Below are 144,179 nucleotides of genomic sequence, written 5' to 3'. Positions count from 1 at the left end.
TTATTTTGGTTGGAAAAAGTGTTGCTCTCTAAAATCTATATACTGTAGTGATGTGCGGGCCGACTCCATACCCACAGGACCCACAGGTGGGTTCGGACCGGCCTCGATGTGCCGTTTGCGGGTCTCAGCCGGGTTCAGGTTGAGCTCTTCCACCTGCTCTCCCCACCCACGACCTTAGACTTCGGGTTTCCGATTTTATAGGCACGCCTGCCCGCCCCTTTTGTGACGTCATCAGCGGAGCGGGGAAGCGTGGGTCTATTAAAGGAGGAGGGAAGCCGGGTGCAGATCCAGGTTGGGTTGAGCTTTTCTCGACCCGCACTTCACTATTATACTGTATAATATACTGCACGGCCCCCATTACCTATAGTATATTAGTTGCTATTTACAGTGCTTCAAAATATGTTAGTGCTTTATAAATAAATAAAGGTATAATAATAAATCATATCATTGTTGACCCCCACATGAAATTATACTAATGCAAGAGATTTTCTGCAACAGCTAAAAGTCATCAGATGTCTGTGATATGAGAATTGGGGCTCATTTACGAAACATGAAAAATTTGCACCTGGCCAGTACCCCATGTCAACCAATCAAACTTTTATTTTACCGTTCTACCTGCAGCTGCCAGAAAATAGCTAATCACCGACTGGCTGATATGGACTACTGCCCAGGTCACATTTCATTAGTGATTTTGATTTTGGAGCATTACAAATTTAGCTTACAGATGTAAAGTTACAGAGGCATATCTATAGAGGAAGCAGACCCCACAGCTGCAGGGTAGGGGGGGGGGGTGTGGGCATTCAAGAACAGGGTCATGGATGACCCATACTTTTGCCTATAGGTGGTGGCACCTAAAATTTACAATTATTTTTTTTATTGTATTTATATTCAGTAGCTCTGAATTATTATATTGAAATGAAAAGCAGAGGAGGTAATTTTGACATTAATGATTTGAATTATCTTGGAATCTACAGTATTGCAACAGCTTTGGTCACACATTTTGGGCAGCCAAACAGAAGGAGCTACACCTGCCATATGTAGCACTGGGAATACCTGCATCGTTCCGCTCCTCATACACATTCACTTCCTGAAGGTCGATAGAGGGAGATATGGGATACAGAGATTCTAGTCTGTGCTCCTTTGTGGCCTGAATCTCACTCTCAGAGGCCACAGGCTTCAGTGGATTTTTGGAATTTAGCAGGAACCCATTAATGCCGCGTACATGATAAATGCTGGATTCTGCAAATTGTAAGAAAATATTTATATTTGGTAGATTCGCGATAGCTGCCAGTCAAAGCAAGGCAATCAGGCATGATAAACAGTGAAACAAGACCCTCCTATTGACATACAAACACTGAAATTCTTGTGGATACATGAAATCTGTTCAAATTAAGCAGATAGCAAATTAATGCCCCAACAAATATTATCATATAGGAAGCTGACACGATATATGGCCATCAGCTAACCACCTGTTAATGCTATTAATATATATTATACTATATATTATGCAAAAGGATTTGCAATGTATCTGCTGCCATTTTGCTAACCAGACACATCTATTTAATAAACATTTCACCTAATTGTGGTATTTAACTACATGGATGCAAAGCGTCCTCTATAGCTTACCTCTACGCCATGAAGCTGCCAAGCGACAATTTTCAATAAGACTTCTCTGGAAAAGTGCAGGGAATTTACTGTTCTGTTTCTGACACAAATGCAGAAGGCCCTGTAACAGCTTTGGGCTTCAACATGGGAGAGAAAATTGGATATTTTAACAAATTTTAAATATATAAACAATAATAATAATATTATTTATTATTATTTTTAATAATATATTAACAAATAAGGCTCTGTTTTACTTTTCAATTAGGATTGGCAACCAAATGATTCCAAGCATATGCCTGTTGCCATTTTCAGCCCCAAACACTCAAATGTACTTTTTTTTTGTCCAAAACCCCCTTTGAAGGGGGTATCCATATCAATTATAGATGACATGGAGGGCAGGGTTAATTAGGTGTTTCTCTACTGGTTGAAATATCAAGTCAGTCAAGAGAGGGAAAAGTTGGTGAGTTAAAGGAGAGGGAAAGGCTAAAATTAAGTAAGCTTTATCAGAAAGGTCTATATAAATACACCAGTAAACCCTCAAAGTAGTGTTGCTCTGAGTCTTCTGTCAAAAGAAACACTGCATTTCTTTCCTTCTATTGTGTACACATTGGCTTCTGTATCAGACTTCTTGTTTTCAGCATAAACCTCCAGGGCTAGGGCTTTAGTATGCTCAGTTTGCTTCCCTCTCCCCTCCCTTCCCTGCTGTAATCTGAGCCCAGAGCTATGATTGAGCAGGGACAGACTCAGGCAGGAAATGAAGTCACACCAAGCTAGTATGGCAGCTGCTATCCTAAACAAACAGAGAGCTTATAGAGCCATTTACTCAGGTATGGTAAAGCATTCTGCAGAATAAATATAGTGTTATAGCTTGCACTATTCTGGCAAATCTGTTGGCAATAAACTGCTTCGGTAGCTTTCCTTCTCCTTTAAGTGGTTTCTCTTGTTTGTGCTGCATTCACATACTTACCAGTATTCCTCCCTGACTGGTTGTTCCCCAGGTCGGTGCCATAAACAAGCATGGGCGACTATATTGTGTACTAGCTCCTCATGGTTTGGAATTTGGTAGGCTGGGTCCTCACACATGTCCATTATTCTCTGGGGTAAGCCAGGGTTCAGTTTGGTCTTTGTGAGCCACAGTGCCTGTTTTACTCCTAAATAAAAGAAACTGAATTTTACCAAACTCTTGAACTATTAGTAGAGATACACAGATGAAAGACACAAGACAAGAAATAACCTTTCAGTCATAATAACCAATCCCTTGATTTGGTGAAAAATTAAACGCTGTCATTCAATCTTAAAACCCAAAGGGCACCACTACTATATTAGAATGGACTTGGATGGTTTGCTGTCAGTAATTGGTCCATCAGTCATTCTGCATCGTATCAAGGGATATTTATGTATGAGATGAAAGTATTCCATATTTAAGGGGTATCAAGAAAGTAGAATTCTTTCTGGAATATACAGTAAATGTAATATAATTCAATTAAATGATGATGACTTTAAATATACACCATTATAGCTTCTTAGGATGTTCACTAAACGTTGTTATGAATAAACTCCTGTATTTGTGTTTCCGGTTTAACAGTAATAGGTAAGATAGAAACTGAATATGAAGCACAATAATATTTTGTACACAGATGAGAATCAAATAGCTTACAGGGTTGAACTGGTCTCTAGCTAATGTGTTAATGCCAGTATGGGAGGCTAATCTTTTTGACTTTCACAGGCAACATCCAGCTGCCAGATATTACTACAAGTATAGGACCCATTATTAAAAGGGATTCTTATGGGAAATGGCCTTCCCGTAATTCAGAGCTTTCTGTATAATGGATTTCCGGATAACCCATCATGTACCTGAATTTAATACTAAATATATTTATTGTTAATATACATACTAGCTTTAAGCATGATGCAATGTGGATTTTACAAGAAGCTTGTGAGTGTGAGAACAACCTTGTGTAGGTGCATATATTCTGAAGAAGCGACGAGTCTGGCTGATGCTCTGATACAGAGATTGGCTGATAGGTCTTTTTAGTTAGTTCTACCAGCAAATGATTTTAGAACTATGTGTATAAAGTATGATTAGAACTACTATTTGTCAACAGATTCAAACACAAAGAGAATCTAGCGTGTTTAGGAGGTATTTTAGGCAACCTCATTGTATCACAACTTGGGGAACAACACCTGCAAAGTTTACAAAGGAGCGCATCAAATAATACTTGCCTGCATACAGCAGCAATAGGGCAATGGGCACACAGAGTGTTGGCTTCACTGCTCTCAGCCAGTGTATTTTTTTCAGGCTGAGAGAAGCAGCTCCATGCAACTGAACCGCTTCTGCCTGTGTGCAGGTATTTGCAGTGGAGGTCAGCCCAAACACGAGAAAGTCCAGGAGGCATTTCTGGACTGACTTCAGCTCCACTGTGTGAGTGCACACAGGCTGGTCGTATTCAAATCAATGGAGCAGAGGAACTTGGTTAGATTGAACCCTCACAATTTCTCTTTGTTTTGTACTTTACTTGTGAGCTGCATGTTGCTCTTGTCTTCCATATCCCAGGCATCTCCTGCACCTACTAAACAAGGGCACATTTGCAGTACAGAATTGGTAAAAATGTTCTGTACAGTGCATACACGTGCCCAAATCAGTGCAGGAGGTGCATTGGTACATGGGAGAAAATGTTGCACCACTGGCAAGTAACTCCAGGTACATTTTTTTAAAGGAGAAGGATAGGAGACAAGCAACTAGAATCACTGGGGGTACCTAACAACTTGGTACCCGAAAATTTGTTACCCTCAGCGATTCTACTTTTCCTTCTGTAATGGTCCCGGCTACTCCAGGGGGTTGCAAACCATTCTCCAATACTGTGTAATAGAACTAAAAGCATTGTTTTAAAGGTGCACCTCATACTTTTAGCAGCTCTTTAGTTGTTAGTGTCCAATTTAACCTTTGCAATTAATTAGTGGTTTGACTGAGAGACTGGATTATATACAGCAGAGGGTCTGACTAGTAAATTAAATAATAGAAAGGAACAGTAACACTGCAGCCTTTGAGCCATAGTGTATTTTGGTTGCTGGTAGCACACTATAAAAAATGACGTATCCTACTGTTCAGGGCCGATATTTTAGGATTCAGACTCCAAACAAATATATTGATGAAAGCTGAACTGAGCAGCCCCCTGCTGCCGATATACAGTTTTGCTAATTATTTCAGGTACCTCCGAGTAGGCGGCAGCTACAGTTGAAAACATAGGCCGGCTGCTCCCGAAACAGCTTCATCTGCTCTGGCGGAGGAGACCGGTAATGCTGAGGGTCAGACCAACCCCGATCCCAGTCAGGGAAGCGAGGTCGTGCTAAGCCAGGGACATAGTACATCCGATCGACGTATGTGATCGGCTCCATTCCTGGGATTTCTGGAGCTTCTTCCCGGACAGGCGGTATAAACTTGCCATATCGAGCTGCCGAAACGCTCAAGCACCGCACACCAAACCTCCAACGGGAAAGAACACCGGCTCCGCACACTCTCCGTGGAACCATGGACGCCGCCATCTTTCCTCGCAAAGGTTCATGGGCGACAACCTCAACCAATAGCAGCGACCGTCAAGGTTACAAGCGTAAAACATGCTGCTAATTGGTCGGAGAGAACGAAACAAAAAACAGAACAAATAACAAGATTGATGGTTTTACTGTGGGGCTAATAAATATTTTTAAAAACGCGTTTAAAGGTTATTTATTGTGCTGGGAGAAAGCATGCTAAGTGGGGTTAGAGCTGCTTAGGGCCTAGTCTCGGTAAAGGCCATGCTGCTCACTTTTAAAGGGGGTTTTCAACTTTGAACTAAGTTTCAGTATGATTTAGAGAGTGATATTCTGAGAGAATTTGCAGTTGGTTCTCATTTGTATTATTTGTGGTTTTTGAGTTATTTAGCTTTTTATTTAGCAGACCTATAGTTTGTAATCTGGTTCTAATTCTGGTTGCTAGGGGTCGGAATTACCAAGCAACCAACCATACATTGTTTTGAATGAGAAGACTGGTATTTGAATAGGTCAGGACCTGAATATAAAGAGGAGTAATAAAAAGAAGCAAAAGTATAGGCTGAATCCCCACAGGCTAGGGAATATACAGCAGAAAGTAAGTTGGCAGCATGTGATGGGTATTGCCCAGTTTTCAGGATATCTTCCAGTGGCAGACTAGGGGAATTCCTACCATCCCTATCTCAACACTTGGTTCCTTACTCCGGGTCAGTAATACCCTGGGATCTTAATCCCTCTAATCTCCTCGGCGGAGCCTTGAGCTGCTCAACTAAATAACATCTCTATCACTCCTAGAGTGATCTATAATTGAGTATAGCTGTCTAATTGCTAGGGCCAAGGCGCCTAGGGTCGACACTACCCATTCCCTTCCAGCCTGCTTGGTTGGGCTAAAGTAATGGACCCAGAACACATGGTTCCTAAACCTTATATACTCGGGCACAGTGCCATCTGGTGTACACTGTGTGAACTACAGGGGTTACATAAGCACAAGGTCCCCATAAGGACCCACTGAGGTGTCCATATTACTAGGGATGTGCCTATCTGTAATGTGTAAGGGTGTCTAAGATTTTCACATCCCTACACTATGATCTATTATTCAATCTATTTAGTCTCTTTGTTGTCATAGAAATAGGGAATGACCATGAAATATGCCAAATGTTTTGAAGCAGGAGGGCCCACTGACACTTGGGCCCAGGAGTTTTCCTGGTATCCCTGTGTCCGACACTGAAGGCAAATAATTCAAGAACTATATTTTAAAAAATGACAACCATTTGAAAAGTTGCTTAGAATCGGCTATTCTAAAACATACTAAAAACCTTTATGGTTTGATGAAACTTGTTGTTGAGGTTGGGAAGAAAAAAAAGAGAACATTTTATACAAAATACTTTTCCTTTCCTGAGATGTAACGAGGCAGTGGTCACGAATGGGTTAATATCCCATTGTTATGTGAGGACAGGAAGTATCAAGCTTAATTATAAAACCACCCCCCTTGACTCCCACCTCGTCTTTGTTATCCTGTTATTCCAAAACTTAAATACATACATACATACAAGGGAGGGATCGTGACCACTGCCATGTTACGTCTCAGGAAAGGAAAATTTTGGTAAGTATTTTGTATAAAATTTTCTCTTTTCCTGATCCTCACATGGCAGTGGTCACAAATGGGACATACCAAAGCTAATTCCAATTAATGGGCGGAAAACAACAATTTATTAATGAAAAACAGATTCCAAAACTTTGCAACCAAAATTGAGCCGCTGAAAACACATCAATTTTGCAATGCGTGATGAAAGTATTAACGGAAGACCAGGTAGCTGCATTGCAAATCTCTTCCAGAGTAGCCTGAGCCTGGAATGCCCAAGATGCTGCAAGAGCTCTCGTAGAATGTGTCAGAACCAAAGGCATATCCCATGGTGGAACTTTTTCTCTGATCTTGGGTTTTAAGTGGTTAACTGCTTGGCAAACTCTGATAATAAGAGGATCTAGAGCCCACCGTATGCCTGAAAGTGCTGATAAGGCTGAAATTTGATTTTTTTAAAATACTGAGTACTGAGTCCTAGTTCCAGCCCTTGTTATAAGAATTCCACTATGGTTTCAGCATTTGGACTGAGAAAATCTTTGTCTTTAACTTTACACCAGTCATGGAACGTTTGCCATATCCTGCAGTAGGATTTGGAAGGACTCTTACCTTGATGCCAGCAAAGTATCAATAGTGTTTTCAGAAAGTCCTCTCTCTGTCTAGTTTTTGAAGTTGCGGGTAATGAAGTGGCCCCTGTGTCAGCATATGAGGAACCAGCGGCAGTTTGAAAGGTTTCTCTATGGCCATGAAAAATAGCTGAGGAAACCACGGTCTCCTCGGCCACCACGGTAACACAATGATCACAGCCGCACAATCCAATCGTATTTTCTTGATTACCTTATGAATTATGACTAGCGGAGGGAACACATAGGCTAGGGTTACGTCCCATTTCCTTGAGAAAGCATCCAGAAAGAGAGCTCCCTTCTGAGGATATCGGGAGCAGAAGGTTTCCACTTTCTTGTTTTTTGCTGTTGCCATCAAATCTATTTGTGGCATACCCCATTTATTGACTATTAGAAGAAATATCCGTTTGTCCAGTTCCCATTCTCCTGGGTGAATTATCTGGCAAATTAGAAAATCCGCAGTCACCTTTTGTTGACCTGGGATGTTGATTGCACTAATGTCGTTCAGGTGCCCAGTAAAGGATCTTCAACATGAGTCTGAGTAATGTTCGACTTTTTGTTCCTCCTTGTTTGGAAATATACTTCACTACTGTCTGATTGTCTGACACTATTTTTACTGACTGCTGTATCAACTGATCTTGAAAGCATAGGAGAGCTAGCCAACTGCAGTCAGTTTCCTGTTGGAGGACCATTTCCTTGTGTCCTTCAGTCATACTCCCTGAGTGTAATGTCCCTCTAGGTGAGCTCCCCTGCCTCTTCCGCTTGCATCTGTCGTGATCACTTTCCAGACTGGTTCTTGTAGAGAAACGGGTTTCATAAGGTTGTATACGTTTTCCCACCTTTTTAGATCTATCATGGTGTTCTGATAATTTGATTTGACTCCATCTTCTTGTTCCATTGTAGAAGAAAATCTCATTGCCCATTTGATTGCTTCTATAGGGATACCAGTTTCCCGATGATAGACTGGCACTCTTTCACGCTCTTTAAGTTGTTCTGTCTGAACTGATGCATCTATCTTATGATGTTTATTTTTTGTCTGTACGAAGGGTGGTAGAAAGTCTTTGTTGAGTTGAACAGAATTCCCAGAAATTTCATCTCCTGTGATGGAATTAATTGAGATTTTTTCAGATTCAGAATCCATCCATGATTCCTGCAATACTTTCATTAGAAATTGGAGATGTACTTGCAGGGCTGTTGGACTTTGAGCCTTTACCAGAATGTCGTCCAGGTAAGCAAAAACTTGTATTCCCTGAAGCCGTAAGTAAGCTATCAGAGGAGCCAAAATTAATGTAAAAGTCCTTGGTGCTGTTGCTAGTCCAAATGTAAGGCCTATGTATTGAAAATGTTGATTCAAAGTGCAGAATCTTAGGCATTTCTGGTGCTTCTTGGCTATAGGAATGTGACAGTAAGCATCTGTTATGTCTAGCTTAACCATCCAATCTCCTAGCCGGATTTCCTGAGCGATCGTCCTTACTGATATCATCCTGAATGACTCTACCTTCAAGTTTTCGTTTAACTTGTGAAGATCCAAAATTGGTATGGATTCCCCTGAGGGTTTTCTGCGGAGAAATAGGATAGAGTAGATACCTTGAAATCTTCCGTGTTTCTTTACTATCTTTTCTCTTGTGGTAAGAAGGAACTCTTGCCAGCTGAAGCTTTGGCAATAATGTCATCTAATTTGGCTCCAAAAAGCAATTCCCCTAGAAAACAAAGTTTGCATAGGTTATGTTTAGAAGGATTGTCTGCCTGCCAATATTTAAGCCATAGCGATCTACGGGCTGCCACTGCCAACCCCATGCTTTTAGCTGACCATTTTATTGCATCAAAAGATTCTTCTGCAAAATCTTCCAGCATCACTTCTCTGTTGTTTTGTTGACCATATTATCCTCTAAGTTATTCAGCCATAGCTTCATAGCTCTTGCCACTGAAGTAATGGCTACTGCTGGCTTACAGATAGCTCCTACCACAGAGTAGGCTTTTTTCAAGGTCTTGTCTTGCCTTTGCTCCATTACATCTCTGAGGGAAATGCCTTCATCCGCAAGTTGTTTTCCTTATTACTCGGGTAATGGCAGCATCCACCTTAGGGGCTTCTTCCCAACTCAAGACTTCTTCCGGGTCAAATGGATACATTTTGTTATTTTTTTGGTAAAAAATCATTTTTGATCTGGCTGCCCCCATTCAGCCTTTATCTCATCTTTTACCACTGAATGGATTTACTCCTCCTTTGCCGGGACCTAGTTAACTCTCCATGAATAGCACGTAGTGATATGCGCACTCGGAGGGAACGGTGCGGATGCAATGTAGTATACTGTATCACTAGTACATTAAGCACAGTACGGGCTGAGCCCGCGGTGGATAACTCTGACTACAAATCCACGGGGCGTTATTACAAGTACCATACTGTAAGTGAAGTAAGTGGGATAAACCAGCGGTGCTGAAATACTAAGCATGTCAAGGTAACTATGCTGGTGGTATACGTGGTTCTGAATTAAATATATTAAGTGATTAATTCAGGCAGAATCAGCGGTGCTGTAATTAGAGCACACATACCACTGACCTCACCTTACCACACGACTCAACCGCTAATTGCTTTAGTAGAGATTATATTAACTGCGATTATTAATCCAGCTATAATCTTACTTTCTATATACCGTTTATAAGATGATGAACTTCAGCTTTTCTCTCCTAATTTCTCTTTTATCCATACATTTTTGGTTTATTATTTTAAATGACTAGAATTAAAAGTTAAGTTTTATACATGATGGGATTTCAGATTGACACAGTGGGAAGGTGCAACCTATGGGCCATACTTTTTTTCTTATCTATATATAATGTCACCCTGCACACCACAAATTTGCTCTCATATGTCAATCAATGGAAGGTGCTACCCATTACTCCTCTGACACATTACCACTGCACCACAGTTTTAGGATGATGGCAAACAGGTCACTTTATTGTCTGTGGGAAATCTCACTAGATACATAAAAAATATTGGGTCAGATTTTACAATGCACATAACGTAATTAATCTAGCCCTCTGATTGTTGAGAAAACAAATGTATGATGTGGACTTCAAAAGAAGTGAAGGAAAGAGGAGTTAGTGTGGTTAGATTTTAAAACCTACATTTGGGGGAGAGAAGAAATCTAACCCCACCACTGTGACAATCTCCAGGTCAAGGGGTATGACTAAATGCTAAGCCTCTATAATAGAGGGAAGCAGGTAAATCAGTGTTGGTGGGAGAGAGCCATGTTTCAGTGAGAAGAAGGTGAATAGATTTGGATATAAAGAGATCATGGACTGCTGTAAGTTTATTGCAGATTGATCGTGAGAGAGGATGCTGGCTTTATGTGAATAAGGTTTGCAGGACTAGAAGTGAGTAAGGCAGGGGTGCCCAGACTTTGTTACACTGGGATCTATTCTTGACACCTGGCACCCATCAGGAGATATACCTTGGTAACACGCGGCAATTTTTGACCACGCCCAATTTTTTGGACCACACCTCCTAATTACCATGTTAATTATACAAAATGTGGCTGGTTATGAAAGTTAAACACACTTCCTTTCCCTCCATGATTGCTGCTCAGTCCTCCCTTCCCCTCAGTGCTTATTGCTGTCAGCCCTCCCTTCTGTGTCCCTGCTTGTTGCTCAGCTCAGCTCTCCCTTCTGTGTCCCTGCTTGTTGCTGTCAGCTCTCCCTTATATGTCCCTGCTTGGTGCTCAGCTCTCCCTTCTGTGTCCCTGCTTGTTGCTGTCAGCTCTCCCTTCTGTGTCCCTGCTTGTTGCTGTCAGCTATTCCTTCTGTGTCCCTACTTGTTGCTGTCAGCTCTCCCTTATGTGTCCCTGCGTGTTGCTGTCAGCGCTCCCTTCTCTGTCCCTGCTTGTTGCTGTCAGCTCTCCCTTCTGTGTCCCTGCTTGTTGCTGTCAGATCTCCCTTCTCTGTCCCTGCTTGTTGCTGTCAGCTCTCCCTTCTGTGTCCCTGCTTGTTGCTCAGCTCAGCTCTCCCTTATGTGTCCCTGCTTGTTGCTGTCAGCTCTCCCTTCTGTGTCCCTGCTTGTTGCTGTCAGCTCATCCTTATATGTCCCTGCTTGTTGCTCAGCTCTCCCTTACGTGTCCCTGCTTGTTGCTGTCAGCTTTCCCGTCTGTGTACCTGCTTGTTGCTGTCAGCTCTCCGTTCTCGGGCCCTGCTTGTTGCTTTCAGCTATCCCTTCCGTGTCCCTGCTTGTTGCTCAGCTCTCCCTTATGTGTCCCTGCTTGTTGCTGTCAGCTCTCCCTTATGTGACCCTGCTTGTTGCTGTCAGCTCTCCCTTATGTGTCCCTGCTTGTTGCTCAATTCTCCCTTCTGTGTCCCTGCTTGTGCCTCTCTCACACTCACACCAGGTTCTCTCTCACACACACACCGGGTTCTCTCTCTCACACACACAAACACACACACCAGGTTCTCACACACACATCGGGTTCTCTCACACAAAGTTAAGGCTTGTGGAATTCGGTGCCCACACCGGATATACTACAGTACTACACAAACAATATAGCGCCTCCTCTCACTCACAAACACGCCCTGCACTTCTACCGACAAAACCCGCTGCCCCTTCCCCCACAACTGACCGTTATACCATCCAGCCCCGGTTTGAGAGAGAGCTCTCCCTCATGGGTAAAATCAAAATGGCGCCTGCTGGGCTGCAGCACCGCGCTGTGGTGCACCAAGAACTCTCATCTGAAGTCTTGTCTCGCGAGACTTCTGACGTCTCGGCCAGGAAGTGCCGGTTAAACCTTGGGGCAGGTCGCGGTCTACCAGGAAAAGGACGGGGATCGACTGGTAATCCATGATCCAGGCACCCCTGGAGTAAGGTCTTAGAGACTGGAAAATACATGGTTAAATGCCTGAGAGTGGGAATAGGTTAGGGTGGGTCCAGGGTTTGGGGAAATGTCCCGAGCTGCAAGTAACAGTAATAAGGAAAGTGACACAAGGTGTAACCTAGATTTGACAGCGCAAGCATTGTATTGTTTGATGGTTTGAGAGGGGATAAGTGATTTAACAATGCAAGACTCCATGGGTCCTCCATGCAGACTGACTGGGGGATTTATATTTTTATCAGAGTTGGGGTGGTGTGTGGGATTGTTCTCCCTAACACTGTCCCTATTTTTATGTAGTACAGCGCATCTTCTCTATACAAAGCAGTACATTGATTAGAATTTAACCTTGTGGAGACTTATAGTAACATAGCTAATTTCAGTGCACAGTGTTGCGCATGTCCTCAATAGTATCCCCCTTGTGGAATTTACCAGCATAAGTGATATGCAAATGAGTTGCCATGACAAGGCATGCTGGGTAATTTCCAGTAAGACAGACAGCTCTACTGCTGTGGGTGAAGGAATACTTATGTGATGGCGGGTAGAGTCCTGCGCGGGTCCATTTTTTTGGTACTTTTGCAACCTGTACCTAACCCGACAGTACTTTATCCGCAACCCGGACCCGCGACCCGCTAAGCATCAAGAATCAGGAAGTGCTGTCATTGTAAACCGGAGGTGACATCATCGGAATTAGGCGTAGCCAAAAAAGGTGTAAAACAGGAAGTGTTGTCATTTTAAACTGGAAGTGACATCATCGGGAGTAGGCGTGATCAGAAAACATGAGTAAAAATCGCTGTTGAAAAGACCTGTGGCCCGACCCGCGACCCGCAGAACTGCCGACCTGCGTCTATACCCGCACCCGGAACTTCTACCCGCAACCTGCAGGGTACCGCAGGTTTTTGGGGGTACCCGACCCGCTGCAGTACTCTAATGGAGGGTGCAGCATCAATGCTGGCTGCAGGCATAACTTCCTTGAATTTTTTCTATTACTTTATGGCAATAGGTATTTGTAATATTTATGTTTGCTAGCCTTGCCACAAGATGGAGCTGCTGAACCTTTAAGTTTGGTCAAAGTAAATGTTCATCACTGATCTAAAATATTAGTGCAAGCAAGCATTTTTTTTAAATTGGTCATTCTTAGAATGCATCCATCTGCACACACACTACTGTAAGCACATTGTAAACCTTTTCCTTTAAAGTGATATTCTGAGAAAATTTGCAATTGTTTTTCATTTTTTATTATTTGTATTATTTATTTGTGTTTTTTGAGTTATTTAGCTTTTTATTCAGCAGCTCTCCAGTTTTCCATTTCAGCAATCTGGTTGATGAGTCCAAATTACCCTAGCAACTATGCATTGATTTGAATATGAGACTAGAATGTGAATAGAAAAATGAATAATAAAAAGTAGCAATAACAATACATTTGTAGCCTTACAGAGCATTTTTTATATTGGGTTGGTGAAATATGAAAAGAGTCAGCAGAAAAAGACAAATAATTAAAAAAAATTATATGAAATACAGAATGAAGATCAACTAAAAAGTTACTTAGAATTAGCCATTCTATAAAATATTAAAAGTTTACTTAAAATTGAACCACCCCTTTAAAAAAACAAAATATTTTTGGTTTGGTTATTACTAAAACAAGAGGTATATTACAACAGTGCAGTTGCCCATGGCAGTAAATAGATTTTACTATCTTATGTGCACTATATTGCTCTAAATCAAAGTACTAATTGGTTGCTATGGGCAACATCATTGATGTAATTTAGCTCAATAACTTATACATTCGAATTTTTATTTTTTTCAGAAATCTCAAAAAATATGTGTTTTTCTGTATTTCTTTAAAACTGCCCGGTGGAAACAGTACTTTTTCTATATTTCTTTAAAACTATAAAAACTCAAGATTTATTAAGTGTAAAAACCACAAAAAACAAAAACAAAAGTGTGTCGAGGTCCTATAGAAGTCAATGGGAGCTGTACTGATCCTGTAATTGGACCATTTTTTTTTCAATTCAGACTTAGAATCTGATTTTGTTTTCACTAGGAATCACTGGGGTATTTTTAGGGGGTATTTGTATTTTTTAGCACATCATTCAGCTTTTTTTTCATTCATACCTTTTATATCGAGATCTTTTAATAAATAATAGAGAAAGTGAGTTTATTTGTGATTTTAAAAACCTCTAAAACCACTGAAATCAGACTGTTGATAAACTTAAAAATGTAATAGGGTTTATTAAAAAAAAAAGACACAGGTATACAAGCTCTCAATTGTCCAAAAATGATAATTTTATTTCAGATTTAATTGCTTCCAATTATTTAAAAAAAGACAGGTAAAAAAACATTCCTTCTTGAAAGAGACAGGTTGGCCCAACAGTGGTAACAATGTTCTGAATGTATTTTTGCTGTTCTTTTGTAAAAAATAAATAAATAAATAAACTGTTAATTACCTTCATGGCATTTAATTGCTTCCATGACTACGGTTAAGCACTAGCAGGCTCAAACAAATGGTATTGTGTCCATGGTATATTGCACATTTTGGGTTAATATTTTCAAGACCTCAAGGTCAGCAGAAAAGCAGAACCTAGGTATGGTTGTTAGTCTATTCTTTTCTGTTAGGGTTGGGTAACACGCTCCTCCTCATGCTCACGAAAGGAAAATGCAGTGATTATCAATCATAATCGCTAAATCCTAGTTGTATACTCCTGTCTTGTTGTTATGTTTGCTAAGCTGTAGCAGAACAAAGTCAACAGAAAAGGTGCGATTAATAGCATAACTTTGGAAACCTGAGCATAAATATCAGTGAGAGTATCGGCCGGGACACTCAACTGGAAGGGTTCTGTCTGCCTGACTGGATACCGCAGGGAATCTGGGGAGAGAACAGATTTCAACAACTGAGATTCATTGCTGTAAGTGATAAAACAAAGTAATGGAGTCTATTGGGAATAGACATTCCTCAGGGTGCTTTAGAAGAACATACCCAGATTAAGCATTAAGGTGTACAATGAAATGTTGGGCACAGAAGTGAAAGCATACATCAAAAGATGCACCATCTTAAACTTGCAAATGTTCCTATGTGTCAGTGTGTCCTAATTGTCCTAATATGGGACGTTTGGTGCCAGCTGTAACATACTGGGCAAGAATTGTGCTATAGATTATTGCTATGTATACTATTGAGATGTAAACAACCTTTTTCATCAGTTGGGGCTTACTGGGCTAAAGCAGACTACTGGCATTACTTTCTGGATACATTTCTGTATAGTTGGTCATTTTTAAAAACCAGTGTCCTCCTCAGACACAAACATTTTCTAATGCACAATAAGGAAATGTCCCTGGCTGTTAGGAATGTCTGACTCTTTAAATTTGACAACTTAATTATTTAAAGGAAGTATTTACAGGTTTTATCATCCTGAATTTGTGGGACTTCAAATTGGAAGTATAAAAGTCCGGATAGATATAGCATTTTGCTGTTGCATGCAGTTTTCTTCAAAGTCAAAGTAAACTTTGTCATCTCAGCAGTATACGAATACACAGTGAGACGAGACAACGTGGCTCCAGCTAGAACATGTCAGAAAAAGGCACTTAAAATACACAATAAATATGTAAACATTTGAAATGTGCAATATATTGGCAGAAATTTGGATATATACACGTGTAAACCTTAGGAATTGTGCAAATAAATTAACAGTTCACAAAGTTAAATTCACAGTTCAGGTGTGTCTGGAATGTAGTGGGAGGGCAGGCAGTGAGTTAAAGGAGAAGGAAAGGTTAAAACTAAGTAAGCCTTGTCAGAAAGGTCCATCTAAATATACCAGTAAACCCCCAAAGTAGGGCTGCTCTGAGTCCCCTGTGAAAAGAAACACTGCATTTATTTCCTTCTATTGTGTACTCATGGGCTTCTGTATCAGACTTCCTGCCTTCATCTTAAACCTCATTGCCCTGGGCAAGAGCATGCTCAGTTTGCTCCTCTCCCCCTGTCCCCTCCCTTCTCTGCTGTAATCTGAGCCCAGAGCAGGGAGAGACTCAGGCAGGAAGTGATGTCACACCATGTTAATACTGCAGCTCCTATCCTAAACAAACAGAGAGTTTCTAGAGCTTTTTACTCAGGTATGGTAAAACATTCTACAGAATAAATATAGCATTCTAGCTTGCACTATTGCAGCTAATCTATTGGCAATAAAATGCCTCCGTAGCTTTCCTTCTCCTTTAAGGAGTCTGATCGCGCAGCCTGGTTTTCGGCCTTTAATGCTGTGAAAGCGTCTGCCAGATGGGAGCAGCGTGAACAGTCCGTGTGAGGGGTGTGTGGAGTCCAGTGTAATGCAGGAGGCCTTTCTTGCACAGCGCTTCTGGAACATGTCCTGCAGTGATGGAAGAACCACTCCAATGATGTTGCCAGCATGCTATTTCATGTTCTTGCATGCTATTTAAAATGTCAGTTCTAACCAAATACATAAAGTTTTATTAAATCACTGCCAACCTGTAGGCAAGATTTAATGGAACACAAACCATTTTGCTACATATCAAAAACAGATCAACGAAGACACTAATGTAAACAGGAATTAATTTTTGGCTTTGTATAGAACACTGAGTATTTCTAGGAGACTGGGGCTTATTTTTCAACATTGGGCAAATTTGCCTATGGCAACCAATTACAATTTTGCTAGTTTCATAGTTTCTAACCGGCTAAAAAAAAAGATGACTGCTATGTAGTTGCTATGGGTTACTATATAGTGTTGATAAATGAGCCCCGCTGTGTATTAACCAGAATATAGAAGTAGATACAAATAATTTTAATGAATCTTATTTTTAATTATCTGTTTGAGGACCTACCCAAGAGCAAAGATAGACTATGAGTGTGCAAAAGAAGCTGGGAGAAATCAAGCTTTCCCGAGTCACTTTCCGTGCATCATCCAGACCACAACAGGAAAATGCTTTGCAGAAAGTAAGTACCATCCCTAAACTCAGCGTGTGAGTCTTGTGCTTTTGGGGTTTCACATCGTTTTTCATTTCACTTGTCTGGTTTTAATTTTGACAAACTTTCCATATTAAATAAAAATATTCAGGTTACTCAGATGCACACAACAGTACAATTATTTCAGTCATTTATATACTAATACATCACCAGTGGAAGGAGCTTTGTTTGCTAGGGATGCACCATATCCACTTTGCTTGGGATTCGGGCAACTCCCAAATCATTTACAAATGATTTGGCTGAATCCAACCCATAATTTACATATGCACATTAGGGTAAGGAAAAGTGGTGTGTGTGTGGGGGGGGGTTGCCATTTCCTTTACTTTGTGGCTTAAAGTTATGTGATTAAAAGAATTTAATTTCCGTTTGGCCAGGAATTTCATTTCACCCAAATCTAAATCCTGCCAAAAAAGGTTATGATTTGGCCGAATCACAGCCACAGTTTGTGTCTTGGGGAAATTGTATTGCAATCAGAGTTACACAGATGAAACTCTCTTTAAGTCAACAGATCCTTTAGCCTCAAGAGCAATTCCAGCTGTCAAACCTCAGCAAGGTGAAGGAGCTCAAAAGGCAGCAGATACGAGGCAATCTGGATCAACCATCAGCCTGAAAGGCCTACTGGCTGCACAGCGTCTTACTCGGGAGCTGAAGGTACAAAAGATGTTACAGAAACCTTTTTTAGCTGTCACTGCTGCAACTCACACCAAGCAACATGTTCACAGGAGCATCTGTAGGTCATATTTAGAAAAAATAATTGCTTTACGAATGTCAGTAGTATAAACACCACAGTGTATGATTTCTTCAGCAATAGCATTGTTAATGAAAAACAATACATTTTAACTTTCAGAACCGAGTGGCATTAAGGAGAAAAACCAGAGCCCGGACACAGAATTGCAGTCCAATAACGATTATAAATGAGCAGGTAAGACATTGCGGTAGTTATGCCTATTCATGCATGTACACTAAAGGAGATGCATTCAAGTAAAAAATAAGTGTCAAATGTCAAACAAGCGACAAATTGATAATCCTGTGTAATTGGTCACTGGATGAATGTGCTATATGGTTTTTCCAAGTAACCCGTTCATTTATGCGACTACTAAAACATGTGATCTTTATAGGCCATTCTGCCATAAAAGGCCAGTTTTCATACTGATCAATGATCTTTTTGTTCAGATTTAGATATGAATGATTTATGCACTCTTTCACCCGAAACACAGAAACACTGTAGCTGCTTTTCCCATCCATAGTGTAGTGCTTACAGATGTGGCTTCTTTTGTTGAGTATGTTCACCCTTTTCTGATTACAGAACCAAACTTAAGCTGGCCACAGACGCAAAGATCCGATCGTACGAATCAACGTACGATTGGACTTTCCCCATCTCCCGACCCACTAACCATTCAGATCAATGTCTTACCATTCAGATCAAATAAAGTAGTAAAAGAACAGATCAGCCGATGTTCTGCCCCTGACAGCAATCGTACAAAAGTTATGTCTGACAAAGCTATCGGCGATACACGCAGAGATACGGCAACCAACAGAAATCTTTTAACCTGTCCGATCGACCAAACGACCGATCTCCGCCGGACAAAAAATGTCGGGACTCTCCACACACGGTCCGAAAATAGTACGAATACTCGATTCGTACGATTGGATCTTTGCGTCTATGGCCAGCTTAAGGGAGCATTACACAATCCCTTGGTTTTGCCGGTGTTGCCGGTGTCTTTTGTTTACTTCTTTACTGGAGGGATAACATTAATTAGTAAAAATTAATTCCTAAGTATTGGGTCTGTGTAATGAGCTCATTGGTTGCAAATGGAAGGAATTATTTATATAAATTACAGAACAGGAGCATAGACTAGGAGCACAAAACTGTACATAATAATCATTAAGCAGTCTCACTACCTCCTAGTGCCAGTAATATGAATGAGGCCCAAGGCATAGGAATGAATAATAACATGTTTTTTTCTGCCCAGAAATCTGATAAAGGCAATTTTAATAAAAATGATCTGGAGTGTGGTCACTGGGAAAAACACAGGAGTGACTTGCATTCCATATGCATCCATCAGACAGTTCATATGTGTATGGTCCTCGCTGGCGTCTCACTTCAAGTGGTGTAGTAAATTTAGATTGTCCTTGTTTCAGTATTCCTGGTTTCTTAATTCTGACTAAAGATCCAGGCTGAAAGTGTAATTCTCTGGCACCACCTTTTCTGTCAGTATAAGCCTTGCATTTGGCTTGATGACGTTTCACAATGTCAGCAGTAAATGATTTTGTAGGCACAATATTTTGTGGAAGTTTAAAGTCTGCAACATGTAACTTAGTGCGCATCTGTCTGCCATGTAATAATTCAGCTGGAGATGATTGAGTTGTTGCATGGTGCATTGCTCTGTTATGTAAGAACTCTGTTGTAAATACTTTCCAAGATTTCCCAGTAAGATTTGCTGTCTGTAGTGCTTCTTTCAGACTTCTGTTGAATTGCTCGATTTCTCCATTTGCTTGTGGGTAATACACTGAAGATTTCCTATGCACAATACATCTGGTCTCAACTTAACTTTGTGTACAAATTTCTTTGCACAGCCCAGTGAAGTGTTGCTTTGTGGTGAAATTTTAGACACTGGCTGTGTGGCAGGCACTGGTGCTGTAGTAATGAGACCATCAACTTATTGTAGGTTTAATGCAGCAAAGAGATCCCTTCCAAGTATAGCAATACCCTTATTCATAATGTAAAAGACACATTTTGCAGTATTTGATTCAAATTGTAGTCACTGGCAAGCAACCAAGCACAGGGATTGGATCCTTTAAGTAACTGACCAGTTTCAGGGCAGGTGCAACAAGAGGATCTTTTGCAAAGTATTTCAAGAAAATATCCTTTGGTAGTATAGAAACAGCTGAACCTGTATCAAGCATCAGGTTAATGGAGTGTCCCTTGTCAGCAGAAGCAGTACTGACACTGACAGTGCATATAAACTTGTCTGGAATAAATGTACCAGCTTTATCCACACTTAATACTGTAACATTTGTAGTAGTGACTTCATGAACATCTTTAGCAGAACTACGGCAGATCTTAGCAAAATGTCCTACCTTTGTGCAGTTGCAGCAATGTTAAGCTTTTGCAGGACATGTAACATGATTTGCAGTGTGTTGTGTTGAACCACAGCAAAAGCAGTATTTTCTATTTGTATTTGCTGTATAGTTTTGCAGTGTAGGCAAATCCCTTTCCTTAGCACTGTATTTTGCCTGTGAATGCATTATTAGGCCACAGTGTTGAATTCACAATCTGTACATTCCCAGCAGTTCCCTGACTGAGAGTTTTAGCCTCTGCCACTGCTGTTTCAATTTGGCTAGCAACTGTAATAGCCTTTGCAAGGGTTAAATCCTGCTCTAGGAGCAGTCTCTCTCTAATGCGAGGTGAGTTTGTTTTTTCCACTATTTGGTCTCTTAGCATTTCATCTGTTAGATTCCCAAACTCACAGGTAACAACCAGCTCTCTCAAAGCTGCTACATATTGTTCTGTGGATTCGCCATTACGTTGTCCACGTTGGCGGAATTTATATCTTTCAGCAACCACATTTACTCTTGGCACAAAAAAGTTCTTTATAGCAGTAAGAGCAGTTACATAAGTATCATCAGGTAATGGTTATGTATAGAATATACGCTGTCCCTCTACTCCCAGGCAGTGAATAAGTAAAGCACGCTTTCTAGCAGCAGAAATCTCCCCTTGGTCAGCAGCAATAATGTAATTTTCAAACATACGGATCCAAGCAGTAAAATGTATGGTAGGCTCACCAGGGTTTGGAAGAAAAGGTGCAGGCTGCTGCAGAGGTAGAAGAGCCATCCTTGTCGTCAATCTGTTATGTTTTGGGTAGCAGAGGATGAGTAGAGTATAACAGTGCTTTAGCAGGCTCTCATGCAGCCATTATACAACAGTAACTTTCACTTTTAAGTTACCAGGAAGTATGCACAGTATCAGTATGAGCACAGTGACATCTACAGGCCTTTTGTATAAACACCACACTAACTAGGGTTGCCACCTGGCTGGTAAATATGATGGCTGATCCCAATGTTATTAATAGGTAAAAATTATAAATATATAGGAAGGCCGGTATTTTTTTCTGGAAACCCTATAACTGACACAGAATAACACAGAATAACACTGGCTAGATTATATGAACAATACGTTTTTAAGTGAACTTTCAATTAAAACAGGGTAATCCAAATACATGTCTAATATGTAATTTTTTTATGGCTTCCTCAAAAGCTCCATTGAACTCTTTGAATGACACCATCATTTTATTATAATCTGAACCTGATCATGTAGTATAGTGAATAACCAACCCGCTTTTAAGCTGTATTGTATAAATTGGAGCACACAGGGCTGTCGTGGTGAACTCAGAGGCCACTGCCACTTTACACCTGTTAAATTTATAATGCCTTTTAGTGAAGGCAGCAATCCATAGGCACAGTATGTTTCCTGGTCACTAGGAAAACTCAGGAGTGGAGAGCTCAGCCTCTAAAACAGCACCTTCTTGTGGTGCCAGGAGCTGTGCTGGGGGACCTCTCATCTGCTACCAGGGTCAAGCCTTAGAGTATGGGCACACTGAGCAGATTGTCCACTTTCCTCCACAGGAGGAGATCTTTTGAACGCACACAAATACACAGACAGAAGGAGAAGTGGACCCTGCACTACATGTGAAGGAATAAGTGTCTAATGCCAGGAGAAAGGGTGTGCTGGCTACACAGATAATTATATCAATTATGACTTTTTATGTAACCGGACCACCCACTATGTGAGAATTCAATATTTAAAAGTTGATTTCTACTAAAACGTAACTTTTATATAGAGAAATTTAAAATATCTATTATAGGGTCAAGAGCTGGAAAAAAAATTGCAATAATCTCATTACTATATCAAGGTGTAAATGGTGGAGTAGGTTTGCCAGTTGCAGTGGTGTATTTCAGATCTCTCATCCTGTAATGCTGCCAGGTTAAATAACCCTGACTAGAAGGTATAAATACACCCTTACAAGGCTGTAGGTCATTAGCAGTATTCAGGAAAACCATGCAGCAAGTTGCGAGGACACTACATATGTTTAGACATAAGCCACCAGACTTAGGCCTAAAAGGGAATGGGTGATTGTCAGCACAGTATAGCCATGTGCCCTCTGATCAGCCTACTTAAAAAAGTAAACATTAAATAAACCCAAAAGCATTGTTTTGCTTCCAACAATAATGACTTATTATATCTAAGTTGGGATCAAGTACTAGGTTCTAGTTTATGGGGTATGGCCTTTCTCTAATTTGGAGCTTTCTGTATAACAGTTTTATAGACAACAGTTCCCATACCTGTGTATGCATCTCTGTACATTTGTGCTGTGAAGGTCTTGGCTTTGTATCCATGCCTGAATTCCTAAAATATAAAATCTTTGAATTCAGGTGTTGACTTCTGTCTCTTTTTACACAGACTCCTGTTAATTCTGCAAATCCTGTACATAGGTTTCCGAATGCTCATGTGAAGGAGCTAATCGAGGAGTTCCTGGCTACAAAGCTGAAGAATGAGCCCTATGATCCCTGTACTTGTGCCAGCCTCACTAAAGACTTGTGTGAAGACATTAAAAAGATCGTTAGAAGAGTGACTCCTCCCCGATACAAACTTATTTGCAGCATGGCTATTGGGAGCAAGCATCGGGAGGACATTATGGTGACCAGTCAATGTCTATGGGACGCATACTCAGACAATGTCACTTCCTGTAGCTTCCAGAACCGCACTCTATTCTGTGTAGTTTTGGTGTATGCTGTTTATTTTGAATAGGAAGCAGCTTTTCCGTTCTTTAGTTTATTTAGACGTGATAGATTAGGGCATAGAATGCAGTCCGAGTCAACATAGGACTCTATAGAAGTAAATAATCCGGATTTCATTTCACATAAATTAATAAACTTGGATGGCAAATTCAGACACTCTTGGTTTGAAGGACATATAGTATTGCAAAGAAAGAGTCTTTTGGGCTGAGTTACTAAGATAAATGCTAAATTGCACCAGTACATTTGCCCAGAGCAAACTGCTGATTGGTTGATATGGATAATTTCATTATCATGCAGTGATGCTATTTAGCACCTATATTCATAAATCAGCTTTGAGTATTTACGTTTGCTATGTAACTGTGGGTAAAACAATGTCTGTTTTGTTATAAAGATTTTGTAATAGACATGTATTTTGTAAATTTTTCACTGTACCTCTGTGTAACTTTGACCTCTGACCTTTGCAGCTCTGTGCAGCTGCTTGAATAAAATGAAAAATAATGTCGCATAACATTTAGAGATGCAAAGAATCCAGTGCATAATTACTGGGGGTGCCATGATAATTTATATCTTGTGACAGGGCAGAGGTACATTTATCTGAATACTAACCAGGTGCATGCCTAAATGTATTTCTGGGGGGGGGGGGGGGGTGTCCTGGTGAGGGGCCTGGGTGCATCCTGCTCCCAGGTTCCATCTTGGTTACCTAAACCATTGACAGAATTCAGCATTTGGTTTGGACAGAGCCCAGCACAGATTTGACTGACTCCCAAGTGTTCAACTGAAAGTCATGTGGCTCTATAGCTCAGGCCATTTTTTGTTCACAATATTTGCAGGCTTCTCACATTTAATTATGTGTTAAAGTGATAGTGGAACCTCTAGTTTTGGGCTTAGATCTCTACTTTGATGGCAATAATAACTATTAATCACAAAATTACTGATGTAAACCCACAAATTAGTAACATATAAGGGGCTGATTCATCAAGGGTCGAATATCGAGGGTTAATTAACCCTCGATATTCGACTAGGAACTAAAATCCTTCGACTTCGAATATCGAAGTCGAAGGATTTAGCGCAGATAGTTAGATCGTACGATCGAAGGATTATTCCTTCGATCGAACGATTAAATCCTTCTAATCGAACGATTCGAAGGATTTAAATCCAACAATCGAAGGAATATCCTTCGATCAAAAAAACTTAGGAAAGCCTATGGGGACCTTCCCCATAGGCTAACATTGACTTCGGTAGCTTTTAGCTGCCGAACTAGGGGGTCGAATTTTTTTTTAAAGAGACAGTACTTCGACTATCGAATGGTCGAATAGTCGAACGATTTTTACTTTGAATCCTTCGATAGTCGTAGTCGAAGGTCGAAGTAGCCCATTCGATGGTCGAAGTAGCCCAAAAAAACTTCGAAATTCGAAGCTTTTTAGCTTCGAATCCTTCACTCGAAGTTAATGAATCGGCCCCATATTGTTTTAAAAAAACTTCCTCATATGCAGAAGGATACTACTTCTTGTAGGGGCTACTACTGTTTTCAGCCTCTCTTATCTCACACCCACACCTGCAAAAAATAAAAGCCTCCTCTTTCTGAAAATTTCCTCTCCTGCACTGCTGAGGTTTGGGTTTTTTTCAGATGGTGTTTTTGGCTCATTCCCTCTTATTAGGTTATATATGCGTGTCCCTTTCCTGCCTGCTTGACTTTTCCTGCACTAACAATCTACTCCAGCTCTGGGGGTTAAAAGGTTAGTCTTGCAAGCAGTCCTGGCACAGATCATTCTGTTTGTGCAGGGAAGGCAGGCAGACAAGGGCCACACATAATCAAGTAAGACAGAATAAGTTAAAAGCACCATTAAAGGAGAAGGAAAGGCTGTTTGCACTTGGGGTGCCAAATGTTAGACACCCCCAAGTGATTGTATTGACTTACCTGAAACTCCGGGCCGATACTCCTATCAGTAGAAAACTGCACCGTCCTGGTGCAGTTTCTAGTGAGCACCACGGAGAGATCTTCTTCGGTCTTCTTCTTTCTTCAAATTTCACTTTTTAGTTAAAGTTCGGCCTTTCATTGTACTGCGCATGTGCAACCGCGTGAAGAAAGAAGAAGCAGGAAGAGGATCGCTCTTTGGTGCTCACTGGTATAACCCTGGGCCGGTGCAGTTTTCTACTGATAGGAGCACCGGCCCGGGGTTTCAGGTAATTCAATACAATCACTTGGGGATGCCTAACATTTGGCACCCGCAAGTGTACACAGCCTTTCCTTCTCCTTTAAATGAAATGAGCAGCACAGAGTGGTGCATAAGAGGAGTTTTGCAGTGCGGTGGAGGATTGTTATTGTATAGTCACATACCTGAACATGAAACGAAGCAGTGAAGGGCATATAGGCATATTTTGATGAAGAATTAAATTATGTTAAAACCTGTGTCACTATCCCTTTAAGGTTTGGATTTAGTTCTGGTTTCAGACACTTCTTTCGTGGAGGATTTTGTATATGGCCAAATCCAAAATTATGGAAGTATAAAAATACAAACCCTGCTGTCTTAGTTAACTTCATCACCATAGATTGACATGTCAGAATAAGGGCTGTCTGACTAGCTTAATTAATTTATAACTACTTGATTTTTGAACTTGCTGTAAGGATTACATAATTACCCAGGCCAACTACTTATGTTGCCTTCCTTTAGCTTGGCAAGACTTGTGAGGACTGAAAAGTATCCAGGACTTGGAGTATTTAATCTTCTAGTTCCACCTTTTTATATTTTTGTGTTCTGATCACTAATTATTTAGTCCTTGCAATTATTCCTATAGAGCAATTATTTTGTCACTTCCTGACTTGCAACACATTCATCTGTCAATGGTTTCTGGGTTCCAGAATATCTGGTATTTTGCTGCAAATGAAGTTTGTCAGTATTTTAAAATGAACCATAAACTGCAATATGTTTTAGAAAATAGGATATGTTTTTTCTGAACATATAATCAAACTGTGCATCAGTCAGGCCCCCTATATTGCCCCACCTGCTGCCTTTCGTATCCAGTTTTATTGAACCTTAATTTCAATCCATAATATATATATATATATATATATATATATATATAGATCTACACTCCAATTTTTGATTTGTGTTGTGGCTGATTTGGAGAGAAATTGTTTTTAAAAGGTTCATCTCCTACATATAATACATAGCTAGTTTGCTGGAAGAACCCTAAAACATAAAGGTGATAGAGCTTTTTTTAGGATAAATGTTATAAAGCCCAGAGCAAGCCATGGATGGACTTATCCTATTATTCTGATAATTGCTTTAGCACGGAGTGGAAATGAACCTATCCTTTGATTGAAGACTCCAGGGGGTGAATGAAAAATCTGTTGAACCTGTTCCAACAATAAACTTCCGTGTGCCAACTGCAGAATTATATAAAGTTTTTGTTTTCTGTGTGTAAGAGTAGGTGTTTGATTGCTGTTGCACACAAAGTACATTGACTGCATTCAGCACACAATAGTCACTGTACATTATTTCAGGTAAACTGTAACTGTAAACTAACTACAGTAAAAGTTCATTTGAAATAATCGTTTGTACAGCTTTTGATAAACAGGCTATTCCTTTTCCTGCTTTTTAATTATTTTTCCATTGTACCACCCTTCCTTTTATTCTAAATGCAGTTTTTTTTATACACTCTTCTTTAATCTGAGGCATTTTATAGTAGGTCTGTTGTGTTCCCTTATTTCAATATGTGCAAGGCTGACTCTGTGGTACCGAAAACACCCCTTGAATTTCGAATTAAAGTCATTATGCTTCTTTTTGGAAATTCTGTTCTATTGCATCAGTTAAATTAGTCAAATAAATGTTCTTGAAATGTGAAACCAGTATTAATTTTTAGTTTGATCTGTGTTTTGCAATTTGCTCCCGTTTGGGGAACTTTAATCCCTAAAGTTCCCCAATTTCCCCTGGCATTTCTGTCTGCTATTGCTTGGTGATCACTTCTTAGAATATTATGTCCAAAGGAGAAACACTGATAATTACTGAAATTTCTGATATCCATGTACTATGGATATCAATTGATTTAGAAATTGAGCAGGTTGGAAAAATGTGTCTGCACCATCGCCGGGCCACAGTACAAATATGATTTTATTGGTATAGCTTAATCTAGACGATTTAAATTGGAACATGACTACTTAATATCTTTAAATTAAAAATTAATTTATTGAATTATTTTCTGGACATTAGAGGAATGTTTCGGGCACTCCTTGGCCCTTTATCAAGCTTGTGGAGCAAGTGGCTACTGGGTAAAATTGCACTATGTTGGAAGTTGGAAATCTGTCCTGCTACTTGCTGCTGGATAGCTTAATCTAACCAGCTGTGTTTGTTAGTCTGGTTTCTAGTTATTAATAAAAGGAACATCTATTACATTCCTGCCTCCCTGTTCTGCCCTCTGCCAGCTGCCAAAATCCATAAACTCTTACCAGTGTGGAGGGTGCAAAGGTTGCTGGGGGGGACACTGACATTGTAATAGTGAGAAATGTATTGGTAACTATCTGTGCACAACTGAAGTACATGCAACGTTTCTCCTGTGGACAGCACCCAAAGGACATATGTTCAGTTGTCTTCTGAAAGAAACACTCCAGATCATTAATATGAATTTTTAATATTTATCTTTTTATCCAGGACCTCTCTTATTCATCTTGCATCCAGTAATTCAAACCACTAATGGGTTGATAGGGCCAGCAACCAGACAGCAGCAGAAAAGTCAGACTATGGAGCTGTAGCACAAAAAAGAAAAAAAGAAAAATGAAGAACACCTTTGCCTACATCATACTTTCACTTATTTTAGCTGCATTGCTTAAAGGGGACCCATTACCCCAAAAAATTATTCCAAATCCTATTTTATCATGTTAGTCAAGCAAAATCAACTTTACTTACACTGTAAAAATTATTAGAATCTTGTTTCCTTCCGTCTGGGAATTCATAATTATAGCAAACAGGCAGGAGCCATTTTGTGGACATTATTATTAAGACAAGCCTTGTACCATCTCAGAATCTTGTTTGTTTACCAGAATGGGACCTGATGCCCATCCCCATGCCCTGGCTACACAATTAAATGGTGAAGGGAATGTGGGGAGAGCAGTGACATCGAGTAAGAGCTGAATGGAAAGTGAAAGTAATTGACTGCCCCACCTCTATGCCTAAGGTAATATTTGATTGACAGCTGAGATTTTTAAATGAGTTTACAATAGCTATGAATGCTTAAATAAAAAAAGAATTTGGATTTCTTGTTTCATTTGAAAAGGACTTTGATTATACAGATTTTTATGTCTGAGTGACAGGTCCACTGTCTTTCCATTCGGATCTTTAAGTCCAATTTTCTCACAATTCATTTTCATACATTAGAACGGGGGTCCCCTGATTCATTAGACTGCTATTATACGTAGAATTATGAATAGGAATTACTGCAGGTGTGGCTATTTTGTATGGTTTTTGGCATCGTTTTGGTGAGTCAAAATGATACTTTAGTACTACCCTTATAGTGGTTGTGATTAGTTCATCTGTTTTGGAAGGTGATGATATGATTGATTGTATAATGCTCAAAAAGCATGATCCTTACTGTTCATTCTAGAGAAAGTTCAGCGTTGTTGTCACGACTCACCCTGTGGGCCGGCGAGACGCCCACCACAATGTCTTCCTCCCTCTGATGTGCCTGTTCCTTAGGGCACGCGCTGCGCGCATCTTTTTGTGTTATAGGCGCATTCACACTGGCGTGATGAGGTCAGTGCGCAATGGTGCGAATTTCAAATGCTACTTAAAGGGACATTTTTACTGTGTTCTTTGTCCGTTGTTAGGTTCATCTTGTGAGAGTTCCTGGGTGCGTTCCTGTTTGTATCTTGTATCTGATTCCTGTTTTTACCCCTGCCTGCTTGACTAATCTGACTTCTGTGATCCTGACCCCTGCCTGGTAACCGACTATTGATATCCTGGTTTTGACCCTTGCCTGACTGACTCTGATTGTATTCTGCCTGCACCGACCCGGCCTGGTTTAGACTACGCTTTTGGTCAGCTCCTTGAACTGTGACCTTCTGCCCAAAAGACTTTGCTAACGATTGTGCCCCTCTGCTCATCCAGAACCCCTAGCTTGGCTCCTCTCTTAATAAGACCTGGCGGCATCCAATTAGCCGAGGGCTCCTCTCGAGGTGAAAGGCGGCTGTTAAAGGCAGAAGCAAGAGCCGAGACAGGGAGCCGAGCATTGGTTCTGGATTCAGGGTGCCGATCGTGACAGTTTAGTGGGGGCAGTTGCAAGTGATTTATCATGCTACTTGTACTTCTCTGTGCCATACTGGAAAATGCAGCTTTCTGTTCTTTGCAGTTGGATCTGATCTTTGCTGCTCCTGCAATTACTGCCACATCTCTCAATGAGGACTCATATTTCTCTTGCAGTGCATCTATCTTCTGCTTACATTGCTCTGGTACAGCTGAATGCAACTAGGTGACCTTTCTACTAACACCAGGACTTTATGGGGCTAATTTATCAACAATGGGCAAAATTGTATTTTAGTAGCCCATGGCTACCAATCAAATGTTTGCTTTAATTATGCTATCTACATATTGCTGAAAAAAGCTAAGTACTGCTATGGGTTACTTCCCCTGTGCAAATTTGTCCAGTATTGATAAATGAGTCCCAAATGTGACTAATGAAGGGCACACAGAGAACCTGGGGAGCAGAAAATAGCACGTTATTTGTTACAGGTATCGGATCCCTTATCTGGAAACTAGGGTTGCCACCTTTTCCTTTGCTCAACTCCGGGCAGGAGGCAGGGTGAGTGATGCTGAAGGCAGGGCTGGTGATGTCGGGGCGGATGATGCTGGGGGCAGGGTCATGAAGTGGCGAACAGCGATTGGCTGATCGTCATGCAATTAATATCAATGTTCCTAATTTGGAAATCCAGACAGCCAGTTTCCACCCAGACAGCTTTTCCAAAAACAGGGCTGTCTGGTGAAAACTGAACAGGTGGCAACCCTATTGGAAACCCAAATTCATATATTTCCAAATTGAAGGTACACCACCTCCCATAAAGTCCATTATAAGAAAATGATTCCTTTTTTGTGTAATAACAAAACAGCACTGTGACAATGCACCCAGGTCTTTTGCCCCACATATTGTTATGCCCTGTGGTACTTGGGTAGCTATACATATACAGTGCAGTAAAAGATAGGTAAAACAAACCACCACATATCCCCAATTGAAGAAATGCCAAGTGACTACTGAGGAAGCAAAGTTTTAGATGCATCCTAGGTTTGTGAAACCAGGAAACCCGGTGGAATGTGGAGTAAGAGCCAAAGGGTTGGGTCCTATGCCCATACTAGCAGGTTGTGATTGTTCGTTCAGGGTTACCTGTTGCCCTCAGAGTCTAGAATGTCACAAACACCTTATATGTGATTCTAAGCTGAATAAATTCATGTTGGTGGCAAAACAATCCTATTACATTTATTCAATTTTTAAATGGCTACACTTGAGGTATTGAAATCCAAATAATAGGAAAAAAAAACTTTTCCAGAAAAACTCAAGGTTCCAAGCATTCCAGATATTTCCAGATAATATATGCCATTCCTATATGTAAAGACCTTTGTCTTTATTCACTTGGTCACCAAAACAAAAACAAAGATGGGTTGCAGTTAGACCTGGCATAAAGCAATGAAGTCAATGGGTCAAAGGCAAAACATTTTAAAGTAGAAAGCGACAGCATTCAGTTGCTATTATTACACTGGGGATTTTACACTCAGATACGCATCATGTGTCAAATCAAAACACTATGAGGATTAAACACAGTATATATACAATGGCATCAGTTGTGAGTGTTTTGTATATTTTAATAACATTTTTTGCCACTAAATTATAAATAAGCCCCTAATACTAGTGACAGAGGTTTCCAGTATCTGTATATCAGGGCCATGTATTGTATAGAACAGGGGTTCCCAACCTTTTTTCCATTGAGCCACATTCAATTGTAAAAAGAGTTGGGCAGCAACACAAGCATGAAAAAAGTCCTTGGATGCAATCCCCCCCCCCCGGATGTTAGTTGAAAAATAGGTAAAACACCATCATATCTACAAGTTTTGTGTGTTTGTGGCTCCTCTGTTGTTACTATTGATGCACGGTCAGGTGTCTACTGCACCACAAGAACACTGCAATTTTGTGTGCAGGAACCATAGTACACAGTCAAGCTACTGGGCAACTCCCAGCACCCTATGGCAGCCCCTTTGCTGTGTAAGGCTTAGGTACCCAGTATACAATCAGCAACATTTTCTCCAAGCTGAATCATTATTTCATATTGGTGCTAGTGATGTCAGAAGCTGTATATAAACACTTTTTTGATAACTAATGCCCTTTAAAACTACTGCCTTCTGACCTGGCATATCTAACCCTAAAAATCTTTTAGTGGTTGCTGGGTTTCACTTCAAAAACAACTGAAGGTCTGATGGTTGGGCCATAAGAATATGAAGTTGTTCTGTCTCCATCTTTCCCTATTATACTGCTATCTCTTCCTGCCTACACAACTGCCACTCACTCACAGCACTTTCGAGCTTCTAAAGACAGTTTTTTAAATAATATTCAATACTATCCTTGGCACATTGTCCCTTTTATGAACACTGTGTAGCTAATCTTCCCTTTAAATGAAAGCAACATTCAGTGATGTCCAGGCAAATGTCCCAGTACCTTTCTAACAGTTCAGTATAAATTCTTCTGTTTTTCCTTAGAGATGTCAGAAACAATTCCATTGCAGCAGCACACTCTCTGTGATTTGACACTGACAAAGTGTAATAAACTGTAAACCAAAAGGCATCTGATACACATCCGAACATTAAGGGTGGGGAGCCAAGTGAATATCAAGTTTCTATTCTGACAAGAGCTGAATAATTTATCCCACACCAGCTTGGTTTCCCTGACTCCTCTCTTTAGCAGCCCAGAGAACCAGGGATATGTTATTGTCTTGTTTTCACGATGCGGAACATTTCAAGCAAGTACGTCTTTATGATAACTGTCTTATGGGAAGTGGATGCTGTTTATGCAAGGAATGGTAAGTAGGGGTTTCACTTATACAGTTACATTAAATGAAGAAATAAGCCTGTGTTTGTGGGAATGTACTAGAGAACTGTGGGTAGTATTCAAGAAATAAAAACACTTGTTAATAGGAATCAGGTATTAAATATCCTGAGCCCCAGCATGCACTGTCAAATATTCTGTTTTGTGGAAACAGGGCAAGTCTAATGGTGGTGCTGAGAAGGCACAAGTTCTGGGGGCCACCAGCATCAGTAAAGAAAAAGTTGCAACAAGTATTAGTGATACGTTGTATAGTATACACAGTAATATTAATATGTATATACTGAAATATAAGATGCTTTTAATATGTACACATGGAAATGTACAATTTGCAGATCTACAGATTCAATTGCTATGAGAAGTTCTCAGTTTATTCCCCCTTTTGTTACACTTGTACTTTTGCCTGCTTCATTTTCTTCATTATCCTCTCCACTCCACTGCTACATTGCTGAGTTTTGAAGTGAGATTATTACAAACAAGGCACAGACATATTAGAACACAATCTTTTTTTGTATCTGAGACTGGATTGGGCCTTAACGCTAAAGTGCCTGGGCTACAGGGATTTTTCAACTTCAGTCATTGGCTAGAATGAAGATTTTTATTTTAAGTTTATAGTATAGGCCCGCCCCAAGTCTCTGCGTTACTATAGGTAATTATCCGACATTCTATATTTAAAGGACAAAGAAAGTGTAAGTATCTGGAGAGGGGAGGGAACCCCCAGTGCTTACAACTGATAACCTTAAATTCAGAACTATACCCCAGTTCTGTGCAATATTCAGCAAAGAAGAGCACTGTCCAGCATTAAAGGTTTGCAATTGTATTCATTGGGGGGTGCTTACCATATGTGATAAATGCTGTTACCCAGGTTTTATATTTTACAAACTAACCTGCCCTCCGTTTCTGCACAGGTGTGAAATGTGGGGGTGTTCTTTCTGCTCCAGAAGGTAACCTGTCCACGCCCAATTTCCCAGGACTGTATCCTCCCTACACTGAGTGCTGCTGGCTCATTGTTGTTTCTGAGGGATCAACTGTACAGCTTCAGTTCCACCACTTTAACCTAGAATACCACGAGGAGTGTGAATATGACTATGTCAAAATCTATAATGGAGCATCAAAGGATGAAGGAAACCTCCTGGGGAAGTTCTGTGGAACCAGTTTACCACCACAGCTCACATCCTCCTGGCATGTTCTGGCTGTACATTTTCATTCAGACAAACATGTTGGCAGCTCTGGGTTCTATGCCACCTATAGGAAAGGTGAGATGCCCCTAGATCATTTACTGCTTTAATACTTAAATTTAAAAGCAAGTGGAAAAAAACACTTTATCAGTCTGTGTATATTAGCGGTATCTATTATATTACTTGTCTAAGAGACATGATCCATAGACAGCAACAGGAGAGTATCATTTATACGTGTCCATTTATTAGAGTTATTCTCTTATATCCTCTTAGCAATATCTGTATATTATAAAGGGGGAAGATTACTATTTTTATACCCTCTCCCAGACATGAGAAATACGTCTTTATGTTTCTCATTCCAGCTGTTTTCTCTGTAATGTGCTTATATTTGCAGATATTTGTGGAGGAATTCTTACTGGCCTCTCTGGAGTCATTACAAGCCCAGATTATCCAGACAATTATCCCAACAATGCAGAATGCAACTGGTTTATACGGGCAGCACCGGGCTCTACGGTATATCTGACCTTCACAGACTTTCAGATGGAAAATGAGGGGTGTAACTTTGATTATGTTGCAGTCTTTGATGGCTCAGGGGCAGAGGACAACCAGGTTCGTTATTTCTGTGGTACAACAAAGCCCCCAGATATAAAATCCTCTCTCAATGAGCTACTGGTGGTCTTCAAATCAGACTTTAACATTGGAGGACGGGGCTTCAAGGCTTATTATTACTCAGGTATGGACAATGAAATCACTTCCATGGACAAATCTAAACATTTGCAAGAATTGATTCCTGCCGCAGCTGCTACATAGGCAGTTACCATTAGTAATTTATTTTACAGTTTGGCCAAGTAGTAAAACCTTTTAGAGAGCTGTTGACTTGAAGACAGAGGTCATAAGCTTGTGTCTCTTCTGGTATGGAAGGCGTCTCTTCTCTTAGAGCATGACTGTTGAAGTGAAACTAGAACAACCTTCACATTTTGCCATAAACCATTTTGTTGCTGCACCTTTACATAGGGTTGCCTGTTTTGAGTTAAATAGATTTGAATTTCTCTTTTCTTTAGTATGATCTATGAGTATTAAAGGGGTAGTTCACCTGTAAGTTAACTTTATTAACTACTCCTACTTTTACCAAGTTTTCCCGTGGTCTTCAGTTTTATTACCAGACAGTGGTTTGAATGATAATCTGGAATATGAATAGGGGTGAACATGAAAAGAATGATAAGTAATAAAAAGTAACAATCACAATAAAATTATAGCCCCACAGATTAATAGTTTTTTTGGCTGCAGGAATCAGTGACCCCCCATTTGAAGTCTGGAAAGAGGCAGAAAAAGTATAAAAAGAATAACAAATGAAGACCAAGCTAAGAACTGACCATTCTAAAACATACTCAAATCATGTAAACATTACATAAACTCAATAGGATTTTGTTGCCACCAATATGGATTCATGCAGCTGAGTTGGGATCAAGTACAAGGTGCTGTTTTATTATTACAGAAAAAAAGAAGCAATTTTTTATGAATCTGAATTATTTGCTTAGAATGAAAATTAGCAGCTATCTCGATAATAGGTTTCCAAATAAGGAATACCATACCTGTATTATTTATAAACCATCCAAAATAAAAAGCCACACCCAGCTGCTTGAGGTATGTTAAATATGGATTAGGACAGAAAGGGTGCCCTCAGGGTTTCTGTAACTTCTCTCTCTCTCTATGCCCCAAATTTAGGTGAATGTCAGGATACATTTACATCTGTTAAGGGAAACATCACCAGTCCCCGTTACCCAGACTTGTATCCCAATAATATTAACTGTCACTGGAACATTCATCTTCCCGCTGGCTTTCGAATAAAGATTTTCTTCCGCGATCTTGACTTAGAGGAGAGAAGCAGCTTAACTAGTGGATGTGATTATGATCACCTGTCAGTGTATGATGGAGAAGGAGAGCATAGTCCACTGCTGGGGAGGTGGTGTGGAAGAGAGATTCCCCCCTCACTGATGTCAAGCAAGAATAAACTGCTGCTGGTACTTTCCACCGACAGAGACACAGCCAGCAAAGGCTTCTTAGCATCATACATAGGGGGTAAGTGACACAACAGTATCAACCAGCCTTACAGATCATATGTGTGTGTGTGTGTAACTTTTATTTATGAAGCACGATAAGGATACCCAGCACTGTACAATCTTACAGTTTACAAAAGTACACACAGGGAGGACAAGTATTATAATAAATACAACAAATAAGTATAAATACCTAGAGGTTAAGTGCCATGTGGTATGAGACACAGTAGGAAGGAGGTCCCTGCCCTGTAGAGCTTACACTGGGTGGATAACATACAGGCACAAATTGGAGAGCAAAGGTGCAACGGTTTAGGCATTGAATCTTGAATACAAGACTAGATTAGACAAAATAATGTTCTAGTGATTCAGAAGGTGGAATCTGAGTATATTCTTAAAGAGATTGAATGCTCCTTGCAGAGGAATTTTGGGATTGAATTCCAGAGGTAAGGAGCCATGAGATTAAAAGGTTTATTATAAGAATATGTAGTCTGTCTGGCTCCTACCTAATGGTAGTCTGAAGAAGCTCGTAAAGAAATACACTGGTACTCAAGGCAATTGAAATGCAGGGTTACCCCATGCTATTTATTTCGTGCGAACGTGCAACGTTTCGGGGCGAGCCCCTTTATTAAGCAAGATAATGCTTGATAAAGGGGCTCGCCCCGAAACGTTGCACATTCGCACTAAATAAATAGCAAGGGGTAACCCTGCATTTCAATTGCCTTGAGTGCCAGTGTATTTCTATACAATTGTCCTTTGGGGGTTGCCGTACTCTCTTACATTGTGCACCAGTCCACCTGGAGAAAGGAGGGAGTGTGCTCAGCTTTACCTTGTTCCAGTCTGAAGAAGCTCAACACAACTGACCAAAGAAAAAAACACCACACAGACACATAGTAACACACTTACTATTCAACTATAACATAAGGTACACAAATAATTTGGCACTCTGAGAGCTTTGGATTAACAATTTATGCAGTTGGAAAGCTACTTACCCCTAAAGTACAGTCTGCATATGTCAGTCTAATTTGCTCTTAGCAATTAGCAGAGATAATGGTAATATTTTAGTGCATGTACTTTGTTGCATTTTGGGCTACAGCCTATGGTGTGATTCCCTTTGAAAGCAATTGGAAATAGACTCTGCTGTCAGGATATACTGTAGTCAGCAGCCAGTGTTCATAACTGAGCCCTGCTATCTTTGTTCTTGGCTGACACTGCAGCTGGTTGGTGGGAATGGCTTGGCAATGTATAACTCAGTGTTCCTGAGTCATCTTACAATCTGAGATAGCCAGCATGTCTTCCAAAGGCTTCCACCAGTGTACATTTCCCTTTTTGGCAATTCCCTCTGTGGGTAATAGTAAATGACCTTCTAGGATATCAAAGGAATAGTGCTGATGTCTTCTTCTGAGAAGCTATCTACCATTGCACATAAACACTCTGTAAGGGGTTCACTATTCTGTGTAGGTAGCATCTAGCTAATTCAATGGTCCCTAAGGATCATATACCTGCAAACAAAAAACAATGGCATAGCAATAATAAGATCTCCACATAAGTCTCACAGAACAAAAAAATGTGATTTAAGGCCAGTTACATTCTCTTGGCAGGAGGATGCTCCTGATCTAATGTACTTTTAGCATTTAGGAAAGCTTTTAGTGGACTTGAAGTGTTCTTGGTTTAAGAAGTCATTTACTTTCCATATTGATTTAATAGAAGCATTACAGACTCAGCTCAGGTTCTGTAACTTACAAAATAATGCCTATCCTGTGATTTAACCCTGTGCACACCTGCAACTCTTTAAAATACGCTCTTATGCCCCTATTTCACCCAACAGGATCTGGCTACCAGGCCTTCTGCCAATATCTCATAGCTTTAATTACCCTATTAACAGGGCTGCAGTGTTGGTAGTCAATAACAATGGAAAAGTTTAATAATGATAGGTATCTCAATAAATAAGTTATAGGAAAACTTCCCTTTAATAAACTACTGAAGCCCAAACCAATTTTGCTTTATTTGTATTAAGGCATAAGACTTATCTAAGACCTCTCATGGAACATGGATGACAGCCTTATGCATCATGTCTGCGAGGGTGCCAAATTTGTTTGGATCATGTCAGTGATATGGCACAGCTCTGGGTAGTTTTCTGCAGGGCGAGCTGGCGCTATCTTCCCACAGGCATTCCCTGCACCAGAAAATAAGGCAGTGCCTTGTCTGTGTCCTTTATGTTATAGCACCCTTGTATGGCACTTCTGGGTGCCTGGTCCCTCACACTACTGATGATGAAAGCAGATATGTTCATCATGTTACCAAACTGCTGCTGTTGCATCTTTAGCATTAGCTCTTACAGGGCTGGGTTATTTGAGCAAATTTGCATTAAATCAGTAACTCATGGCAATCAACATTTGGATAAACTGCAGTTGGATAAATAAAGCAAATCACATATTTGTTGCAATGGATTAGTGTCCATGTGCAAATTGCTAAGTGATTGTCCCATGACACACAGGGCATGAGAAAGGCCCAAGAGTGGCCATGCAACCTGTCATTTATTGTTATGGAGTCCACCTGTTGGCTGGCTTATAAATGGCTTTATATTAGTCCACCTGATTGGAAGGTAGGATTCCATGGGTTCCTACAATCTCATACATGCCAACATTTGAAAATTAGAAAGAAGGACAAAAAGATCTGCCATGCGCAGTTGAAGCAGCTGAAGATATGGTAATGAACATAAAAAAATAAACACAATGGGTAGACAAACTCCTTTAAATTTGCAATAAGTGGTTCATTAGACTATGTTCCCTTTCAAATTGTTTGCTTCAATGTAAAAAGTGTTGCATATTTGCTTTTTATAAAGTCACATATTATGACCAGCAAGCAATTTGAATCCTTTACCCACTGGTTACATTTTTGGATTTAAAATGGGCAAAAAGTACATTATTCTTCCACACCAAAAGCAGATTTGTGTACTGAAAATAGCAAAAAAGTTAAAAAATTTGCAACAGCAGTTTCAAATTTCAAGTTATTTTTCAATTCAATTTGAAAGTTGGCAGACTCATTGAAAAGTAAAGTTACAATGTGATTTCACTGGGTCTTAGTTGTTTTTTCATGTTTTGAAGAAATCGAGTTTTTGAGTTTCAAGTTTTTTCATAAACAAGCACACATTCAAGACTGGAACCATCAGGAGAAGCTGTCTGTGAAGGACAAAGAGTTGCATCGTGGGTAAAACTGGGTAGGTCAGGGGCATTACTTACCAGTAAATATATATATATATATCAGTGCCAACCCTGTCTGATTCCAGACAGATTTCTAAATGAATATGTAAGTATGATTAAAGAAGCATAATAAATACCTCTGCAGCATTTAGCTGGGAATTTCAATATAGTTAAGGTTGTCATTAATGGTTTCAAATTGCACACGAATTAAATATACATGTTGTATTCCTGTATAATATACTGATCTCATGGGAAGCACTATAGAGAAATTCTTTTTTTTCCTGGTTTTGCCAGACTAGGAGGCAGGCTGATATGGGAAAGTGTGGTCTCCTTACTATTGGACATGTGTAGCAGGGGGCAGCAATGGGTTCTTTTGGGGTACTTAAGCAAAAACTTTCACCTAGCTGTTCATCAGTGGTTGCAAAAAGCAAATTATTCCATTAGATCAAAAACTCACTTGATGCAGGGCTCTTCAAAAGTGCCTTTTCAATATAACTGTACTTGTGCTAAATATTGCACAATTTGCTATGGAGCCACTACTACTATAGTTTATATAAACAAAGCTGCTCTGCAGCTATGGGGATAACTATTAGACTAGACATAGGGCTAAACTGTACAGGTTACATAGCAGAAAACAATCTCTTAGTGCTTATCCATTATGTAACCTGTGCCTTTTCTCCAATTTTAATGGCTGCCCCTTGGCAATACAGCAGCTTGTTCATTTAAACTATAGTAGTTTTACTGAAGAAAACACAATTTTACCAGTGCAGAACAACAATACATTCTATTTTAATTACTTTAAAACTGTCTAATTTTTGGGGTTACTGATCATTTAAGACTTGTGCTTGATAATGCCACAGTGCTGGGCTGCTGACTCATAGGCAAATAACTCCATAAGGCCACAACAGGGCAAATGCAATGGCTGACATATTATATGACAGTTAAAGGGGACCTATCATCCAAAAAAATGATTCCAAATCCTATTTTATCACGTTAGTCAAGCAAAATAAACTTTAATTACACTATATACATTATTTGAGTCTTGTTTTTTTTGGTCTGGGAATTAATAATTATAGCAAGCAGACAGGAGCCATTTTGTGGACACTGTAATTTAGGCAAGCCTTGTATCATCTCAAAATCTTGTTTGTGCACCAGAAAGGGGGGGACCTGATGTCCAACCACATGTCCTGGTTATCAGTGGCGATCCTAGGCCCTCCGCCACCCGAGGCAGCAGCAGTTGCTGCCGTCCCCCTCCTTGCGCTTACCTTTTAACGCCTGAAGGGGTCCAGGGGGGTCCAGAGTTTGAAAATCTGAAGTTTGGCTCTTAAAGTACCAGGAGCAGCATTTTTGCCGCCCCTGGTACCTAGTGGGGCGCTGCCGCCTGAGGCGACAGTCTCAAGTCGCCTCATTGGCGAAGCGCCCCCGCTGGTTACACAATTAGATAGTAAAGAGAACTGGGGGAATGTGGGTAGTGCAGTGATATCTAGGAAGTGCTGATTGAAAAGTGAAAATAATTGCCTTTATGCCTAATACCTAAGGCATAGAGGAGGAGCATTATATGATTGACACCTGAGATTTTTAAATGCGTTTACAACAGCTATGAATGCTTTAATAAAAAAAGAATTCGGATTTCTTTTTCTTTTTTTTTTTTTTTTATTAAAGTTTTATGGATTTCATTTTTAATTTGAAAATGACTTTTATTATACAGCTATTTATGTCTGGGTGACAAGTCTGCTTTAAGCAGCATTCAAAAATACATGTTTTCTTTATTTTACTGTATATAATTAATTCTACAAATATCTTTAGGGGTAGAATTCCAAGAATATCCTATTGTTGAAACAGGGGCTTGTTAATGGTTAATGCAAAAATGCAGCAATTCTAACTGACGGTATTGGATTATGAAACTGTCATATAATTAGGGATGCACGAATCCAGGATTCGGTTTGGAATTCGGACAGGATTTGGCCTTTTTCAGCAGGATTCGGATTCGGCTGAATCCTTCTGCCTGGCCGTACTGAATCAGAATCCTAATTTGCATATGCAAATTAGGATTCGCATATACAAAACAAAGAAGTAAAATAGGTTTTTCCCTTCCCATATGCAAATTAGGATTTGGATTTGGTTCAGTTTCGGCCGAATCTTATGCAAAGCATTCAGGGGTTTGGCTGAATCCAAAATAGTGGATTCGGTGCATCCCTACATATAATCCTCCTGAGGAATTTTACTCCTTAGTATGTGCCATGTTAATCAATATTACTAGGGATGCACCAAATACACTATTTTGGGATTTGGTTCAATCCCGAATCCTTCATGAAAGATTTGACCAAATCTAAACCCTAAATTGCATATGCAAATTAGATTTAGGAAGGGTTAAAGGGCATATCCCGCAGTAAAACTATTTTTAACTTCCTTGTTGGTGTGCCAAAAAGCCATGTAATTTTAAGGATTCGGTTGGCCTGGCACTTGGATTCTGCTGAATCCTGCTGAAAAAGGCCGAACCCTGAACCAAATCCTGGAGTCTGTGAATCCCTAAAATTTAAAAATACAATCTCATGGATATATGAGGGTTTAATGTTTGAATTGTTGTTTTGAATGTTTGCACATACAAATAAGGATACATTTTTTGTGGGTAAAAAAGTGTCTATGCTGGATTCTTTTTTTCTGGTTATTTTTACTAATTGTCATAGAGTCTACACCATTATAGAGTATTTGGTTCGAACAACAGTTGAAAGGTAAATTGCATATGTATAAAGAGGACTGAAACCAGCAAAGAGAGAATCAGACAGGTTGAACATGCGACAGCATAGAAACAAGTTTTTCACAACAAAACCTTTTCAGTTAAGTTTGCTGCACCTCTATTTACATTGACGTTAAACTCTGCTCCTATATATACATAACTACACTGCTAAAGATAAAGATGAAACGTACATCAAGGCATAGAATTTCCACCCTGTGACTATTGCTTTGACCTCGAACTACCAGATGTATCAGAACAACTAGTCAGAGTAAGGAGGAACAGAGGTCACACTTACTCTGCTATGCTTAGATTTCTACCTTTACAGCTCAATGCAAATAAGGACCATCAGAAAATAACTTTGGCTGCATATTGCATGTAACTTGCCAACCTAAATGATTAGTATTTAGCAGTGTCATCATGGGCCTCTTAGGGGCCACCACAGAAAATTACATCAAGGTTTTACTCTTATAACAATTAGTGCAATCAATGCAAGTGTAACATGTGTCACACAGACAGAAATAAGAAAGAGGCCCAGCATGAGATCCTCTGGTCCAACCCTGGTTGGACAACGTAAGTTTCCAGTATATGGCTGGCTCTCTCTAACTATATCTCCCACTCCCAGCATCCATTGACAGGCATTACTATCATTGGAATTATAAAATGCCAATCACCATTTTTTTCTTTTCTTTCCCTCCACCAGTTGTTCCAATTAATGTGAGCTGTACTCGCACAGACTTCCATATTCAGATCCCAAGTCAATCTCTACCCCAGCTAGAAAGGAATCACATTTACCTTGGAATGCCAAGCTGTGCCTCTCAGATTTCTGGCACAAATTACAAGATCTATGCTCGTTTTGATACGTGTGGGACAGAACCACAGGTAACGTAATAAAGCAAAACCTGATTGACAGAAAACAGTAGGAAGACAATGCAGTAAATATACACTTACATATGTGGAGTTTTTTGTTGTTGTTGCATGAAAGGGTTCTATAAAGACTATGAAGATTTTCATTTATCCAGGTCATGGTATATCTAGTATAGGTACTAGTAAAGAGGTGGTTCTATAAAGAGGTGGTTCAACTTTAAGTTTACTTTTAGCTAAGCAACTTTTTTCATTACTTATTATTTTTATAGTTTTTAAATGATTTGGCTGTTTCTTCTGACTTGTCCCAGATTTCAAATGTGGGTCACTGACCCCCATCTAAAAAACAAATGCTCCATAAGGCTACAAATTTAGAGTTATTGCTGCTTTTTATTACTCGACTTTCTATTCAGGCCTCTCCTATTCATATTCCAGTCTCTTATTTAAATCAATGCATGGTTGCTAGGGTAATTTGGACCCTAGCAACCAGATTGCTGAAATTGCAAACTGGAGAGCTGCTGAATAAAAAGCCAAATAACTCAAAAACCGGAAATAATAAAAAACAATTGCAAATTGTGTCAGAATATCACTCTCTACATCATACTAAAAGTTCACTTAAAGGTGAACAACCCTTTAACATTAACCCCTTTTACATTCTGTAGCTCTATCTGATGGAGTGGATAAAGTTTGTCTGCACCCATTACTGTGATCTAGATCATATACAGTGCTCTAAGATATAAATGTGATGCGCCACAGAAAGAACCTCTCTCATATAGGAAAGGCAATTGCATATATTTATAGTATGGTTTCCATAATATCCTGGGCTATTGCATGAGAAGCAGCAGGAACAACACACACATTATTTAAAGTCACTCTGTTTTATCATGTTGCTAATCTTTGCTAATCCATGTCAGTCTAGAGTGCAGAATAAAGCTGCTCTTGGGTGTGTGGGATTTCTGTACCGCAAGGCATTGTGTCTCTAGTCACCTTTGGGCTCCTTACGTCATTAAAGAGGTGTGCATGTTACTTTCACTTTAACATTCTTTGTGGAACAGGGAAGCTTAAAGACAATGGGTGACCGGGGCCAAGAATTCAGACACGCCAGACTGATTATGGAAATTATTTTATGTTTATTATAATCCTTGTGCTAACAGCAGTCCAAGAATGTTAAAGGGGATGTTCACCATCAAGTTAACTTTTAGTATGTTATAGAATGGCCAATTCTAAGCAAATTTTCATTTGGTCTTCACTATTTATTTATTTTTTATAGTTTTTGAACAAATTGCATTTTTCTTCCGACTCTCTCCAGCTTTCAAATGGGGGTCACTCACCCCATTTAAACAACATATTCTCTGAAAGGCTGCAAATATATTGTTACTGCTACTTTTTATTACTCATATTTCTATTCAAGACCTCTCCTATTTATATTCCAGTCTCTCATGTAAATCAATACATGGTTGCTAGGATTATTTGGATCCTAGCAACCAGATAGCTGAAACTGCAAACTGGAGAGCTGCTGAATAAAAAGCTAATTATCTCAAAAGCCACAGATAATAAAAAAGAACTCTCTACATCATATTAAACGTTAATTTATAGGTGAACAACCCCTTTAATTGTTATACCAGGACATTTAGGGGCAGATTTACTTAGGTTCGAGTGAATTTTCAAAGTACAAAAAGTTTGAAATGCAAAGTAATTTTTTGGATACTTCGACCATCGAATAGGATACTACGATTTCGAATTTACTTCGACTCGAAATAAAAATCGTTAGAATATTCGACCTTTCGATAATCAAAGTACTGTCTCTTTAAAAAAGCTTCAACTTCAATACTTCGCCAAATTAAACTATGGGGAACTTCTACAAACTTTTTCTAAGTCTTTACATATCGAATAAAAATCCTTCGATCGTACGCTAAAATCGCTCGAATCATTTGATTCAAACTATTTTATCGTTCAATCGACCCATTACTGTGATCTAGATCATATACAGTGCTCTAAGATATAAATGTGATGTGCCACAGAAAGAACCTCTCTCATATGGGAAAGGCAATTGCATATATTTATAGTATGGTTTCCATAATATCCTGGGCTATTGCATGAGAAGCAGCAGGAACAACACACACATTATTTAAAGTCACTCTGTTTTATCATGTTGCTAATCTTTGCTAATCCATGTCAGTCTAGAGTGCAGAATAAAGCTGCTCCTGGGTGTGTGGGATTTCTGTTCGATCAAAAACTTTGAATTCGAACTCAACATTTTTTTCCAGCTGCAACCAACACACTTATGCTGTGATATGTTGTCAGATTTCACCTACTCTAATTGGCTAATTCCAGCATGAGTCACTGCTGATACATGGTTGTTCTCTACAGTAAATATTTTAGGTTGCAGGAGCACACTAATGAACCATTTATAACTACACTATAGAAAAAATAATACGACTTGTGTATTTAAATGAATTATTAAAATAGAATATGGTCAGAGAAAATATGGTACATCCTAATGAGAGACCTATCTTGCAAAAACAATTTGTTGCCCCTTTTAAAAAATATTGTGTATTTAAAAGGGATGGCTTTCTTGCACTGTGGCACTCCACCCCAAAACAGCTAAGATGTCAACTAAACAAAATGTCAAACAGTGTAATTTTATAATATTGAATACACAACAATTAGCATCAACTATCATATCATATATGAGCATGGAGGAGACATCAGTCTTATGATGTGTAGTGACAACAAATGTATAACAAATGTAAACATTTTACAAACTGTTAAATACTATATACCTTATACACAATAAACATTGTTTTTTCTAGAAATTATTTGCTCTCCAAGCATAATACAATATTAACAAAGACTCTCTTATTGAATCCACTTCTCTCACAGAAAAGGAACAACACCTCTGTCATTGTGAGTGTGCTGTATGTGGACTTCTCACGGGGAGCTCAAGAGGATGTTCATGAATATGAGATACAGTGTGAACCCAAAAAGAAGGAGGCCTCTGTTCACATTCTGTCCGGAGCAGACCCTTCCCAAATGAACGGGCTGGCACAGAATGTACCAGATTCTCAACCATCAGAGGCAGAGGCAGCAGAGAGTACAGATAGAGGACAAGATGGCAGTGACATGGTGTTCATTAGTATTTGTATCCTAGCTGGAGTTTTAATGCTTATAGCTGTTGTAGGACTGGTGTTACTCTAATTTAGATTATATGAATAAGAAGGTATGATTTATAGCAGAGAGGAATAAGTACTTTGCCAGTGAACTCTTTTAAAGAAAAACTAAAGAGAAAGAGGTTATATGGGCCAGTCACAGGTTTGTGTATGAATGGTGACTAGTATTATGATGTTTGTTCACTTTTTGTCTATTTATATGAATGGCAAAAGTCTACATGAAATGTTACTTTGTACAAAACAATGCAAGCAATGGAAAATTATATTTACAAAAGGTGTTGTTTAATGAAGTGTATCAAATATATATCAAATAAGAGCCCAAGGAGGAACAGCATAAAGCAAACAACTGGCAACAAGGGGCCCACCCAAAGTCATTTGTACAATTTGTTACAACATTTAGGGGAGCAGGGCCATTGTCTTTCTACTGTGGGGAAATCCCCAGTTAAGTGTAGTCCTAGCTGGTGGGGTGGGTCTGTGTATATAAATATATATAAATATATATGGAAGGGGAAGGCATCTACCAACTAGGACATGCATGGCTTGTGGGAGATAGGAATTCCATATTTTCCTAGTGGTGTCAAGTGGTTTCTGTCTATAAAATGTATAAAACACACACATATATATATCTATATATCTATCTATCTATATCTATATATATATATATATATATATATATATATTTATACACAAAAGGAAGATATGCCCCAGCACTCTCTTCAGCGTATAAGCAGGAATCTTGGTGCTCGCTCCTTAAGAGACACCGTCTCGTCCCCACGTAATATACAAAAATAGGAATGAATGAAGCAGCACTCGAATAATACAAAAAAGTGTTCATTTGGTTTGATAAAGGGCACACAGTCTGTCCGAAACGTTGCTATGTGAAGTACTAACTTTTTAAAAATGTGGTTACTTGCCTGGGTGCAGAACCACAACAGTGTTATTTAATTCAAAAAGTCTGCACACTCAGGTCTTAAAGGGGAAGGAAAGCTAGTCGGCGCAAAAACCCTCCCCCCCTCCCGTGTGTTGCCCACCCTCCCTCCTCCCCCCTGGCCTACCTGTCCCACTGGGCAAAGCCCCTGACTTTTTACTTACCCTTCTGCGCAGGTCCAGTCCAGGGAGTTCACAGACGACATCTTCTTCCACGCCATCTTCTTCCTGCTTTTGAACTGCGCATGCGCCAAAAGTACTTTGTGACTTTTGGCGCATGCGCAGTAGATGCGTACTGGCGAAATGCTCCTACTGCGCATGCGCCAAAATGCCGTTCAAAGCAGGAAGAAAATCGCGTGGAAGAAGATGGTGCCTGTGAACTCCCTGGACTGGACCTGCGCAGAAGGGTAACAAGTTAGGGGCATTTGCCCAGCGGGACGGGTAGGCCAGGGGGGAGGAGGGAGGCTGGGCAACACACGGGAGGGGGGAGGGTTTTTGCGCCGACTAGGTTTCCTTCCCCTTTAACAAAACAAGAACAAAACATAAAATATATTTAAGTTTATTACTTTCTCAAAGTCTAGATTGCTGGCCAAAATGAGCAGTGAGAGGCTCCACCGCAAAGAACAGAAGGATTAGTAACATAGGTGTCCCCCTGTCAGTGAAGCAGATAGGCTCAGAGTAGAGCTTCACTGTGAAGGCCTTGCTCTCTGGGGCTGCATTCATGTGTGCGTACTACTGCTGACACTGTCTGTAACATGGAGAAATATATTGTGTACAATCCATGAGGATGTTTAATGGTAACATGATTGCATTCCAATAAGGGATGCACCGAATCCACTATTTTGGATTCGGCCGAACCCCCGAATCCTTCGCAAAAGATTCTGCCGAATACTGAACCGCATCCTAATTTGCATATGCAAATGAGGGGTGGGAAGGGGAAAACATTTTTATTTCCTTGTTTTGTGACAAAAAGTCATTGCGGAGTGTATGTGGGGCAATCAAGGGCCCAAGAGAAAGTTGAATGTAACACATGCTTTGTTAGGCATAAAAAAGGTAACAAAGTTACATTTGGGGCAGTTTAAAAATCACCGAAATTGTCTCTGACTACATTAATTATTTCCCAGTTATTAAAACATTGAAGATTTTTTTTAACTGAAATGTAATGAAATGTAATTCTCATTGGTGTGCAACTATTCTTCTACTACAAAACTACTATTCTGTTTGAGTTTATTCTTAAATAAGTTAGCACAAAGAAAAAAAAATTGATGGTGTAAACAACAAAAAGGTGTGTGAGTTTCAAACAATAAGACCTGTATATTGGTGGGAATGATGGGAGGTTTCATTAGAATGTCACCGAAAGTACCTGTATTGAAAATGTTTTGATAATTTAAATTCTAGGCTTTCATAAAATTAATTTAGCTGACTTTGTTTAGAGATCCTATATCACATCCATTGCAAGTTTGGGACAGGCTTCCCCTTTCTGCAGTTACAGATGTAACTATATTTATTTGTATCTATTTAACCTGTGGTTGATTTTATTTCCTATCTGTGAAGTGCTATATAAAGATAAAAGATAAATACCAGCACATCCCATTCGTAGGAATATCTGGGTTTTGCACCAAAAAGAACCCTCTTTTTTAAGTTTTTATTTATTGCTTTCAAAAAAGGGGTGTTGGGGTACAGAAGGCAAGGGGGTTACAGAACATTCTTCTTGCAACACCTATGCATATACAGAGTATATAAGTTATGTATCCATTACTTCTGTTCCATTACCCACAGGCCAAGTGTTTGATAACCGAGTATGATGAAATCTACTAAACAAAGTTAGATCACATAGACATATTCTTTTCAGATGCATGCTTCAGACCATTCCACCAATATTCTATTATATTTGTAGAAGCAACACGAGCTTTTAAAATTTATAAAATGAATGAACGCTGCCTATCGCTGCATAAAATACAAAATTGTGTTTAGTATTCCCATCAGTTCATTCTTTTCCTATTTTTCCTGACACATTTATCAAAATTGACAGTATTGACTGGCAGACAATCTATACAAATATCACATAACTATCCTATGCTTATACATATTAAAATATTTTATTACATTACAAAAATGAGTAAAAAATCAGTGTTTACAGCCTTTACAAATATAAAAATATACTGAATAACATTTAATAAAAGTTTACATTGCTTTCCAAATACTTCTTATAACGACGCACAAACTCATTTAGTGGTATAGCTCCATCCTTCAGCTGAGAACTAATCTCTTGCTTGTGCTTTATAGCAAACACAAGTGCACGGACAGTTCTTTGATACTTTACAGCAGTGATCCCCAACCAGTAGCTCGTGAGCAACATGTTGCTCTCCAAGTCCTTGGATTTTGCTTCCAGTGGCCTCAAAGCAGGATTTTTTTTCTGAATTCCAGGCTTGGAGGCAAGTTTTGATTGTATGAAAACCAGGTGCACTGCCAAACAGAGCCTCAATGTAGGTTGATAATCCATATAGGGGCTACCAAATGGCCAATCACAGCACTTATTTGGCACCCCAAGAATATTGCTTGTGTTGCTCCCCAACTCCTTTTACTTCTGAATGTTGCTCACGGGTTCAAAAGGTTGGGGATCCCTGCTTTACAGGATTAAATGATTGGTCTCATGGAAGATCTCATGTTCAATGCATTCTGCGAGAGACTTGTCATCCTGCAAGTGGACACAGTTATGAGCATACACATGGGGAGGCCCATTTATCAAAGGTCGAATTTCAAATTCATGTGAGTTTTTTTTAAAATTCGAATATACTCACAATTCGACTGGGAGGTTATTTAAAAAAAAATTTGAATTGCTAATATTCAATGGAATGGTTCCGAACCGAAAATTCAAATCATATTCAATTTGTACAAATAAAATTTTTCTCCCGAAAAAAAAAAAAACTTGAATGCCAGGAAGGCTATTAACATCTCCAAATGGCTCAAAGGACCTCTGCCATTGACTTGTATGTGAATTTGGAAGGTTTTAGGTGGCAAATATTGGAATTAGAACTGTTTTCGAGGTGTGATAAATCTCACATTCAAATTTACATTTGAATAGTGGGATTAAAATTCAAATGTGTGAATTTTTAAACTCGAGAATTCAAATTCAAATTGACTATTCGACCCTTGTTAAATCTGCCCCATAGTATTCATTGCCCAGTATTTGGAATAGTGCAGACAAAAAATAATTCAGTAGAGGAAAGGGAATTAGGGGTTAATAGCAATAACAAATTCTTATGGTGTGCAGTGTTGCTATGGTAAGATGTGTCTACAAACACCCTCAACCTTTTACCATGCAGGTGTAGATTTAAGGGATTATTGAATAACTTTGCATACTTACATTTTCTGAACACCAAAGATACTGTTCAACAGTAAAAACACAAAGCAGACTTGAAACCCATTTAATAAAGGAAACATTTTTGCCAAACAAATCTACCAAGTTATGGGTCTATTTACAAGAGAATATTCTTATTTCCAATAAAACAAATATGTTTTTAAAGTTTTGGATGTCTAAATGGCAAATACACTTCTGAAATCTCCTACCACGGACCCACTCACACCACCTATGGAACAACCGAGACTACCCCTTGCTGGTAAAACTGGGTCCAATGAGTCTTTGGTTGGACTGTGGGGTAAATACCCTAGGTGATGTATGGCGTGATGGCAAACTAATCTCCTTTGCACAATTGAAAGATCAATTCCAGATACCACATAACCAATGGCTGACCTTTCATAAGCTCTTCTGCGCTCTCAATACCACATACAAGCACCATGATTTTTCGCTGTCCATGCACCCCTTTTTGCTATACATTAAGAGGGGCCATACAAAAGGTCTGGTCACTCTGTTATTTGCTAAGTTGCTACATGGAGTACATGGAAATAATCTAGATGGGTTACGATCTAAATGGGAGGTAGATGTGGGCACAATCCTAGACGAGGAATGGCAGGAAGCGCAGGAATCCCCTCAGTTAGTCTCCCCCAACCATAGACTACGGCTAATTCAATTATATATTCTTCATAGGGCTTACTACACCCCTGTCAGACTTCACTACATTAATGCCAACACCCCGGATGTTTGCACTAGGTGTGCTTCAGAAGGGGGAACTCTGTTACACATGTTGTGGAGCTGCACTAAGCTTTCCGCATACTGGAGGGAAGTACTAGACACCTTAGATGCGGTGCTCCAGGTGACTATTACCAGGACACCAAAAGTGTGCGTCCTGGCCATAATTCAAGACTTAAAGCTGAATCATTATCAGTCACTTTTCCTTCTTGAGGCATTACTACTAGCTAAGAGATTGATCACCCAGAATTGGAGAGCTGTGGCTCCCCCTACCTTCTCTACCTGGAAAGCAATTATGCAGGATACCTGTAATACTGAATACTTAATGTACATAAAAAGGGGAGTCCCCACCAAATTCCATAAAATTTGGGGACCCTGGACCGACATTTAACCCCAACATCCAAGACAACTTCCAGCAGTTTAGGTTAACAGGTTCAGGGAAGGTGAATGGTGTAATAGCTTTACTCGTCCAACTAGGTCTGAATCTCTAGTTGGAGGAAGACCCTAATAAGGTTGTACAATGTTGTTCCTATGACGCTGTATTTGCTACATAATATGCTTCCTACACTGTGTTTTGTATAAGACATGTACCATGTGATACAATGTTCTTCCTTCTTTTGACTTTACATTGTAAACTGCTTACTTTATCCAATCAAAAAACGACCCGAATTTAAAAAAAAAGTTTTGGATGTCTTACACAAGAGCATTTACTGCTCAGTTGTGATGTCTAAAATACTACAATGCACAAAGAATTTGGCATGGTAGTTACGTCTTTTTCAAATAAACAGTAATTAATAGTCAATTTCCTTTTTTTCACATTATCTATACACAAACAAATGTAGCAGGACTTATCAGAGCAAAAAGTATATTTATTATCGATGTAATGTTTTAGTCACATTATGGGGCAGATTTAACAAGGGTCAAATTTCGAAGTTAAAAATACTTTGAAATTCCACCATCGAATACTTCGAATATCGAAGTCGAATTTTTTTCCATCAAATTTGAGTATCCTGCAGTCTAAGTAAAATCGTTTGATCAAACTATTAAATCCTTCGAATCGAATATCAGGTAATCTTGATTCATGAATGCATCATTTACCCTTTGACCTTATTCATGTAAATGCTTGGGAATTTTTGCTGAATTGTTTGAGGTTCCCGAAGACTCTTAAGAAATTCTGAATTTGTTGGGTACTAGAGATGAAAGATTTAAAGTGAAATGTTCTGATGTATCTTTTTGTTTAAATGTATCTCAGCTCAAATAAATTTTTGGCAAGAAAATGCTGTTGGGGATGCTTGAGAGATGTTGACAGATAACAAAAATTACGATAGGCTAATTTTTTTTTTCTTTAAATAAAGTTCAAACTTGTTTTCCCACCTCAATCTTTGTGAAACCTGCTGCTACCAATCAGTGGTCTAGCTAGGGACCAATAAACCATCAGTATAAAACTTGAGTGATCACTCCTTGTTGCCTAATCGGCAATTAGAAACATGCACTACTAATTGGTTATTCAATCACAACCATTCTGTCCACCAGTATCATTTAAGCCCTGCATGTATAAACATGGGTTGGCCTCTCATTGGAGTGCCAGTACCAGTGATGTTAAGCGCTTCCTATTCCAGTCAAATACACTGGTGGAAAATGCGCCCAAGTGCCATCAGTCTAAGAGGAACATATGAGCTGAAAGGGAAAAAGAAGATCTTAATTTTTTTTTAAAGCCCCTTTGAAATAGAAGGACAGAAGGAAAAGTAAGTTATGTGGTCCAAAGCCAAGTGCTTTTATGCAGTTCTACAAATCATGGAAAGCTAAAGTAAAGCTAATACACCCTTTATAATGGGATACTCCCCCCCCGAAAAGCTAATTCCAGCACAGACCATAGATACTTCCAAATAGAACAGGGACCTATCCCATTGACTTGTATACAACCTTGACAGGTCTGAGATGGAGTATTTTCGGATTTGGACTTTTTACATCCTCAGGGAATAATAAATCTTGTAAAATTTGAGGTTTCTTTATGTTTTCAGCTAAAAATTTGGATTTTATAGACTTTTAAAAAAACTTTTTTGAGTTTTTTGGATTTGAACTTTAATTAATAGTGATGTGTCAGAAGACAAGATATACTGTATATAACAGGATATTCACTCCTCTTGTGTGTTATAAAAGGATTTTAGAAGTCCCTGTGGAATCCCATGATCATCTAGGTACAAGGCCACAGGTCATGGAACTCAAAGGAGAGAGTATGGGGGGGACCTTATTTCTTATAACGGTTGTGACACCATAACCATGTGACACAATAAAGGTGATATTTTTCAATGGATTTGGGTTACTACAGGATGGACACTTCACCTTCTTCTGGATGGATACATGTCTAAAATAACAGGTTAAAGTGAAATGACTTAAATGGCTTTCTCATGTAGAGAGACTCATTACGACCAAGATGAATATTTCAGTAATGCTCACACCAGCTATGACTCTTCTACATATTTTCCCAGCAGATCTTGAACGTGGGGAAGAATTTATAATACATCACATGATGTTTGCGGCGAGGGCTTCCATAGCTAGAATGTGGAAGGCAAGTACAGCACCAACGATGCATCAAGTCCTTAAAGATGCTCAATACAGCATGTCAATGGAGGAACTAATGGACTGTGATATTAAGCGGGCAACCCAAAACACTGCTATCTGGAGAGTCTGGAGACGCACACAATTACTTGACCTGTGTCGGCAAACCTTATCCACTCAAGGGTCAACGGTCCCAGCAACCTGATCAGATTGCATTGTGTAATTCTTTGTACTTTTTTTTCTGAGCAATGAGATCTTGGGTTAATTACAGTTTGTGCCTTTTTCTCCCCATTTTTTCTTTCTTCCCCTGTCCTCATCCTCACTAACAACCCTCTTCTCCCTTTCCAAATGGTATACTTGGTGACTTATAGTGGAAAATGTGTGTTGAGTGACAATATGCTGTATACCTAACCTGCTTTACTTTTCTCTTTGGAAAATAATAAAGAATATTTGGAAATTAAATGGCTTTCTCTGTTTTCAGCAATAAATTGAATGTAGCATGCTTGTGTTCATTAGATCCAGCATAACTATCCATGCCTACTAAATTTGAAACAACGTATCCTACACTCTGCATTTTGCCTTCTCACTTTCTGAGGGTTGTATATGTTTAATGACTTACTACAGAGGTAACCTATTTCCTTCAGTTAAGAGCTTAGAAGCAAATGGAGGGCATCAACCAGACCAACCATAAGGCCTCACTATAATGATGATGACCAAAGGGTGTGGTCTGCTCATTATTTCCAATACTACATCAGATCACCTTTCTAAGTACTTTCTATTGAGATTGGCTGGAGAAATAGGTGTTTGTGTTCTTTCTAGGACAGTGGATCTCTTGGGGAGAGAGGGTGGACCATGATGTCTCCTTGGTTCAAAGTAGAAATCACATCTCTAAAGTCATGGCGTACCTGCCCTATATTGCACCACAGGAGAATACTAGGTGTATATGTTGTACATACATGGAAATATATCCCCCTGCTTCCCCAAATATTTGTAAGCTACAGTTGCCTGTACATACAATTGCCTAGGAGCTTAAAGTGGGCTGATAACCAGCTGGTTGTGCAATCCATATAGTTTCTTATTAACTCCTTCTTACCTTTCCCATAAATCACCAGGTTCAGATACATGGAATTGGTTCAAGAGTCAGGCCATGCTATGGGAAATTAATTCACAGGTGCCGGGAGTTGCTCAAAATAAAGTGGGTGGAGTAAAGATTCTTGTATTGGTTTAAAATACAGGGCACATTCAGAGGTGTGGCAAACATTCTCTAACACCGAGGAATGTATGTGGAATGTATAATTGTCACTGTCAATGTTTGTACAGTGTGACCCAAAAAAATAAACTCTACATGTCGGATTAGCTTTGATTTGGCCAAACCTGAGAATGGTCAAGTTGACCAGAGTCAGCTGATCAGCCAATAGGTTAAATCTCCCCAGTTAAGGGGTGCAGGGAAGATGTGAACTAAACCCCAATGCTTCCCAGCTCTGTCTGGCATTTGAAATGGTTAAAATCCCACCTGGGGCATGCTTATGATGTAGTCCTCTTCTGAGCAGTCTGAAAATGATGACGATACAACCATTGGGCAGGGGCCAAACTTTCAGATGGATTTGGTCTTCCGCTTGAGCGGACAAATCGGGCAATCGTTGATGCCACGTGTTTGTTTTGGCAACTTTACTGGTACTACATTGTACCCTTATGTAGTTATGGGACCACTGACTGTGCCTTCCCATTATAAATTAGACTCCATTGAGAGGGTCCCTACCCTAAGGTATACTGAATATAATGAACCACAATCCACTTCTGCATAGAGAAGAGGCTCTAGTCTTGGGGATTTGCACAACGTTATGGAAGTGCCTTGGTCTAAAAAAGGTGAGTCTACATGCAAATTACTACTTAGAGGGACATCGGGAAGACAAGGGTGGTGAGCCAGTAGCTGGATTAGCGGGTATTCCTGCTGAAGTTGTGGAAACTCTCTATGTGACACACTGCTACTCTATGAACTGTCACTGTGCAATATTGCAGTTCTGCTAAACCCACATGCAATGACCCTTGTCTGCAAATACAGATGGAAAGCTCAGAATTTCTCCGGCAACACCTCATCACGGAGGGGAGCAAACACCAGGTATTTATAGATACGTGTGAGCCATGAGCCTGAAGCAGGAACCTAAACAGTCCCAAAAGTTTGCTTTTTATAATCTTCTGTTATCCAGTGCAATTAATCACAAGTAGGGAGTACTTTATTTGTTAAACAGGTATGGGATCTGTTATCCAAAAAGCTCTGAATTACAGAAAGGGTGTCTCCAATATATTGGATTCCATGGATTAAGGGATTCCATTTTATCCAAATTTTTAAAAAATATTTCCTTTTTCTCTGTAATAATAAAACAATACCTTGTAAAGTACCTTTCTGATGGTGTCGTCCCTGTAATACAGATAGAAAAGTTTAACTTACACTTGGTTTTAGCTACAAGACATTTTGGAAAGAAACTGAATTCAGTGCAAAGCTATGTAAGCCTTTTTGTGAGCCACTGAGTAAGTTCTTTCTATTCAACACTAATTTGGTTGGATGTCTCTGGTGCCGCCCTCTCCGAGAAGCACATCCTTGGTCAGCCGACCATCAGGAGGCTGGACAATAAAATGGAATAAAAGGGGAATTTTATTCACAACTTTCCCTTGTTTGTTATAGTTATACAGGAGCAGTGACCAGCTCCATGTTGTAGCTCCCACCCCTCCCAGCTATAGTCAGGTGATCCCACTGGTGTCTAATAAAAGGGCAGCCAAGTTTGGGAGTTTTACTTTGAAAGCAGCTAGTAAGTTGCAGGTAAAACTTAGTCCCTTTGTAAAATGTATAATTAAGCAATTGAATTCTTAATGAATCAGATGAAAATTGAGCGTAGGACTGGCCAGATATGGGATGACTTTGACGTAGTTGGCCAGCTTAAATATATTGCAATATATGGACAAACAATCCCTGTGTTGTTTAAAGGGTAAGGCATTTTTTTGTAGCAGTATGCACAAAATGTCTCTGTCTTAAATATATTGATAATGGGTTGAGTGCAGAGGACCTCTTGTAGTTGAGTATATGTATTTTGTGGTCACACCCTCATTGCACCCCCGCCTAATGATTTTAAAAAATAGTGGTGAGCACAACTTTCCCTTGTTTGTTAGAATTTTATTCATAACATAATATTTCAAAAGGGTAAAATATGTCCATCATCAAACCGACTCCCAGATTCCATGGTCTAGCAGTATTTACAGTGAGTGGTCACATTATTTCCCCCTCTACTCACCTTGTAAATCTCAGAGAGGGAGCTGGATTCCACCTGTCGCTGAGGGAAAAGAGAAAGATTCTATTAGGGACAGTATAAGGCCCAAGACTTGCTGAATAACAAAATGGTATTACCCTGTGTGAAAGATGCCCTTATCCCAAATCTACTAATTAGTAAGGTAACAGGGACCGTTGCGTAATTAAAAATTACTGGGCCTTATAGCAAAACCATTTTAGGAACTCCTAAACGTTGGGACTAAAAAAACATTTCTTAGTCAAATACAAATGTAACAGCCACCTTACCTTCCTCCATGGGGCGCAGAATGGCATTGCGTCCAAGTCTTTTTGCTCTTAAAAGAGCAGTTGGGTTTTTAAAAAAAAAAAAAGATACCAGCAGACGTGAATGGAAAATGTTTTTTCCTAGGAAACGTCAAAAATGCTGAATATCTCGCAGGAAAATCACTGGTAATCACAGGAAATCACATAGAAATCACTACGAAGTCGCTACGGATCGCTCAGAACTTTCACTTTATGTGGAGATAAAAAGAAAGAAGAGATTGTGAGCACAGATCACACACTTATCTTGATTTTAGAATCAAACTTTAAACGGATATCAAAAATCTGAAATCTGATTTTCCTGTAATGTGACACTGACTTAGGTTAGAAAACATCTTAAGCAAAAATCCAACTGTGACTGGCTGCTTGATCACCATACATATTAAAGGAGTGGTAACTTTTAGTATGTTATAGAATTGCTAATTCTACACAACTTTTCAATTGGTCTTCATTGTTTATTTTTTATAGATTTTGAATTATTTGCCTTCTTCTGACTCCTGACTCTTTCCAGCTTTCAAATGGGGGTCACTGACCCAAGCTATAACCAATGCTCTGTAAGGCTACACATTTATTGTTATTGCTATGTTTTATTACTCATCTTTCTATTCAGACCCTCCCTTGCTTATAATCCTATCTCTTATTCATATCAGTGCATGGTTGCTAAGGTCATTTTGACCCTAGCAACCACATTGCTGAAAATGCAAACTGGAGAGCTGCCGAATAAAAAGCTAAATAACTCAAAAACCATAAATAATAAAAAATGAAAACCAATTGCAAATTGTCTCAGAATATCACTCTCTACACCATACTAAAAGTTAACACTGAACAACCCCTTTAATGGTGCTAAAGTGAATGGGTTGAGCAATCAGATGACAAGTGTCACAGGATGCAAGTCTATTAAGAGATGGTTGGTTTTGTGGGTCAGTATCAGAGGATTACAGAATGATAGGAGAGTCTGTGAGCATTTTAATTTTCTGGTCAGAAATAAAAGCAATGGCTGCTTGTCATTAACTGTCAACAGCTTCATGCAGCATCAGGAGCCATTAGTGGTTGGGAAGTGGCAACTCCAAAACTCCATTTCTCTCACATGCTTTTACAGAAGCAATTTTATATACAAAGTGAGATACAGAGAGAAATATGAATATTAATAGTATTAGAGGAGAAACCTGAACAGCAAGTGGCCAACTGTCACTGTCAGTGACCCCTGTTACATGGGAACATGGGAGATTCCAGACATTTACCCTTAATACATTTAATACATCTTAACCTCTACTTAAAAGCTTTTTAAGAAGTAAGTGTTATATACAACATGATATACAGAGCGAAATATGTATATTAATAGTATTAGAAGAAGAAACTGATCACCAAGTGGCCAACTGTCACTCCAAACACTGTTCAGATTCCTCCCTTAATAATTTCTAAAGTTGCACATGTGAATACTGAGCCAAATACAGAGAAATGTACATATAAGTATTCAAAAAACAATCTGAATCCCAAATATTTTATATCTGGAGAGTCTGTAGTCTCCCTGCAGCCCCGCTCCTTCGCCCAACCCCAACTCGCCCATAATCACTATTTATATCTATTAAAATAAGAGAAAATGTGCAAAACCAAGACTAATATCCCAGGCGCTAGCTAGTGACACAATTAAATAGCCATTTTCTGCATTTATGTCATTATTATTTAATTTGTCCCCCTTGTGTGTGTGGAATGGTCCACTCACCTCTGATCCCAGAAATTAAAGTGAGAAAACCGTTATTAACTGTCACTTTTCTTGCCAGTGTCATATGACTCCATCTGCCTCTCTCCATTGGACATAGTATTATCGTCTAAGGTGCAGTTGCCATTGATGGGCCCTTAGCAGTTATTATAAAACTCTGTCATTATTTTTATTCATAGAAGGTCTCCAGTGATGAGCTCTCCCACCTCGGCAGAAGCCTCCCATCTTTCTCGTACCCCTGACTTGCTGAGGGTTAACATGGACATTTAGACACCATTGGATTCCCCTGCTTGAATCACAAGGATTTTCGAGTTACACAACAAAGAATAAATCAATGAATCATTACATCCTTGTGATTCATTACATCCTTGTGATTCAAGCAGGGGAATCCAATGGTGTCTAAAGAAAACATTTACATCTACATTTACATCTTTTATGAGTAGAAATTGGCTTATTGCTGCCACATCTGAGGGGAATTGCCAGAGTTCATTCACAGTAGAATTCCCAATGCCCTTACAGCTCCACAGGAAGAGTATCACATTGGGGCAAATTCACTAAGATGCGAAGTTGCGCCAGGCGCAACTTCGCCGCACTTCGCTGCACTTCGCCACACTTCGCCAGGCGTAGTTTCGCCAGGGCTCCGCAAATTCACTAAAATCCGAAGTTGCGCACAGGGGTAGCGTAAGGTTGCGAAGTTGCGCTAGCGTTGATTCGCTATATAAAGCAAAGTTGCGCTAGCGAAGGCTAATTTGCATACGGCGCGAAATTCAAATGTCAATGGAGGAACACGTATCTGCACTACAAATGCCTAGAAAACCTTCAAATCAGCAAATAAAAATTTTATTTTGCCCTACACATGTGCCCACTGTCTAGGTAAGTTGCCATGAGTCAGGAAATGTAGGGGGGAGGAAGGGGAGCCCCAAAAAATTTTCGATCTTTTTCAGCCATCATGTAGAAAACACGCCAGCGTTTTTTGAGACTTAGAAAAAAAATTGACTTTTTTTTAAACAATCCCTATCTACTCTATTGCGCTTCGCCAGGTCTGAGGTGGCGAAGGAAGTCTAGCGTAAAAGGTAGCGTTCAGTACACTGCGCAAGTTAGTGAATTTGCGTAGTTTCGTCGCTAGCGAAGATTCGCCTGGCGTAAGGTTGCGAAGTAACACTAGCGAAACTACGCCAGCGTTCGTTAGTGAATTTGCGCAGTATTGAAAATGCCAAATGCTAGCGAATTAACGCTAGCGTTCGGCGCTTCGCGCCTTAGTGAATTTGCCCCATGGGGTATAAAGTTGGGCTTGGCAGAGGTTCAGGGGTTAGAAGAGAGGGATCTGCCCCATCACCCACTGTGAGGCCCCACAGGCACCCCTCCCTTTACACACTCAGTATTAGGAACCATGCTCCAGTCCATCTCTGTCTCACACACACACAGCATTATGGAGGGGTATTTTGTGTCCTGCAGCCAATGGGAGAGGGGTTTCTTGCATCGTCATAACAATACATAATTTGCTGTCACTTTAGCCAATGGGAGAAAGGTTACTGCAGCCAATGGGAAAGCACTTCCTGACCCATCTATTCAGAATATCATTTGATGTCACTTTAGCCAATGGGACACAAGCTTCCTACAGTGATTAGGATCTGCTTGCTATAGCCACAGAGTGAGTGTGGGGAGGAGCTTCCAAGATTCAGCAGACATAGGAGACCTGCCTGGATACAAGTTGCAATAACACTGTTCTGGGCTGCAGGGAGATTTCTAGAGGACATTAAATCAGTGGGGAAACCATTTATGGCATGCAGTGCTGCTTAAATAAAGTGTTTCTGTCAAGGACCCACTTATTTGGGGTCTCACTCTGTGTCTTTCATTATTTCCCCTCACTCACACATCCTACTGTGGAATGCACGGCCATCTTGGATTTCCTTCACAGGTATTTAAAGGAAAACTATACCCCCCAAACAATGTAGGTCTCTATAAAAAGATATTGCATAAAACAGCTCATATGTAAAATCCTGCTTCATGTAAATAAACCATTTTAATAATAATATACTTTTCTAGTAGTATGTGCCATTGGTTAATCATAAATAGAAAATTGCCATTTTAAAAAATAAGGGCTGCCCCCTGGGATCGTAAGATTCACTGTTCTCACAAACATACCAACAAACCATACATGTTAGGTCACATGAGCCAATTAACAGATAGAGTTGTGTCTTTTGCTTCCACACTTCTTCCTGTTACAGTTAGAGTTGAAGTATTTCTGGTCAGGTGATCTCTGAGGCAGCACAGACACCATCACGAAATGGTGGCTCAAGGCAAGAGATGTAAAAGGGCAATATTTACTTAAATATATATTCCAGTTTGGTAAGATTCTTTAATATGCCACTTAATATGGTATGAACTATCTGTTGCTTAAGTGTTCATTTTGGGGGTATAGTTTTCCTTTAAAGGAGAATTCAACCCTGTGTAGGGATGTGAAAATCTTAGACACCCTTACACTTTACAGACAGGCACATCCCTAGTAATATGGACACCTCAGTGGGTCCTTATGGGGACCTTGTGCTTATGTAACCCCTGCAGTTCACACAGTGTACACCAGATGGCACTGTGCCAGAGTATAAAAGGTTTAGGAACCATGTGCTCTGGGTCCATTGCTTTAGCCCAACCAAGCAGGCTGGAAGCGAATGGGTAGTGCTGACCCTAGGCGCCTTGGCCCTAGTAATTAGACTCATTTTATAGATCGCTCTAGGAGTGATAGAGAGGTTATTTAGTTGAGCAGCTCAAGGCTCCGCCGAGGAGATTAGAGGGATTAAGATCCCAGGGTATTTCTGACCCAGAGTAAGGAACCAAGTGTTGTGATAGGGATGTCAGGAGTTCCCCTAGTCTGCCACTGGAAGATATCCTGAAAACCGGGCAATACCCATCACATGCTGTCAATTTACTCTCTGCTGTTTATTCCCTAGCCTGTGGGGATTCAGCCTATACGTGCTGTGAGTATATGCTTCCTTTATGCTGCTGTGTATGTTCTATACTCCATTGTGGATCAATGTGCTAAATGATCTCTGTGCTATTGTTCAATAAATACTGTTCTTGGTTCAACTGTTAAAGAACTACTGGCGCCCATCATTGTGCATTGCACACCGTTACAGTAACACTACACCCTTGCCTCCACCCCACTGCGAGGGCTTACCCCTGAGAAAGAGAGCTCATCGGTGGTCTCAGCCCACCAAGGAAAGTAGCTTAAACTGCCCTAGCACAAGTCAGTTTTATTATAGCGCTACATTTTGGCGCCCAACGCGGGGCTCTTAAAGGGTTGAACTGTAACTCCGCGCGCGGCCTAGTGCGACAGGCGCTGCGTGTGCGGACTCAGTAGGAAAAAGGCACCTAGGCGGGGAAAGTCTGTAGTTCTTAGTCCCCGAGCGGTGTGCCTACTGATTATATTGTGAGCGTGTATCCCTCACACATTTCAGTCACAGCAAAAGCATAATGGCTCCCCTGTCTGAAGCAGCATTGTGGGACTGGTCCTTAGAAATGGGAGCGGATCCTGACTACACGTTTGTAGTGGATAATGTTCCAGAGGGGTGCCCTATAGATATTGTGAATCATTCCTTAAGGGGCAACCCCATATTTAATGCTTTTGAGTATGTTGCGCAAGAACCCTCCGATGAGAAAGGTTTTGATCGGGTCTTGTATTGGGTCCCTGCCGTACCTAGCAGTGATGCATGGCCTTCCAAGGTATACCCTATGGGAGTCTCTGCTGAGGGGTGTCCGTGCCGGTATCAGAGCCTGCCTAAGTCTGCCCAGCCTATATGCAGTCCCCCTTCTCTATCATTGCTTAATTTGACTTCTGAGTGTGAGGATCCGATGATAGATGAATCTTACTATAGCTCCAGCCTATGGGAAGAGAAAAAGGGCTGTAGTATCAAGGATTCAGAGTACGCTGAAATTAAAATGTCTACCCCTGGGCTAAATCCATTCCTAGCTGCTGATGCCATAGACTTTAATGACTTTATGCTAGCTGAGGAACCTGTTTGTTTGGCCTTGGGAACAGAACCATTGGTGGACAGTTGCCCTACGACACCACCACCTTCACCGCCACCTATACCACCTCGTGTAGGAAAAGTTGCTGTGAAGGAATTTTGTGTTGCGCAACCTCCAGAGCCAACGCCCTACCCTGCATGGGTTAAGAAGGGAAACGCGTGAAAAAGTAGAAAAGGGCGTACCAGATTATCCCACGGGGGTGTTACCCGAGCTATGGCGCGACGTCCCACCCTGGAGGATAGTACCGCTGCCTTATTGAGTTTGGTTTCCATGCTGTTGGACTCGGCTGAGTCAGATAGGTGTGTTGACAAACCTATTGCTGAGTGTGTTGCCGAACCGCTTGTTGAGCCTGTGGCTGAACCTGCTACTGAGCCGGAGGTTCCGGAGCCTACCATGGGGCCTCTGCCCTGTGCTACTACCCGGGTGGAGCCCGAGCGGTAGTATGTGTATCAGGGTACCTTTACCCCGAGCGAAAGGGGAATGATGATTCCGGCCTGTGGCATGTGTGATATGGAAGCGCCCAACGCCTTGGAGGACCCGGATGGCGTGTGTTCGCAATGCGAGGCCCGCTTATGGATGGGACCATTCAACCGTGCTGATCAACCTCCATTGGTGGAGAAGATACGGGACAAGGTGAGCGGCAAAACTATTCTTGTCTACCAAGAGATAGAGGAGGCCCTGGGGGTGTCAGCGGCTGCGGCCCCCGCACCCGAACTTGTCCCAGAGAAGGTCCCAGAGCCCGCGCTAGAGCCGGCCTTTGTACCCGTACCCGAAGCTATACTAGATGAGTCACCCAGTGAGTCTTCACTCAATTCAGATTGTGCCTCCCCAACCGAAGTGGTTCCGCTTGAGGGAGATGTGCCCGTGACCACGGCTGCGGTCAGTGAAAACACTCCGTCCGGCTGGACGGCAGATGTGTGCTCCACTACCCCTTTGTTGAAGCCTGAGGGCTTGTGTGATGTTTTGACGGCCGTGTTGCCTACACCTTTGGTTGTGTCTACCACAGTGTTGGATAGGGATGTAGCGAACTGCCGATTTGGTGTTCGCGAACGCCGTTCGCGAACACCGGCAAAAAATTCGAACGTTCGCGAACAGTTCGCGAACTTCGAACACCCGCTAAAATCGTTCAAATAGAACGATCGAAGGATTTTAATCATTCGAATCGAACGATCGAAGCATTCGATCGAATGCTTTTCATTCGATCGAATGCTTACAATCGTTCGAACGAATGGAAATCGTTCGATTTTTAGCGGTCGAAGGAATTCGAATGGTCGAATGGTCGAACGATTTGTATTCGAATCGAACGCGAACTCAAAATGCGAACGTCGCGCGACGTTCGCGAACATTCAGCGGACACGAACGGTCGAAGTTCGCGCGAACAAGTTCGCCGGCGAACAGTTCGCTACATCCCTAGTGTTGGATGCACCAGGGGGAGAAGTGTGTACCCCTTCTGCTTTAGGGGCCCCCATATGTTGTGTGCCTGCACCCGAACTGCTACCAGAGGACTGTCTGGAAAGGGCGTGGCACGCGCCTGAAGTTGATGTGGCCTGCAGGCCTGACGCTGTCCTTATATTGTCGGAGGAGGAATACTTTCAGCATGTGTCGAATTCTGTAACAGAGAACCCGTTGGTTGAATCTCAAGTTTCCAAAACTCCTATGGTTGTTCCAGGAGCTGCCGCTCCTCATGTGAGGTCTAATTCTTCTGAGTCAAAGTCTTCATCCCGCAAAGTGTTGCTCAGCGATTCAAAGCCTTGTGGGGATTTGACTGTAACCATCTTTACAGCCCTTGCTGTTCCTACTCCAACTCCAGTCATAGGCCATGATGTGGACTGGAGAAAGTTTTCCTTCAACCGATTGGGGCCCATTGCACCCAAAGCACCTTCCATTCGAGACCCTCCAATATTGGAGGATGATGAGGATCTGCTGGATAAGTTGATGTCCTCCAGTGTGAACAGTGCTGATGAATCCATACTGGAAGTTCCTGCACAGATTCGGTGCCAAAGTAAAAAGGTCTGTGGTGAGTGAGCCGACCAAATCCGTATGCCCCAAAGTGATTGTGCCTCAAACTCCTAGTGAGCCTGGAGAGAGCACTCAAGTGGCTGAGTTATACCACTATGAGTGGGGAAAGATATCCCTGGAGAGGGAAAAGAATTTGCTTGCTGCTATTCCCAAGCCTAAGGAAGATAATCCCTTAGGACCAGTTCCAGGATAGGAAGAATATGAGGAGACTCCAGAAGCTGAGCATGGTCCAGGCCCTCCTACAGAAGTGCCTCGTAGCTTCATTGCTCCTACTATCATAGGCCCCGAGGAGGAAAAAGATTTCTGGGTGCTGCCAGGACGGGCAGATCCCAACGTTTTCACCTCTGTGTCCAGAGTACAGAGAGTGATAAATTTCCATGTGCACCGAACATGGGGTTACTTTATGCCCTATGCTCCTCTGTGGGTGTACGAAAAGGTGGCTGCATCTTATGAGAATTGGCTGATCAACGAGATCCTACGAAAGGAGAAGATGCACCACAGTTGCCTCACAAACCCGACAAGGTGAGGCGTGAGCAAGATTGGCAATACCTGCGCTCCATCGAGAAGGAGTGGTGGTATGGTCGCACCATTCTCCAGAATGCAGTGAAGAGCTGTGGGAAGTACAATCCTACCAAGTACTTTAATTTGGAAGTTTATTTGGGAGATGGACAATGGGTGGACAAACCTCATCCCAAGTACTACATCCCCTACGAAGACACCAAGGCCAGGTTTCTTCATATGAGTCTACTGGTGGGTGGTGGTTTGTTTTTCCACTGATGTTACTCCATTGGGAGTTTGTTTCCAGTATCATTTTTCCTGTCCCTCCAAAGTGACTGAACTTTCTTCAGGGAAGGATTTTTCTTCTTTTACTCCTCTTGGAGTTAGGTCCAAGGACTGTTTCAGTTAACACCTGCCAGTTGGTAGGTTCATCCAATTTTTCCCTTTTACCCTCCTAAGTGCATTTAAAAAGGACTGTGGGTTTGACTATTTGATGGACTAGAATACTGATGTGTTTGAAATGCAGTATCTCTAACTTGTACCTTCTTTTGCAGGTGTTTACTGATAAAGTTTACCTGCCCATGAATGAAACTGTTGCTATTGATATGTTTCTTTCCAGCTATGCCATTGTACTTGGGTTACTCAGGAGAGTTACCCTGAAGAGTTTATAAGGTAATGGTATAGAAATGCAATGTATTTTTGGTCTCTGAAAAGGTTTCTTGCATGATGTGCCTTAACTGCTATATTTTCAGTATTTGCTCTTTGAAAGGTTCCTTGCCGGGACGGAAGGAATTCACCAGGGGAGAATGTAGGGATGTGAAAATCTTAGACACCCTTACACTTTACAGACAGGCACATCCCTAGTAATATGGACACCTCAGTGGGTCCTTATGGGGACCTTGTGCTTATGTAACCCCTGCAGTTCACACAGTGTACACCAGATGGCACTGTGCCAGAGTATAAAAGGTTTAGGAACCATGTGCTCTGGGTCCATTGCTTTAGCCCAACCAAGCAGGCTGGAAGCGAATGGGTAGTGCTGACCCTAGGCGCCTTGGCCCTAGTAATTAGACTCGTTTTATAGATCGCTCTAGGAGTGATAGAGAGGTTATTTAGTTGAGCAGCTCAAGGCTCCGCCGAGGAGATTAGAGGGATTAAGATCCCAGGGTATTACTGACCCAGAGTAAGGAACCAAGTGTTGAGATAGGGATGTCAGGAGTTCCCCTAGTCTGCCACTGGAAGATATCCTGAAAACCGGGCAATACCCATCACATGCTGTCAACTTACTCTCTGCTGTTTATTCCCTAGCCTGTGGGGATTCAGCCTATACGTGCTGTGAGTATATGCTTCCTTTATGCTGCTGTGTATGTTCTATACTCCATTGTGGATCAATGTGCTAAATGATCTCTGTGCTATTGTTCAATAAATACTGTTCTTGGTTCAACTGTTAAAGAACTACTGGCGCCCATCATTGTGCATTGTACACCGTTACAGTTACACTACACCCTTGCGTCCAGCGAGGGCTTACCCCTGAGAAAGAGAGCTCATCGGTGGTCTCAGCCCACCAAGGAAAGTAGCTTAAACTGCCCTAGCACAAGTCAGTTTTATTATAGCACTACACCTGTAATATATAAACCCATACCCCCCACCCCACGTAGACCCCCCTCCCTCCTCCCTCCAGCCTAACTGCCCCCCCAGGGGAAATGCCCCATACCCCTTGCCGCAGATTCAGGGAGCGGAGCTCCACGCAGCCATCTTCAACCGCTTCGTAAGGCTTACTGGGAGATCGGCAATGTCCGCCCATTTCAGCGCATGCACAATTGTCGCAAACCAGCAAAATGCTCCAACTGTACATGCACCCGTCTCCCAGTCAGCTTACTGAAGACCTGGAAGATGACTACGTGGAACTCGGCTGCGTGAATCTGCACTAAGGGGTAAGTATAAACTATGGGGCATTTCCCCAGGGGGACAGTAAGGCTGGGGAGGAGGGAGGGGGATCTACGTGGGGTGGGGGGTATGTTTTTTGTTTTTTTTTACAGGGCTGAATTCTCCTTTAAGCCAGGTAGAGAGCGCCAAGCAGTGTTGGAGCACAAGGGAAGAATAAAAGTCTGCTATTGGTATTTTCTGCTAGTGCAAGTGTAGGTAATGCTCTCAATCTGTGCATTGATCATACTGTCATGTGTGAGGTTAATAAACTGCTTATTGGCCTATTTCTAGTGATCTTGTCTGGGATTAATAAAGCACTCATTGGCAATTTCTACACTGATTATACTGACATGTGTTGATCCATTTTCTGTAGTAATTATAACGGCATGTCATGGTTATCTTTTTACTTCCAAAATGTTGGGAGGTATGAAATTGAATTCAAAGTTGAACAATTCCTTGAACAGAGCAACTCTGCCCTGCATTCTTCTTGTACAAACTGTAACAGCTCCTTTTCTCAGTAGAGCCAGAAATACAAAATTACTCAATACAAAACTACAGATGAAATAACTCTTTCTGACTCCTCCACGCTGTCCCGCTGACCCCTTTATTAGTATGGCATTTCCCTTCCCTCGCTTTTAGGCTTCCTGATTACAGATTTGTCCATTTCAAAACTGCTGAGCCGACAAGCAAAAAGCTAATGAGTTTTAACTGAACAGAGACATTATTACATTAAGGTGAGCCCACTATAATAATGAATTGGCTCAATAGACTATTTTCTTGGCGTCGCGATGTGATGACGCATGTTTGTTTACAAGGGAAATGCTGACAAGCAGAACACGGAAGTTACTAGATGTGCAAAGATGGCGGATACAAGAGGCTTATTGGTTGTTCTCTTGCTTTGTGCCAGCGCTTGGGCAACAGAACCTGCTGCAAATGTAGACTCCCTGCTGGGGGACAGCACGTCTTGTCAGGGTGTGTGCGAAGGAACTTACCCGTTGCACACCTTCCCCGAGGTAAGCAATTACAGTGCTACTCGCTAGGATTCTATAAGGACAGCTGACTTCGTCTGCTGGTGAGTGATGGGAGTTGTAGTCCATTGCAGTAAGCGTCTTTGGTGCCTTCTTGTAAACTTAGCTCGTGATTCCTTTACATGTTTTACATCGAGCGTTGCTCAGCTGTTTGCATATATTGTGAGAATTAAACACTAAGGTATATGTTTGATGGCAAGCTTGCAAAACTATTATGACTTTGTCATTCAAAAGGGTAGAGTTCTTGGGCAGATTGGGGCCATAAAAACTGCTTGTACTGCCACATCTTGCCTGCAAGCCTCCAGCTGGAAAGTCCTGTACTGGAGTAAACTGAAACTGACATCTATATTGGGAGTTTTATAAAGGTGTTTTGGTCTGTACTTGCATGTGACTGTAGTACATGGGCGCCTGAGAGAACAGAAGTATGTTCTTTTGTTATAGCATACAGTCAGAATAGACTGTACTAAACAGCTGTGTCTGTGTTTCTGCCAAAAATATCCTTATTAAACTACGTAGGAGGGGTGTGTGTTTTGAGACTGCAAAGGAGGGAGAACCTACCTTTTAAAGGATGGGTTCTTAACCCAAATGCATATATAAATGAATAACAATATTTGTTAATAGACATTAAAAAAGTGACGCATCCTTTGTTCTTAAGCAAATTCTTGGGTTTTGAATTTGAGTCTCAGACCCGGGCTGCATTTGAAAACAGGAAAAGTATGGGCTTGTGAAATAAAAAATGGACCATATGCCCTATAAAGCAATCATCGGTTAGCCTTTACTAGTCACCTGTTTAAAAGCAAACATTTAATGTGTTGGTTTGGTTTAGTGCACCTGGGCAAACTTTTTGTCTGTTATTACATTATATATTATATTTTATAGCAGTCAGCTACTTTTACATCTTGGAAACATTAGAATGTCTAAAACAGTTTCTTTGAATGCTATGCCTATAAATAATAAGAGAAATGCACTCTGTTACTGTGTTATTTTCTCACGCCTTTGCTCATTGGTATACAGGCACCATTTTTGGATATTAATGCTGTCGTTTCTCTACAGGAGGAGGAGCTGTTTGCCTGTCAAAGGGGCTGTCGTCTCTTTTCTATCTGCCAATTTGTGGATGACGGAGAGGATTTGAACAGAACTAAAGTTGAATGTGAATCAGGTAATGAGTTTTGCATTTTCTAAAACATATAATTGATTCTCACAGCATACTGATTGCCATACTTTTGGTATTTATATATAAAGTGCCGTTATGCACAACTAAAAAGTTTACTAAATAAACTGCTTATGTGTTAAGTTTAGTGGGGCTGAAAGGTGATCACATCTTATTGCCTACACCATGCAAACAATACAAATTGCCTCCATGGAGTGTAATGGAAACTTTTCTTAAAGCAAGATTTTGGCAGTGTAGTTTACAGACATAGATGGGACACACTGCATTACACTCAATGTAAGTACAGGTATGGGACCTGTTATCCAGAATGCTCAGGACCTGGGGTTTTCCGGATAACGGATCTTTCTGTAATTTGGGTCTTCATGCCTTAAGTTTACTAGAAATTCATTTAAACATTAAATAAACCCAATAGGCTGGTTTTGCTTACAATAAGGATTAATTATAGCTTAGTTCGGATCAAGTACAAGCTACTGTTTTATTATTACAGAGAAAAAGGAAATCATTTTTAAAAATTTGGATTATTTGGATAAAATGGAGTCTATGGGAGACTCCATATCGGGTTTCCGGATAAGGGATCCTATACCTGTAGTTTATATTGTTAGTAAAGTGTATGTAATGTTTGCTGTCTGAAAAAAGTGATCAGCCTACTTGTATATTTGCCTAGAAAGGTATAAAATTACCATTATAGCATATACATAGCATTTTATAAGACCATAAATTTAAAAAAAATCTGACTCATAAAGCCCATGTAATGATATCCTTACTGGCAATAAAGGCTAAAAAGCATGTGACTCTGCAACAGGATATGACAATGTTCAGACTTAGCTATCTCTGCAAACAGAGTGAAAATGGGTTAGTGGAGGAAACGGTTATTGCACAGCCCCATAATAGAAGAACATTGTAGTAAGCATAACATGGAAGTTTGGGGTATGCCATTCATGATCTTTTCTCATGGTTTTTTTTTTATTTATTTTTTTTTTTATTTGGAACTGTGCGGATCTATTTATTAGGCTTCATTTACATCTACTGTAGAACAAGTACATTGTCCTGGACATGTATCCATTTTCACACTGAAAAATCATTCCAGATCATGAAGTTTGTGCTTTTTAAATGTTTTCAATAGGTGGCCTTCTGCTTGTTATTAAATTACAGTTGAAGCATCTCCCAAGACACATTGATTTCACTTAATTTTATGCTTAATTATACTTAATTTTATGCTTAATGAAGCAAATGTAGGTGCCTGTGTGGTGCATTGTGTTATAGGTTCAGAATTGTGTTATAGGTTCAGAATATTGGGTGCTGTCAAATATATTGTAGACTGTGTTTATTTGGAAGCATTGGATTCCACTTTGCATTTGCCATCTCACACAATGTTCTTATTACTAATATTATTGTTGTCTTGTTTTTATGCTACAGCTTGCTTGGAAGCTTATCCACAATCCACTGAGCAATATGCTTGCAACTTGGGCTGCCAAAGTCAAATGCCTTTTTCAGCAAAGCGCCAGGAAGAGGTTTGTGTGTGTTTAGACGCAGTGCTTCCCACACTGTGATGCTGGCTCTGTGGCAGCTGTGGGACTTAGGAAAAGTACCTGGGGGGCTCAGCCTGAACATCGGTTTGTGTAACATTATAGAAGTATGTCTATTTATTTTTCTTGATGCACCTTAAAGACCAGCCACCTTAAGGTGATATATGGGTTGAATACTTATTTGCTACTCTAGATATTTTTGGACCTGTGTCTGAATTATATGCCAGGTTTCACATATTCAACAGAAAATGCACTGTGATTGGAAAGGAAATTTTACTGGTATTTTTACTGTAAGGATCACTTATAAGACCATTGGTAATAAAAATAAAAAAAAAGCCTATACATATTTGTGATTTGTTAGGGAGTTAATAGTAACACATTTAAGATACAATACAATTTCTGGACCCAAAATGGCAATTCCCACTGTTCTCTAAGTTGTTAATGGGTTGAATACAAGCAACTGGTGTTTTTAACCTTAGTTTTGGAGCTACACACCACAAACACACATATGTAGAAAATGTTGTGTTGTCTGAAAGATAACAATTTTTGTACTTATTTTGCAGCTTGCAGATTTAGCTCCTCGGATTCACATCCTCTTTCCCCTTGTTTTTGTGGGAGCTTTCTGGAGAGACATGCTGGATTCTGCACAAAACTTTATTAACCCCTCATGGACCTTTTATGTTCAGGCAGATAATGGGAGGATTATTGTTGTCCAGGTGTGTAGCCCTCTATAATGGTAGAATATGCAGACTGTTCACTGTAACTTTTAAAATTAGCAAATTATAGGAAACCATATTTAAGTGTTCTGAGCCCATTGTACAGTGTTAATATAGTGTTTGACATAAATATGGGGTCTTCTGTTTTATTAGTGGGTGCACATTTGACATTTATTATTTTACGTTTACACTTAAAGTAATCATACATTTCAGTCGGAAACGCATACAAATAATGTGTGTGTTGGCAGCTTTATGCTTCAGTCAGGTTTTACAGACAAGGAAAATGTCTGTTGCATAATTTGTTTATTTCACAGTGTTTAGAATTACTTCTGAATAACATAGGTCAGAGGTCCCCCAACTGTTAAACTGCCTCTAGGGGGTCCAGGAACAGTGACAAATGGAGTTTAGCCTAAAGGCATGTTAGGGTTATAATTTGTTTATTTGCTCTGCCAGATGCACCTGAAAGTTCAGCTTTAAGTTCAAGAAGGAAAAGATATAGGGTTAAAAAAAATTAGTTGTCATATATATATTGTAACTATAGCTGAGTGACTGATACTCCTATATTTTCCTATATCTGCAGATATGAGCTAAAATTATTCCTAACACATCCTATGAACTGAGATTAAATTCTCATTATATTTTCCCCTCTATTTATTTAGTCTGAATCTGAATTCCAGCATGATCCACAGTTTCTTCCAGAAAAGGCACAACCTGCAGAACACTTTCTAGACAAAATGTCATGTAAGTATTTCCTTTGCTGTTACAGTACAAAAAAGAAGCAAAAGAGGAAAATCCAAATCCTATTGTTTGTTTGCCTTCTGTGCAGTAGATCCTGTGCCTGCTGAATCTGCGGGGCAGTATAGAGAAGAAAGGACTTGGGACCTGCGATCTGACTCACTTAATCTTGATGAAGGCAACAACTTTTTAAAGTGCTTCTCTGCGTAGGTTTACTTTTAAGTTCCACCATTGTATAATTCTGCTTCTTTAGAAAATGCAAAGGATGGTTACTTCTACACACTTATATCTGAGCTGTGTGGTGCAGCAACCATGCAGATGTTCAATTCTCTGATGGCTCCAGCTGCGCCCATCTCCTTAGTAATTTAAGAAATCAAGAGAGGAGCACTCCAACTCAGTATATACTGCTAAGTGGTACTTTATTTAGCTGACATGTTTTAGGTTACACAGGGATTTGGAGTGTGTCGGAGTGCTTCTCTCTTCACTCTTTGTTCTAATTAAAGGATGGTTCCTTTCGTTTAAAGAGCTGCATATGTGACTTATTGCAAACCCGTTCTTATAGCATTATTATGATTAGCAGAATCACCTAATAGTTTGGGGTAGGGCTACCCTCAAAGTATTGGGAAAGGGACTCTGCAACTTTTAAGTGCTCTATAAAGTATCCTTTATTTAAAATTAGAAAGCTCATGTGCATATAAAAAAATTAGAAAAAAAGCATCAAATCAAGATTTTGGCTGAATTTGGTGACATTGGGGATATATTTTTGAGAATAATGAAAGAAAATACCAATCAGAGAAGCTTTTTGACATACATTACACATTTTTTGTGATTTTATAATTAAAATCTGTTTTTCTTTGTCCCTTTCCTCTGTACATTAATTAACGTCATGCACAGCTTCTCACTTAAAACATTTATTTGTGCATTTTAACCACAGCAAAATTGCATATTAACACATTTTACAAACACACCACAGTGCAGACTTCCCCCCAGTCTGCCTACCTTCTGCTAGCCACACCCTCCTGACGCGTTTCACGCTATTGGGCACTTCAGAGGAGCTGATGAAGCGCCCAATACCGCGAAATGCGTCAGGAGGGTGTGGCTAAAGGATGGTGGACCTGTGCTTGGCTCTTACTATATAGATTGCATCTACCCTAAAATCTTTCCTCTGTACCTCTGGTTCTGACTTTTTTTTAACAATGTAGTGGAAACCAGCTGTTTATTAGAACTATGAGCAAATCATAGTCTTGGCTGGAGTAAATGTATGCTTATATTCTATCCTGCAATAGAAACTGATACATTGACTAGTATTAGATTTTTTTCTACTTTAAATGCAATATATTTCTTCTTCATAAGGAATTCTAATTGGCTTCTTTCTGCGACTCTGGTCCTGTCAGTTTTGGTTCTTCTATGGATTTGTTGTGCTACTGTCGCTACAGCCTCGGACCAGTACACCCCCTCTGAAGTAAGCTAACTGTATCTGAAATGATTTCAATAATATGTTTGTGCATTCTCTGTGGGGTAAGTAACAGTTTCTGGTGTTCAGCCAGCCAATCAAAAATGTCTTCATGAATCCAGGGACCTTTATTGTTGCTATGTGAGTCTAGGGTAGGAGATATTGCCTTAAAAAATTACAAGCATAAAATAGACTATAACTATATATAACTAGACTATATAAAGTAAACCACTGTTTACTCAAAGCCTACTGTAGGATCCTATACATAGGGAAATGATAGGCCTGTATTTTTATCATAATTTATGTATGCACACTGATCTCATTCACTCACACTTCATATTGAAATGACAGCTGACTCCTTTAACATACTCTCTTGCCTTTTACAGTAACAAATGTGTAAGGACAACATAACTCACAGGGGCACACACATATATCCTGGAACACATAGAAGATGTGTAACACTTTCCATATACACACACATCCATGACATACAACATATTCATGATGAATGGAGTTGATTCACCGCACACCCAATCAACCAGTGGTGCAGGCTTTCCGTTTGGCCGGCTATGTCCTTATAGTACAATGGAAATTTGAAGGAGCAACACACACCCTTTTATGCAGTTGGGGAGCTTACTCCATGTTTTAATCCACCAAAGTACCAATGTTTGTGGGAGGGGGGTGCAACTCTACCTTCATCAGAATGATTAATGTTGGAGTAATAAATGGGGTAAGCTCCCAAATTTCATAAAAGTGCCTGTGTGCGGCTCCATTCAAATTTCCACTATACAACCTACGCATTCTATGCACAATGATGCTGTAGGATGTCAAGGCTATATTAACTGGCTATTTACTAGGCATATAATTTGTCACTTTTATTCCACACAATAAAGATACTTAAGCTATCACCTTGGTGAGTGGTACTTTGAGCATAGATTTAGATAATTTAGAAAAATGCTCATTCCTACACCATACTAAACATTACACATAGTTTTTAGGTCTTTTTTTTTTTAGTCAAGCGTCCCTTGTAGAACAGATGATCCTTTTTGCTTTGTATGCATTAATGTTGAGATATCTTTGTTCTGTAGAAGCTGAGTATCTATGGAGACCTGGAATACATGAATGAGCAGAAATTGCACAGATATCCCCCTGCAACTCTTGTTGTTGTTCATGGAAAACTCGAAGAAAGTGAAGATGCAGGACCTATACCAACAAAGGTGGACCTAACACAGTCAGCTATATAATCCTGGCCACCAGCTGCTGTTGGCTCTGTCATACTGTCACCTGCAGCCAAATGCAGCACAGGAATGTAGTTTCAAACAATTGAATCAGCTGATGGTACTGTCATCTTTTTAATCCTCTGAGAAGTGGAAATCTTTTTTAATTCTGGGATTGTTGCTGGAGCTGTGGTTATTATCATGCAGATTGTTTTGGTGGTAGGAAAGATTTTGCCTTATTAATGGCATTTAGCATATTTCTTGGCTTTAATTCCTTCCCTAATTTTTAAATCTTTTACAATATTTGTTAGCGGGAATCTTATGACAGAGTAAGATATAAATATATTTTTTGTTTAAATCCAACTTACTTATAATTGGGAAGGATTAGGTGTATGGATAACTCATCACTTAAGGTTGTCACTTCTGCAGTAGCTTTGCAAGGAAAAACAGATATTATCTGTACAATAAGAAAGCCTGCTAGGTAAAAATAGTAAAGCTTTTAATCAGCCAGAAACATTCACTACGTCCATACTATGTTAGTTTTTGGCTATTAGTGGTGTTGGTTATGGAGGAAATAACGGACACTGCTTTAAAAAAGTAATGCATATGAAAAGCTTAGGCCGGCCATTTGGTCAGCAGTAGCATTCATCACAGCCAGGTATGTTCTCGAGCACAAATTTGGGTTAATGAGTTTGAAGGTTTATTCTTTACAAGGTGACTGATGTATACTGCTGTTTTTTCCACATTAAAATGATACTCTAAAATGTTGGTTTACTGACATCATTCTCTTTTATTTGTCTTCTGGATCTCAATGTTAGTATTCGTTTATTCAACAAAAATAATTTGAACTCTGAAAAGAATTAGGGTGGTAATGTGCAAACGATTTTATACTTTGAAATACATTGGGGCAAATTTACTTAAGGTCGAATATCGAGGGTTAATTAACCCTCGATATTCGACTGCCGAATTGAAATCCTTCGACTTCGAATATCGAAGTCGAAGGATTTACCTTTGTTCGATTTGAAGGATTTTAATCCATCGATCAAACGGTTTTTCTTCGACCAAAAAAAGCTAGCACCTTCCCCATAGGCTAACATTGACTTCGGTAGCTTTTAGGTGGCGAACTAGGGGGTCAAAGTTTTTTTTTTTTTTAAAGAGACAGTACTTCGACTATCGAATGGTGGAATAGTCGAACGATTTTTAGTTCGAATCGTTCGATTCGTAGTCGAAGTAGCCCATTCGATGGTCGAAGTAACCAGTAACCATTCGAAATTCAACGGTAAAGTGTAGTACACTCTAGATCGCTAGCATGCACAAAGTGAATGAGAATGAAGTGGATTCCTTGTCAGTCTTAAGGATTGTTGAGTAGTGTCTTCTTCAAAATTTCCATTTAGCCTTTAGTTGTAGTTGAATTAACAGCAAGTGTGCTCAGAATTCAAACTACTGCTTTTATAGCAGCAGGTACCTACCGGAATTGTAGTACCCCTTATTTAACTAGCCAATGATTGTCAATTCTGGCTTCAAACATGTCTCCATGTCTACCTTGGAAGAAAAGGGGACCAAGTGTTTGTTTTGAAAAACAGTTGCAATAAATAAAGGCTTAACACTTGTAAAAAAATTAAGTATTAAAGCTATATATATATATATATATATATATATATATATATATATATATATATATATATATATATATATATATATATAATACACAAAAGCTATGAATATCTTGTAAATTATATCCTTATAAACGGTGAGTTCTGATGTTATCAGTTATAAACTGTGAGTTCTGATGTCATTTCTGTCACATGACTCACTGAAACTTGTGTATTATAATAAATAAAGTACCCCCAGTTGCAAAATATGAGGATATTATAAGTTACCTCGGAGTTCCATGACCTCCGCCTTCGGCCTCGTGTTTTTATATGGTCATTTAACTCCTCGGTAACTTATAATATCCTTATATTTTACAAGAGGGGGTACTTTATTCACTATATAAAGGCACAAATAACCCTGTAGATGACTAGGCATACAAGTGTCAGGTAGGACACATTCAAAAACATAGCTTTTATATGGTGCAATATTTTCCGGTTTCTAGAATAATACACCACTCTCAATTTGTCTTGACAACTTTTCTAATTCAAAATTTGGTTCAGAAAAAAAAAATCTATTTTAGCCATCAGCATTATAACACTGCCATGCTATAACTCCCCACTTTTCTGTCTTTAGCCAAGAAAGAATTGTCAGATTCTTTGGGTTCCATGGCTGGACCTGGAAGACGACGTGTAAGCGTTTCCCCCAAGGTTTCCTCTTCTTGCCCTCCGCACTAGGTGCTACGGTTTCCTACATAAACATAGTTCCTAATAACACAATACACATCCTACAATGCTTGTTAAGAATGACACAATAACATAGGTTGATTGTACTATGTTTAATTTACTGTTTTTTGTTATATATTACTGGGTTTTTTGTATATATTACATTATGCATATATACCAAATGTATCAAAATAACTGGTAAGATATTCTGTATTTGAGACTTCTTAAAAGTCACACACACACACACACACACGCACCCACCCCCCCCCCAAAAAAAAAAACATTTGTTAGTTGCATAAGTATTCAATCCCCAGATTCAATACTTAGCACAACAACCTTTGGTATTTACAGCTGCAAGTTATTTGGAGTAAGTACACACCAGCTTTGCACTCTGGAAATAATTTTGTCTCCTTTGAAGCAGATTTTCACCATGTTGCTGCTTTCAATAATGCTAAAGATTCCCAGTTGGATTAAAATCAGAGCCTTGACTGGGCCATTCAATTTTTTTGTTCTTAAAGGAGTGGTTAACTTTGTTATAGAATGGCCAATTCTAAGCAACGTTTCAATTGGTCATCATCATTTATGTTTTACAGTTTTTTAATTTGCGTTATTATTCTGACCATTTGCAGCTTTCATATGGGGGTCACTGACCCCATCTAAAAAAACAAATGCTCTGTAAGGTTACAAATGTATTGTTATTGCTATTTTATATTACTCGTCTTTCTATTCAGGCCTCTCCTATTCATATTCCAGTCTCTTATTCAAATCAATGCATAGTTGCTAGGGGAATTTGGACCTTAGCAACCAGATTAATAAAATTACAAACTGGAGAGCTGCTGAATAAAAAGCTGAATAACTCATAAACCATAAATAATAAAAAATGAAAACCAATTGCAAATTGAGTCCTGCTAAATTTTCTCCTATGATCCAGTTTTTTGTAGACTGAAACTGGTTATTGGCGTGCATAATAATTCAGTGATTTTGGACATTTTGGCACTTAAATAGCTCTAGGTTTTAGCCCTGTCTTTGTCTTTTCTGACCAAAATCACTGACTTCTGATGCTTTGCTTGCCCACATAAAGTCAGTTGAAAGCAGCATAACCAAGCAACTGCTTCTGATAGTCCGAAGGCTAGTTAACACAGCAAGCCTTAAATAACAATTTCATGTAATGTATGAATATACTTTATCTTCAATTTTAACAATTTCAATTTTAAATGGAAAACAAATAATATTTACAAGCAGGACAGTCTGGATTGATAATGACTGCATATTTAGAATATACACAACATGTCAGTATAATTACCAATATGAATGCTAAAAAATGTGATTTTTTTTACTAGAAAATCTATTTTTTTGGGGGGAAAAAAAATCGAATTGTTAGAGATTTATTATAGTTCGAGGCTGCAAAAAAAGTCAAATCCAAAAATCCAGCATCTCAGATCTGCTGAGGTTGTATATAAGTCAATGAAAGAGGTCCCTATTTGGAAGTTTCTGTGGTCTGCGCTGGAATTAGCCTGAAAATCCAACTATTTCGGGCAAAAGTCTGGAAAATTCTGGCTTTTTCCCATAAACTAGAGCGATTCGGGAAAAAAATCTGCTTTTCACTTGATTTTATTGAGTTTTTCCCTGATCCGATGAAATTGTGCTTTTTAAATAATAAATAAGGTCAAATCAATGATTCTAGTTTGGTTGGACTTTTTTATTTTAAAAAATCCAATAAATTCAGATTCTGATAAATAGCCCCCTTAAAAACTGCACTTTTAATTAGCACAGAACTTTCACACTGAAATCTTATAAGGTGACTGCGTACATTAGCAACTATTGGTTTCAGCACCCTCCTGTGGGTGTTTCTCTTGTAACCAGGCAACGTGAAGGTGAGGTTAGAAACTTCATACCTACTCTCAGAGCCAGACTTCTAACCTAACTTATATACTTTGGAATAAAAAGGAGGTTTGAACACCCAGAAATATGAACCGGACACAGCCAAAGGTGAGATTCCATATTGAAATTGAATTATAGTGTCAGGGCAGCATTTTTCATGAAGCAGCAAGAAATATGCACACTTTAATAACTATATATAATCAACACAGCAAAGTCGATATTTGATGTTAACTGTGATTGAAATTTGTACTGTACATTAATAGTATCACAGCCAATGGCACAATGGATATCTCAGGCTTGAGTTGTTTATTTTAAATTCTGGTTTAGACAACGGGGTTATATAATAAATGTGGAAACCCCAGGTACAGTAACTCATCACAGCCAATTAGCATTTAGCAATTACCAATCACCTACATCCTATGTCTGAAAGTTGACCTAGTACAAGCTTTGCAACCCTTATTAATTGACACTAAATATAGGCTAATAAATGCCATTTTTTTTGCTACCGTTGCCATTCCAGAGCAAGTAAGGAATGGATTTTTAATCTGGCATGATGTGCAGAGTGCAGCTGTTAGTGCTGAGTAATTGAGCACTAAAGGGGCACTTTTGCCCCTGGGTGTTGTACTACATGCATTTGGGACATTAGTAAATGTCGCCCTATACATTTCAAATATAGTTAGCTTTGTTAAACTGCAGAGGTCTATGTTAGAGGTACAGTAGATATTTGTTCAATTTCTATGAGACATTTCTACTCAGCAGCTCGTTTATATGAACTATAGTAGTGTTTGTGAAGCAAACAGATCAGTTTTTACCAGTGCAGGGCAACACTACATGATATTTTCATTACTTTTAAACACTTTGATTTTTTGGTGTTACTGTTCCTTTAACAATGACTCAGCCATGAGCTCTCATCTATTAACTCCACCATTAACTATCTTCCCTTATATATCCACTCCTCAATTTGACAGTACACACACACACACTGTTTGCTTTAATCAGCTTTTCCCACTCCTCACTACTTGTCCTCACACACTTCCCCATCACACAATACCTTATTAATTTAATCTCCCATCACTGCCTGCTCTCACACACTCCATCACTTTTACACTATTCATCCTCCTATTACTATTCCTCATTATTCTTCATTTTCTCCCAGTCACACCTTTTCTCAGTCTGTTTTCACTCCACACATTGCAATTCACCATAAAACTTATTGTATAAAAATGTTCCTTCTGTTGCCTCCTTTCATAGAGGCGAAGCTTCGATGCTGGTTCCACAGTTACAATGCTCTCAAATCAAGAAAAAGGTAAAGTTTTTATAAAGTCAATATACCTTCAATGTTTATTTCCCTTTGCATTGTAATGTTTTCATTATTTTACTCATGCTTTATTTTCCCTATGATGTTCTATGTCATCACCCACTTCACCAATGTCCCTGGGGCCTTTAAGCCTGTATTTCTGATCAGCATCCCTGCTCAGCTTAATGTCTTGCAGCCAGGGTACATACCAGTGGCACAGAGAGGACACAAAAAAATTAAGACCTATTATCATTGTAAACCTCCGCCCCTCAAAGGCATAATTTAGTACTGGTCAGTAAGTAACAGGAGTCCCAATATTTCCTACATATAAAGCCCTAAAAGTTTCTGATGGTGGCACTGGTGGCAAAAGAGTTAAACAGTGTGTGTGCCATAATTCAGAAAAGGGGAAATCGTGGGGGGAAATAAGCAAAAAAAAGTTAGTTATATACAGTATACATCAAGAGTAGAGTGTCATTCACATCAGTAGTACTCTGACAAGGATGTGTGAAATGAAAACTGATTATATATGATAGACATGTGGTGGTTATCCTCAGCAGAGAACCCAAGCACTACCCCTGGCTCAATGGCATGCTAGCAAATTAATTGCAAATGATAAAAGATATATGATAAATAATATAAGTTGCTTTTTGTATTGCTGTAATGTGTTCAGACTCTCCACTGCAGAGAATGCAATTCTCCTTCTTTGGTTCCGCTTGTATCCAATTAGGAACAAACATAAATATTCAAACAAAAAGCTGCAACCCAATAATTCCCCTGTAACTATAATTGTCGTTTTCTTTTCTGCATATTTCCTCCACTTCTGCTTTAGGGTTAAATTACATAGATTCTTTGCCTCAGCCTTAGGAGTTTATTTTGGGCAGGGATTTTCAAGTGTGAAGTTGAGAAATGAATCCTGCCTATGGGGTAATGCTGACATATAGAGTAGCAAGGGAAAGTAAACTACAGTAGAATTGTGGCACAGGACATTTTTTTTCATTGCTTTGCAGAAGACATTAATTTTCCAGGCATCTATACTGGCCACTTTACAATGTGACCTACAGAGATTTCTAGCATTTTAACTTCAAGATATAATAAAAGACTTGTGTGCATTCACTGGATGAAACAAAGTTTCCCTTTATCTATTGTGAAATACCTCTGAGTGATAAAGTTAGATACATTTTCTAAATATTATCTACATTTGGGACATGGCCCTCTATCTGATGTATAACTGACAGAATGAATAGCGTTGCTAAGAAGAATTCCTTGGGAACAAACCAAAGAACAGGTGTAAAGAAAGCTGTCTCTTAATTCGGTTCCACAGATTGCTGCTCCAAATGGTCTTGCTGCACTCGCCGATGTGTATTTATTACTGTGGGAGTTCTGCTTGTGCTGCTGGGAATCGCATTGGCAATTGCTCTTGCAGTTGTGCTCGCCCTCCCATCAAAAACCCCAGGTAACAATACAGAACACCCTTTATAATGGATAGGGAATAATGAGAAATTAAAGGGGTGGTTCACCTTTAAGTCCACTTTTAGTATGTTATAAAATGGCTAATTATAGGCAACTTTTCAAATAGTTTCCATTTTTTCTTTTTATAGTTTTTGAATTATTTGCCTTCTTCTTCTGACTCTGTCCAGTTTTTAAGTGGGAGTCATTGACCCCATCTAAAAAAAACAAATGCTCTGTAAGGCTACAAATGTATTGTTATTGCTACTTTTTATTACTCATCTTTGTATTCAGGCCCTCTCCTACTCATATTCCAGTCTCTTATTCAAATCAATGTATGGTTGCTAGGGTACTTTGGACCCTAGCAACCAGATTGCTGAAACTGCAAACTGGAGAGCTGCTGAATAAAATGCTAAATAACTCAAAAACAAATAAGAAAAAATGAATACCAATTGCAAATTGTCTCAGAATATCACTCTCTACATCATACTAAAAGTTAATTTAAAGGTGAACAACTCCTTTAATTTGTAGTGTTAAATGACACATTATAATATTTCCTTACATACTGTAAATATACAGGAGTCCGGTAATTATTTGCCTATTGTGTGAATGATGAGGCAGTGAATAGAGACTGTGAGACACCTGTGCTGTCATTGTAAGCCACCTACCCATAGTTGTTTTGTATATGTAGAAATGTTCACTCTACTACAATAATAATGTAATACATTAATAAGACATTGATTAACATGCACTTCTGATGTCTGACAAAACTCCCCATCTCTTTTCTCAGAGAGTCGCTTATGTGTAACATCAAATAACTACACCGGATTCCTTTGTGATGACAGAATCACATGCCTGTTGCCTTCCCAAGTCTGTAACTCAGCCAGTGATTGTGGTAATGGGGAAGACGAGGCTTCCTCTATATGCAGTAAGTCAAGTATTATAATATAGTATATAAGCGCATATATAGCTGGACCCTGCACCTTTCAAAGATAGTCTGAATTGAAATCATGCTTTGTGGATCTGAATCCACAGTTTTATATATATATATATATATATATATATATATATATATATATATATATATATATATATATATATATATATATATATATATATATATATATATATATATATATATATAGTGAATAAAGTGCCCCCTTTTGTAAAATATAAGGATATTATAAGTTACCGAGGAGTTTCATGACCATATAAAAGTACGAGGCCGAAGGCCGAGTGTTTTTATACAGGTCATGGAACTCCGAGGTAACTTCTAATATCCTCATATTTTACAACTGGGGGTACTTTATTTATTATAATACACAAATTTCAATGAGTCATGTGACTGAATTGACATCAGAACTCACCGTTTATAACTGATGACATCAGAACTCACCGTTTATAAGGATATAATTTACAGGATATTCATGGCTTTTGTGTATTATATATATATATACACAAGTACCCAGTAGTATCTTGTAGTCTGTCACGTATATCTTGTATCCTTTGGTGGATTTCAATTCAAGACCTGGTGCTTTGGGCCTCTCATACCCCAACACTATGCAGGGGATATATTAATTTTGTGAAGAAACCACAATGGGGTATTACAAACATTTCTGCATTGCACAAAAGCTATGAGGGCATGGGATGTCTGCCAGTTTGGTAGGCACCCCGCCAATGGTATAATTACACTGGACTGTGCTCCCCTGCAAGGAAATCTTCAGTGTGGAGTTCAAGCCACAGACTTGGCTTGCAATGGGAACTACCACTACCCACAGTCTGGGCTTTCCTGTCGCCCTGGCATTCCCTGCCTTTAAAGGAACAGTTCAGTGTGAAAATAAAAACTGTGTAAATAGGATGTGCAAAATAAAAAATGTTTCTAATATAGTTAGTTAGGCAAAAATGTAATGTATAAAGGCTGGAGTGATCGACTTTAAGGGGGGCCATGGGACATAACTGTTCAGTGAGTTTGCAATTGATCCTTAGCATTCAGCTCAGATAAAAAAGCCACAGATATGACCCATGCGCAGGGTCAGACTGGGCTGGAAGGACACCAGGAAAAAAAACGGTGGCCCCCCCACTCTTGTGGGCCCTGCCAGCCCAGATCCACACTCTGTGGTTTCTCTTCTTGCTGCGAATGGCCTGAAGAAGGGCCCGGGGCCCGAAGAACACTGTGCGCTTGCACACACGCAGAGAAGGTAGCAGAGCACGGCAGCTGAACAATTCCTTTAATCAGATTTTGGCTTTGTCTCACTCTACGTATTCTCTTTCCTTGTTGATAGCTGCTGTAACTATGCCTCCACTGACTGAGCTAAATTAGGCAAGTCTAAACTGTGGACATCACTGCAACAAACAAATGGACTGCATTCAGGTTTTTACAGACGTGACAGGCAATAACCCTCATCCCCAGTATGAGTTCCTAGCCTAGCAGACTGCCAGCAGCTTGCTATACAAATTCATCAAATTTTCATACAACCATTCTTAGTCCAGATGCAGGAATTATCCTTCTGGCATAAATCATCCACAATGGCCAACCAAATCTATACTTGTATGGCATACCCTCATGCTATACAATGCTGTACAGAAACACTTCCCAGGTGCTTTCCCAAACCAAATCAGACAATAGCAGAAACTGGAAGCACTCACGGACATATAAATATAGTAGATTAATTGAAACTTCACATGGTCCCCCACATCAACACCATTTGGTTCTCCTTGAAGTCATTCTGACAACGGTTCAAGGATAACTGAAACATGTTAATGCAGGAGTACATTTGAAGGTTCAATAAATCTACTATTTTTCTATGCCAGTGAGTGCTGCCACATTCACATATATATATAATGGGAAAACTGTCACATTACTCTAATGACATTATAAAAGCCTCTCATTTGCACTCACTCTAGAACACTTGGTCCAGCTGTTGTCTGAATAGGATATTCTTATTCTCTGGTATTATTCTGTCTCCACAGGTAATTTACCTAAAAATCTACCTGGATACTTAATCTTCCGCTGTGGAAATCCAACTAACTGGATTTATAGCAATCTTAAGTGCAATAACATAAATAATTGTGGAGATTGTTCAGATGAGTCACAATCACGTAAGTCCATGTTTTTTTCTGTTCATTTTCTGTGGAAGCAAAGAAAAGCTCAAAAAGCATATAGACAGAATATAATGAACATGGAAAGTCTCCTTAGTGTTCACTGAAAAGGAGTTTTGGAATTACAGTCAGTCTTTGAATAGTTCTGTAAGGCCAGGGCAAGCCCTTTGAATACCATTTCAGTTAAATGGCACTAGTAAATCACATGTACTTTTACAAGAGGAATCTTGACTGAAGCAATCTAAGATACTAATCAATACATAGTACAATAGCCACAACCTTTTTACATAGTGTGAGCTCTAAAGTCCTGCGTAAGGTTTCAAGTAATACATCTGTTGCAGATATAAGGGCAAGGCCAGACGGGCCGTTTTTGCAGCGTTTTTACGTTGCGTTTTTTAAAAAGAACAGCCAGGCGTAAATACGCCACTGAAACCACATGCCGACCGTCAACATGCGTTTTTCATGCGTTTTTCAGCGCGTAGGATTCTTTTCCCAACATGCACTTCTCTTTGTTCTGAATATTTAAAATACGCTGCATATTTACGTAAATTGTGGTTTCAAACGTGCAGATCCCATAGAGTCTATTGATTTGGTAGTTTCTTGACGTATTGGCGTTTCTGCTAAAAAACGCCAATACTGGCATCCAGTGGCGGATTTCAGCTTGCAAGTGCCCTGTGTTAATTGCTATAGTGCATTTCCATCAGTTTCAGTGGTAGCGCAGTTTATGCGTATTTACGCCTGGCTGTTCTTTTTTAAAAACGCAACGTAAAAATGCTGCAAAAACGCCACGTCTGGCCTTGCCCTAAAAGTGTGCAAAGAAGATTAGCCAAACAACACAGGCTGGTGTAGCGGGGATCTCCCCTGCACGTTTATTTCGTCAAGTGATGTAACGTTTCGGGGGCGTGCCCCTTCATCAGACAACCCTGCTACACCAGCCTGTGTTGTTTGGCTAATCTTCTTTGCAGATATTTCTGGGAGAGGCGCCGACCCCTCTAGCCAGCACCGGGCAACTATTACCAGGAGAGACCTAGGGGAAATTAGGTAATTTGTTTTGCTGCTTGCCCTAAAAGTGCACATGGCAGGGTAGAATGAGTGGTAGCATTTTTCAAGGCTTTTAGTTCCACAGATTACATGAGACCAATACCTCAGTTCAGACTCTGCTCTCTATCCTACCACTTTAGATGCATCCTGCCCTGCCTGTGGGTCTCAATGGTGGACTTGTACTCCTGTTCTTTCCCAGTACTGCAACTGTATCCCCATAAGTCGGTGCCAGAATGGAGTCCAAGACTGCACAGACTGGTCTGATGAGTATGTCTGTCACAAGTGAAAGCCGAGATCAGTGGCATACCCTACATATATATCTTTTTTTATACTTGTTTCTTTATACATAATATTATATGCAGGCTTAATATAAGCAGAATCTCTTGCATTTATATAGTGAATAATTATTTAATTTCTTATTTTATGTATGAGTGCCAAACTCTTGTCTCATCAGCATTTCCCAGCATTCTCAGTCATCAGCACTGGCAGCAGTAGTCATCAACAACTGCAGATCCAAAAGGGTCATCTTTGTGCTAAGGCCTTTTAACCTAAAGTGTAAACCTTATGTGTTATAGTCAAGGGTGTAGGTTGTCATTAGGTTGCACGAAGAGGACAGAGATTTTAAAAGTATATGTGAATCATCTTGAACCAATCACTTTTATTTGAGAGGTAGCCCCTCCCTACATCCACTAGGTCCATAGTAAGGCTCCACCATCAGGATTGCAAGAAAAGGAGTAAGATTTGGGGTCAGGTGGGGTTTTCACATTTGCAGTGTGAAAAGGTTTAATACAAAAGTCATCTCCAATAATTGAGCATTATGCACTTATAGCACTTATGGTGACAGGCCGTTGGGGGTACAAAAAGCCTCATGTGCTTAAAACAGCTGTCAATGTATCTTTGATTTTATTTATTTTTTTTTAACTTTATTTTGCAGTGCCTCACTTTGAAATTTAAACTGCTTCCTGGTTTCACTTACTTTAGCAAGTAGTCAGTGGTTTAAATGGCAGATGAATAATAGTTAAAGGTCTGAACAGAAAGATGGTAATATTAATAACATAAAAGAAAACTCTAACCCAAGAATTGTTCCACTTTCTGTATCTGGTGTCAGTGGCCCCAGCAAACGCTACAATTTAAAAGTCAACCCCAAAATAAAAAAATTGCCTAATAAAAGAAAACATAATTCTATTTTAATACATTTATAAAAAAAAAGCAGTGCTTTTTTAAGTTATTTGTAAAAACAATTGCTATTGAAAGCAGCATTTGCTTAACTCCTGGTTGTTACTTTTTAAACAATGTTGCAAATGTGTTAGTTTCTCAGCAAACAGGTCTGTTAATCAGCTGCTTGTCTAAAGGTGGCCATACACAGGCCCATAAAAGCTGCCGACAGACCAAGTCGGCAGCTTATTGGCCAGTGTATGGGGCTTCCCCGATCGATATCTGGCCGAAAGTCGGCCAGATGAAGATTGGACGGGACTAAAAATCCGACCGCCCGTTGCCCAGGGCATATCAGGGAGATATCGGGGAGAGATCTGCTTGTTTTGCCCTAGGGCCCACAATCGGATCAGCCCGATATTGCGGCATATCGGTGGGCATATCGGGGAGAGCTCTGCTCATTTGGCGACATTGCCAAACGAGCGGATCTCTCCGTTTATGGCCACCTTTAAATTGTATCAACAGTTTGAGCCATCAGGGCAGAATAGAAAAGGACTGACAAACTGCTTTCGGTAGCAATACTTATACAAATAACCATAGAAATTTTGTAATGAATCTATATTGCAAAGCTGCTTAGAATTAAGTTTTCCTTTAATAGGAAAAATCATATTTTTTGGGTTGACATTCCCTATAAATCTGCAGGCTGGAGGAAGGCAAAGACTTCAAAAACAACACAAAATAAAAATGAAGGCCGACTGCAAATTGCCTCAGAATATCACCGTCTTCATCATAATAAAAGTTAACTTCAATGTGCTTTAATGTGCAAACCTGAAACAAGCAAAATACGTGATTGTCCAGTGGGCACTGCATTCACTAGTATAGTCTAAAGGTAAGGGAAAACATTTAAGGAAGTTAAGCCTGCAGCCAGCACTGATCACATAAGTGTTCCTTCACTGACAGCAGTAGAGCGGTTTGTGTTACTGGAATTTACCCAACATTTGCATATTTGCATGTTGGGAAATTCTGCAACAAAGAGGGAAATAGGCTAATTTCTGCTTTGAGTTATGGTGGCCATACACGGGCAAATTAAATCTGCCAATATTGATCCTTTAGACCGATTCGGCATCTTATCTGCCCCTGTGTGGGTGCTTCCAACGGGTCCCCACGATCGCTATCAGGCCAAAAATCAGGCAGGTTTGATTTTTGCCTGTGATTGAGGACTGCATCCGCTATTTAATGCAGTCCTATGACCCATTCTCTTCAATGCAATCTGATTGTTTGGTCTTAGGGCTGAATGTTCGGATAAACCCGATATCACCTTAGAAAGCAAGGAAGTTGCAGGGATGATATTGCACAACACTGTGGACTTAAATTGCCAATGTTATAAAAAGTCTCAAGCAATTGAGGGGTATAAATACAAATAGGACGCTATATATACAGTAGATGTGGGATAGATGTAGGATCATCCTCCTGCATGCAATGTGATGACATGTAACGGGAGGTCAATCTGGTAGTCCCCATGTTGCCGTGGATTGACTGTCAGTCAGTCTGGGTGTGTGACCGTGCCATCCTGTACTGACTAAGAATAGGGACAGTGTTAGGTTAGTATTAGGGACATCCATCCCAACCCCAATCCTGATCAAACCAAATCCCACAGCCAGTGTGGGTGGTGAAGCCAGCAATGCGCAAAGACTGGTTTAGGTTAGGGATTAGAATAGGGACAGTGTTAGGGAATTGGCATCAAGTTGAGAGAGAGTCAGGCACACTTTAAACTCCCCAATCGATAAAATTCTTTATCGTTCATCATTACATTTGATTCTTTAGGATTCTTTACACCCATTCACCTGATATTTGCCCATCACATGCACCCAGCAAAGCTACCTATCGATCTTCTGGAATTACAAAAGCAACGTACAGGTGGAGACAGTTTTTTTTGTGTGAGCATTTTTAGAAGTTAGACCACCCTCCCCCCCCTTCTGAATCACTGTACCTCTCATTTGCCTTACCTGCTGGTGTAGTGGGGTTGGCAGAGAACACCATGCTCTGCCTAATATCCTCTTCCAAGTGATCACCAACATAGAACATGTGCAGCTAAAGCCTGGTCGGGATTGGCTCCAGGTGTGTGATTAAAGGAACAGTAACACCAAAAAATTACATTGTTTTTAAAGTAATGAAAATATCATGTACTGTTGCCCTGCACTGGTAAAACTGATCTGTTTGCTTTACAAACACTGAGCCTTTTGTTGAATGGCTGCCCCCACTGCACAATAGAAGCTTATTTATATATTAAAGTAGTGTTTCTGAAGCAAACACAGCAGTTTTACCAGTGCACGGCCACAAAGCATTATATTTTTATTACTTTAAAACACTTTCATTTTTTGATGTTACGGTTTCTTTAAGCAGCACACAATTGTGCCAATCAACCCTGCTTTTTTCAGAACAGGTAAGGCCAAACAGGGCAGTATTTGGGGGGCGGGGGCCTCTCCAGGGGTACCATCATATAAAAATACCCTTAGTTAAGAAAGTAGAAAAGCAATGAAACCCGATGGCCTCTATGGCCATCTTTGCTGAGCCACAATATAAGCTCAGGGCACTTCAGGAAATTTTTGAGTGACAAAGAACACATGGTAGATCTGCCTTTTATACTATTATATAATATGGATTTGATATTGTTCAGAGAGTGCAGTGATAAGTAGAAAATATATATTTGTTAAACCTTCACGAATATCAGCACTTTATTGCACATTTGATATAGTTCATATGCCACATCTGTTGAATTATGTTGAATATATTATCACATCAGCTTTTGAGAAGAATCAGCTACAAATACAAAATTTGAGTTCATTTGTTAATGATAAATAAAAAAAATATTCAAAATAACAGACTGTTAGTGTGAATAAGACTAGCACTAGCTGGATGGATATTCCTGCTATGCAACAATGATCTTAGCAAAGTGTACAAAGTGTATATTTTTCCTACAAAAAGGAAATGCATTGCTCACATAGAGATGATAACAGAAGATGGAGGCTAGCTGGGCAACATGAAAATATAAAGCCTCAACCCCACAGGGGACTTGTGAATTTTTGGAGCTGTGGCTAAAAGTAACTGTCATTTTATTGCTTTAAAATAGTTACACTATGACGAATAGATCAGAAACACAGCAGTTTCGATTTAACTACATTAAAAAAAGGATGTCCATCCAAAAACAGTTTTTTTGGCAAAATAAAATGCTTGCAGGATAGACATCTCGTTTATACTTGAGGTGTGTGCAAGGGAGGGTGCTGCACTATTTTAGCATAGTAATTAAACAAACACTGTTAGTGTGAATTAGGCCTTAAACTGGCCATAGACGCAAAAATCTGATCGTACAATTTTTGGACCGTGTGTGGAGAGTCCCGACATTTTTCGTCCGGCTGAGATCGGTCGTTTGGTCGATCGGACAGGTTAAACGATTTCTGTCGGCTGCCGATAATATCTCTGCATGTATTGCAGATCGTACGATTTTCAGTGGGAGACTGTCACCAGCTTTGGTCAGACATAACTTTCGTACGATTGCTGTCACTGGCAGAACATCGCTGATCTGTTCTTTTACTACTTTATTTGATCTGGTTAGTGGCAGGTCAGGAGATGGGGAAGTCCGATGGTACGATCTTTGCGTCTATGGCCAGCTCTATTCACTTCAAGTCCCCTTTTGAGGCAGAACATTTAACCAGGGTTCCCCTTAACTTGTTACAAGGGTGCAGCAATATAAAATCTTATGTATCAGTCATTTAGCCATAGTGGCAAATTCACTAAAGGGTGAATTTTCACCTGTTAAGACTTAGCTACCACTATGCTAATTCACTAAAATGCAAAGTTGCGTCTCGGCAGCTGAACGCTAGCGAAGTTTCCCTAGCGTAAATTAGTCAGCGCGTGCATTTCATAATGAAATTTCACTAACGTTCATTTCTGCCTAGCGGAACTTCGTTAGTACACTTACTCTTAGGTCAATTTGCATAGGGAAGGCACATATAGGTAATATAAATGTCTTTATTAGAGATCAAAAAGCAAATGCTTGAAGTGGCCACTTATTATTAAAAATGTCCAAGGAAACAAATAAAGGCAAAAGAGATCCTCTATTGTCCCAAACACAAGCCCACCCTTAAACAAACATGGCATGCCCCTCAAATGGTTAAAAAAATGTTAAAACCAACATTTTTAACAGTCAACTTTTAAATACAATCCCACTTTAAAATATGAAAATGCCAGCTTTTATCATTTTAAGAATAAAAACAACTTTTCGGTATACAGGATATGATGTCGCTGATATACGATTGAGGAGGATGTAGCTTCATCTTATCATTTCACCAGGACTAAGCTGTTTGAAGGAAACTCTGGCAAAAGATTCGCACTTTAGTTCGTCCCTACGGTTTGGATTTCTGGCAAATTTCCGCTAGTGATGGCAACTTTGCCCTTTAGTAAATCTGCCCCATAGTTCCAAGTTTACCTGGAACAAGAAGCACTCACCCCACATCTGCTCTAACAGACTTCCAAGATGGGATTTCAGGAGTATTTAGGAGCAAATAGGCATAATCTGTCCAAGCTAACCTTCAGCTTGGGCTATCCAACCAATCTAATTTTAGATGGCAAAACGGACTAATTCTGGCCAATTTCAACCGTCACACTAAAGTCAGGATAGTGCATTTGGTGCTAAATGGGTTCCAAAGTCTGTTTATTTCCTGGCATGAACAGCAGAATATGTCAACCAGATTGCCTGACGTTATGTGTACCCAGCTTTACATTAAATCCACATATATTTCCTTAGTTATATAAATACTGGATTATTTCCTTACAATAGCATTTCTATGTGACCAACATTGCAGTTTGCGCAAATAAACATATACTGCCAAGATGTAGCAAACATCCTGCTTTCTTTGGCTGTTGTTTATAAAGGTAAACAGAAACGTTGCTTTGTAACCAAATGCTTTTCTTTTAACAACCTCTAACCTACACAGTTTATTAATCCCTTCCTGCTGTACTGCTCTTAACCGCATGAACTACAACTCTCTCAGGGTTTGCCACTCACACTACGGGACAGAACAGGTCTCAATTCATCCCATTTAATTATGATAATACTGATTGAAAATGTTGAACTTTACTGCAGAATCTCACATTGAGTCCACATAAATTTTGCTCAGCATGCAATGAAGGAAGCGCCATCCCATGTAAAAAAAAATAAAACAACCTTTTTGTGTGAAAAAGATAAATAATCTTCATTATTTAAGTAAATACAAAATGAATCAAGTACGATGTTTCTATTAAATAGCAGCACAAAGCGAGCAACAAATAGGTGCTACTGTGAGGTCATGGCCTTTGCTAAACAGCCTTGCTTCATTTGGTAATATATCCACATACAATAAAGCACCACAATATGCTCAGTAACTGTTTAGCAAGTCCCAGTCTGAAGAAGTAAGTGTAACACGTGGGCGCTTAGTGGAAGGAGCAATGCTACAATCTTCTTGCACACAATCTGCACCAGTTCTCTTGGTTGAATGTCGTCTTTTCTCAGAGTTGGAAGAATCTGGATCCTTCTGTTCCTTTGGCCTGAAAAACTGCAGATGTGTTTGTTTTTGTACCACTGGTGCTGGCAAGGTGAATGTCCCTGAATCCGAAGGGATTTGCTTTTTTTCTTTTCCATCTGTTTAAAGAACAGGGGATTAAAGGCCAGCTCCAGCAATGACATCAACTCAGCAAGTCATTTCCTTGAATCAGTGCACAGCTGTAGGTTTTCCCAAATAATAATACATACTCTATGCAGCCTGTGTAAATACTTTCCCTATGTTATTTCCCCGCTACCTGCACAGATTGTCATTTTAGGATGAGCAGGCACCAGTAACAAAGACATGGTATATGGGAAATCCATCATTTTATTTATCTAGGAACAACTGTTCAATTTTGTTTTAGTGAGGCAAACTGATTTTTGTTCATACTATGCAACCATTTACGCATTTCACAGTGTGAAAACATCAGTTACTATGCAACCTGTACAAAGCGAGCTTTCCTTAAGATGAATAAGCTGAACATTTATTATAGTGAATGACAACTGTAAAATGAGAATGGTATGACCTTACATAACCTGCAACCCAAATATTTACAAAAAATGTGTATTTAGCAGAACTGTTGTGGATACACATTGGAAACGTGTGACACATTGTGTACTCACAGAATTGCTGTGCTGCATTCCGTGATTTCAGTGTATCCTTTGGTTTAATGGCTGATAAGATATAGCTTTCCCATTGCTCCAATAGCTGAAACAAGAGTTAAAATATTATACAGACAATTGCAACAAACTGTAATACAGAATTAGATTGCAAGAAAGCCTTGATTCACAAAATGCAGGCCTACACATATCAGGTCTAAACTAACTAGATCATAGGAAGAATCATTGTGCAACTTATCAAATACCTGTTCTGCCCATCCCTGAGTCCTGCAGTTTGTATGATCAAATTGAAATATTGATTTCTTGCTAAGAACTAAGCCAATCTTTGTCTCAATCTTCTTTAATGTTCCACTGGGATCCTACAGACACACACAGAAAAAATATATATATATATCAGAATACTTACACTGATTAGAACACCAACATCTCAAATAGAATTTCATAAGTAATGCAGAAGTACCATCTCCAGGACCCGAAGCATAGTATCAGGGTCCTTTCCTTTATATTTGCAAAGAAAAGATGGAAAATGTATATGTAATATCTCACCTGTATACTTGTATCAGAAAGGTCCAAAAATTTAAGCAGTTTAAAACCAAATAGGAAACAAACTCCTCTGTCTGTTATACCTGGGTTAGCTGGTCAAAAAAAAAAAAAAAAAAAAAAAAGATCACATATAGAAATAATCTTGAATATACAGTATATAATATATATATATATATATATATATATATATATATATATATATATATATATATATATATATATATATATATATAAAAAAAATATATATATATATATATATATAAAAAAAAAATATATATATATATATATATATATATATATATATATTTAACCAATTAAGTCAGCACACGCTCTCCTTCATTTAATAAACTCCATTCATTCTTGGTGCTGTGCTTAAATTGAAAAATCTGGTAGAATTCTGGTTTTGCATCTTGACAAAGGTCCTAGACAGAGAACCGAAACATTGATGCCTTTATATAATAAATACCAAATTAACCTCATTGGTCCTTTAAGAATAAGTCCCGGTAAATCGGCATTGGGATTGGATCCCCTTATCCAATCCCTGTACAGCTTTACCGGGACTTATTCTTAAAGGACCACGAGGGTACAGGAAATCTTAATAGGAGAAACGCTTCATGCACAGAGCTGTGCAGCACGCTGAAGACAGGGGGCCCGGATAATCAAGTAAGTGAAGCATGGCCGCCGCCCCCCCCCCTTAGACACAAAATCCTGGTTAGCAATTGTATTTAAACATTTGGGGGGATCTGGCCAATTTTTTTTTTATACTTGCAGGGGGCCCCCTGATCACCAATGGCTTTTTATAACTTGTGGGGGGGGGCAGGCCATAATTTTTTTTTTCTACTTGCAGGTGGGCCCCTGATCACCAATGTTTTTTTTTTTTTTAAAAAAAAAACTTTTATGGGGGGCCCTGGCGCCTATGTTTTTTTTTTAACTTATAGGGGGGCCCAGAGCACCAATTTTTTTTTTAACTTGCAGGGGGGCCCCTGATCACTAATTTCTTTTTTCTTTTTTTAACTTGTAGGGGCACCCTGACCACCAATTTTTTAAAAAAATTTGGGGGATCTGGCCAATTTTTTTTATACTTGCAGGGGCCCCTGATCAGCAATTGCTTTTTATTTTTTATAACTTGTGGGGGGGGGGGCAGGCCATCATTTTTTTTTTACATGCAGGTGGGCCCATGATCACCAATGTTTTTTTTTTTAAAAAAAAACTTTTATGGGGGGCCCTGGCGCCAATGTTTTTTTTTATTTTTTTTTAAGTTAAAGGGGCGCCTTGATCACCAATTTTTTTTTTAACTTGTAGGGGGCTCCGACCACCAAAAAAAAATTTATGGGGGGCCCTGGCACCACAGTTTTTTTAACTTATAAGGGGACCTGACCATCAATAGCTTTTTATAACTTGTGTGTGTGTGTGTGTGTGGGGGGCTAGATTTTTTAGCACTGATGTCTATGTGGTCTTTTAACTGTAGTGTGGAGTGGGCGGGATCTGAGGTGGACGGGGCCCAGGGGGGCCTGAACATTTTGTTGTACGGGACCTCGTGATTTCTAATGTCGGACATATATATATATATATATATATATATATATATATATATATATATATATATATACATATACATATACATATACACATATACATATATATATACATATACATATACATACACACACACATATGATCCGCACAACATGAAATGAGGAAAACCTGGGTGCTAATCAAAGTCAAAATGGATAGAAAGCGACAGCACTCCAAGGATTTCAAGTCAAGTTAAAGTGTCAAACAAAGCAGGTTTATTGAATCCGACGTTTCAGTTCCTCACAGGAACTTTCTTCAGGGAAAACAGTGCACAGTGAGAGAGAGAGAGAGAACAAACAGCCAGTACCAAGGGTCTTGATGTGAAAGATAATGATATATTGTTACATGGTATGTAAAAGGTCCCAATGGGGACCGAAATGTCGGTTTTACATACTATGTAACAATATATCAATATTTTTCACATCAAGACCCTTGGTGCTGGGTGTTTGTTCTATTTTTATATACATTGTATTTCCGTGCAAAGGGCAGCTACAAGGTAGCTAAAAGGAAGGTGGTGCTGCCCAAGAAGATATATATACACAAATATACATACATACATACATACATATATATATACAAACACACATATACACACACAGGTATTTCATTGGCCTTGCTCACAAAGACTTTCTGCCCAAGGGCCTGTGTTGTTCACGACACAATGAAAGTAAATCACAGTTACTTGAGACTTACAAGACAGGTCCAGCACTTTAAGTTTATCCAAGCCTCTCCCTAAAACCCGCACTGAAGCTGTCATTTTCTGTATTCCAATGTTGGACAAGCAGTTATCTTTTAAGTACAACTCAGTCAGGCTGCAAAGGCACAAAGACAAAATCTCATTAAAAAGAATATAGAAACACTAATGACACCACTATGAACAGCAGCTCTTGCTGGATTATTTGCCGTCATGCTAAAAATGTATTGCTTTTAATAAGGGGCTTAACTCTAACTTTAAGTATGATGTAGAAAGTGCCATTTTAGTAGGATTGCAGACTGATTCTTTGAGGGGCCACATGTGTCTGGACGGTGAGCTCTGCCATTTGGCCTGTTGAGGTAATATGACATCAAAGGAGGTCAGTTTCAATAGACAATTATTTGAGAAGACCTTGAAGAACACATTTATTCTGTTTAAAATGAAAATGTCCCATTTTAGGCAAGTGTATGGGGCCAAGGCAGATGTGAGACTAGTGGCAGCTTGTTCAGATTGATGGGCTGGATGAATAAACCAATGCTATTAGGTTATCATGCGGATGGCCAAATCACCTGGCTTGTGGGAAGGCTGTTCATGTAAATGTCAGATTTTTAGCCAACTTAAGAATGTCAGCTGTAGCGTCACTTGACCTATGTAACCAAATGATTGGATAAATGACTGTGTATCTTGACAGCGCTATATAAATAAATGATGATGATGATGATGAATCCAGCTTATGGATCAGGATACAACCAAACTGATGGCAACCGCTATAGTAATTTCAAGTGTATGATATGAGATACACAAGCTGAGAGCAGAATAACTGCTAATTAAATATTTATTGTGCATCCACACTACATGTTTTGGGCAATAACAACACTTTCTCAACTTTGTAAAATTACAAAGGAAACAATGTTTTAAACAACCACACAGTGGTAATACTAAAAGCCACCCTTTAGTATTAGTTATGTATCACATTTTCATCAGATCTAGCAACCAGGCAAAGTTTACAAGTTATTGTAAAAAATGATACACCCCATTTTTTGAAACTGAAAGAATGTGAAGAAAGAGTTAATAGAAGTGGTACCTGCTCATCGGATCAGAACTAAGGTGCGCCAGCAGCTCGTGTTCATCCCCCAGTTTACAGCATGATAAATCCAGGGAATGGAGGCATTGGAAAGATTTTATCTCCTCTAATCTCTCAGAGACCAGAAGGTATCTGCACAAAAGCACAATGTTTACAACGCATAATCTGTTATGTTGAGCCTTTTAGTTACATACTTACGACTTGGAAAATGTTCAGACCTAATGTAAAGTCAGTTTTCTACACCCTGTTAGGTGTAACTGCTTAGTGCACATTCAGCTCCATTATTCAAGGAAAGGAGGCACAGCAATCAGAACCTGAATTTGCTAAAACTGGGATCTGAACCTATCACACTGAACTCAAGCAAAATTGCACATGTTACGTGCAAGTGCACAGTGACTTTCTACGGTATAATAGATCAGCTGGGAAAGTCTTGGCAGATGACCCTTTGCACATACCTCAAGAGTAATACTACACCTTTATTATTTTTGCTAAACTAATGGTATTTCAAAAAATTATTTATAATACAGATATAGCATCCTTAATTCTCCTGGTCTAGTAATGTTGCTATACCACCCTGAGAAGTTTGCATTAACCATTCTCCTTCTGCTGCAGGTTTGTGCCTGGAGCACCTAGACCTAAATTTTAACATATTCTTAAAATCAGAAATACCCAAACAGCTTTATGGCTAGAATATACTTACACTAAAGGGGTTATTTATCAAAGTTCGAGTTTATGAGGTTTTTACTACCTCGAATAAACTCACAACTCGAATGCTTATTTATGAAAAAAATCTAAATGTAAAAAACTTGATCGAATGCAATCGGGGAAAAAAACAAATAGCTCAAATTTATCGAGTTTATAGGCTAAAAAACCTTGAATACCTCTAATTTATCAAGTCGATTTCGAAAGCAAAACAGCATAAAAAAAACACAAATCATGAAAGCAAAAAACATCTTCAAATGGTTAAAGGGACCTTTGCCATTGACTTCTACATGACCTCGACAGGTTTCAGCTGAAGTATTTTCACATTTGGACTCTTAGCAGCTTCGGGTATTATAAATCTTGAAAAATTTGAGTTTTTCCCCCCAATAAGGTGTTTTTAGTGAAACTACCCTTGAAAAGCTCGAATATTTTGAGAAAACACAACTCGTCCTTTAATAAATAACTCCTTAGTTTCAACAAAACAAAATCTTTGTGCAATTTATACTCTTTTGGTGAAGGTTTTGGTTAAGCTCCATTTTTATAACACTGGGTAGACTGTTTGATCCTTGGTTAAGATTTCAACTATTAAATACTGGAATTAGCTTTTTAATAAGCTTTTAAGGATAAGGATCTGACACTTAATTTAACTTACATTGCAATTAATGTATAACCCTCTAACATATTTGGTTGTACTGGAAGTGAAAACGGTGTGTTTTTATGCTTACATTTCGATTGTTGCTGAGCTTCATTATCTTGCTATTGTAACTTGTAAAAAACATAATACAATCAACCTAAACTGACACTGAATAAACACCAAACGTCTCAGATCAAAACTCATGATCATTAATGTATTACCTGCCACGTAGACATAATGATGACAACACCAGGTCTCCATAAGCTTCAGTGAATTTGCGCAGGGCCATCAACCCACTGCAAGGCGCATAGAATTTCTGCTTGGCTTCTGCAGCAGTGAAGAGTTTCTCTGCAATCTGGTCAGGAAATCCCATCAGGGAGTCTACATACTGGATATTGTCAGAGATTAGCTCAAGTGTCAGGGTAAAAAGTGACTTGGCAGAATAGCGTAAGCTTCCTTCCTTAGTATATGTAAATATGAAAGGTTTCTGTCTGTGTTTTGAGGTATCTTCTTGCTTCCCGCATAGTTCCACTGAGAATCCTTTAGAAAAAAGACGGCATGGTCGAGTCCTGAGCTCAGAGCTATGTGACCCAATAACGGATAGCTTTCCTTTCTCTCGCACATAAACCAGTCCTGCCTCCTCATTCCTCTCTGGCTCAAGGCACTGAAACATCTTCTTACAAGGAAAGAGAAAACTGTTTAAATCAAATATAATTTTCCATTCTACCTTGATAACTATCTATTGCTGAAATGAGAACATAAAAAAGGAAAATCCAAGGTTCTGTAGTTGACCCCCTTTTGCCGGTTCCGATAATCTGTTCTCCTCCAGATAGGCAATAATTGTATTTGTGTGAATGAACCAGCACTAAAAGCTCAGGGTAGACAAAAATAAAGAAATAGAAAAATAGTAGTATATAGTATAGTATTTCTTAATTCGACAATTGCACCCTTCTGTGCGATTAACTTATATTTCTTAAGCAGCGTGCCTATTATCCATCACCTGCAGGACTAGCTTGCCCTTTAACCAGTGTTTTTTTCAGAGACAATGGCACCTTCTGTGTGTGCAGATTTTATACTCAGACGTTTAGGAGTAGTAATTGGCATTGAAAGAATAGATGTTATGGGCTCAACATTGTGTAAAAACCTTTAATAAATATCTTATAATAAAAGAATTGCACTCACGTGTACACTTAAAATGAGCGTATAGACAGTAAATCCGTAGGTGTTTGCAGCTCCAATTTTTCTTTTGCTGTATATACTACTATTTTTCTATGTCTTTATTTTTGTCTACCCTGAGCTTTTAGCACTGGTTCATTCACACAAATACAACTATCTATTGCTGCCAAACTGAACAGCAAACTGACCTTTATGTAAAAGGGGTGGCAAAAGTGAAAAACTGGAGAGCAGTCATAAGGAATTAGTTAGTGGGTAGAGTACAGACAGCTAACATCATCCAGACTTCCCCGTTAATTTACAACCATTTATATTGGTAGAATTGTGAACATAATGCTGCTGGAGGGATAGTTCTACTAAAATACATTTATTATTGTTGGATCCCGAAACCATATGCATCCTTGTCAGGTAACTGAATAGCTGATAATACTAGCAATATGGAACTAAAATTTGTTGGTAAAGCAGGTACCCCAGGTTACCTGCAAAACAACAGGTACCCTGCAGGTTGTGGGTAGGACTTTCAGAGGTATAGATGCAGGTTGGTGGGTAGCAGGTCAGGTCATGGGTCTTATTTATAGCAACTTTTACTCCTGTACATATTTTTCTTTTTTAAACATTCACCCACTTCTGATTACGTCGCTTCCAGTTAGCAGTAACAGCGCTTCCTTTTTAATGGTGGTCAGCGGGACCTAAATTGGGTTTCTGATAAATCAGTTGCAGTTTGAGTTGAGTAAAAATCTGGGTTGCGGTTCCAGGATTCAAAAATTGGACCACCGTAGAACATTACCTCCAGGATATCACCTTACCTTTCATTTGTAAAAACTCATTTGTTTTACTGCTGTTCATTAAGGACATTTATTCTGTTCTGAGTTTCGCATCACTTAGAATGACGCACAGGCCAAAGCAATTTTTTTTCCAGTTACAATCATGACTCATACAAACTCTTTCTATATTTATATGCTCTTACAATCTGTAGCTGCTACTGAAAGAAGCTTTTAATAAAATGTAAATCTCATGCTATTCCCTACATCAAGATGTAATTGATCAGAATCAAAAAGGGAATATGGAGAACAATATGCAAGATATATATATATATATATTATCCAGTAAATGGACCCGCACTCGTTCATATTAGTGAAATAAATGTGCTTTTATTCACAGGTTCATTTCCAACGTTTTGGTCCTCTCTGGGACCTTTTTATCCTTGAAAAAGGTCCCAGAGAGGACCAAAACATTGGAAATGAACCTGTGAATAAAAGCACATTTATTTCACCAATATGAACGAGTGCGGGTCCACTTACTGGATTGTAACATTAAGCTTTGACCAACGCACCGCCATCAACAGAATTATACCCAGGATATGAAATGTTTTTTTTTGTACCGACATAATATATATATATATATATATATATATATATTCATATATATATATATATATATATATATATATATATATATATATATATATATATATATATATGAATATATATATATATATATATGAATATATATATATATATATATGAATATATATATGAATATATATATATATATATATGAATATATATATATATATATGAATATATATATATATATAAATATATAAATATTGTGAGGAGAAGAAGCCAGCACTCACGAAAAAGTCACGAATGGTGCCTGGGTGCAGTCCTTGTAGGAAATGGATGTAGAAGAAGAATTGAAGATCGCACTCACAGGTCTTATGTATAAATAAATCAATTTATTCGGTGAGCGACCGATCTTCAATTCTTCTTCTATATATATATATAAATATATATATGAATATATATATATATATATATGAATATATATATATGAATATATATATATATATATATATATATATATATATATGAATATATATATATATATATATATGAATATATATATATATATATATATATATATATGAATATATATATATATATATATATTATATATATATATATATATATATATATATATATATATATATATTGGGCAATGTAAATGAATGACAATGTAGAGTCCAAAAACTAGAACTGCAGTCTATTAATTGTGTCACAACATAAAAAAGTATATACTTTATAATCATGGATACACTGTATCTTTCTGTTCAGCAATACTTTGTTTATTGCCAGCAACACTTGTTTATGAAAGGTTTTTATCCTGCAAATCCGTACCACACAGACATGACTGGTGTTTGTTCCCTGTCAGTACTAAAACCCATTGTTCTCTAAACAGTTTATCTTATGTATGTAACAGGAAGAGACCATGTGACTGTGAGTTACTAGTCAATACAACACATCATGGCTATTCCAATCGGTTAAATGTCTAAATTCGATGCCAGTTTTCGTAGGAAGTAAAAGTGCTTACGAGCTCAAATCCACAAACATAGAGGTCTCAGCAGTAGGAGGAAGAATAATAACCAAACTTCCAGCACCACTTTACCTTACTAAAGTTAAGGGTCACGCCTAAACTATGAAATCAAAGCCGCATAACAGACTCACCTCGCTGCAGTCCAGAAAACAGCACCCGGAACCTGTGCTATCCGGAACCTTTCTCCTTGCCGCATGCACACTAACTACGCAATCGCGGGAACACAGTCATGGAACCGGAAGATATTTCAAGTTGCTAGGCAACGGCTTAACAACAGGGGGGAATTAAGGGGAGCGGAGCTAAAGCGGCTGCCTGTTAGTTCCACGCCAAAGCTACGGTTTCAGCATGACACGGGCAGGTGACTTGTGCCTGAGTTCTGCGGGAGCGCGGGTTACACTGGCTACCAGCAGCGATGACAGACACCCAGCAAACAACATAATAGACGGGTGGGTATTGATGTGCTATGGCTTCTTCCATTAGTAGTACAGCCATGTCTCATTTCTTAGCTGCTGCGGGGGTATCATTTCATCAATGCAGTCTTTTCCTAGTTTGTTTTCCAGTTGTGGTAAAATGTCATTTGCAATTCTATCTACAACAACGTTTGCTGTAGTGCGTGCATGGAGTTCTTCTGAACAGTGCTGGTATACAAATAAATGATCATAACCTAAACTTTAGTGAAGGGAAGTGGCTTTGTCAGTAAAGGCCCCACAATAATGACCTTAAAACAACAGGAGAAGACACTTAAACCTGGGCCACCACTCGGTAGTCACCGGGTACAGATATTTTGCCAGTACGCGCAGGGCCAGATTTACATAGAGGGCACCCCTAGGCCTGCTGTCATTCGTCCCATCCCCTCCCTTTTATTCACTCAAATTTTCATCACTGGGACAATAGACAATGGAGATTCGTGCACGGGAGATTTAAAAAACAATCTGCTGCTCATCCCCAGTGTTTCTGAACCAATGTGGGTGCGGTTAGGCAGCATGCCGCCCCCTAAAATCCTGCCACCCTAGGCCTGGGCCTTGGTGGCCTCTCCACAAATCCAGGCCGAATTAATAAAACTCACCCAGTGCTATCACTCAGGTTGGGCTCCTCCAAATGTCTTGTATTGATTAATCAATCTGATGCTCTGAGATTTGGCAAGTGAATTAAGGGTTAAACGTATAATATTAGGCATTTATGGTTTATAAAAGATAGAATGTTTAAAATTACAGAATGTAGAAGATTTAATAAATCAGATTTTACCTGGACTGTCAATTTGCATATTCTGGCAAACCGTAATGTAACTAGAGGGGGGCGGGATGTGCAGCCAGTCCCCCCACACCCCTCCATACGCCTGGAACCGCCCGGAATTCTGCCAGAGTCAGTGGCGTGCAAGCTGCCGGGAGGCCCTGAAGGGGTGCGGACCCTGGCCCAATCGCACCCCCTGCTCCCCCGGTAGTTACGCCACTGCTGGCAAATGCCAGAGAGCTGCTGAATGATGCCATATTCACTGTTTAATGAGCCTGGGGCTTGTTTGTCACCTGTATATGTAAAATTCCTGGGCATATCTTGATCTGGTTATATTGGTATGTTGAGCATTACCAGATAATACTGTGTAGATTTTGTTTTTTCTCTCATATATACATAATTGTTTCCTTTTGTTTAGGAACACCGACACATTCTGGACAACTACTGGAATGTATCCTCAAGAATTCATCATCAGTTTGAATGGCATTCAGAAAATAAACAAGATAATCCTCCAGAGCTCATTAGGTATAATGGGGCAGGCATAACTCTAGTTTTTGGCATCTTCATCTTTGGTGTCCAATTTTCAGTATAATTGTATACTAGATTTCATTGTATTGTATACAGTTGTATTGTATTGTGGTTTTACTTGATGCCATAATATTATGCTGCAAAAAAAATATACATTGTTTCATTATTATTATAGTGTTCACAGGGTGCATACAAAGCATTTTCTAGCATACAGTTACCCCAGCTTGTACTGTTTCCATTATTACATTTATTGAACTTCTGTTAAAATGAGTAGTTCACCTTTAAATAAATTTTTAGTATTATGTAGACATTGGTTTTATGATATAGCGGTTGGTCTTCAAATTCTTTTTAGGTTTTTGAATTATTTATATCAGGTTTTTAATATTAACCATAATCTTGTTGCTAGGGCTTAACTACACATGAAATCAGGCATCATGTGGGAAGTTAGATTGGAAGATGAAAAGTAGATGAAAAGTAGAGGAATAACAAAGCAAAACTGATATATCACAGTAAAGCTGTTTATGGTTGCTGGGTCAGGCCCCCAAAAATGGTTGCAGGGCAGAAAGAAGTATGATGGGAAAATCATAAAAAATGTACAATATGTCCACCTATAAATATACTAAAACTGTTTTTAAAGGTTTACTTGCCCTTTAACTTAATTATATCACATGCCATGGTTGTGTTATACCTTTACTCTTACTGGTGTTTTTGCTGTCTGCCACTGTGACTCATACATTTTATTTTTTTTTAACATTCCTTTGACCTTTATGGTTTTCAGTACGATCTGTAAGGATTGAATCAAGCACATCCAAAGAACCTGTCAACTTTGAGCTCCGTCTAGAAAGAGGTCAGCATTAATAAATGCGCCATACTAAAATCTGATAAATGTTCTGTAATGTGAGTCTTTTGGAACATAAGTAGTAGAATTTATCTTATCTTTACAACAGTGGGTACTGCATTTAATTTAAAAATTTATTTCCAGATTCAGTGTTTTTCTGAGTTTGATAAAGTATATATTTTTTTGCTCTTTGCACACTGCCTTCTGCTCTTACCATATTCCCACAGGTCTCCGTGATCTGTTTGGTATGCAGAGACCTGCAGCATTTCCCATAATTACAAGGCTGACTGTGTTCATTTGCACTATATTGGTGAGGGGCGGAAAGCAAATAGGTGTCCTCTACTTTGCGCCTTACTCATCTCCTGATTAGGACGAGCAAGTTAGATGTGCAAATTAGAGAATGGCAGAAGACGCACGTCATAACGGGAGCATGTCCTTACCTCCTGCCCTATGGCAGGCACTAAGGACAAGGCTGGCCCACAACTGCTGATACTGCACTTTGCTCCTCATTCCGGGTGGAGCATGTTCTTTGTGCTCTTGCACTTGCACCCTGGGGAAATGTAAACAAACCCTACCTTAATAATCAGACTGTTTTTTCAGTCTCATAAAACTGCTGCATGATTTTGAATAAAATATTATAATTCTGTTTTTTATTTGCTATTCTATTACTTTTTAATTATGAAGCTTCTGAATGTATTTGATCTCCATTGCCTTTCCTATACACATATTTAATAAGTGCAATACAGATGAGTGGTGCATGTTGCTTTGAGAAAGAACTTTTTTGTGTTTGGAATTCAGTACCAAAGAAATCTGCAACTGTTTGCTCTGATCAGATGACAGAACTCAATTTAAATTACATATTAATGTTTTTATGCTTAATATCTCACATTTTTCCAGATCTTGAAAATACTGAAGAGCATCTACAGTTTGAGGAGTTTACTGTAAGTATGTCAAATAGCATTAAGTACCTCCCAAATATTAAAACAGTGCAATAAGCTTGGGAAGTTCAGCTTTTAATACGTTTTTAATTTTTTTTGCATGTATTCTGCTTTAAAAACAAACATTTTAAACACGATTCTTCAAAGTCATATCTTTGCCTTAAAGTTAACCTTTAAAACAACACAGTAACATAGTAAGTAAGTTTGAAAAAAGACAAATGTCCATCAAGTTCAACCTTTTAACATTTTTTTTAACCTGCCTGCCAGTTGATCCAAAATACCCCATCTGAAGCCTCTCCAATTTGCCTCAGAGGGGGAAAAAATTACTTCCTGACTCCAAAATGGCAATCGGACTAGTCCCTGGATCAACTTGTACAATGAGCTATCTTCCATAACCCTGTTTCCCTCACTTGCTGAAAATCTATCCAACCCCTTCTTAAAGCTATCTAATGTATCAGCCAGTACAACTGATTCAGGGAGAGAATTCCACATCTCACAGCTCTCACTGTAAAAAACCCCTTCCGAATATTTAGGCGGAAACTCTTTTCTTCTAATCTGAATGGGTGACCTTGTGTCAGCTGGAAAGACCTACTGGTAAATAAAGCATTAGTGAGATTATTATACGATCCTCTTATATATTTATATAGTTATCATCTCACCCCTTAAGCAACTCTTCTCCAGCATGAACATCCCCAATTTGGCCAGTCTTTCCTCATAGCTAAGATTTTCCATACCTTTTACCAGCTTAGTTGCCATTCTCTGTACCGTCTCTAACACAATAATGTCCTGTTTGAGTGATGGAGACCAAAACTGTACGGCAAATTCTAGATGGGGCCTTACCAGTGCTCTATAAAGTGGAAGAATGACTGCTTCCTGCCGTGAATCAATGCCCCTTTTAATACAGCTCAAGACCTTATTTGCCCTTGATGCTGCTGACTGACATTGATTGCTACAGCCAAGTTTATCATCTACAAGGACTCCAAGGTCCTTTTCCATAATGGATTTGCCTAGTGCAGTCCCATTAAGAGTATAAGTGGCTTGGATATTTTTACATCCCAGGTGCATGACTTTACATTTATCAACATTGAATCTCATTTGCCACTTAGCTGCCCAGATTGCCAGTTTGTCAAGGTCCTGTTGCAAGGATGCCACATCCTGGATGGAATCAATTGGGCTGGATAGTTTTGTGTCATCTGCAAACACTGATACATTACTTACAACACCCTTCCCTAAGTCATTAATGAACAAGTTAAATAAAAGTGGACCCAATACCGAGCCCTGAGGGACCCCACTAAGAACCTTACTCCAAGTAGAGAATGTCCCATTAACAACCACCCTCTGTACCCGATCCTGTAGCCAGTTTCCTATCCATGTGCAAACGACTTCATTAAGCTCAACAGACCTTAGTTTAGAAAGCAGTCGTTTGTGGGGCACAAATCAAATGCTTTGGCAAAATCCAAATGGATCACATCTACTGCCCCCCACCCCACTGTCCAGCATCTTACTTACCTCATCATAACAAGCAATCAAATTTGCCTGATATGACCTATCCTTCATAAAGCATGCTGATTGCTGCTCATAATGCCATTTACTAACAAGCCTTCAAATAATTTGCCCCCCACAGATGTCAAATTGACTGGCCTATAATTTTCAGGCTGAGATCGTAATCCCTTTTTAAATATTGGAATGCCATCATCTTTTCTCCAATCCATAGGTACCATACCGGAAGAAAACAAATCTGAGAAATTCAGAAATAGGGGCTGGTCTAAAATGGAACTAAGCTCTCTTAGAACCCGGGGGTGTATGCCGTCAGGCCCCGGACCTTTGTTTACATTAATTTTTATTAAAGCTTTATGGATCATATCCTGAGTCAGCCACTGAGTAGATTGAGCTGAGCCATCAGTGCAGCTATGAAGTGAGCCTGGGAACTCAGACTCCTCTATTGTATACACTGAAGAAAAGAATTGGTTTAGCAAATTTGCCTTTTCTGTATCTGTTACAACCATACTGGTACCATTATTTAATGGAACAACAGTCTCAACCTGCATCTTTTTACTATTAATATATTTAAAAAACAATGTAGAGAGCTGAAATATTAGCCAACTTGGAGTTGCTTTAAAGGTTATCTGTTTGCTGGGAAATATATATAAAATCAAAATAAGATCAATAGCAGAAAGTCTGAAAACCATACACACTAAAAAATAATTATAACAATAAAAGTAAAGCCTCACGGTCTCATTTTTGATTGCCTAGGTCAGTGACCCTGGCAACCAGATAGAATTTTTGGTTGCAGTCTGGAAAGGCAGAATAAGAAAACTAATAAGTGAAAAAGTATACAAAATATAGGGCGATAAATTGAAGAAAGGCACATCTAAAACATATTCAAATGTGATGCAAAGGTGAACTTTTGTATCCCAATGGAAAACTCAATAGATTTGTGTCCATTCTGTACTATAAAGGAGCAATATACAACTTGAGCCCAATAAATAGGGTTAGAGATGAAAACTGCTTTTTTTATTTACAAATTATTTAATTCTATCCTTTACCACAAACTTGGTTCTTTGGAGTAATTGTAGGAAGAAGGGGATGTGTTTATTAATATTCTTCCAGCTAATGAGACCCTTCTTTTCTATAGATCTAACACAGGCAATAAGGAGAGGACAGAATTTGGCAATTGTAAAGTGTGCAATATTTCTTTCTAACCCTGTTAATTTACCATAGAGGTAGTATGATTTCAGTAAAATCTATTTTTATACAATATTTTCTAACAACAAAGAAATTTGCTCCTTAGAGCCAATCAGTATCTAAATCCTGCACAAAGTTTTATCCAAAGGAATCTTAAAAACTATAACTGATTCGGTACGTACCTAGTAAGTTTATTCTATTAGAAATATCAGCAGCCTATATTTCATGATAACTTGACTTGAAACTTTGTTGTTTATGCATAAATCGGTGTGGTCACATCTACATGCCTACTTTTGAATAAATAATACACTTATTTTTTTCCCCAGCTCCCGGGCATTCAAGTTGCACATATTCGTTTTGTGATCTTGTCTGGATTTGATCATTTTGCATCTGTGCACAGAGTTTCAGCAGAAGGAGATAAATAAACAGAATGCAGAGATCATATGAAAAATGCCAGCAACTTCATTCACCTTAATAAGCGCATTATTGCAGTCCGGTGTTTTCATTTCTCATACCAGTGACAGAGAAAATATATGCTGTATATAAAGGCTGGTTATAATATAAAATACTAGACTGGAATAGTTCCCAGAACGTTTTCATAAAATTTTGTAAATATTATTAAATATTTTCGTAATTTTTTTCCCCACAAATGTGTGATTGTTTAAACTTTCTTACTTTATGTGAGCTGATTACCTGATACCTGTTATCCAAAAGACTCCCCAAATCATTTCCTATAGTGTCTTAATAAGGTTGACAGTTTATCAACTGTCAACCTTGAAATTAACACAGTAAAGTATTGGATTGCAAAGGAAAACAGACTCCTGTGCCTGAGTACCTGAAACAAGTTGCTTTAACGTATTTACTTGATTTTCCTTTTTTTCCAGATTTTATACTATTTTATTTTTGTGCATTTAGGTTTTTTTTTTATACCTTGAATGAACTCCCAACTCGAATGGTTTCTATTTTATGAAAAAAACTCAAATGGAAAAACCTCAAATCAATTTGGGGTTAACAACCCGAAATTTGAATTGAGTTTTTGGCGAGAAAATACTCAAATTGATAGAGTATTGGGGCAACACCTTCTGAAAAAAACTAGAACATCATGAAGGCTATTAACATCTTCAAATGGTTCAAGGGACTTCTCAAAAAATTTGTTGTTTTTTTTAAATGGATTTTTGGAGAAGTGGAGTATACTTTTTTGATGCAACACACAGTTTTTTTTAACTTTTGCATGCAGAAGTGCCTCTTATGCCAGTACGTCATGTAATGATGAAAGTTATTCCTTGGGTGAATAAGTCCCTCTGGTTTTGTGCTTTATACAGGCCACAAGAAGCATGTTTTGAATAACCCCTTTTGTCATCCATGCATCACTTTTACCCAACACCCCATCCCTCAAATAGCAGAGGGATTTCATCCCCAGTCTTTCTGAACCAATGTGGGTGTGGTTGGGCAGCATGCTGCCCCCTAAAACACAGCCCATTTTTCAGGATCTGTACTTATTCAGGTGCATGCAAGTGCTGAACTTTAGGAGGCACATTTATCAAGGGTCAAATTTCAAATTTCACTCCCATAAATTCGAAATTTTATCAAAATGTATTAATAAAATAGATTTTTTTTCTTTTCAGCTCGGACAAATTGAATCGACCCGAAAAATCAAATCGAATTTGAATAAAAAAAACAATTCGATTTTTTGAAGGCTGCAAACATCTGCAAATTGATCCATGGACCTCTCCCATTGACATGTACATAAATAGTTTAATAGTCAAATTTGAGTTCTTCAAGGGCCACAGTATGATAAATCTCGAAATTCGTATTAAAACTCGAATCGAGTTTGGATAATTCAAAATTCGAATTTGAGAGTTTCGACCAAAAAAAAAAGAAATTCGAAAATTCTAATTTTTTTCATGAAACAGTCCCTGAATGCAAAATAATGACGGACACTTTTGTTTCCAAAAGGTTCCACAGAAGCCTGACTCCCTAAGCTTTGCATAATGGTCTCTTAGGTGCAAGCTTGGCTTTGCTTCTTCTTGGTATGTCTCAACATGTACCTAAAACAATGTGTTTTCATTGTTTATTTCTATTCATTACCCAATTAAGAAGTATAAAATTAAAGAACCTAGACAGTAGTATAAATTGGTCTTAAAAATGCTTTTATTATTTAATTAAACACCCACAATGCTTTGCAACATCAGGTAGAAGCCGTCTGCACTTTAAGCTGCAACCGTCACAAACAAATACATTGTGGAGTTGTAGAGCCTTTATTTATGAGCTATAACTCAAATAAGTGGAAAATGTTCTTGGACATGTAATATAGAGCAATTTTTGTCTGGTCTGTAGTGCTTGCATTGTTCAGCCGGTGTTCTTAAACAAAATGGAATCATGATTATTTCTTCTTTTCAAGTACAGAACACACTTCTTCTGGCTTGTAGCCCCAGGGACCCATCTTGCCCTATAAATGCAACAATCCCAAATTAGTCTGCAGTTAATATATAGGGAATAATGTACCCTTATTGTAAAATATTACAATACCATTAGTTACAGAAGGTGACTTTTATAAAACACAAATTCAAGTGAGTCATGTGAAATATCATTAATAGCATCAATTATAACAGATGGCAACACTAAGCACTATTTAGAAGCATATACAGGTGTAAGACCGGTTATTCAGAATGCTCGGGACCTGGGGTTTTCCAGATAAGGAGTCTTTCTGTAATTTGGATTTCCATACCTCGTCTCCCAAAACATAATTTAAACATTTATTAAACCCAATAGGATTGTTTTGCCTCCAATAAGGAAAGAGTATTTATATCTTAATTGGGATCAAGTACAACATCCTGTTTTATTATTAGAGAGAAAAAATAAATTCTTTTTAAAATTTTTAATTATTTGATTATGGGAGATGGCCTTCCTGTAATTCCGAGCTTTCTGGATAATGGGTTTCCAAATAAAGGATCCCATACCTTTATTTTTAGCCATACATTTAGCTATAGTGTCCTCTATAGATGCTGTCATCTTTTACATAGTGGACTGCAGAAAAATCATGTCTGCAGAGAATGTAATCAGCTTTATTCAAGCCTTTAATGGAGTGGAGTGGTATCATAAGGAGCTGTTTCAATAGGTTGACCATTTTTATCTAGCATTCTTTAGCTGTGGGGCAAAAACCATCAGATGTGTGTCAAGAATATAATTATGTTTTGCGATTTTCCAAATACCTGTAAAGCTAAACTGGCCTCATCAGTTGAGTCAACTGTTAGAGCAACAATTCCATTGCATTTCAAAGAGTGAGGAAGGTGCAGTAACTGCCATTTCCTTCCAGCCAATGTTTTGTGCATTGATGCATTTTCGACTGAGAACCCAAAGAGTAATGTTAAGCTTAAACCCCCTGAAAGCTATGTTTTTCTGTTCTTATCCACATTACATATGTTGCTCAATTATTCAGTTATTTTCATTAATTTCAAACTGCTTTTGCTGAATTCATAGCGATCTATTTTTAACATTTGCACTTTAAATTTGCACTCGTTAACTATAATGTTCCCTGCATTCTCAGGCATATACTGTATTGTGACTCTGCACTGGAGCAGAAAGATTTGAAAGTACTTACAGTATGTATCCAAGTAAATATGGTAAGGTTGTAACCCATCATGCACCCATTTACTAGATGCCTGGCACTGATTTTTGCATAGCATAGGATGACTGCTAGTTATTTATCATTCACATTCTGCTAGTTTAGTTAAAGGAACAGTAACACCAAAAAATGAAAGTGCTTTAAAGGAGAAGGAAAGGTAAAAACTAAGTAAGGCTTATCAGAAAGGTCCATCTAAATATACCAGTAAACCCCCAAAGTAGTGCTGCTCTGAGTCCCCTGTCAAAAGAAACACAGCATTTCTTTCCTTCTATTGTGTACACATGGGCTTCTGTATCAGACTTCCTGCCTTCAGCTTAAACCTCATTACCCTGGGCAAGAGCATGCTCAGTTTGTTCCTCTTTCCCACCCCCTCCCTTCTCTGCTGTAATCTGAGCCCAGAGCAGAGAGAGACTCAGGCAGGAAGTGATGTCACACCACGTTAATACTGTAGCTCCTATCCTAAACAAACAGAGAGCTTCTAGAGCTTTTTACTCAGGTATGGTAAAACATTATACAGAATAAATATAGCATTCTAGCTTGCACTATTGCAGCTAATCTATTGGCAATAAAATGCCTCTGTAGCTTTCCTTCTCCTTTAAAGTAAGGAAAATATCATGTACTGTTGCCCGGCACTGGTAAAACTGATGTGTTTGCTTCAGAAACACTACTATAGTTCATATAAACAAGCTGCTGTGTAGCAATGGCAGAAATTGAAAAACTGCTATATGGCACAGGTTAACGAATGGATAACAGATAACACCATTAGACAGACAGTGCTTATTTGCTATCTGCTGTGTAACCTGAGCCTTTTCTCCTTTGAATGACTACCCCTATTTCTACACAGCAGCTTATTTATATAAACAATAGTTGTGTTTCTGAAGCAAACACATCAGTTTTACCAGTGCAGGGCAACCTTGCATTATATTTTCATTACTTTAAAACACTTATTTTTTGACGTTACTGTTCCTTTAATAAACACCATTTTTATGTTCTCTTAGTCAAGACTTACACGGGTGTTATATATTGTCAAAATATGGAATCTTAACCTTGACTTGTTTTCCAACTTAAAGGAACAGTTCAGTGTGAAAATAAAATCTGTGTAAATAAATAGGCTATGCAAAATAAAAAATGTTTCTAATATAGGTAGTTAGCCAAAAATGTAATGTATAAAGGCTGGAGTGACTGGATGTCTAACATAACCAGAACACTACTTCCTGCTTTGCAGCTCTGAGTTAGTCAGATTCTTGAAGGGGGGCCACATGGTACATTTCTGTTCAGCGAGTTTGCAATTGATCCTCAGCATTCAGCTCAGATTCAAAAGCAACAGATATGACCCATGTGGCCCCCCCTCAAGTCTCTGATTGGTTACTGCCTGGTAACCAGTCAGTGGAAACCAAGAGAGCTGAAAAGCATTAAGTAGTGTTCTGGCTATTATGTTACACACCCAGTCACTCCAGTCTTTATACATTATATTACTAACTAACTATATTAGAAACATTTTTTTATTTTGCACAGCCTATTTACACCGTTTTTATTTTCACACTGAACTATTCCTTTAAGAAAAAAGACCTTATGTGACATTGCTGCGTACAGTTGTGCTATATAGATAAACATATACATAGCCATGGCATTCCCAGTTTCTCACTAACATGATTGCAGTGTTTTTATAAATGTAATTTTTTTGGTGAATTCCAAAACTAATATTGCACTTTCCCGAGGCTTAGCAACCATCATTGGTTATTGATGGGGTGTTTTCAAAAGAGCATGGTTAGCCCCATAGGTCCATTTTTCTCCATTTACCCTGCTGCACTGGACTGTATCCATGACACAAAATGAATAAAAAAACATAGAACATAGAGAACATAGTTTAGTCACCTTGTAAATGATTTTTCCTTCCTGCAAGATATAAAGTCTTTCGGGTAGAGCTGCATACTTGGCACTGCAGAGATTACTCATTGTGTCTAACACTACTGGGCAAGAAGGTGACTCTTCCATCAAGCGTTTGGCTGCAGCAAGCCGATCCTGGAGACTTCTGTGCTTTTTGATGTGAAGATTGTTTTTCAATGCCCATTCATCTAAAAAACATGAAAGACACTGGGCTGTAGAATAAAGCATATTTCCCTGCATTCTTTATTGTGCTTATGCTAAATGGATTCAAAAAACATACCTGCAATAATAAAATACTAGAAAAACCTGTTGTGGATGTGCAATAAATGTCAGCATTATGGTACTGCTAATTACGAGCGTTGTCTTATATGTCTATCACTATATATATATATATATATATATATATATATATATATATATATATATATATATATATATATATATATATATATTCATTATGTTTAAGGGCTCTTACACACAGGCGCTTTTTTGTGCGCTCCCCTGCTTTACACTTACTTACTCTTCCGTTCAGCTGCAGGGGAGAGCAGGAGTAGACATACTCAATTATTTTGAAGGGGGCTGTATTCACACAGACGTATGTTTGCGCCGAACGCAGGTGAAATGCAACATGTTGCGTCCCACCTGCATTTGGCTCTTCCATGCATCTGTGCGAGTACAGCCCCTTCACAATAATTGAGTGCGTCTACTCCTGCGGCTGAACGGGAGAAAGTAAAAACGCACGTGTGTAAGAGCCCCTTACCCTTCCAAAATTCACAATTTCCTTACCTCTTTGTGTTTGCATACTAGCTTCTATACCTAAGTTTTTTTAGTTTCTAGTAAGGTTATGTAATAGAAGACACTGCCCAGGTGCAGTAATCCATAGCAACAATTCAGCAGGTAGCATTCACTGGTCACTTGTTTAAAAGCAAAGATCATACTGGTTGCTATGGGTTACTGCTCCTGGGCAAACTTAATGGATTTTATTACATATGGAGTCTGCTGAATCACACCTTTCCATTTTGCTCGTGTGTGTGCACACAGGCTGATTGGATTCAAATCAATGGAGCAGGGGCAGGGAGCAGATCCGCTTCTCTTAGCTGGAGCCTTTAGCCTGTGTGCCCAAAGCCTTATAGACTGGATTCAATAGAAGTTGCCTTACAGTGGCATACCCCGTTCCCTAGTGAATTGAATGTGCATGTGATTTTTATCAGAAATAAATTTAGTTGAGTTTTAGAGCTCAGTGCTTCTGCTGAGCTGTGCTGGGGACTAATACCTCACAGAATATCTATGTGTTTGACTGGTCAAAACAGTCAGACACATTCGCCTGAATTGAAACACTCATCTTTTTGATAAATGTGTCAGTTCATGAAAATCTTTCCTGACTATCAATCAATCTAAAAAAAGATCAAACAGTTGCTGCCAATCTTTCTGCATTCCTCACATATCTGCCCCTATACTTGTTTAGAGATCTGCCCCAGAGATCATAACATCATTCCATCAGACCTAGATACTGAATTTTTTATCCAACAGTAGGAATGTTGACCTTGGCAATATGAATAGCAGTAGGAATGTTTTTAAAATTTTCTGTATTTAGTCGATCAACTCAAAATTATTTATTCAGGCAAATTAACAAAAATTTCAGTACCTACTCAATGAATAATTCATAAAATTGTAAATTGTTCAACAACTGTAATACTTTTAAATGCGTATCAAGGTAAGACTGAAAGGTAATTGAGCATTGGAGGAGAATATAACAATTGGCTGATATAAGTAGTGGGGAACTAGATTAGGCTTTTATTGCCCAACCAAAATATCTATGGCCACAACCTGTAGAACAACAGTCTGTATATGTGTTATGCCTTAAAAACCATCTACCCTGGCCTACTGTATTATACAGATAATACCACATGAGCCCTATTAGTATGTTCACTATGGCTCAATTAAAAAAACAGGGGCATTGTAGCTTTCCCCTTCTGCAGCCCTAAAAACTAAATATAATTTCCTTTTTTTTAAAGAAAAAAAACCAAAAAACATATTTTATTTTAGAGATATTTGTATTTATTTTTTAGATCATTCAGCACTTCTTTCCGTTTGTACTTTTTATATGATTGGATCTATTAATAACTTATATGGCATTCAGGTTTTAGAGAAATGGAGTTTTAAGTGTGGTTTCAAAAAGCTCAAATACTACTTAAATGGGACTTTAGATTAAGCAAGGGGCAAAGTGGAAAAATATAAGGAATTCACCATGTTTTTTTTCCATAGGGCAATAGTTATTTTCCAGAAGTCTAGCATCGTTGTACCTGAAACAAACTTTTGAGTCAGCTGTCAATGGGATTTGTGAGTGATTCCATTGGCACAAATATACTGTGTGCAGGTTGCAGCATGCAAAATCACTATTTGTTTTACTTTTACTATTTAGAGTTACTTTTTGTTCCTTTATATATTTTTAACCCAACCAATAGCTTATACATTTTAATATGTATTAATGATTCTGGATTATGCCACTAGATGGAGCATGAACTAAAAGCGGTCATTGAAGTAATTATTGGTCCTGCTGCAAAGATTTCACATAAAACCTTAAAGGCGGCCTATGCTAACTTTTTCACTCATTTGAACTTGCAGAACTTGTGTCCAGGAGTCTCGCAGTGCTCTACTCCCAGTGCCCTCCAGTGTTCCCGATTTTCCTCATTGAGATGAACATAAGCTAGGGGACATTTAAGGGGCAAGATGGGGGATGCCCACTTGCCTCCTCCTATCCACCCTTCATGAATAAAGCACTGCTGAATGCAGGCAGAACTGTATTCATGGGGGAAAATGCAAGTCTCTGCGAGAGTGCAGAGACCTAGGGAAATTTAGAAACAGATGAACTCCCAAAGTTTTTTGCACTTGCCACCCTGCCATGCACTTAGTAAATTACCCATTGTCTTCAAAGTACCAAGGCAGTACCTCTAATCTGTAAATGTTAAGACACTGAGGGGCATATTTATCAAAGGTCGAGTTGTGTTTTCCCGAGTTATTCGAGGGTAGTTTTCAGTTAAAGACTAAAATTTTTGGGGGGAAAATTTTTTTTTGGGGTTTTGTAAAAAAAAACCCTCACATATTTAGAGATTAATTATACCTTGAAGCTTTATATAGCTGGAATCCAAAAATACTTCAGCTAAAACCTGTCAAATCATGTAGAAGTCAATGGCAGAGGTTGCTTGGACCATTTGAAGATGTTAATAGCCTTCATGATATTCGGTTTTTTTTCCATTCAAGTTTTTTCTTACATCGGAAAATATTTGAGTTGTGATTCATTCCAATTATGAAAAAACCTCACAAACCTCTAAAACTCAACTTTGGATAAATAACCCCCTTAAATGAGAAGGAAAGGCTATTTATTTGGGGGTGCCAAGTTTTAGGCACCCCCAAGTGATTGTATTACCTGAAACCCGGGCCAGTGCTCCTATCAGCAGAAAACTGCACTGGTTTGGGGGTTCTTCCAGTGAGCACCATGGAGCAAACAGCTTCTGGCTTCTTCTTTCTTCGTGCAGGTGCGCATGCATAGTAGCGAGAAAAGTCGAACTTTAACGAAGAAGTCGGCTATTTCATTCTACTGTGCATGCTTCTGCCCTGGGAAATTTGAATAAAGAAGAAGAAGAAAGCCAGTCGTTCTGTGGTGCTCTCTGGAAGAACCACTGGCCCGGGGTTTCAGGTAAGACTATCAATCACTTGGGGTGCCTAACTTTTGGCACCACAATTAAATAGGCATTTCCTTCTCCTTTAAATGCGAACGAAAGCTTAAAGGAAAACTATACCCCCAAACAATCTCCAATCTGATAATTAAGGAGAGCACTTTAAAGCAATACTGCTGTGATTAGATTTTATTTGTAGACTACTGTTCACACAACATGTTTTGGGCCTTGCGTGCCCTTTCTCAAGTGTGATACAAAACAGAATGTGCAAGCATTATAAACACACTCGTCCCTTCCCCCCTCACAATTCCAAAGGGTGATTATTTCAGGTGTGTTCATAATCTCTGCATCAGAAAAAGGACTTTTATGGGGAAGTAAAGTCACTATACAGAAAATCCATATACTGTACATCAAAGTCCATAAAGCAGTTGTTCAGTTCAAAATGTGGAAAAACCTTGTGCATAAGCAGTGAAGTGACACCATTCTTGTAACAATCACTGTAAAGAAACAAGTTGTTAAACTTAATCTTTAAAAGCATCCTATCTCCATAAAGATAAAAATTTGTAACATTTTTAGATAACAAGCAGTTTGTTGCCACAAGAAAAGCACTGTGCATAAGAAGTATAGCAAAACCATTTCTGAAACACTCACTTCACTATACATCATAAGATACACTCAATAAGATCAAAATTACTGTAGCATTTTTAGTTAATAAACAGTTTGTTGCCACATGAAAAGTACAAGCAAAAAGGGCTAATACTGGCAAAAATTAAAACATTTAAAGGTAAAACTAAATTTGGCACATACCCCTGCTTAGGGTGTAATTGCTGCTCTTTTATCATTAAAGGTTCTAAGATTTGTCACCCAACTAAAGGGTATGGTGTCAATTTTAAATGCCACGCCACCTGTCACTCAACATTTGTTGTATACCTGCTAAAATGTCCCTGTGGCATGTTGGCCAGACAAAACGGGAGGTCAAGAAAAGGATCCAAGAACATAAGAAACTTCAAAGAAAACAGACACACAGGTTTTAAGAAATTTTACTGAAACTAAACATGAAAAGACACAACTAAAATGGTGTGTGTTAGAAGAAATTGCTGTAGAAAAAAAGAGGTGGGGATAGGCATAAGAAATTATTACAGGCTGAAGGTAAATGGATGAAATAACTTAACCAATGTTCCCCGATGGTTTAAATGATTTTTGGAGTCTCAAACCTTTTTTTAATAAGCCAAATGAACTAACAACTTTTCCTTAACCTTGCAGGTATTGAATACTGAATATAGAGCTTACAAGCATCTTAGATGGTTAAAGGCAACATTATTGCTATTATGCTGGTGCTATAAGAATATAATTAGTGGCCCATAGTAGGCTCTTATAAATGTGCAGTACTAGCCCTTTTTGCTTGTACTTTCCTTGTGGCAAAAAACTTTTTATTAACTAAAAATGCTACAGTAATTTTGATTTTATTGAGTGATGATGTATAGTGAGTGTTGATGTATAGTGAGTGTTACTGCTATACTTATTATGCACAGTGCATTCTTGTGGCAACAAAATACTTACAAATTTTTATCTTTATGGAGATAGGATGTTTTTGAAGATGTAGGGGCACATTTACTAAGGGTCGAATATCGAGGGTTAATTAACCGAAGTCAAAGGATTTACCGCTATTCATTTGATCGAACAATCGAAGGAATAATCGTTTAATTCCTTCGAATCGAACGATTCAAAGGATTTCAATCCATCGATCGATGAAATTCCTTTTATCAAAAAAACCTTGGAAATCCTATGGGGACCTTCCCCATAGGCTAACATTGATGCTCGGTAGGTTTTAGGTGGCGAAGCAGGGGGTCAAAGTTTTTTTAAAGAGACAGTACTTCGACTATCAAATGGTCGAATAGTCAAACGATTTTTAGTTCAAATAGTTCGATTCGAAGTCGTAGTCGAAGGTTGAAGTAGCCAATTAGATGGTTGAAGTAGCCAAAAAAAAACGTTGAAATATTTTTTATTCTATTCCTTCACTCGAGCTAAGTAAATGTGCCCCTAAGTGTAACAACTTGTTTCTTTACAGTGATTGTTACAGGAATAGTGTCACTTCACTGCTTATGGACAAGGTTTTTTCCACATTTTGAACTGAACATCTGCTTTATGGACTTTGATATATATGGATTTTCTGTATAGTGACTTTACTTTCCCATAAAAGTCCTTTTTCTGATGTAGAGACACACCTGAAATAGGTAATCACCCTTTGGAATTGTGAGGGGGGAAGGGATGGGTGTGTTTATAATGCTTGCACATTCTGTTTTGTATCACACTTGAGAAAGGGCACCGAAACATGTTGTGTGAACGGTAGTCTACAAATAAAATCTAATCACAGCAGTATTGCTTCAAAAGTGCTCTCCTTAATTATCAGATTGGAGAAATTACCTTAGTGTGAGCGGTTCCCTGCATAAGGATTGAGGCACTTTTGCTTGGATTCATTAAAGGCAGAGCGTTTGAAACCCCCCAAACAATGCAAGTCTCTATAAAAAGATATTACATAAAACAGCTCATATGTAAAACCCTGCTTCATATAAATAAACCATTTTCATAATAATATACTTTTTTAGTTGTATGCGCCATTGGGTAATCATAAATAAAATATCCATTTTAAAAAATAAGGGCCGCCCCCTGGGATCGTACGATTCATTGTGCACACAAACATACCAAAGAAACCATATTTGTTAGATCACATGAGCCAATTAAAAGACAGTTCTGTCTTTTGCTTCAAAACTTCTTCCTGTTACAGTTAGAGTTGTAGTATTTCTGGTCAGGTGGTCTCTGATGCAGCACACAGACCATCACGAAATGGTTGTTCAAGGCAAGAGATGTAAAAGGACAATATTTACTTAAGCATACATAACAGTTTGGTAAGATTCTTTAATATGTCACTTAATATCATATAAACTGTTGCTTTAGTATTCATTTTGGGGGGTGTAGTTTTCCTTTAAATAAAAAAGTAGCTAGAAATGTACATTATGATTTTGGGTTTGTGTACCAGCTCATGCCAACCACAACCCTTTAGCAAGATAGATCTGTGTTTCCAAAGATGCCCCAGTAGCTCTCCATATTCTTTTCTGCTGATTCACTGCACATGTTCTGTGCTGCCGTCACTTACTGAGCTTAGGGTTGTATGCACAATATACTGAATATATATATAATATACTGTAAATGTCACAATACAAGGCTGAGTAATTAATACAGATAAATACTATATGGCAGCACAGAAACCAGTGCAATTAGCATCCAAATTTAATAATCAGCCCTGTAGCATCAGCTTATATTACAGGCCAACCTCATTTTCTGCTTGGTAATTGTGATGACCCCTAAACTTAGCTTCTCAACAGCTGCTCAGAGCCCACTGAGCATGTGAATGTCGCAAACACTTTCCAAGATGGTGACCCCCTGTGACAAGTTTGAAGTCCTGGATCATTGCTGCTATTGAGTAGCTGAAACTTTATTCTGGTGCAATAAATTCATTATATAAAATATGGCATTTTTAGCCATATTTATTTTTAGGGTTTAGTTCTTCATTGATGCTAATAAACTAGTATAGTGTAGTGCAGATTAAGCTATGCCACTTCTTTGCCCAGCTTGCATGGCAATTTTGTTTATCTTTCCAGTCACTCCATAGATATTCTGTTTCACTGTACATTATCCAGTTCTTCAACTCCAGAAATATACTATTTGCTTTAGATATACAACTATAGTTTATAAAAACAAGCTACTGTGTTGTGGGGGCAGCCATTCAAGTACAGAATAGACAGGCAAGTGTTGAAGAATCCCATTGTATACTACAGGGCTCACCTGTTATCTGCTCTGTGTCCTGTGCCTTTTATCCTTTTTCCAGCTTGAATGGCTGCCTATACGGCTACACAGCAGCTTTTTTATATATATATATTAGCAGTGTTTCTGAATCTGAACACACAGGTTTTACCAGTTCAATGCAATACTACATTATATTGTCATTACTTTAAAACGCTTTCTTTTTTTGGTGATACTGTTCCTTTAATATCTTTAATTAAACCTTCAGTCTCTCATACTTATTTGTTAAGTGGACAACAGTAACACAAGGCAAGTCAATGTCAGTTTTACAGTATGTTTCCTTAGGTGTAGGAGCTGATGGTTTTGTTCATTTTAGGTCTGCAATGTTTAGACTGGCATTTATAACACAAGAACTGTTTAAATACTAACACAAACATATTAAGATAATATTTATCTAAGATATTTAATATCTCTATACATTTAACATAAATGCCACAAAGGGCACAAATCATTGAAAAAGTTTCACCCACCGGAGGTTACAATTGGAGTAATCAACTTTTTTAAAAAAAAAAAAATGCCACCTGCAAATGTTAAGCCACCCATATGTGGGTGGCCATGTAAAGGGAGTAAAGAGATTACCGCTGTGTAAGATGTTACACTACATAAAGAGCAGTAAGCATGCTACTGCATGACCTTTACAAGTCAGCTTTATTCTGTGCACTGTACTGTATGCACATGTTTGTTTATATTGTGCTACACAGAATTATGCAACTTTTACAAGGTTCTATCTGAGCCTTATAGCAGCTCTGAGCTTACTTTGAGCCTTAAAGGGGCAGTACACCTCCTTGTTCCACATGAGTTCAATGAATAGGGCTGAACATACTGTTTGCATATTGGTATAACCAAAAATAAAAGTTTTTTTTGTTATTTCGTGAGCTAAAAGGCAATTGAGGCTATGCTGGTTTTGGTGCTTGCAAGCTACATAAAACAATTAAGAGGAAAAACAAATAACTATGTCCGCTATAAGCTTGCTGTCCATACACAGCTGGTCCCACTGGTATGTACTTCTCCAAATTCACTTGTCACAAACAACAAATAGGCAGCATTTCTGGGTTCTGTTAAAACTGTTGTTTATTGATATATAATTAAAATTGATATATGATTAAATACTACTTGAGGAAGCAAACCCAGCAATCGCAAGGGGCCCGGACTGTGGGGCCTGCTGTATAGAAATCCGCCTCACAGGTGCTCTGCCACCTGAAAAGCTACAGAGCAGGCAGGGGCGGGTAGGGGTTGCTATGCACACCAGACCCATCCAATGATAGTTCTGCGATGGGAGGGACATGAATTTATCCCAGTGGCAGTGTTGCTGTTATTTTAATGATAAATCAAGGTTTTAATGGAACCTCGAAATGCTGCCTAATTTTTTTATTTTGTGACTAGACAATAATATTACCAGTATAAAAACACTCCCTTCGTTGTGACTGTTTTGTTAGCAGGAGTACATTATGCAGGGGATTTAACTCCCAAGAATAAAATACAGAGTTACTATTTCCCTGTTTACTCTGTTTAGTTCAACACAGAGACCTATGTGGGTCTATTTTGACATACCCATGTCTGACCTGTACCTCCAGCCTGATCCATACCAGTTTACCTGCATTCTGGCCTTAATCTAATTTCATCTCACCAGCCCCCAACAAGAGCATGGCAAAAACTGAAAGTGATATCACAAAAAACGAAGTGACATTACAGAGTGTTCGAGAAAACAGTATTTCCCCCCCACACACACACACACTTGCCCCTTGTTGCTCGTCTGACTGTCCTGAAGGATGCCTGTGAACTGCCCACATAGTTGGAACATCAAGGACATTTTGCCTGAATCCTGACAGATTTGTGAGTATTCCACAGGTCCCCCTCACGGAGCATGAATCTAGCTCAAAAAATAACCAAAAAAACCCATCGAATTTTTTTAGACAAACAATAGGCAAACAGTATGTTAAGAACAATCACTATTCATTTAACTTGAACAAGGGGATATACTACCCATTTAACTTGAACAAGGGGATAAGTTATATAGATTTATATATTTATTGCATTGTCTGAGAACAGTAACTATGACATGTAAGTGTAAAAAAAGTTTACAAATGGGATACCACAGTGTATATTTTAGTATTGTGATAGTATCACAATGAGCGCTTATTTGTTGTACTGGCATGCATTGGGATAATTCATGTTGTTCAGTGAAATCAAGACAGACTCTCTCACTGGAAGACAAGACTTACCTGCTGCATGAGCCTCATCAATGTAGATGATCAGAAAATCTGCTATGGAGTTGAACTCATTCACAAGCTTATTAAATTCTCCCAGTCTGAAGAGGAATGGGGGTCATGTACAACTCCCAAAACTCAATACCAAAGGTCGTGTACCTAGTAAGAACAACATCATAGATTTATACAAATGTATCTAGTTTGTGTGAGAGGAAGAACTGTAGAATGATTTCAATTAGTTAATTTAAGTATGATCTACGATTCCCCCTCCCTATACTACATCAAAAAGGAACACACGTTTCACCACTTATAGCAGGAGAGCAATTTGTTCTTTAAAACATTCCTTTAATTTGGGTTTCATGTTGGCAACCTCTACCGGTACAGTTATAGGATCTGTAATCCAGAAACCCATTAACCAGAAAGCGACGAATTACGGGAAGGCCATCTCCCACAGACTCTATTTTAACCAAATAATTCCAAATTTGAAAACATATTTCCTTTTTCTTTGTAATAATAAAACAGTGGCTTGTACTAGATTCCAACTATAACTAATACTTAGTGGTTGGGAAAACAATCACACTGGGTTTATTCAATGTTTAAATTATTTTTTATCAGACTTAAAGTATGGAGATTCAAATTATGGCCGTGGGCGTTCTGGATAACAGGTCCCATACCTGTACTATATATCAGAACCTGTTACCATTTGTATTAGAACAGTAAATATACCTAAACTAAAACAGACTAACTAACAAGTTCAGTGAAAATTATAAAAATCTCTGCCCGTCAATTTGTTACCCTAGGCAAAGCCTCCCTCTAGACAGTTTTAAAGACATACTATAGCATCTTACCTTGTAGATAGTCCCAAATATGATGTAATTCGCCACTAAGGTCAACTACAGGTGTGTTGGGGGCACTGTGCCCCACAAAAGCCTCATCTTCTAGCCGCATCCACATGATTTCAAGGACAGACCTTAAGAATTTGTATGTAAAGAAAGTAGGACCCCAATCTTCATACTGAAACTTTGGGTCATGAACTCCTGATATTTCAAAACGAGACTTCAGCACAGATGCCATGGTCTGTGGGAACAAAAACATAAGGACTTTTCCCACAACAACATAGAGAAAGAGGAAGAATAAGATCAAAGCTTTCTGTATATATCGAAGCATCAGCTTAATCGTTTGGAGCAAGCTTTCCATGCTGAGACACCCAAGAAGTAGGTCTGGAATTCACAACTGAACTTTGTCTCTTATATCAGAGGCCCACACCTGCTAATGAATTCCCCCAGGGAACTATTTGCTGGCAGCAGCTTCTAGGTGTTTCCAGTCTTAAAGCATACTTGCTGGTGTTGACAGAAACATAAGCATGTGACAGTAAACTAGAAAAATAAAAATCTATGTAAAAAAAAAAGGAGTACAACTAAAAAGCATCACAATTAAGCTAAATGACATAATTTAAGAATTGAACATATCATTACATAGATGTGGTTATTTTAACAAACATATTTTTTTTCTTGCAAAAGGAAGTAAAGCATACACAGGGCAGTGCATACGTTCCATGCATGCTTATTATATGAATCACATTCTTTATAGTTTATACTCTTATGTGTTTACATAGCTTAAACATATTACACCTCTGCAACAGAGTATAAGAAGATGTATTTGCTTTCGCTGTTGTGCTGCAAAGTAGTATATATTTCATTATATCTCTCAGGCTGTAGAAATGTAATTACCCTTACCTGGCTCATTGCCTATGTACATTTTTCCTTTAGTGAAAGTTGCATCATCAAGATTTCTCTTTATGGTATTTAACACTACCAAATGCACATCATCAGTGGATGGAAAGCTGAGAAAACAGCAAGCCTGACTCTGCAGAGGAAAGGGGGTGTTTGGATCACATCTTTACTTTGTGTAACATCATGGAGAAGTGGAAAAGGCAGCATTTGATAGCATTTATAAGAACAGTCTTTGGTACATTTTGAGACTTTATAGCATACCACAGCATTTGGTACAGCTTAGTAAAAGTTTCTACAAGAACATTGTGGCCTATAGTGATTTGGCATGAAAACTGGTGTCAGACAGGGATGTGTAATGTCTGCTGTAGTTTTTGATCTCCTAATCAACGAGATTATTCAACAGATAACTGATTTTCCTAGAGGTATCAGGTGGACTCTTCTTACAATATTAGAGAACCTAGACTTTAAAGACGATCAAGCCTTACTGTCCCACACTCGGTGTCATATGCAGAAGACAGAGCACTTTTGCACCTTGCCAAACAGGAGGGACTTTAAATTTTGAAACATCATCACCAGTGAAGATTTATGGTGCAAAATTGCCATTCAAAGTTTCACTTACCTTGCAAGAAAGATGGTGGCACTGAAGATGACATCATATGCACTCTCAGCAAAGCTTGAAACATCAACCATATGTAATTAAATGCACTAAGTTTGCCCAGGAGCAGTAACCCATAGCAACCAATAAGATGTTTGCTTTTAAACAGGTGATCAGTAAATTTTACCTGCAGGTTGGTTGCCATGGGTTACTGCTCCTGGGCAAACTTAATGCCTTTTATTACATTACCCCAATAGAAAGCTATGAACAAAGTTTGGAAGTTCACACATACAAATTTAACACCAAACTTTTACATTTTGTTTAACTTTGCCGTGGTATAGTAAGCTCTATGCACCATATATAATTGCAGCAGTCTGTTGTAATTATATGATGCTTATTGTCATGCTGATTGTCAGCTATATAGTGTAGATCTCTTTCCCACACCTCCCTGCTCTGAACTGGGTTATTCCTGACTAGGGAATCCTGCATTTTCTTATATATTCCAGAGAGGACTACTTTCTGGTTTGGTTTTTGGAGGTTTTCTAATAGCGGAGAGGTGGCTAGCTTGATGTGTTTCGATTTATTTTGCTGGAATAGAGCACTTCTAATTTGCTGGTAAGTTAACCATTGTGTCTTAGGTATGCTGAATTGTGCTTTCAATTTAGCAAAGGTTTTTGGGGAATCACATACCCATACATCTGCTATGCTCTTTATCCCTTTGTTTAGCCAGCATTTTGGAGGAACTATATGGGCCATATGTGGAAACTTTGTGTTGCCCGAAAGAGGCGTCAGGGGGTCAAACTGTGTGAAGGTTATCAACTCTCTTCTACTGTTATGCTCAGATGATCATTCCAATAAAAAAGTGTTGTGTCCTACCCTCCATCCAAAATATCTCCTGGTGTCATTTGCATTTATTTTATATATATAATTGTGATTATGTATAATAGGTACATCCTACCTCACCCATGTAAAAAAGTAACTTTAGTATATGCAAAAGATATGAATAAAAGTTTTAAAATTAAGCATATTAGAAATCGGTCTAGGTGGATCGGAGATTCCCAATACAAAAACAATTGATATTATTAAAACTTCCTGCAAATTAGAGCCCCTAGAAATAGCTACTTCTACATTACTCAGCCCTGATGAAAACTTGAAGTTCTCTGTAGATTGTGCATCAATCTTCAGACCTGAAGGTCCATTATTTGTAAATATATGTTATTCATATTGATTCAAGTCAATATTAATATATAATACACAAAAGCCATGAATATCCTGTAAATTATATCCTTATAAACGGTGAGTTCTGATGTCATCAGTTATAAACGGAGAGTTCTGATGTCATTTCTGTCACATGACTCATTGAAATTTGTGTATTATAATAAATAAAGTACCCCCAGTTGTAAAATATGAGGATATTAGAAGTTACCTCGGAGTTCCATGACCTGTATAAAAACACTCGGCCTTCGGCCTCGTGTTTTTATATGGTCATGAAACTCCTTGGTAACTTATAATATCCTTATATTTTACAAAAGGGGGTACTTTATTCACTATGTAATAATTGATTGCTGTGTCTCATTTGCATTGCTGAAATGGAAAGTATTACACTTCGGTAAGTCTTATATTATGAATCCTGGAAAACACGGCCGTATATTTATATAAAGGCACCCAAGGTGTCTCTGATAAAACAGAGGTTGGTGGTCATTGTGTAAATGGCTGACCAGTCGCTGTCTTATATATATACTATATATTTATAGTTAATAAATGCATTATACTTCAAAACCTATTGGAATACTTTTGGGGGCATAAGTACAGAGAAAGTAGACCCTGCAGTTGCAGGGGAGCCTGCAATGTAGGTGGTCCTGTAAACTTCATGTGCAGTTTGAATATATCTTGACAGAATAAGTCAACTTGAATTTCCTGTGGGCCCAATTCTGAGCTGTCAACTCCCCCTATTTTTTCAGTAGTTACCCGATTTTGACCTCCTCCCCCTTGTTAATGCATTCTCTTGACTTTTTGCAGTTCTCCAGTGCAGTGTATTTTAGTGTACCCATTTACCTCAAGAGTTTAGTGATGTCATTGGGCTCTTCCAGTGTAGTACCAAGAGCGCTCAAAGAAGCACGGTCTGCTTCCTCTCCACTGGGCACTTCTGCAGAGTGGCTTAACTAGATATAACTGGGACCCACAGAAAATTATATTTCAGGCACCCAAAATGGCTAAAGTTGACATGCTTTGCCAATATTTATTGAAACTGTATATGAATTAGGGCCTCATGGGGCCCCTTTACCTCCTGGGCCAATCCTGCAGCCACAGGGTCTGCTTCCTCTGTAGTTATGCCCCTGCACTTCCCATGATGTCATTACACTCAAAAACTTTTGGTAACACTGCGTGCACCACGGCTCTTTCCCAGTTTTACCTGCCCAATCCGTTGCCAGTTACGCCACTGGATACTTTAGAAACAGTGCTGGCAAACCCAAACAGAACTGCCATTCAATAGGGAAACTAAGCCAGAACATAAGAGACCTAATGGGAAGTGCTATTCATGCAATAAATCCTCCCTTCTTACAGAATAAATACAGAGGAGGTCAGACAATACACAGGCCACACCCCACAGGAGTATGTGTTTCCAGTCAGGGTTACCAGGTTGGCGTGTTTCCAGTCAAATTGGGCTACTAATTTAAAGCCCTGGCAGGGTTTGAAAGTACAACATATCCAAGGTAAGGATTTGGGCTACTTTTTGGGCCTTTGGCTGGTTTGTATTTTGGAAACCGGCCAAAGTTTTTTCTTGCCCTAATATGCCAAGCCTGTGTCTCCCAATGCATGTTGGGTAATGTAGTTTTTGTTTAACAATTTGTCAACTGCCAAGTTCAATGTAAGACAACAATTCCCAGCATGCACTGACTTGTGTAGAAGTTACCAGATTTTGGGCTCTGTCCGACATCACTCTCAAGCATACACACATTTTCTGGTGAGTCTCCTCAATTTCAGACAATTTTCGGGCAAAAATCTGCTGGCCACTAAAATGTCTAGAGGTGGACCGGTTTTAAAAATATTTATTCAAACTGTATATGTATTAGGCCTCATGGGGTCCCTATACCTGGTGGGCCCCCCTCTTTAGTTATGCCCCTGGTTATGGGCGAATCTGCCCTATTTTGCTTCATGGAGAAATGTGTGAAACAGTGAAAATTTGAAAAAGGCGTATTTTCACACATATATATTTTTTTCACTGCACATATTGTGCTATTTTGGGGCTACTTTTGAAGTGCCTCGTGGCTAGTTATGGTCTGGTTTTGTAGTTGGCTTTGGCTGGTTTTAAAAATTAGACCTGAAGTGATGACCCTGTTTCCAGTGCTCCTTAAAGCTGTGGCTAGGCAGCATGTCACCCCTAAAATCTTGCTGCCCTAGGCCAGGGCCTTTGTCCAATCCAAGCCTGACAATACATTGGAGCCAGAATAAATAGAGGCGTCCAAAACAAGTTCTCCCATACATATACACACACACACACACCATTAAGTGATTAGATTGTGTCAGGTTGCAGCTGCCACAAAGAGACCTGCACTGTCAAGAGAAAGGCAGAGAATCAACACACCTTTATGGGGAGATGGGTCACTTGCTCTTGAGGGAAAAATGCTTTTGGCAACAACAAAAGATTACAGCCAATTCAAACAGGCAGCACAGCAGCATATAATCCCCAACCCCCACCCTTATTTCTCATTCTCACACACCCCTGGCTATTGGCTCCAAATCCCTAATGGATGGGGGTGGGTAGATTTGCTGCCTGGTCCCACCCTCCTCTTCCAGCACGCCTGTCAACCTGCCCCCTATCCACATTCACTGCTAGTTGCCTTCGCTCCATATAAAGATTGAGCAATTAAAAAGAAAACAAAATTCTCTTTGTGTAGCCTGCCACCCCACTTCAACAGCATCTTCAGAAATGTAAGAGCAATCAGCTGCCTGTGTCAAGCTCTACAGACTTCCGGCAACAATTCCATCACGTGACACTGAGGAGTGGGTGACGTGTGCTCTGTGCTTCTGCTGGGCTGTCCGTATGCATTGTTATACGTGGAGGTAGGATATCCACTCTGCATCCTTCTTCTGCTCCGTGAGTTTCAGTTATCTATCTATCTATCTATCTATCTATCTATCTATCTATCTATCTATGAATGGTATATTTTACATCATGTCAAACAGAGACTTTTAGTAACTCAAAATGATCATTTTTGCTGTGTAACAGGAACTCCAGCTTCTCAGCTCATATACAGTGTTTCCAGAATTTGTAATGCAAGACTCACCCCACAGCCCAGTGCTTTCCATTTCACTGTGTGCTCATAAGGTTCTTCAAAGTTTACATTTCTGTCCAAATACTAAATTAATGTTTTGTTTGCACATTGTATCAGCCATTCATGCAGATGAACAGTTAGAACTTATTGAGCCCCATGCAAACATCTTTAGGAATAGGAACCCTAAAATGACTTTCTTTACAAATTATAATACATTAGTCAGGCCAGATTTGGCCTTTTACACTACTACTCTGCACAGTGCATGCTTGTATTTATATGCAGAATAACCATAGTCCTATTTTAATCCGCACTGTCAAACTAATATAGGGGGTCAGTTAGATGACATATGTTCATGGGCTGGATTATATCTAAATGATGTAATACACAGCAGTCTTTGGGATCCACAGACAAGGGTTCATAAAAATACCTTGGAGGGCCCAATATATAAATAAAATATATTTACAGTTTCTATTTTATTTTTACAGTTTTTATTAAAATATTAATGTAAAAATGTTTATGTCTCTGGTGTAGGATTTTTTTTATGTCAGTGACAGAAGTTGGCAATGGCTTTAATTGCCTTTAATTCTGAGGAAGTCAGTGGCACTAGAGAGAAGAAATTGATACAAAAAATAAAACAACGTTGCTTAAAAATAAATTAAAAACCAGACAACCCCTATTTATAACCACAGCCAGAAACTGTGTGCAAAGAAACCACCTGTACTACGGGTTGCCAACAAAGCCATTATTTTGTCCTTTGTTTATAGTTACATAGTTAAATTGGGTTGAAAAAAGACAAAGTCCATCAAGTTCAACCCTCTCTACTTTTAATTAAATTCTATGTACCCATACCTATACTAACTATAGAGCTTAGTATCACAATAGCCTTTGATATTATGTCTGTCCAAAAAATCATCCAAGCCATTCTTAAAGGCATTAACTGAATCAGCCATCACAACATCACCCGGCAGTGCATTCCACAACCTCACTGTCCTGACTGTGAAGAACCCCCTACGTTGCTTCAAATGAAAGTTCTTTTCTTCTAGTCTCTAGTCTAAAGGGGTGGCCTCTGGTACGGTGATCCACTTTATGGGTAAAAAGGTCCCCTGCTATTTGTCTATAATGTCCTCTAATGTACTTGTAAAGTGTAATCATGTCCCCTCGCAAGCGCCTTTTTTCCAGAGAAAACAACCCCAACCTTGACAATCTACCCTCATAATTTAAGTCTTTCACACCAATTTAGTTGCACGTCTCTGCACTCTCTCCAGCTCATTTATATCCCTCTTAAGGGCTGGAGTCCCTAAACTGCACTGCATACTCCAGATGAGGCCTTACCAGGGACCTATAAAGAGAATTAAGACAACTTGTTATCTTCAAAAACCCCTTGATCCTTCTCATTTAAGGAAACTCCCAACACACTGCCATTTAGTGTATAACTTGCATTTATATTATTTTTGCCAAAGTGCATAACCTTGCATTTATCAACATTGAACCTCATTTTCCAGTTTGCTGCCCAGTTTTCCAACTTAGACAAATCACTCTGCAAAGTGGCAGCATCCTGCATGGAACCTATAGTTCTGCACAATTTAGTACCATCTGCAAAAATAGAAACAGTACTTTCAATGCCCACCTCCAGGTCATTAATAAACAAGTTGAAAAGCAAGGGGCCTAGTACAGAGCCCTGCGGTACTCCACTAACAACACTGGTCCAATTAGAAAATGTTCCATTTACCACCACTCTTTGTAGTCTATCTTTTATCTACTGTACATGTTTATATTTGTAATTGCATGATAAAGTTCTGTGCTCCTGGAAAGCATGAAGCTGACAATCAGTTTGTATATTTGTGTAATACAACCAAAAGATTCTCTCTTTCATAAAAATGTTTCAAGTTTTAAAGGGAATTCTTAGTTTTGCCATATTACACGCTCTACTGTGTAATAATACCCATGAACATAACTCATAAAGAGGTTGCAATAATTAACTGATACATGCATGATTCTGATTTTAAAATATGATTTCTCACTGAGAAACCACCTGTACTACTGACTACTGTCCTTTGTTTATTTACATTTCCAGAGAGATTTTTGGGGGTATTCTGAGCATTAGAGACTTGGTGCTCAGTAGATTTAAATAACTGTTACATTTCCTGTGTGTTCAGTCTTAAGTGCTCCTGGATGAAATGCGAAAGCAGACTTCCCCTTAAATAGAGCCTCTTAAAACCTGGCCTGGCTGGCCTCCTTAATATTCAACGTGGATTGCCAAAATACACTGATGCATATGTTGGTAAACTATCCCATTGTCTGCATAGTTTTCACATTGCTTTCCATTTTATTGGTGATGTAGAAGTTGCACCCAAAGGACCACTGTTTCAAACTGAAATGGCTTCCTCAGATGACTTCAAATTTACAGGTAAGGCTATAGGTGTTAGTTGCAACACAAGAAAGTGTGACAAATAAATGCCCAAGTAAACATACATAATCTAATGAAAAATAAATCTGTATAAACAGCATCTGTATTTTTTGATTTTTTCAGAGTTTGATGATGCAGCAAGTTTGCTAGCTGCCAACCGTGATGCAACCACAGTAAGTTTCGGTGAACCAGAAGGCAGAGGAAAAAATCAAAGGGGCAACAGATCTCGGGAGGATGACCATTTTATGTCTAGTGAAGTCTCTGATAAAACAGAGGTTGGTGGTCATCTTATCTAAACTTCTATGAACTACAAAAAACGACAAAATGTCAACAGAGGATTTTACACTATCATATTATGACAGGTTCCCACAGAGTAAGGGTCAGGACAGCAAAAAGGATTTTAAAGAAAAATTGGCTTTTATTTCAGCCAGCACCAAACAGGTACAAAATAAAGGCAATTTTTCTTTCCAGACAACAAAAATCACTTGCAGCAGCAGTATAAGGTCAATAACAACAAAAAGACATTACAATTACAGACCTTCCCGTGAGTGTCCGTGTGTGTCCGTGTGTGTGTGTGTGTGTGTGTGTGTGTGTACAGGCACATAGGATCCCAGACCCTCTCTGTGTGTCTCTCCCAGTTAGAGATTATGCGAGACAGCCTGGGTTTTAAGGACTACTGATTAGCCACCTGAGCCTAATCAAACCCAGCTGGTCAACCTGTAGCACCTCACTCTCCTACACATATTAAAGGGGAACTATTGCAAAATGAAAATTTAATAAAAGCTTTATCACACTTAAAAAAAAACTTTCTAAATATATCAATTAAAAAATCTGTACTGTTTATGAAATAATTACATTTATTTTCAGTATCCCCCTCTCAGCGTCTGTCTCTGTGGAGTCATTGACAGTAACTAAATAACTGACTTTAGCACAAATCCTACATGTAGGTATTAGTGATATGTGGACCAGCCTGAAACCCATGGACGGACAGACTTATTCACTAGATTTAGGGTCATGGGTTCGGCTTGAGCTCTTCCCTTTGCTTTCCCCACACGCAACCTTACTGTGCTGGCTTCCAGCTTCAGCTGGCACTTTTGATAGACTCATGCCTGCATGCCCCGCCCATCCAGTGATTTTCAGAGCTGGGCGGGGCAGGGGTTAGGGTTTGGTGCTGGTGGTAAAGGGACGGGTTGGGGCTGGTAGACAAAGTAGGGTTACTACATTTGTGGTGATTTTAAAAGAGTGAGCTCTAATACTGTTTTTCAGTATAATTTTTTTACTTTTTGAAATGTTCTGAACGTTGTCCAACGTTTGTATAAAGTGTTATGATTAATTGTACATTTATGTTATCTTTATTATCTCTGTTCAACTTTTGATATTTCTAAAATAATAATATTAATTTCCTTCCCCTATAGTCCAAACTCCCCTATTCATTGTTGTTAAAAAACTTAAATGTTTTAGATTAGAAGAAGCTTTTGCAGTGACCTTTTATTAAAATATAAATTTTCATTTGTATTATTTATCTTTTTCCTGCTAAACAAAGCTAACTGGTCACAAAGTGGTAGTGGTAGTGGTGAGCATAGGGTGGGGCTTATATCACAAAGTATAGCATTCATGCTTACATGTCTAATACTGTAAATTTGTGCATCAAGACCAATTTAGTTAGATTTTTGTTTTGTATACACAAATTAATCCAAATACATTAGTAGATTCTAGATAGTAGATAAACTTGTAAATTTTGCTTTTGTTGTATTTGTGAATTTTGTTGTTGGGCGTTGTGCTTTTAGAATACATTTTGTGTTTGAAAGGTACTTACATAGCATTGTAAATAGGTTGTACTGTATGTATTGTTTGAGCATAATTATTGGGTGGTATGTGTTGAAGATACATAACTGAAGTTTTGTCTTGTGTAGTTATTTAATGAGACCTTGAACTAAAGTGCAAAAGTAAATAGGGTGTGCAATAGTGTGAAAGGGATGTGTCAGGGATAGATGGGGGTGCTGAGGAGGCAGAGGAAGGAAGGCGAGTCTTGCAGGCAAGAGCTAATACAGTGCGGGCAGGAACAGGGTGAAAAGGGTCATAGAATCAGGGTCAAGCTGAATAAGGTTGGAGTGGATGAAGAACTAGACAAGGCAGAGCAGGACAGGACGGAGAGGGCAAAGACCAGTATTAGGCAGAGCTGGACAGGAACAGGACTGACCACAGCAGACAGGAGTTGAACAAGGGTGAACAAGGCAAGGACAGGGAAAGAGAAGAATCAGAGAAGGAGGCAAAACAGGAAGACTGGAGCAGGAGGACTAGAGCAGAACAGGAAGGGCAATAACCAGGAGCAGCGAACAGGACAGGGAAGGCAAGATCGGGGAAACCAGTGCTAGGGACTGTGCCTCAGTTCTCAAAGTATGCCAATGCTCAGGCACCGGCAGTAAGGAGGGTTGGCCTTACATAGGGCATGGTCAGCCCTGATTGGCTGACCTAATCCACCAATAAGGATGCTGAGGTAAGATAGTTAACCCAGTGATCAATGTGAAAAGGAAATTAGAGCTTGCCAGCTGCCAGGAGGTCGCAGGATCAAACCCCAGCAGAGCCTGACAGGAAGTGATCTACATGTCTATTCCCGCCTCTCGTGAATACAGCACTGTTGATTATGGGCAGGGATGTCTTCACAGGGGTGGGACAGGCCACTGTGGCAGTTTTTCAAGGTGCAAGGCAAAGTGCAAAGTTCAAAATACATAGCAGAATGCACCTTTTTTAAACTTTGCACCCTGACCAAGAATAAAGGTCACTAACGGAAACATTTTCCTCATGCAAATAAATGTTCACATTATGAACGTTTTGTGAACCCTTTGCCCCTCACACAACAGTAAGATAGCAATTGTAAATTTTATAGTTTGGGCTAGTGCGCAGTGTATGTAATAAATTTCTTGCTGAAAAATGTATGTTTACTCCAAGAGTTTACACCACCTTCAAGCACGTCTTGAAGGTTCACAATGCGCAATTAAGATTCGCAATGCAATAAAAACCTAATAAGAATATTACATTGTGACATGCACATTTTTATTCTTATTTGTGCTCAAATTTGTTCTCTTTGCAAATTTTATTACATTTCCCCCTTTGTGTCTTAAACTCATTACTGTATGTGATTTTAATTATTGAATAAAAGTTATTGTAGAATATAATTTATGGTGATTTATATATATGAAAAAAACCTTTGTGTTTCTATTTTTCACAGTTACTTGGGGGACAGAAAAAGCAAGTCCCTTTTTGGACATTTGAATACTATCAGACATTCTTTGACATTGACACTTTACAGGTAAGTAATAACATTCTGGTACCATGACACCAGCCAATACAACTTGGTCTATGGCCTAATACTGCTTCTAAGATATGGGAAATTTCCATTGAGATAAATGGTACATTTTAATTAGTGTGTTTTAGGATTGATTTCACAATTTGACGTATTCCAACAGGTCCTTAATAGAATTAAAGGTTCAGTATTACCAATACCAGGAAGAAATTTTATAAGGTTGTACGTGCGAAGCAATCCAGACTTGTATGGTAAGTACCAAGTGCCAAACATTCCTGATTTACCTGTCTTGACCCAGAACTTCAGTGATTGTTGAATCCCTTTTCTCTGGCACTCACTGAATGAATTTAGATCTAAATCCTGGTCCAAGATTCATAACATTATCAGTCTGTGATAGACTTTGCTAAACAAGTACATAAATATGGCTGGCGCCAGTGCAGATGTATAAAGGCCCAATCACCCTAATGCTTTTTATGCCTTTGACTTCTCTGCATTATGTTTGATATGTTCTCTCTATTTTTCTAAGGTCCATTTTGGATTTGTGCTACACTGATTTTCACCATAACCATAAGTGGGAATCTATCCAACTTTCTCCTTCACCAGGGCAAGCCCAAGTACCACTATGTACCAGAGTTTAGGAAAGGTAAGTGATATGAGACAGAAGTGGCTAGTACAGTATTTTTTATCATTTAAACACAATTTCAGGTTCCTATAAATGTAAAAGCGACAACATTACAGTCTAGGGATGTGCTACATAAAGGATTTGGTTTGGTATTCAGCCAGGATTCTGCATTTTTAAATTTTTGATTCGGCTGAATCAATGTGCCTGGCCATACTGAATCAAAAGCTTTAAAATCATGTGACTTTTCATCACACAAACAAGGAAGTAAAAAAAGCTTCTCTTCCAGTCTTCCTTGCCCTGATTTGCATATGTAAATTAAAGTTCAGTTTTGGTTCGGTATTCAGCTGAATCCTCCAAAAATAGTGGATTCGGTTCATCCCTATTACATTGACATATTCAAATTTCCTTTATCTTCATATACTGAAATTGCCAATTAGTCCTTTCTTAAAAGTACTTTAGAATTTGCCACTTCTAAAAGAAATTATTCTTGCTCTGTGCCTTTTCATTATTACCAATATCATACACCTCAGTCCCATATGATTAAGCAAGTCTCTGTTAATGTTCATTTCAGTATCAATTGCTGCCACTGCAATCTATGCCTATGCCTGGTTGGTGCCTCTGGCTCTCTGGGGATTCCTAACATGGAGACAAAGTAAAGTGATGAGCATGGTGTCCTACTCTTTCCTGGAGATTGTGTGTGTTTATGGATACTCACTCTTCATCTATATCCCCACTTCTGTGAGTGTGTCCTGCATGTAACAACAATAATAAAAAAAACATTACAGAGATGACAGTTGATGGTGATCCTACCTGCAATGTGCAGATTATGGTTCTTGCAGCTGGAACATCTGGTCATTTAATGATATGTGTAACAGTTAGTCGTCGATTTATCATCCCTCGCTTATCACAGCAGTATTGCAGTGATTAGCAAGTTGAGTCTGGTCTGGTGTGAGTGATAAAGTAGAAGAGGACTTTAGCTGGGTTGGGTGCAGGTTGGGAAGTAGTAGGTTAGGGTTGGGGTTTGGTTGAAAAAGTTAGACCTGTTAATCACTTGGTACTTATGGCTAGGCACGATTTGTTTCAGGTTGGAAAATAATTGTCTAAATCCTTTCTCACTGCATACAATACACATTGGGGAGTAAAGCCATACCAGGCCTGTAAAAGTTCATGACTTTTGCTGGTACTCCAAACTGAGTCACCAGTTTATCGGTCTGTGTATGGAACCCAAAGGAGGACCTGTCTGTCCAGATATCTATTAGGCAGGTTTGATAATCCCATTGAAAGAGTATTCCAATATCTATCTATCTATCTATCTATCTATCTATCTATCTATCTATCTATCTATCTATATATTGGAATACTCTTTCCAATATATATATATTATGCAGGTCCAGGCTAAACTTTAGAGTTTAGCTAGGATTGGGTGATAACTTTCTGAGAGCTCATTGGCAGGCTTTCCTTTTCCTTACAGCAGTCTAAACATAGGAGTTTTTAATGTATACTAACCAAAGCCAATTTCATTAGATATAGTAAGTTATACGGTTTTAGCTGGTCCTAGTTTTCTGTCATATTTTCTGATAAACTGGCTGACCAGTATCTGGTTAAATTATACTGCAAAAATGAAAATGATCAATAATCTGATACACTGTATTTATGAGGCTATATGTATGTGGCAGAACAGAAGCAGATGGACAGTTGTAATTTGACCATTCACATGTGTAGCCTTATTGTACAAAAGCAGACCATTTAGTTGTACCTCACCAAAGTTGAGAGTCTATGAGTTTTTATTTTCAGATCTATGATTGTATCTTATTTGTAATGATTATAAAGTTGTATGTTGCTGCATTGTTTTTTTTTTTTGTTTTCAAAGCTGGGGTGATAAAACACTGACAATAGTCACATTTGCAGATATTGTTGTGCAACCATAATTTAAGACAAATGCCCATATTGTATAGGTAAGCAGCTTCCCAAGATTGTGAAACACATTTCTTGGGGTTGCTGGATTTCCCATGGCACATTTCGGGTCATATTTATCAAAAGGTGAAATAGAGTTTGCCGCAGGTTGCAAGAGGGGAATCAAACCATTTTCTGTTCATTTTGGATTTTAGGGGCGAAAGTGAGAGAGTGGGAGATCACATCGTAAGTATGCCAATAACTGAACAGAGAGCACTGGAATTTCCCTCTGGAAACCTAGTGAGCTCTGTTTCACCTTTTAATAAATATACCCCATTTCCATTTGAGCTAATCTTTTACAATGTAGTATTTTCTTATACCCCTCTTTACAGCCTTTCCTGTAAATATATTTTTATTCTGTTATTTGGGTAATCCTTTCCACAAAATCCTGCCTGTTTGTATTTATAAAGAATAATTTACTGTTTGTAGATTTTGTGGATTATCCATGCTGAGATTTTGCGCTGGGTACTTATGGCTCTTGCAATGAGCCTATCTGGGGCCGTCCTTATGCTAACTTTCTGGCCAGCTGTGCGTGAAGAAAACCGCAAGATTGCTGTCACCACCCTAGTGGTCATCATGCTTCTCCATGCCTTGTTGGCAGTTGGCTTTGTGGTAGGTCAATGATTGTTTTAACCTTGTCCTTTAAGTTGTTCCTTCTATTAACACTGTTGCACAGGGCATCTTAAGGGTTAGTCCACACGAGGAGATTCGGGGAGATTTAGTTGCCTGGCGACTAATTGCCTCTACCTTCTGGGCAACAATCTCCCCAAACTGCCTTTGCGTGTCTTCGGTCGACTTCGGAAAACGAAGTGCCGCGTATGAATTAGCGCAATCAACTTTTCAGTATAACGGATGGGAAGACACGTGAATGTAGTTCGGGGAGATTGTCGCCAGGTGACTAAATCTCCCCAAATTTCCTCGTGTGAACTAACCCTTTGGGTAAGGACACACTGGACGATTTGTCGCCAACGTTTTTAAAAAGCAAATCACGGTGACATATCGCTTGTTTTGTCTCTGAACAAAACCAAATGAAAGACGCCAGCTCCTGTGCCCACAGCGCGTTTGTGAATCGCCTGTAGCTCCAAAACGCACTGAGACCCTTTTCCGAGCGATTTATCAGAAATAGCATGTACTTAGAAAAGCACTGAAATCTCCTAGACACGCACACACATACAGATAAGTAGCAGCAATTGTATTCAAATTACAATGCGAACGCAATGGCGCAAGAACGCAAGCACGTAAAGACGCCAGGTTACAGCGGGAAGCACAAACCGTTTCCGGTTTGGGTGGAGCACGTACCGCACAGAGTAATGGGATACAAATCGCTCTGTGCCAATAGCCGCTGTGAATCGTCTTTTCAAAAAAGACGATCGTCTTGTCGCCGCGATTTACTTTTTAAAAACGTTGGCGACAAATCGTCCAGTGTGTCCTTACCCTTAAAGTAACGTTTACCTTTATCGTTTATCATTTTATAGATGGACCTACTCTAAGTAACTTTTTAAAGGAAAACTATTGCGAAAATTAAAATTTAATTTTGATCATACTGAAAAAAGAAACTTTGTATATGTGTGTATATATATATATATATATATATATATATATATATATATATATATATATATATATATCTATCTGCTATTGTAATAAAAAAATGTTTACGAATTTTGATATCTTCAAAGAAGTTTGAAACATATGTGGTTTTCTAGGGCTAACATTCTCATAACAAAGAGATGTTTTGATTTACCAAAAAGCTATTAATTATGATTCATCTATCATCATGACATTAGCCAAGAAGAATTGTTGTGAACTATAGTGAGACTTTCTTTTATTTCTCTGTTAACAGTGGGGTTTGCTTGGTCCCTGGCACAGAACTCCCTTGATTAAGTTGGGGACGTGTTTTAATTGAAGTTAAGCTTGAATCTGCCCAGCAGTTGATTGAAGTTCTTAACTACAATTCGAACATTCTCTGCAATCTTTGACCACTTTGTCTCTTGTGTCAAAGTCCAGGGAGATTGGCTACAGTACCATGGGTCTCTAACTTCTTCATAACTCTGTACAATGGACACAGAAACATTAAGGTCTTTGGAGATGGAGTTGTAGCCTTGAGATTGTCCATGTGTATAGTGACAAAAAAAAACATAGAGTTAGCAGTGACAACTTCTCTTTATTAATTTAACTGCATGATTTTATAGCTGCCTCTCTCACCAGGTTTCATCCTGAGCTCTTTGTATTTATAATTTTTTTTTTTTTAGGAGTATTTTTTTGATCCTCCAGAGGAAAACTATTCAACCCACACTAGGGACTCTATTAATGCAACAAGAGAAATCGTGCACACTCACTAATTAGGTATGTTATCTAACCAATGATTTTGGCTTCATCTGTGCAAGCTGCTTGGGATACTGCAGCTCACTTTAGAAATGGCCATTTTTTCCTTCTGTCAGAAGTTGTTATAGCAATGTCACCGACATACTGTATATGGGGGCAGATTTATTAAGGTTCAAGTTGTGTTTTCCATGAAAAATTTGAGTTTTCGAGGTTTTTTGAGTCAAAAAGTTTTTTTCGGGTTAAAAAATTTTCATTAAAAAAAAAAACCTCAAATTTTTCGAGAGTTATTACACCCAGACCCTAGAAATAGCTTAAATCAGAAAATACACCTAAAACCTGTTGAGGTCAGGTAGAGGTCACTTGAACCATTTGAAGATGTTAATGATGTCTGAGTTTTTTTCTGAGGGTTTTGATCAATTTGAGTGATTTTTTTTATTTTCGCCGAAAACTCAATCAATTTGACTTTTCAGGTTGTTAACCCTTAACTCGCCGATTCCAATTTTTCCCATTCAAGTTTTTTCTTAAATTAGAAACTATTCGAGTTGTGAGTTCATCCGAGGTCTAAAAAAGCTTACACAACTATAAAATTTGACCTTTGATAAATAACCCATATGGAGTGGATTTTAGTACAGAAACATGAGAGTATGCATTTTCACACCAAAATCCACTTAGGGGGTTATTTATCAAAGGTTGAATTCTATATACCTTTACAACTCAAATGGTTTCAAATTAAAAAAAATTGAAAGAAACAACCCGACAATTAGGATTGATCGAGTTTTCAGTGGAAAAAAACTCAAATTGTTCGAATTGAACGTGTTTTCAGGCAAAACCCTCTGAACATCATAAAGGCTATTAACATCCTTAAATGGTTCAAGGGACCTCTACCCTTGACTCTTACATGACCTTAGATGGTGTATTTTCAGATTCAAGATATTCCCAGGGTCGTGGGTATAATAAATCCCGAAAATCTGAATTTTGACCAAAAAAATCAACTCAAAAACTCGAATTTTTGGGCCACCCCATCTATCTTAGGAGGAGAGAGTAGTACTTTGTTGCTTGGAAATTCATAAAAGGTTATAAGACATTTTGAAGGGTAGATTATATGACTACTTCCACCTGTGCTTACCATAATCTTGCTTTTTGGAGGAAGTGCTACAGATTATGCATACAATATGTATTAGGAATAAGCATTTGTAAGGACTGTTTTAACAATATTAAGGACAAGGCAGCTCTAATATTAATTATGTCTTCATTGAAAGGACATGAATAACGAAGGATATTGACCAGATCTTTGGTGACTCTACACGTCGGCATCCCAGTCCTGGCTTTAGCAAGTGCTTTTGTCTTTGAATGCATTTATTAGTTTGCCGCCTTTGGTACCCTGAGCATGGAGCATGTGAAGTCTATAAAGTCCTTGGACTGAGCAAGCTCCAAAAAATACAGCTGATGATGCAGTCTGCAATGATGAATTCAAGCAGTAGGAAGTGACCTGCAGAGAATCTGAACTGATACTTGGATGCCAAAACAAATGTACAACTTTGGGGTACACCGTAAGCAAACACAATATTGTTATTTAGATTGACAGAAGCCACTGTTTTTGGTTATTTTCCAGGTATCTATTTCAATCATGGGCCCAAAATGAGTTCTGCTTGTTTGGAGGGAAGTGAAATGCTATTAATTTGTAGACAGTGATCTATTGATTTCATAGTTGCTGTCTCAAGTCTAACAGTGGTGGACTACTTGGTTTAAGGGCATTATTTATTTATAATTTTATTTATAATCACTGGGCAAAAAGACAATTCATAGGATATGGTTTATAATCCTTTTACATCATCCATGGAACAAATGTGTGACATAAGGCAATAACCCTAATTTTACCTTACCAGAAGAAGACAAATCTGTAAGAGAAGAGGTTTGATAATTGATATTTAAAGATCTACGGGAAAAAAAATTAATTGCACTAAAACACTAATTAAATTAAATGCTGAGCTACAAACAAGGTTGTGTGCTAGTCCTTTCTTGCACATAGCACTAATAACACTAATTGCTGCCACTCCCATATGTCTTTTTCAAATTACTATATATTTGAGGCAGAGCCACACAAAGGACTGCAAGTTATTAAATAAGAACCATTCAACCCTGTTGGGCAAAACAGAAAAGTATCTCTATTATTTATTTCCAGCATTTTTATGCACCTGCTTTTCTCACAACTAGAGAAAGTAGAGTCAGTAGAGAGAGTTTGTTTGTATTGTGCTGTCTGTAGGAAGTATTTTGACAGATATTACTATACAGACTCTGCCTCAACACTGACATAGAGCAAACATGTAAACCAATGCCTCACGCTCCCTATAGTTTGTGATTTGGCCTATATAAATGTATGAAACCTATTTATAAGATGGGTCAAGTAGCCATCCACTAATCACTTGTGTGGCCTTGCTTATGGGGTAACCAGACCAGAGGTACATGTAAAAAATATATTTGGTATCCGTGCACTGTGTATTTTGATAGCTGCACTTTTTATTAGCGGTTTGTTAAACCTGAAATTTTGTTGAACATATTGAACATATCTCCTCATGGATATTTTACTCTGCTCTTAGTGTGGGCGTTCACTAAACAGGTATGACTTTATAAATATAGTTGTAACCTGTACCAACCAGTCAGCAATCCAATCTTATCTTCCAACTTCAGTTGTGCCAACAAAAACAAAAATATTTTGGTTGCTATGGCTTAAAACTCTTAAATACATATTCATACAGCTGATTACATTCGCTTAAATGCTAGCGAATGTTTTGCTTTATCAACTGCCTTAACCCAGACTTCTTATCAATGTTCTCTGTATGTGATAATTAATAAAAGTCATGAGTAACCAAAGTGGGGATGTAAATGGGCAAATAGAAAAATTGTAAATGTATCTGCATTGTTCCTCATTATTATTATTATTATTATTATTATTATTAATAATAATGTAGATTTGATAATTCACAATAGATTGTTGCTGTAAATGGCATTTAATGACAATCATTAAACATGAAGTTTGTCTTTTCTCTATGACAGCTGTTAGTCTTTGCCTTTCTACACCTATTTCTAATGGGTATGCCTGAATTAATAACCAAACATGACTGCAGAGAGTTTGTTCTAGTAAATGGACGTGAACGTACTGTACATGCTCAGAAACTTTGGGTGTTTATAACGTGTTTAAATTGTTGCACAGCTCTATTTGGGTGTCTTCTTCTAGGTTAAAGGGTATCACAGATATGTCGGTACATTACATTGTGAGCTGCTTTCTGCTTTCACTACCTTCAAATAATCCCTTTTTATCCAAATATAGTGTACATACACACAGTTTAAGTTCGGCATAGGCTGCTTGTTGGTCTACATGCAGCTCCTAGTTAGAAAAATTATATGATTAAGTCAAAAGAGCACCAAACATATGGAAGTGTTGTATGTTTTAGTAAATTCTGGAGAAGGATACTCTTTCACTCTAGGCCACGGCTAACTAGGATGTTTCCTAACACAAGTTGGTGGGAGAGTATAACAGTGTAAGTATAGTAACATCTGTGTAATACTGTTTGTTTATATGTTTCTACATTGTAGTTGGTGAATCAGAAATTTGAATTTTCTATCTATAGACAATATTTTACATGCCTGTACAGTATGAAACAAGTTGTTAGTTATGGTGATAGTTATATTGGCCAATAGAATTTAGGGCTAGTTTTAAAGTAGGATATCAAATATACAATATGGGATATATATGGCTAGTCAGAGAAGGGCCATAATTAATGGGAAACAGCCCCCAGTGCCAAGGGCAAACTCCACAACAATTAGCAAAAAGTATCCCA

The 144,179-nt window shown here is 38.9% G+C and overlaps 9 protein-coding genes across 17 annotated transcripts in view; 6 read left to right on the top strand and 3 right to left on the bottom strand.

Annotated features, from left to right (window-relative positions):
- The window catches only part of mrpl37.L (mitochondrial ribosomal protein L37 L homeolog), a 7,632-nt gene extending 2,484 nt beyond the window's left edge, over positions 1–5,148 (bottom strand). The window contains exons 1-4 of the mRNA NM_001095648.1: positions 4,818–5,148; positions 2,573–2,756; positions 1,627–1,742; positions 1,054–1,239 (exon numbers count right to left, since the gene is read on the bottom strand). Of these exons, the coding sequence (NP_001089117.1) occupies positions 1,054–1,239; positions 1,627–1,742; positions 2,573–2,756; positions 4,818–5,148 (817 nt within the window). The remainder of the gene's footprint in view (positions 1–1,053; positions 1,240–1,626; positions 1,743–2,572; positions 2,757–4,817) is intronic.
- Positions 5,149–14,377: 9,229 nt separating this feature from the next.
- LOC121403058 (dynein light chain Tctex-type 5-like) lies at positions 14,378–23,913 on the top strand. 3 transcript variants are annotated; one of them, XM_041590482.1, is made up of 5 exons: positions 14,378–15,088; positions 17,003–17,121; positions 17,653–17,802; positions 17,999–18,073; positions 22,645–23,913. In XM_041590482.1, the coding sequence occupies exons 2-5, from the start codon at positions 17,029–17,031 to the stop codon at positions 22,705–22,707; spliced, it is 381 nt and encodes a 126-aa protein (XP_041446416.1). In that variant the 5' UTR covers positions 14,378–15,088; positions 17,003–17,028; the 3' UTR covers positions 22,708–23,913. The 3 variants fall into 3 exon arrangements, with proteins under 3 accessions (XP_041446416.1, XP_041446414.1, XP_041446415.1); XM_041590480.1 differs by having other exon boundaries at positions 14,381–15,088; positions 22,613–23,912; XM_041590481.1 differs by lacking the exon at positions 14,378–15,088 and having other exon boundaries at positions 16,371–17,121; positions 22,613–23,912.
- Positions 23,914–31,926: 8,013 nt separating this feature from the next.
- Positions 31,927–45,836, top strand: cdcp2.L (CUB domain containing protein 2 L homeolog). Its single transcript, XM_018257178.2, has 6 exons — positions 31,927–32,002; positions 32,934–33,281; positions 33,598–33,936; positions 34,929–35,282; positions 41,898–42,076; positions 44,942–45,836. The coding sequence occupies exons 1-6, from the start codon at positions 31,927–31,929 to the stop codon at positions 45,254–45,256; spliced, it is 1,611 nt and encodes a 536-aa protein (XP_018112667.1). The 3' UTR covers positions 45,257–45,836.
- A 21,562-nt stretch (positions 45,837–67,398) lies between these two features.
- On the top strand, positions 67,399–75,201 carry tmem59.L (transmembrane protein 59 L homeolog). 2 transcript variants are annotated; one of them, XM_018256861.2, is made up of 8 exons: positions 67,399–67,604; positions 68,673–68,778; positions 70,207–70,301; positions 70,880–71,032; positions 71,692–71,773; positions 71,862–71,973; positions 73,121–73,229; positions 74,309–75,201. In XM_018256861.2, exons 1-8 carry the CDS (start codon positions 67,452–67,454, stop codon positions 74,462–74,464), a joined length of 966 nt encoding a protein of 321 aa, XP_018112350.2. In that variant the 5' UTR covers positions 67,399–67,451; the 3' UTR covers positions 74,465–75,201. The 2 variants fall into 2 exon arrangements, with proteins under 2 accessions (XP_018112350.2, NP_001088325.1); NM_001094856.2 differs by having other exon boundaries at positions 67,449–67,604; positions 71,859–71,973; positions 74,309–74,877.
- A 3,352-nt stretch (positions 75,202–78,553) lies between these two features.
- Positions 78,554–85,908, top strand: ldlrad1.L (low density lipoprotein receptor class A domain containing 1 L homeolog). Its single transcript, XM_018258459.2, has 6 exons — positions 78,554–78,741; positions 79,885–79,939; positions 81,252–81,383; positions 82,167–82,304; positions 84,347–84,475; positions 85,657–85,908. The coding sequence occupies exons 1-6, from the start codon at positions 78,721–78,723 to the stop codon at positions 85,800–85,802; spliced, it is 621 nt and encodes a 206-aa protein (XP_018113948.1). The 5' UTR covers positions 78,554–78,720; the 3' UTR covers positions 85,803–85,908.
- A 3,462-nt stretch (positions 85,909–89,370) lies between these two features.
- Positions 89,371–101,897, bottom strand: lrrc42.L (leucine rich repeat containing 42 L homeolog). 2 transcript variants are annotated; one of them, XM_041590478.1, is made up of 8 exons: positions 101,780–101,894; positions 98,321–98,772; positions 96,764–96,895; positions 95,679–95,797; positions 93,414–93,502; positions 93,113–93,226; positions 92,871–92,955; positions 89,371–92,345 (listed from the first exon to the last, which is right to left on the bottom strand). In XM_041590478.1, the coding sequence occupies exons 2-8, from the start codon at positions 98,770–98,772 to the stop codon at positions 92,083–92,085; spliced, it is 1,254 nt and encodes a 417-aa protein (XP_041446412.1). In that variant the 5' UTR covers positions 101,780–101,894; the 3' UTR covers positions 89,371–92,082. The 2 variants fall into 2 exon arrangements, with proteins under 2 accessions (XP_041446412.1, XP_041446413.1); XM_041590479.1 differs by having other exon boundaries at positions 91,698–92,345; positions 98,321–98,775; positions 101,780–101,897.
- A 14-nt stretch (positions 101,898–101,911) lies between these two features.
- On the top strand, positions 101,912–108,517 carry hspb11.L (heat shock protein family B (small) member 11 L homeolog). The gene is given in 5 exon segments (NM_001094357.1): positions 101,912–102,094; positions 103,297–103,403; positions 104,185–104,253; positions 105,142–105,185; positions 108,194–108,517. Coding segments are annotated over 5 exon segments (420 nt in total). The 5' UTR covers positions 101,912–101,993; the 3' UTR covers positions 108,293–108,517.
- Positions 108,518–109,996: 1,479 nt separating this feature from the next.
- dio1.L (deiodinase, iodothyronine type 1 L homeolog) lies at positions 109,997–129,050 on the bottom strand. Of its 2 annotated transcripts, NM_001353559.1 has the most exons (5): positions 129,039–129,050; positions 123,973–124,201; positions 123,140–123,283; positions 113,368–113,567; positions 109,997–110,316 (listed from the first exon to the last, which is right to left on the bottom strand). In NM_001353559.1, exons 2-5 carry the CDS (start codon positions 124,196–124,198, stop codon positions 110,251–110,253), a joined length of 636 nt encoding a protein of 211 aa, NP_001340488.1. In that variant the 5' UTR covers positions 124,199–124,201; positions 129,039–129,050; the 3' UTR covers positions 109,997–110,250. The 2 variants fall into 2 exon arrangements, with proteins under 2 accessions (NP_001340488.1, NP_001089136.1); NM_001095667.2 differs by lacking the exon at positions 129,039–129,050 and having other exon boundaries at positions 123,973–124,417.
- Positions 128,056–143,388, top strand: LOC108714333 (protein YIPF1). Of its 4 annotated transcripts, none has more exons than XM_041590477.1 (11): positions 128,056–128,166; positions 129,352–129,551; positions 132,071–132,136; positions 132,260–132,411; positions 135,366–135,446; positions 135,604–135,691; positions 135,967–136,083; positions 136,634–136,800; positions 138,445–138,627; positions 140,268–140,361; positions 141,600–143,388. In XM_041590477.1, exons 3-10 carry the CDS (start codon positions 132,106–132,108, stop codon positions 140,355–140,357), a joined length of 909 nt encoding a protein of 302 aa, XP_041446411.1. In that variant the 5' UTR covers positions 128,056–128,166; positions 129,352–129,551; positions 132,071–132,105; the 3' UTR covers positions 140,358–140,361; positions 141,600–143,388. The 4 variants fall into 4 exon arrangements, with proteins under 4 accessions (XP_041446411.1, XP_041446410.1, XP_018113944.1 ...); XM_041590476.1 differs by lacking the exon at positions 128,056–128,166 and adding an exon at positions 128,329–128,417; XM_018258455.2 differs by lacking the exon at positions 128,056–128,166 and having other exon boundaries at positions 129,288–129,517.
- The last annotated feature ends 791 nt before the right edge of the window (positions 143,389–144,179 follow it).

Source organism: Xenopus laevis, chromosome 4L, assembly GCF_017654675.1.
Source record: "Xenopus laevis strain J_2021 chromosome 4L, Xenopus_laevis_v10.1, whole genome shotgun sequence".
In the NCBI taxonomy this organism is placed as follows: Eukaryota; Metazoa; Chordata; class Amphibia; order Anura; family Pipidae; genus Xenopus; species Xenopus laevis.
Note: the sequence above shows the minus strand (reverse complement) of the source record. Positions and strands in the feature narration are given on the sequence as shown.

What these genes read in the sequence shown, in the direction of transcription:
- ldlrad1.L (XM_018258459.2), top strand. Translation starts at nt 78,721, where the DNA reads ATGAACCGGACACAGCCAAAG. An exon ending in CGAGGCTTCCTCTATATGCA is followed by an intron (nt 82,305 to 84,346) that starts GTAAGTCAAGTA and finishes CTGTCTCCACAG; the next exon opens with GTAATTTACCTAAAAATCTA. An exon ending in TTCAGATGAGTCACAATCAC is followed by an intron (nt 84,476 to 85,656) that starts GTAAGTCCATGT and finishes CTACCACTTTAG; the next exon opens with ATGCATCCTGCCCTGCCTGT.
- LOC121403058 (XM_041590480.1), top strand. Translation starts at nt 17,029, where the DNA reads ATGAGTGTGCAAAAGAAGCTGGGAGAAATCAAGCTTTCCCGAGTCACT. An exon ending in AGGAAAATGCTTTGCAGAAA is followed by an intron (nt 17,122 to 17,652) that starts GTAAGTACCATC and finishes ACTCTCTTTAAG; the next exon opens with TCAACAGATCCTTTAGCCTC. An exon ending in TAACGATTATAAATGAGCAG is followed by an intron (nt 18,074 to 22,612) that starts GTAAGACATTGC and finishes CTTTTTACACAG; the next exon opens with ACTCCTGTTAATTCTGCAAA.
- tmem59.L (NM_001094856.2), top strand. Translation starts at nt 67,452, where the DNA reads ATGGCGGATACAAGAGGCTTATTGGTTGTTCTCTTGCTTTGTGCCAGC. An exon ending in GGAGGATTATTGTTGTCCAG is followed by an intron (nt 71,033 to 71,691) that starts GTGTGTAGCCCT and finishes CTATTTATTTAG; the next exon opens with TCTGAATCTGAATTCCAGCA. An exon ending in CTTTCTAGACAAAATGTCAT is followed by an intron (nt 71,774 to 71,858) that starts GTAAGTATTTCC and finishes CCTTCTGTGCAG; the next exon opens with TAGATCCTGTGCCTGCTGAA.
- cdcp2.L (XM_018257178.2), top strand. Translation starts at nt 31,927, where the DNA reads ATGCGGAACATTTCAAGCAAGTACGTCTTTATGATAACTGTCTTATGG. An exon ending in TGCTGTTTATGCAAGGAATG is followed by an intron (nt 32,003 to 32,933) that starts GTAAGTAGGGGT and finishes GTTTCTGCACAG; the next exon opens with GTGTGAAATGTGGGGGTGTT. An exon ending in CGTGTGGGACAGAACCACAG is followed by an intron (nt 42,077 to 44,941) that starts GTAACGTAATAA and finishes CTTCTCTCACAG; the next exon opens with AAAAGGAACAACACCTCTGT.
- lrrc42.L (XM_041590479.1), bottom strand. Translation starts at nt 98,772, where the DNA reads ATGTTTCAGTGCCTTGAGCCAGAGAGGAATGAGGAGGCAGGACTGGTT. An exon ending in TTTCTGATACAAGTATACAG is followed by an intron (nt 93,227 to 93,413) that starts GTGAGATATTAC and finishes GTGTGTCTGTAG; the next exon opens with GATCCCAGTGGAACATTAAA. An exon ending in CTCAGGGATGGGCAGAACAG is followed by an intron (nt 92,956 to 93,112) that starts GTATTTGATAAG and finishes CTCTTGTTTCAG; the next exon opens with CTATTGGAGCAATGGGAAAG.
- LOC108714333 (XM_041590477.1), top strand. Translation starts at nt 132,106, where the DNA reads ATGGCTTCCTCAGATGACTTCAAATTTACAG. An exon ending in AAGCAATCCAGACTTGTATG is followed by an intron (nt 135,692 to 135,966) that starts GTAAGTACCAAG and finishes TATTTTTCTAAG; the next exon opens with GTCCATTTTGGATTTGTGCT. An exon ending in TGTACCAGAGTTTAGGAAAG is followed by an intron (nt 136,084 to 136,633) that starts GTAAGTGATATG and finishes TGTTCATTTCAG; the next exon opens with TATCAATTGCTGCCACTGCA.